The sequence below is a fragment of the Ursus americanus genome, chromosome 26 (genome assembly GCF_024610735.1).
Source record: "Ursus americanus isolate L20-20 chromosome 26, mUrsAme1.1.p, whole genome shotgun sequence".
NCBI lineage: Eukaryota > Metazoa > Chordata > Mammalia > Carnivora > Ursidae > Ursus > Ursus americanus.
This window is the reverse complement of record NC_142152.1, coordinates 36,576,700-36,720,350: the sequence shown is the minus strand read 5'-3', so window position 1 is coordinate 36,720,350 and position 143,651 is coordinate 36,576,700. Positions and strand designations below refer to the sequence as shown.

At 45.5% G+C, this 143,651-nt stretch overlaps 1 protein-coding gene across 1 annotated transcript; it reads left to right on the top strand.

Annotated features, from left to right (window-relative positions):
- Positions 1 to 30,054: 30,054 nt before the first annotated feature.
- DICER1 (dicer 1, ribonuclease III) lies at positions 30,055 to 99,567 on the top strand. The gene is made up of 29 exons (XM_087856207.1): positions 30,055 to 30,134; positions 52,219 to 52,282; positions 53,192 to 53,292; positions 57,152 to 57,340; positions 58,243 to 58,405; positions 59,155 to 59,285; positions 60,457 to 60,591; positions 61,033 to 61,193; positions 63,017 to 63,185; positions 64,358 to 64,830; positions 70,921 to 71,053; positions 72,524 to 72,766; positions 73,342 to 73,496; positions 76,117 to 76,249; positions 76,999 to 77,074; positions 77,901 to 78,040; positions 79,749 to 79,928; positions 80,167 to 80,380; positions 80,584 to 80,737; positions 81,650 to 81,832; positions 82,080 to 82,185; positions 82,576 to 82,751; positions 83,665 to 84,448; positions 88,566 to 88,721; positions 91,811 to 92,702; positions 94,472 to 94,740; positions 97,225 to 97,387; positions 97,478 to 97,553; positions 97,907 to 99,567. The coding sequence occupies exons 4-29, from the start codon at positions 57,197 to 57,199 to the stop codon at positions 98,070 to 98,072; spliced, it is 5,775 nt and encodes a 1,924-aa protein (XP_087712333.1). The 5' UTR covers positions 30,055 to 30,134; positions 52,219 to 52,282; positions 53,192 to 53,292; positions 57,152 to 57,196; the 3' UTR covers positions 98,073 to 99,567.
- The last annotated feature ends 44,084 nt before the right edge of the window (positions 99,568 to 143,651 follow it).

Here is a 143,651-nt window from a genome sequence, read left to right as displayed (position 1 = left end):
TCTTTTTAGACCTATGGAGAAATTTTAATATGGACTGGAAATGAGGTGATATTGACAAATTGTTAATTTTGTTCTGTAAAAAGTGGCAGATGATTATGTTTTAAAAAGTCATGATCAGAGAGGCATTTTGAAGGATTTATAGGTAAAATGTCATGCTAAAAATAATCCAACTTTTATGGTATGTTTATTTTACCACGATTTTCTAAAATCCATAAATATATGTAGTGGTGGGGAAGAGGGGTGTCGGAATGAAATAAGCTTGATAAATGTTGACAGTGGCTGAAGATTAATGATGGTACATAGATATTTATTACACATTTTTATATGCTTAGAATTTTCCATAATAAAAAGTTTTAAACGATCCCATTACAGCAGACAATTAGTTGTACCTTACTACGTGTTCTAGATAGTTAGCCGGGCACCTAGTTGCTTGGTAAAGACTCCATTTCCCAGACTTCCTCGTGGCTAGGTGTGGCCATGTGATGAAGTTCTGACCAATAAGATGCAAGAAAAAGTGACATGTGACACGTGCTAGTCATAGGTCTTGCTCTTTAAAAAAACTCCATGTACACTTGTTCCCCTGATCTTTGCCATTTCCCACACCTATGCTGGGAAAGTCAGAAGGAGCCAAGGAATCCTGACCCTTTTGTTGTCCCCTCCTCTTCATTGCATAAAGATAAGAGTGAAGGATACTTTGTTTCCCTGGATTTCAGGACCAATTTTTAGGACTACATCAAGTGGTACTCCTTCGGAAGTCACTCATTAAACCCACTCTCACCAGTTTAGTTTAGGTGCAGTAAATCACAGGGCATCCATGACCTTCACAGACACAAGCTAGGAACTTCTAGGGTCAGCTTTATTTAGGGATCTTCTTTGCCACTTGCTTAGTGAATACAGATTATGGAAAATTTGTAGGCAGTGTCTACTATGTGCCAAGCACTGTGAAAGTCTGAAGAAAACATTAATAAGGTATTAATTCTCCCTCTTTTAAAGATTGGTGTTGTCTGGTGATTTAATTTATATGAGATTAAAGACAGAAATATGTGCACTATTGATGGAAAATAGATCTTTCCAAGACTAAGCACAATGCTATTATTTCTGATTAGATGTAAAATTCTGAATCTCAGCAAATCTCTTCTTGCTTCAATCTAGCTGTGAAAGAATGGAGTTACTATACAGAAGTTTTTTTAACTGCAAAAACATTGTAACAACAACAAAAATATTTTAAAGGAGACAATCCCACTGATAATCACCTAATACACAGACTATTTAAATTCCATTTACTTAGGTACTTGTTTATATTTATGTACAATTTTTAGAAAGCCTAACCGGAGCATTATATATAAGATTATACTTGGACATATTTGGTTCAACCCTCCTTTCTCTCAAGCATTTTTCATGTTTTTATATGGACTGCATACATATTTTGATGGCTGCAGAATATTCCATTGTTCTGATAGCATAATTTGCTGAGTTGCTATCTTTTAATGTTTGTTATTCAGGTTGTTTTGAATAGTTTACTATGATAAAGAAAAAAAATGCTGTAATAAACAACTTCGTGAATTTAACCTTTTCCTTTAGGAGTATTTCTTAGCAAAAGTTCCCAGGAATGTAATCACGAGTTCAAGGAGTGATTATTTTTATGTTTTCTGCCAAGTTGATTTCCAAAAGAAGTGCACCAATTATTTTTGCTAGGAATACAGTTTTAACAGAATGTCACCACATTTGGCATTTTCATATACATTTTTGATTAACTTAGGAAATACCTTTTAGAAATACATTTATAGGGGCGCCTGGGTGGCACAGTCGTTAAGCGTCTATCTTCAGCTCAGGGCGTGATCCCAGCATTCTGGGATCGAGCCCCACGTCAGGCTCCTCCGCTGGGAGCCTGCTTCTTCCTCTCCCACTCCCCCTGCTTGTGTTCCCTCTCTCGCTGGCTGTCTCTCTCTGTCGAATAAATAAAATCTTAAAAAAAAAGAAAGAAATACATTTATAAAAGTATGTCTTTTTTCTTTTTCTTTCTTTTTTTTTTTTTTTTTTTACTTTTTTAAGGTTACAAATGGGGTTGACCTCTTTATTTGAAAGCTGACCGCCCTTCAATGAAATGTAACTGTTCTCTGCACATGTTATCTATCGGGGTCCTGAAGCTGTCGCTGTATCTCCGGCTTTTTCTTTTTCAGGCTTTATTTGTTTAGGGCAGTTTTAGGATCACAGCAAAATTGAGAGGAAAGTACAGAGATTTCCCACATACCCCCTGCCTCCCCCCCACAGTTAACCTTCCCATTATCAACGTCCCCCACCAGAGTGGGACATTTGTTACAACTGATGAACCTACAGAGACACATCGTAATCTCCCAAAGTTCACAGTTTGCATTAGGCTTTATCTCTGGCTTTTAATAATGTCTATTACTTGTACCAATTGCTTTGAGTCACGGTACAACTTTCAGGGAAACTCTTTAATTAAACATTTTCTGACAATATATAGCTAACAAGGATAACCAGAGCAAGTGAGTCCCATGGCTTTTTAATATAGTTAAACAAAAAGTATGAATTGATTAATAGATGCCAAAATGTTAATAATTTCACATGATACGTGAAATACAGAAAAAATCACCGTGAAATGTATAGCTCCATCTACTGTAAGTATTTTGAATTGGACATCTCTGGGTTTTGTCGATTATGGACCTCACTTTATTTTCATCCTGAATTTATTTTTTTTTTATTTATTTTTTTTTATTTTTAACCAGAACATTTACTTTATTTTTCAAGCATATTAAGAATCAGTTATAATCTACATTGTTTTCTTAGATATCTGCAGGTAAGACTGTCTTCTCTGAATTTCATATTAGCTTAGAACTAGAAATTCTCATCTACTCTCTCTCCCCCAACTCTACCACTTTAGATTTAGCCATACTCAGGGATTTTCATTTTTTTTAATGCTCCATGTGTTTCTACACAAGAGTAACATGTATCAATTTTCTCATGATATTGTGCAAGGTGAAATTAGGACATCTCCATCTTGACTCACTTAAAATGTTCTTAACATGGCCTTTTACATGACTGCTTAGCAAGTCCTTATGGGTATAAATAAAGAAAAATGACCAATTATAGATGGCTCTAAAGCTCTTCTGCTTGCTAAGAACTGACTGTTCAGAGGTCCCTGTCCTGTTAGAACTTAACTGTCTGAATAGGGTAAATTCTTTCAAAATGTTCTTAGGACCCCTCAGTTGCCTGTTACACATGCAAAAAGATAAATTGTCATCACTGCTGGTCTAGAAATCTTAAACCTATCTTAAAGATTATCATCACTATCTAGAAGTGGTTTTCAAGAATTGTTTTCAAGGTTGATTATAAATTGTGAGTAAAATTTTATATGCCTTGCCCAGGCACCAATTTTATAACATCACCTTTTCCTTTATTCCTTTTCTTTTTTTTTTTTTTTTAATGATTTTTTATTATATTATGTTAGTCACCATACAGTACATCCCCGGTTTCCGATGTAAGGCTTGATGATTCATTAGTTGTGTATAACACCCAGTGCACCATGCAATACGTGCCCTCCTTACCACCCATCACCGGTCTATCCCATTCCCCCACCCCCCTCCCCTCTGAAGTCCTCAGTTTGTTTCTCATAGTCCATAGTCTCTCATGTTTCATTCCCCCTTCTGATTAACCCCCCCTTTCTTTATCCCTTTCTTCCCCTACCGATCATCCTAGTTCTTATGTTCCATAGATGAGAGAAATCATATGATAGTTGTCTTTCTCTGCTTGACTTATTTCACTTAGCATTATCTCCTCCAGTGCTGTCCATGTTGTAGCAAATGTTGAGAACTCGTTCTTTCTGATAGCTGAGTAATATTCCATTGTATATATGGACCACAGCTTCTTAATCCAGTCATCTGTTGAAGGGCATCTCGGCTCCTTCCACGATTTAGCTATTGTGGACATTGCTGCTATGAACATTGGGGTGCATATGGCCCTTCTCTTCACTACGTCTGTATCTTTGGGGTAAATACCCAGTAGTGCAATGGCTGGATCATAGGGTAGCTCAATTTGTAACTTTTTAAGGGACCTCCACACTGTTTTCCAGAGTGGCTGTACCAACTTGCATTCCCACCAACAATGTAGGAGGGATCCCCTTTCTCCACATCCTCTCCAACAATTGTTGTTTCTTGCCTTGTCTATTTTTGCCATTCTAACTGGCGTAAGGTGGTATCTCAGTGTGGTTTTGATTTGAATTTCCTTGATGGCTAATGATTTTGAACATTTTTTCATGTGTCTGTTAGCCATTTGTATGTCTTCATTGGAAAAGTGTCTGTTCATATCTTCTGCCCATTTTTTGATTTGTTTATTTGTTTCTCGTGTATTGAGTTTGAGAAGTTCTTTGTAGATCTTGGATACCAGTCCTTTATCTGTAGTGTCATTTGCAAATATATTCTCCCATTCCGTGGGCTGCCTCTTAGTTTTTCTGACTGTTTCCTTGGCTGTGCAGAAACTTTTAATCTTGATGAAGTCCCATAAATTCATTTTATCTTTTGTTTCTCTTGCCTTTGGGGATGTGTCATGAAAAAGGTTGCTTTGGCCGATGTCGTAGAGGTTGTTGCCTATGTTCTCCTCTAGAATTTTGATAGATTCCTGTCTCACATTGAGGTCTTTCATCCATTTGGAGTTTATTTTTGTGTATGGTGTGAGATAGTGGTCAAGTTTCATTCTTTTGCATGTAGCTGTCCAATTTTCCCAGCACCATTTATTGAAGAGACTGTCTTTTTCCCACCGGATGTTTTTTCCTGCTTTATCAAATATTAGTTGCCCAAAGAGCCGAGGGTTCATTTCTGGGCTCTCTATTCTGTTCCATTGGTCTATGTGTCTGTTTTTGTGCCAGTACCATGCTGTCTTTGTGATCACAGCTTTGTAGTACAGCTCGAAATCCGGCATTGTGATGCCCCCAGCTTTGTTTTTCCTTTTCAACAGTTCCTTGGAGATTCGGGGCCTTTTCTGTTTCCATACAAATTTAAGGACTGTTTGTTCCAGTTCTTTGAAAAATGTCCTCGGTATTTTGATCGGGATAGCATTGAAAGTGTAGATTGCTCTGGGTAGCATGGACATTTTAACTATGTTAATTCTTCCGATCCATGAGCATGGAATATCTTTCCATCTTTTTATGTCTTCCTCAATGTCTTTCAAGAGTGATTTATAGTTTCTAGAATATAGGTCCTTTACGTCTCTGGTTAAGTTAATTCCAAGGTAACGTATGGTTTTTGGTGCTATTGTAAATGGGATGGATTCCCTAATTTCTCTTTCTTCGGTCTCGTTATTCGTGTATAGAAATGCAACTGATTTCTGAGCATTTATTTTGTATCCTGCCACGTTACTGAATTGCTCTATAACTTCTAATAATTTGGGAGTGGCTTCTTTTGGGTTTTCCATATAGAGTATCATGTCATCTGCAAAGAGAGACATTTTGACTTCTTCTTTGCCAATTTGAATACCTTTGATCCCTTTTTGTCGTCTGATTGCTGTTGCAAGGACTTCTAGTACTATGTTGAATAATAGTGGCGAGAGTGGGCATCCTTGTCGAGTTCCTGATCTTAAGGGAAAGGCTTCCAGCTTTTCTCCATTGAGAATAATATTTGCAGTAGGCTTTTCATAGATGGCTTTTATGAGATTGAGAAATGTACCTTCTATTCCTACACTCTGAAGGGTTTTAATCAGGAAAGGATGCTGTATTTTGTCAAATGCTTTTTCGGCATCGATTGAGAGGATCATATGGTTCCTGAGACTTTTCTTGTTGATATGATGTATCACGCTGATTGATTTGCGAATATTGAACCACGCTTGCATCCCAGGTATGAATCCCACTTGATCGTGATGGATAATCCTTTTAATGTACTGTTGGATTCTATTAGCAAGTATCTTGTTGAGGATTTTGGCGTCCATATTCATTAGGGAAATCGGTCTGTAATTCTCCTTTTTGAGGGGGTCTTTGCCTGGTTTGGGGATCAAGGTAATATTGGCCTCATAGAATGAGTTTGGTAGCTTTCCTTCTGTTTCTATTTTTTGAAATAGCTTTAGGAGAATAGGTATTATTTCTTCTTTGAATGTTTGGTAGAATTCCCCAGGAAAACCGTCCGGGCCTGGAGTTTTGTTATTTGGAAGGTTGTTTATCACTGACTCAATTTCTTCATAATTAATTGGCCTGTTTAAGGAATCAATTTCTTCCGGTTTCAATCTTGGTAGTTTATAGGTTTCCAGGAAGGATTCCATCTCTTCCAGATTGCTTAGTTTATTGGCATATAGCTGTTGATAAAAATTTCTAATAATCCTTCCAATTTCAATGGTGCTCGTCGTGACCTCTCCTTTTTCATTCATAATTTTAATAATCTGGGTCCTTTCTCTTTTCTTTTGGATAAGTCTTGCCAGTGGTCTGTCAATTTTATTGATTCTCTCAAAGAACCAGCTTCTAGTCCTGTTGATCTGCTCTACTGTACTTCTGGTTTCTGCTTGATTGATTTCAGCTCTAATTTTGGTCAACTGCTTCCTCGTGCGTGGATTAGGCCTGTCCCTCTGTTGCTGTTCCAGCTTCTTGAGGTGAGAATATAAAAACTGCATTTTAGATTTTTCTATTCTTTTGAGTGTGGCTTGGATGGCTATGTATTTCCCCCTTAGGACTGCCTTTGCAGTATCCCATAGGTTTTGGACTATTGTATTTTCATTCTCATTGGTCTCCATAAATTGTTTAATTTGATTTTTGATTTCCTGGTTTATCGAGTCATTCCTGAGCAGGATGGTTCTTAGTCTCCAAGTGTTTGAGTTTCTTCCAAATTTTTCCTTGTGGTTGAGTTCCAATTTCAGAGCGTTGTGGTCTGAGAATATGCAGGGGATAATTTCAATCTTTTGGTATTGGTTGAGACCTGTTTTGTGTCCCAGAACATGGTCTATTCTTGAGAATGTTCCATGGGCATTAGAATAGAATGAGTATTCTTTGGTTCTGGGGTGTAGTGTTCTATATATATCTATGAGGTCCAACTCGTCGAGTATGGCATTCAAAGCCTTTGATTCTTTGCTTAGTTTTTGCCAGGGTGTTCTGTCTATTTCTGAGAGTGGAGTGTTGAGGTCCCCTACTATTAATGTATTTTCATTTATATGTCTCTTTATTCTGGATAAGAGTTGGCTTGTGTATCTTGCTGCTCCCCTGTTGGGGGCATATATATTTATAATTGTCATATCCACTTGTTGAATACTTCCCTTAAGAATAATATAGTGCCCTTCTGCGTCTCTAACTATAGTCTGTAGTTTAAAATCCAATTTATCTGATATGAGAATTGCTACCCCAGCTTTCTTTTGAGGACCATTTGCGTGAAAGATGGTACTCCATCCCCTTACTCTCAGTCTGAATGCATCTTTGGGTTTGAAATGAGTCTCTTGTAGACAGCAAATGGATGGGTCATTTCTTTTTATCCAATCTGCAACCCTGTGGCGTTTTATGGGATGGTTCAAACCATTTACATTAAGACTGATTACTGATAGATATGATTTTAATGTTGCCATGTTGCCAGTAAAGTCTTTTTTTGTATTGGCTGTGACTTTCTGTTCTGTATCACTCTTGGGGCCTTTTTACTTTTATAGAACCCCCCGTAATATCTCCTGTAGGGCTGGTTTCGTAGTTACAAAATTGGTTAGTGACTGGCGATTCTGAAATGTCTTTATTTCTCCATCAATTCTGAATGACAGTCTTGCTGGATAAAGGATCCTTGGCTGCATGTTTTTCTCTGAAAGAGCTTTAAATATGCTCCCCCAACCCTTTCTCTCATTCCAGGTCTGTGTAGACAGGTCTGACGTAATTCTGATGCTTTTGCCTTGGTACGTGAGAAATTTCTTTGCCCTGGCCGCTTTCAATACTGTATCCTTGCATCTAATATTTGCGAAATGCACTATGACGTGACGTGGCGTAGGTTTGTCGTGGTTGAGCTTGGGAGGGGTCCTCTCTGCCTCTTGGACACGAATGTTTGTTTCCCTTGCTAGATTAGGGAAGTTTTCAGCTACAATTTGTTCAAATATCTCTTCTAGACCTCTGTTTTTCTCCACCCCCTCGGGGATGCCGATGATTCTAACATTGGATCGTTTCATTGAGTCAGTAATCTCCCGTAACCTACATTCGTGGGCGTGGATTTTTTTAAGACCATCTTCTATTTTCATTTTTTCCTCTATTAACCCATCCTCCAATTCACTAACCCGTTCCTCTGCTTCTGCGACCCTGGCTGTCAGAGCCTCTAGTTTTGCCTGCATTTGGCTCATAGAATTTTTAATTTCTGTCAGATTCGCTCTCATTTCTGTCCTTAGGGATTCTATATTCTCAGTAACCTTTTCGTTTATACTTTTTTCAATTCTACTCATCATTTTGACCATCGTTACTCTGAATTCCATTTCTGATAATTTGGTTACATCCATATCCATTATTTCTGTGGCAGAGGCCACAGTCTCACTGTCTTTTCTTTGCTGGGGGGGGCTTCTCCTTCTTGTCATTCTGATGAGGAGAGGTTGCGGGGTTTCCAGAGCCCAAATTATTGACTGGGTCCCAGGCCGTGCCCCTTGTTTTATAGGGATCTTAGGGATGTGGGCTTCTTCTTTAAAGATTTTATTTATTTATGTGGCAGCCAACCAGCGAGAGAGGGAACAGAAGCAGGGGAGTGGGAGAGGAAGAAGCAGGCTCCCAGCGGAGGAGCCCGATGAGGGACTCCTTTCCGGAACGCCGGGATCACGCCCTAAGCCGAAGGCAGGCGCTCAATGACTGCGCCACCCAGGCGCCCGGGTTGTGGGCTTCTTGATTTTTCAGCCTGCCTTCTGGGGGAGGGGCCTGCCGCGCCGATACTCAGGCAACCCTGTTTGGGTAGAGTCTCCGTGTCCCCTGTGAGGGGGGATGGGGATGGGCACTCCCTGAGCCGGTATTTCCAGGCTTTTGTTCTCTGGCGGCTTTCCCTGGCGGTTTGCTGTGCCTCTTCTGATCATCCTGAATTTAATTTGGGAGTTCTGTAAGCCTTGTCAGGCTCAGAGCGTTTTGCTAGACTGAAGGGATTTAAATGTAACTGACAAAAGGGTGCTTCTCGTCGGATCTCCAAGCTGAACGGCTGGTTTGTTTGGTTTGGTTTGGTTTGGTTTTTAAGATTTTGTTTATTTATTTGAGAGAGAGAGAAAAGAGAGCACTCCTGCAGACAAGCAGGGGGGAGGGGCAGAGGGAGAGCGAGAAGCAGGTTCCCCACTGAGCAGGGAGCTCCATGCAGGGCTTGATCCCAGGACCCCAGGATCTTGACCTGAGCCAAAGGCAGACGCTTAACGGACTGAGCCCCCAGGTGCCCCATCCTAGCTGAACGGTGGGTTTTAAGGCCGCCCTTAACTCAGGCTGACATCTGGTGACCTGCTGACCCTGTCCTGCCTTGGAAGGACTGAGGTTTTAGGGTTTAAGAGGAATTACTCTGCTTTACCTAAAGCTGTGATCATTGGAGGGGAGTGGAGTTAAGTGACAAGAGGGGAAAGGACTTCTGGAAAGGGTTGGAGAGGTGGGTAGGGAAATGGAGGGCCAGGGGCAAGGACAAAGAGAGGCCAGTGGTATTCTCACTTATCCCCAGCTGACCAGCATTTCAAGCCAGTGAAAGGACACAGTCAGAGGTGACAGTTGCACGACGGAGCAGGTCATTCGTTCAGAGCAGGTGTGACTTGCACAGGCCAGACAGCATGTTCCGGATGGAAGAACCCTCGAGCAACTGCTATGTAGTAGGTGAAAAGGTGCTCGAGTAAGAACCACGCCCGGTGGAGGGTGTCGAGATAAGCATACGTGTTTGCAATGTGCCCTGACAGCAGGGAGCAGGCAGACCCTCGCTTTGCCGCAGGGAGCACCGCAGGAGCAGTGGGGCACCAGGTGTCGCACGGGTGACCTCACAAAGGAGGAAGCAGGTGAGACAAACACAGAACGGTAGGATTTCTAAGGGCACGGAAAGGGAGCAAGGGCATTTGGGGCGAAGGGAACAGTGCGGACACCTGCATAGAGGTGTGAAATTTCGTCATGTCTTTAGGACACAGGGTAGCCTGGTGTGGCTAAAGCTTCGTAAGATGTCAGGGCAAGAAGTTACATACGTGGGGACAAGCTTCTGAGGACCTTAAACTCCAGGGCGAAAAATCTACAGATACTGAGAGCTTTGAGGCAGGGCAGAGACAAGAGAACAATCATTCCGAAGCAAAGCAGAGTGAATCATCATGGGTTACGACTTGGAGACCAGAGAGGCTGGTTAGGAAGCTACTGGAACGAGTTCAGAAGAGAAATGGATCAGAACCAGGGCAGTGGCGGTATAAAGAGGAGGAAACGGAATCACAAGGGGAAGTTCAAATTCACCTTTGGAATGGACAGTACGGGGCCACCAACTGGACTTGTGTGGCATTTCTAACCAAGACAGGACATTGGAGAAGGGCTGATCCAGCACTTGGTTACTGTCCACCCACAGACACACCGAATGGCACATAAAAAGTGTTCCATTCATGTTATTTATTATTATTACTATTGTTACTATTGCAGATCTCAAAAACGGAGTCATCATTTGCTGACTTTCTTCAAACACTCATTTTCATAGATAATTTTTAGAAAAGTTTCATAACTGGATTTCTTCGTATTAAGCAAAATACCAGAGATTACTAGAAAAACTTATTGCATTTAAGATCATTAACCCTTAAATCAGAACCTTTGTAATGTCGTCTACTCAATGTTGCTCGGAAAGCAGCTGCAAAGCGTTAAGATCTCCCCACACCTGCTTCACCTCTGTCTCCTGCCCTCTCACCGGAGACACTGGCTTCTTGGCCATTATGTCCCCACGCTCTAGGGGAATCTCAGAACACGGTCATGGCCAGTGTTCCGAAAACCTCTGTTGAAGAACGAAGGAAGAAATGCAGGAAAGAATGGGTGAGGCAACAAAAGAAGGAAATCCTGGGGAAAGAAATCCCTTCTTTTGGACTAAATATAATGTATATCATACTTGGGAGCTGCCCAAATGACCCAGGCAAGGGATGAGTAGAAGGAACTCCTGGCAGACACACCGAGCCACACTGGAACCCACGGTGAACAAGGGCCGGTTCGCTTCCCACCCAGAGGCAGCTGAAGTCCAGCCACCCACATCCTCCCTCTCCATAACCGTTTTCCTGCTAAATAGACTCGTCGAAGAGGGCAGGTTTTAGGCCAAATCATTTGTATTCGGTTTCTAGTATCGTTCAGACTTTCTGCAGACTTCATAGACTTTTTTTCTGCAGGGATATTGTTTCAGGTACAAACCTCCAAATACTAGTGATTTAAACAAGGTCATGTTTCTCACCTAAGAGTTTTAGGCTCTTACGGTGGCTCCAAGCTTTTAGGATTCTAAGTTCTATCTCGTAGCTCTTGCCTGATCTACAGGCAGCTTCCGGTACCTCGTCTGACATGACGGATCCAGCTCCCCACCACCGTGTCCTTATTCCAGCCCCAGGAATAGAGAATAGAGAATAGAGGGGAGGAGGACATCTTCATTTTCAGGGCATGACCCGGAAGTTGCATGCATTGCATTAGCCAAAATTAGTCTCGTGGCCACGCTGGCTCCAAAGCACGCTGGGAAATGAAGCATCTAGCTCCCCAAGCAGACTCCCCGATGAGCCTGGAGCCCAACTCGGGGCTCGATCCCAAGACCCCAAGATCATGACCTGAGCAGAAATCAAGAGTTGGCTGCTTAACCGACTGAGCCACCCAGGCACCCCACCCAACCATGTGAATTTTTTGGGTGAAGAGTCTAGAAACTCCTCCACCTAAAAGATTCTTATTTCCGTCTTTTATTCCCTGCTCCCTTGTTCCGCAACTTCAGACACATATCTTAGCTCCAGGCTTTCTCAATACTGCAAATAGTACCATTTGTGATTTTTTCCTTTTGGAGTTAAAATCATTGCGATTTCTGAAATCTTTTTCAGCTACTAATACATACCCCTGAGAGAGATAATAAACCATTATTACCTATTAACACTTTACGATGTCTTCTTTACTCCTTGCTTTTAATAAGCTGTCCGCAAATGGGGCCCTGAGGAGATAAGTCCCAAACACCTAAGTGTGGGTCAAAAACACATTCAGCTTGCCTGGGACAATTCTAATTTATGTGTCCCAATATTATTATTTTTAAAGATTTTATTTATTTATTTATTTGAGAGAGAGAGAGGGGAGAGAGAGTGAGAGGACCAGTGGGGGGGGGAGGGGGAGGCAGAGGGAAAGGGAGAAGCAGACTCTCCACTGAGCAGGGAGCTCGACCCAGGGCTTGATCCCAGGACCCTGGGATCATGACCTGAGCTGAAGGCAGATGCTTAACTGACTGGGCCACCCAGGCACCCCCCAATATTATTTTAATAGTGTCCTATTTCCCTATTGCCTAGGTTTAGACAATAATCAGTCACTTAACTACGTGGGATGGGTCTGGAGCATGTGCTTTCATTGGGGGGAGGGAAATCTGGAGGATGGATTGAATTTACTGGGAAGCAGTAGGACGTATTGCGAAACAGCTGTCAGAGAAGAGAAAATGCCGTAGAGAGTGTTGCAGACAAGATTTGCTGACTCTAGAATCGGCCTTAACAAATCTCCCAGTGTGTATTAGGCTCTCACCTGTCAGTGCACCTGGAAATAGTACAGGCTGGCTTTTTGGGAGCATAGCCTAGCAATACAAACCTAGTGACACAGGCCTGAAGTCAGTCAGTCAGTCTTGGATTTAAATCCCAGATTCACTACTAACTGGTATGAGACTGTGTCCCTTATCTACTGAGGCTTCCATTGATAATCTCTGTCCCTTCTCTTTGAGTCTTAATTTCTTTATTTGTAAAATGGAGATAACTGTACCACTCACTCTTCGAGCAGCACTAAAGACTAAATACATATTAATATATGTAGGGTATAATGCTCGGGGCACAGCAGTCACTCGAGTTCATCGGGTGATATCAGTAGTGGGTATCTCACGGATAGTTTGTCCAGCTGTCCTTCTCTGAAAACTTCCTGCCCCACTGTAGTAGGCCGAATAAAGGTGGCCCTCAAAGATATCCGTATCAGATCCCTGGAATCTGCGAAGGTTATCTTACGTGGCAAAAGGGACTTTGCAGATGAGATTAAGTTAAGGATCCTGAGATGTGAAGATTATCTGGATCATCCAGGTAAATGCTAGGGGTAATTACCAGTGTCCTTATAAGAGAAAGGCAGAGAGAGATTTGATTCCAGAAGAGTAGAAGACTTAGTGTTGGAAGCAGAATGTTGTGCTTTGAAGATGGAGGAAGGGACCTCAAGCCAAAGAACACAGACAGCCACTAGAAGCGGAAAAAGGCAAGGAAATGGATTCTCCCCTCAGAGCCTCCGGAAGAAAGCCGCCGTTCCAGTACCTTGGCTTGAAGCCCAATGAAACTGATTTCAGACTTCTGACCTCCAGAACTGTAACAGAATACATTTCTGTTGTTCAAAACCACTGTCTGCGGTAATTTGTTACAGAAAGAACAGGAAAGGAAGACACTCGCCCATAGTGGCAGTCTCTGGACTGCCATATTTCTTTCTTTTTTTTAATTGACATGTAATTGACATGTAGCATTACAGTAGTTTCAGGGGCACAACCTAATGACTTGGTATTTGTATACATTGCAAAAGGATCACTACAGTAAGTCGTTCACTTCCACACCATCCATACCTAAAAATGTTTTTTTCTGCGATGAGAACTTGTAAGATCTACTCTCTTAGCCACTTTCCAATGTGCAATAGTGTATTATTAACTATAGTCACCATGCTGTACATTACATCTCCATGATTTATTTCAACAGCCTTATTTCTTTCACTTGGTCTAAGACTTGATACGTGACCTAAGCTGGGCCAATCGGATTCTTCTCCTCCCAGGCATTTGGAATTTTCATCTAGACTGATCGGTGTTGAGACACATCATGGAGAAGGCCAGCGAGATGGTCCATGAGCTTCACACCTGTCCTGCTTCATGCCCTCCCCTTAGATTATTCAACTCCCCCTCAGATTCTAACAGGGAGATCTACTGTAGGATTTAACAGTATCCTTCCAACAAAATCCCTTTATCAATTAAGGTAACTAGCTTTGGTTTTGGTTAATTGTCACCCCAAGAAATTCATCAATACAGACAAGCTGTAATCAACAATCAATTAAGAAAACTGCATGGTCTGCAACGAGCCCCTGGACTGCAGCCTTTGTGGCAGCAGCATTCGGGCTTTTGTGGCTTTAAAGCAGACCGCCCGGTCCCTGAGAAGATACTGCGCAGGACAATTGAACGGTGCACCGATGAAGCACCAGGGCTGCCGAGAAGACAGCTCACCCTGGCCTGGCACGGTCAAAGGTGAGGCAGCTCATTTTGGGGGGAAGCCTCAAAGAAATGTCATTCCGAGTTGAGCTGCACGTTCTTGACATGTTCCTGGATTTTTACTAAGAGGTTGTGGTCAGGGGGGAAACTGAAGAAGCATTCCCACCACCCAGTTGCCAAACGGTGGGGGGGAAATCCAAAACATGGATAGTTCAGTCTGAAAAACTCACGCTTACTGCAGCGTGTGATCGAACTCTGGGAAGTGTGGACACTTTAAGAGAGAACGTTGTAGCTGAAACCTGGGGCGGGAGTGAGTTTGTTTCTGTAACTAGCCTATTCTATATTCTTTGGCGTCTGTTCAAAAGCCAGTTCAGTGACAGTGACTTCCAAAGAACAGGTGTCTTTTACTTTAGGGCTCATTCATCCAGCAGACTTTTATTGAACTACTGCTTTGCGCCTGGAATGGGGCAAAGTGCCTGCGGTACAAAGAGGATCTGGCATGTTTCCGGCTCTCATGGGCCAATCGCTGAGGTGGGAGACACACAGAAACAGGCTGCTTCTCTAGGAAGCATCTCGAATTTTGAAAATCCCCTCACCTAGGGGATTGTCAGCTCTAGAGGGCACAGACCATGAGCAATCCTCTCATTTCCTGGGGTGCCCAGCACAGGATTATGAGGGTAGAGAATCCTCATTCTTAAGATGTACTCAAGTATGTGTTGCTGCTTCTATTTAATTGATTTCAATGATTCTTCCCACGTGTCTCTAATATTCATGATAACTACAACCTGTGGAATGTCGATTATGTGCTAATCACTTTACATACAATATTTCATTGAATTCTCTCAACCCCAAGTCATGGGTAGTATTACTATTTACGCTTTATGAAAGACAGAACTGTAGCTTAGTAAGGTGATCGAGTAAGAGACGGAGCTGGATTCCAATCTAGATTATCTGGAGACAGAGCCTGACCTCTCTCTCACTATAGATGCTGTCCTCTGACCACATTTTATGGAAAATTTGCCAAGGATCAATGAAAATTCAAGCTTACTATTTTTCATAGTCATTTTGCTTGCAAGGACAGAGATGCAATTCGAATCGCTTTAAAAGTATTGGGGGCAAGATGGGATGAAGCTGGCTTTAAGGATATCTTACAATGTCTCTGTCTCTGTTTCTCCTCCCTCCTCCACTCCGTCTCCATCTCTCATCTCAGTTTTTCTGTTTTGTTTGTTTGTTTGTTTTGTTTTCTGGTGACATTTGCTTCCCCTGAAATGGGCTCTCTCCACACTTGGGGAACACTTGGGTGCCAGCAGCTTCCAGGATCACACACTTAGAACACATTGACTAGTGAGGCAAAGATTCATCGTCACCAACTCCAGGCAGCAAAATTCTAGAGAAGGTTTCTGATTGGTCAGGGTGTGTCATGTGGCCTGGAGAAACGTGAACAGTGATTGGTCCAGCCCTCACACGTCCCGCCCTGGGATTAGGGGGTAGAGTCCGTGGCTGGCCGTCTGGGAGAGCTACACTGTTGGAGGTGGGATCTCGGGACGGCGGGGGGAAGGAATTCCTATTTAAGAGAGCGTGTGCCGCACCAGGACAGACAAAACAGTGTGTTTGCTACATAACGAGGGCCACGGCCTCCTGCCGAAGCTACTGTGGGTGTAAGTTGCCTTGAAACTGCATGGAGAAGGTATGTTTTGCTAAACTTTAAACGGACGACGGGATCTTCACACTGGTGGTGTGATAAGCGATTATATGTTGCAATCATGGGGAATCACGCAGTCTTCGATTTTGTTCTCTCTCTCCCTCTCTTACTTCTTCCTCCCCCACTCTCTTTCTTCCTTTTTACGTTTGCCCTATGCGCACGGTGGAGACATAAGAGATGGGTATGACACAGACACCACTATTCGTGCCTAGCGGGGATGTGGCCCGGGCGTGAAGGCAGGGAGGCAGAGCGAAGACAAAACGTAATGTCATCAGTGCTGTATACTCAGGGGTGAAGTTGCCGTGAGAAAACCAAGGGTGGACATTAACTCTATTTGCGGGAGAGTCAGGGGCGGTGGCGTGATGAAGTGGTATTTGAATTAAGCGGGAAGGACAAGGAGCACCGCTGACAAGGCCAAGAGGAGGCTTTCCAGCCCATAGCTGTAAAATAACCATGTCACAAGCTCAAGTCAAAACAGAGGGGCTGGGACATCCTGCCTCTGGAAAGGAGAGGGTTTTCATGGCAGCCCAGGAGGTCGTTGTGCCCAGAGCACGCAGAGACAGCAGAGCCCCAAGCAGGATCTGAGGTCGGAAACCTTGGGAGAGGCTGGGTTCCAGGGGAACTTGAGCGCCACACTCAAGTTTGGGTGAGGAGTGGTGGAAGATTTTGAGCAGTGGAATGATCCAGTCTGAGAGATTCACACCTAATAGCCTGTCAGTTTCCTCTGAATTATTAGGTAAGGGAGAAGGTCATAAATGGACAGTGAAACAAGCAAGGATGGTGGGTGGCACCAGTGTGCAGCTTGGGATGACACTGCTGGCGTCTGAGAGCCCGGGGACAGCAGAAGCCCTCTGGAGTGCTATGGGCTGTGTTGTGTCCCCACAGAATTCATATGTCGAAGCCCCATTGCCAACCTCAGAATGTGACTGTATGTGGAGAAAAGGCCTTTAAAAAGGTGATTAAGGTAAAAAGAGGTCGTATAGGTGCGTCCTAGTCCAGTGTGTCCTTGTAAGAAGAGGAAATGTGGATGCACGAAAAGACACCTGGGATGAGTGTGAAGAGGGAAGACCACGTGACGACAGAGGGGAAGATGGCGTCTACAAGCCAAGGAACTGGGCCAGAAGAAACTAACCCTGCTGCCACCTTGATCGACCTCCAGCCTCCAGAACTGGGAGAAAATTAATTTCTGTTGTCCCCCCCTCCCCCCGCACCCGCCAATCTGTGGTATTTTGTTACCGCAGCTTAGTGAGCTAACACGTCGTGTCCAAGTGCTCCAGGTGCTGGGTGTGCGTAGGGAGTGTCTCAGTCTGTTCAGGCTGTTATAACAGAATACCACAAACCCGTATTAGTAGCTGAAATTTATTTCTCCCAGTTCTGGAGGTTGGAAGCCCAAAAGCAGGGTGTCAGCATGGCCAGCTTCTGGTGAAGGCCCTCTTCCAGGTTGTAGACCGCTGACTCCATTGCTGTGTCCTCACATGGTGGAAGGGGCGAGCAGTTCTCTGGGGTTCCTTTTACAAGGGCACCAATCCCATGGGTGGGGGTGCCTCCCTCATGACCTAATCCACCTCCCGGAGGCCCCACCTCCTATACCATCATCTTGGGAGTTAGAGTTTCAGCATCTGAATTTGGGGGACCCAAATCGTCAGGCCATAGCAGGGAGGGACCCCGTGCAGTTGCCTTTTTCTGATCTGCTTGGCTCATATCGCATGAGAAAGCTGAACCCATGATAAGTTTGCTTTGTCTAGGAAAACAGGTAAGCGAATGGTAGTGGAGAGAAGGAATGAACAATAAGTCTACCTAAAATCAATGTTCAAGTCTATAGTTCTGTTTAAGTAAGCTCAGCATTAAGAAAAAAATCTGGGTATACCTGATTTTATCATTCTAAGCTCTTTTAAAAATTGCTTTAGGGGCGCCTGGGTGGCACAGCAGTTAAGCATCTGCCTTCAGCTCAGGGCGTGATCCCGGCGTTCTGGGATCGAGCCCCACATCAGGCTCTTCTGCTATGAGCCTGCTTCTTCCTCTCCCACTCCCCCTGCTTGTGTTCTCTCTCTCGCTGGCTGTCTCTATCTCTGTCAAATAAATAAATAAAAAATCTTTTAAAAAAATTGCTTTATACAAGTTCTTTTTTTAAAATAATTTTTATTTTATTGTATTAGTCACCATACAGTACATCCCCAGTTTTTGATGCAATGTTCCATGATTCATTAGTTGCGTATAACACCCAGTGCACCATGCGATATGTGCCCTCCTTAATACCCATCACCAGCCTATCCCAATCCCCAACCCCCATCTCCCCTCTGAAGGCCTCAGTTTGTTTCCCAGAGTCCACAGTCTCTCATGGTTCATTCGCCCTTCTGTTTACCCCCCCCTTCATTCTTCCCTTCCTTCTCCTACCGATCTTCCTATTTCTTATGTTCTTATGCTCTATGTTTCTTATGTTAACTGAGTGAAACCATATGATAATTGTCTTTCTCTGCTTGACTTATTTCACTTAGCATAATCTCCTCCAGTGCCGTCCACGTTGCTGCAAATGTTGTGTAATCGTTCTTTCTGATAGCTGAGTAATATTCCATTGTATATATGGACCACATCTTCTTAATCCAGTCATCTGCTGAAGGGCATCTCGGCTCCTTCCACAATTTAGCTATTGTGGACAATGCTACTATGAACATTGGGGTGCATATGGCCCTTCTCTTCACTATGTCTGTATCTTTGGGGTAAATAACCAGTAGTGCAATTGCTGGATCATAGGGTAGCTCAATTTTCTAATGCTGCATGAATGTTGTTTACTGAGTAATGATTCAATACAAATTAAGAGTATACTTCACATTTTTTTCCAGAGGATAAAGTGCTAATGCCAAGATATGGGAAAATTATTGTCATCCAATGGGGGGAGGGGAAGTCAATCGAATACTGTGAAACGGATAGGGTAACCACATGGCTGTAATCTTTCTGTTGTTTTATTTTCCCCTGTCAGAGTGAAAAGATACTGAAACTCAATTGGGGAGCTATTCGGGGTGCTGGGAAAAGTGGCAGGTAGTTTTGGGTAACTTTTCCTGATAAAATACTGAATAGTATGAAGGTTGGAGTTCTTACCTTCTAAATGAAACAAGCTACAGGGATTCAGTACTGATGTGAGGGCAAAAGATGTGATTGAGCAAAAGTCATCCCAAAAAAGGAGAAGCCAAGAGAAATTGACTTCATTTTACTCGAGTCATTTTACTTGAGTCTGAAGAGAGGCCTGATACAACGATGATCTGGGAGGGTGGAAAAAGGTACGGAGTGTGCGTGACCGGCGTATTTTTCTCTACATTGTGTTTTAACTGAAAATTCTACTTGACTAGACGAAGGTTCCCATTTAGCTGTTTTCATTATTTTGATAAAAACAAAGCAAAAGAATGATGGAAGTTTAACGTTGTGGTAAAGACTGTTAATCTTAATCCCATTTAACAAGCCCCTTTGTTCAGATCCCAAAGGTCTGAAGCCCAGCAGTGCTCTGTCCGAATCACCCCTTCTAATTCCCAGAAAATAGACTCTTGGCGAGCTTGAAACCACCACTATAAAAGAGGAGAGGAAAACACACATGTTTTTACCTTGCAAATAGCTCTAATTCAGCTACATTTCTCCCCCCACCCCCCAGAACTATCCTGGTCAAAGCCATCACGTCTTGGGGCGCCTGGGTGGCACAGCCGTTAAGCATCTGCCTTCGGCTCAGGTCATGATTCCAGGGTCCTGGAATCGAGCCCTGCATCAGGCTCCCTGCTCAGCGGGAAGCCTGCTTCTCCCTCTCCCACTCCCCCTGCTTGTGTTCCCTCTCTCTCGCTGTGTCTCTCTCTGTCAAATAAATAAAATCTTAAAAAAAAAAAAAAAAAGCCATCACGTCTTTTACACGATTGCAAATGAACTCTCCAATTTTATTCTTCTTCATTTTCTACACTGGCTGGAGTTAACACTAAACAATATATATCTGATCTGATCACCTTTGGCTTGAAAACCTCTCTATGGCTTCTCCATCTTTGAGATGAAGCACAAATCCTTAACATAATACACAAGTTCCTTTGTGTTCTGGTGCTGTTTTCTTGCCTTTCCTCATCTCTTGCTCTATGTGTGGATCAATACTGGACTTCTTTCAGTTTCTGGAATGAGCCATACCTCCTTGCCTTTGGGTTTGGGCATCCTGTTCCTTCTACCTAGAAATCCCCCTACTCTTTACCTGGCTGCTAGTACTCCAGGTCACAGCTCGTAAGAAGATTTCTTACTTAGGAAGAACGTCCTTGACTTCATGGACTAAGTTAGGCTCCCCTATTGTATGGCCTCATACCCATATGCTTTTGCCATTAGAAGCAATCATCAAAGTTTATTGATAGTATTTGCTATTCTCTCCTGGAGTGTAAGATTCCATGAGAATTGGAACCGTCTCTACCTTTTTCAACTCCGTAGCTCTAGCACCAAAATAGTGTCTTCTACAAAGGAAGTGCTCAATGACTATTTAGTGAATAAATGAGTGTTTTTAATAAAGTGAGAAAAAATATTGTATCAGCAGCTGATACTCAGAATTCCTCTTTGGAAAGGAACTCGCTTCCAGTGCGGGGGGCAATACTCTGATGAAGCTGATGCGGTTGGGTGAGCCCTTGCTACTTATGAATGTCAGCAAGCACTAAGACCTGTTTGAGGAAGGGGCCACCTCTCACTATTTGAATCACAGAGCTGAATTTCTTGTTTGCATGAGAGGCGGAGAGCTGTATTTGGCACAGTCTTTCCGATCAGAGCAAGCTGCTGATCTTAAACAGGCTTTGGGAAGTGTGGAGTTCAGAGATTGGGGGACTTTCAGAAACCAGAGTGTCCAGGGATTGATGGATCATTAGCTCTGGAGACGTGGTTATGGGACTGAGGCTCATTGACTTTCAGAAAGTAGGGGCTGTCACTGGCTGGTTTTCAGGAGCACGTGTATTCATGTGGAGTAGATCAATTTAGACTGTTTCTGGGAGTCACATGTGATACCAGAGAAAGAGCAATCAGTTGTACTGAGAGGGCGGAGGGTGAGATATAGTTTTATTCTCAGACTCCAAGAGATGAACAGAAACGCCACCAAAGAGGAGACAGGGAAAGAGTTGAACAGGGCGAAGACGTAAAGGAACTCTACAGTGATGGGGTGTTCAGAAGTTATTTTGAGGATGACAATGCCTTCTGTTCAACTGAAGTTGTTTTCACTGGTAAGAGGCAAAGCCTCCTCCTTTGCCCCATCCCGCCTCCCTCCCTGCCGCCTAACACCATTGTGCATTTTGGGTCATAACGCTTGATAGCGAATGAGCTTGTTGGAGAAATGGAGGCAAGGCTGGGTTTCATGTCTGAGGCAAGGTGGTATGAGGCAAAGATGGTGTGTGCGTTAGTTGCCTAGAGCCTATGGTGACTATGAAGATGTAAGTGAGATCGACTGTGGAGTCCTAGATTTTGGTTTAAAGTTAGGTTTATTGAGGTCTAATTTGAATTCAGTAAAATTAAGTGTATAATTCAATGAGTTTTGTCAAGTGTATACAGTGTATTATCACCACCGTGGTTAGGAGATCAGCCATTTCCATTTTCCCTAAAAATTCTCTGGTACCTTTATGTAATCAATCCCTTCCCTTCATCCTTTGCCCTAGCAACGACTGATTTGATTTCTTCCTGTATGTTGTAATTTTGTCTTTTCCAGAATGTTATGTAAATGGAATCCCCTATGGCATGAAACCTTTCATGTCTGGCTTCTTTCACTTGGTGTAATACTTTTGAGGTTCACAGTGTTGGTGCTTAGATCAGTAGTTCACTCCTTTTTATTGTTGTGTAGTATTCCACTGTGTGGATGAACTGCAATTGGTTTCTCCATTCACCAACTGATGACACTTGGGTTGTTTCGGGTTTTGGGCGATTGCGAAGAGAGTTGCTGTAAACATTCATGTAAAGGTCTTTGTGTGGACATTTGTTTATATTTCTTAAAGGTAAATATCTAGGATTGAGATTGTTAGTTTATAAAGAAAGTATATATTTAACTTTATAAGAAACGGCCAAAGTATTTTCCAGCGTGGTTATTTGCATTCCTATTAGCAATGCATGAGAGTTCTAATTGCTATATGCCCAAGTCAGCGCTCTATAAGCTCAATCTTTGTGGCCATTCTAGAAGGTATGCACTGTAGCTTTAATTTGCATTTTTTAAACAACTAATGATATTGAGGGAACTTTTACATGTTTAATTGCTATCTATGTATGTTCACTGGTAAGACATCTGTTCAAATCTGTTACTCATATTTAAAAATTGGGTTGTTTTGGGGCACCTGGAAGGCACAGTCAGTTGAGTGTCCAACTCTTGGTTTTGGCTCAGGTCGTGATCTCAGGGTCATGAGATCGAGCCCATGTTGGGTTCTGCACGCAGAGCAGAGTCTGCTTGAGTCTCTTGCTCCCTCTCCCTCTGCCCCTCCCCCCACTCTCAAATAAATAAAATCCTTTTAAAAATTGGGTTGTGTTTTTATGTTGAGTTGTGAGTTCTTTATAAATTCTGGATACAGAAATTAATCAGATATAGATTTTGAAAGTATCATCTACCAGTCTGTGCTTTTCATTTTCTTAGCAGTGTTTTTTTCAAAGAGCAGAAATTTTAAATTTTGAGAAGTCTAAATTAAATTTATCAATTAAAAAAAATTTCTAGTTCATATTTTTTGTTCCTATCAAAGATATCTTTGCCTAACTTGAGTTTACAAAGATTTTCTCCTAGAGTTTTTCTAGAAGTCTTACATTTTTAGGTTTTACATTTAGGGTTATGATCCATTTTGAGTTAATTGTATGAATACAGGGTATGATTTGAGGTTGTTCTCCTCCTTCTCCTTCTTCTGCACATCAGTATCTAATTGTTCTAGCATCACTGTTGAAAAGACTATCCTTTCTCCATCCTTGCCATCTTTGGCAGAAAACCAATTGACCATATATGCATGAATATTTGATATTATATTATTTTCCACTGATCTGTGTTTGTCCTTACATTGGTACCATTCCATCTGGATTATTGCAGCTTTATAGTAAATCTCAAAGTCAGGTAGTTACATCTTCCAACTCGTCAACTTGGAAGTTTCTACCAAGAAAGTCTGCTGGGATTTTGATTGGAATTGCATAGAATCTATAGGTCAATTTGTGGAGAACTGACATCTTTAAAATACTGAGTCATTATTCCATGAGCATAGTATACCTCTTGATTTATTTAGGTCTTCTTTACTTTCTCTCATCAATGTTTTCTAGTTTTCAATGTAAAATTATTGTGTATATTTTGTTAAATTTATCCCAAATATTTCATGTCTTTTGATGCCATTATATTTTAGAATTCCAATTGCTGTTTATTATTTATTTATAGAAATAGAAATGATTTTTCCATATTTACCCATATCCAGTGATCTTGGTAAAATCATATATTAGTTCCAGTAGGCCTTTTGCAGATTCTTTAGAATTTTCTACAGTGTTACTTCTTTTTCTTGTTTTTAATTTCACTTTTTATTTGAAAATAATTCCAAAATAAAGGTTGCAAGAAAGTTGTGATGGTTACTTTTATGTCTCAGCATATTGGCCTAAGGGATGCCCAGATAACTGGTAAAAGATTATTTCTGGCTATTCCTGTGAGGATGTTTCTGGAAGAGACTAGCACTTGATTCAGTAGACCGAGTAAAAAATTCACCAATCTCACCAATGTGGATGGACATTATCCAATCCACTGGGGGCATGAATGGAACAAAAAGGCAAAGGAACTGTAAATTCTCTCTCTTTTCTTGAGTTGGGATGTCCATTTTCTGCCCTGGGACACCAGAGCTTCTGCTTGTCAGGCCTGTGGTCTCTGAGGGTTACACCAATGGTCCCTGGTCAGGCTTTTGGACTCAGACGGAATTACAACCCCAGCGTTCCTGGTTCTGCAGATGGAAGACTGTGAGACTTTGGCCTCTATAAGAGGATGAACTAATTCCCATAAAAAATCTCCTCTTGGGGTGCCTGGGTGGCTCAGTTGGTTGAGTGACTCTTAGTTTTGGCTCAGGTCATGATCTCAGGGTTGTGGAATCGAGCCCCGCATCGGGCTCCTCACTCAGTGGGGAGTCTGCTTGGGGATTTTCCCCCTCTACCCCTTCCCGTGAGTATATACACACTCTTTCCCTAATACATCTAAAAAAAATATCTCCTCTTATAGTTTATATCCTACTGATTTTATTTCCCTGGAGAACCCTGACTAATACAAAAGTACAAAGAACTTCCATGTGTCCTTTACCCTGAAACTCCATTCACTTCTCACCAGCTAGACCAAGGATATCTGTTAGGGCAACAAGATCCAAACCAAACCAGGATTACGCATTGCATTTCCTTGTCATATACCTTCAGTTTCCTTCATTCTGAAACTGTTCTTTAACCTTCATAATCTTAAAAATTTTCCAGATTATAGGCCAGTCATTTTGTAGACGTCCCTCAACTCGAGTTTGTCTGATGTTTCCTCATAAGATTCAAGACACCCATTTCCGGCAGAAAGATTACAGAAGTGATGCTGTAGCACCTGACGTGAATTTATCGCATTACTGGCGATGAGACTGATGAGAGACAAACCTCTATGGCCCTAGAAGCTCATTTCCTTCCCTCTTTTGGTAACAGAGCTAAGAGCTTGTTAAGCTGGACTGAGCAGGTCTATGAAGAGACAAGACCTTGGGCCAGGGTCAGTGTTCCTGGTGAGCAAGGCCGTTTCCAGGGCCCTCTGAGCAGACCTTGGTCCTTGGTATGCTTGCTCCCTAGCACCATATCTGGGGTTTTCCATGATATATTTCTTACTAACCGGAGAAACTAGGAATTTTCCAGCCCCAACTAGGCTAACATATAAACACATAATGCAGGGTGGAATAGGGCCCACTTTCTGTCTTGGACCATGGCTCTGTTTTATTCCTGGCCTCTGGACGAAGCAGGCCTCAACCTGTAGGAACCTTCGACATGGTACACACACAATAGTCATGCTCGGCCTGTTCTGTGTCATGACGACAGTTCAGGGGATAGCGTGTATGTGTGTGCATGTAAGTGTCCCCCAATAAAGCCCATATTATAGTTGCACCATGTAGCACTAGTGGGATGTGTCTATGACCTTTTGCGTGACGGTTAACATTGAACATTTGAATAAGGTGATATCTGCTAGATTCTCTTTTGTGATGTTCTTGTTTTTTAAATGAGAATTTTATTTATTTATTTATTTATTTATTTATTTATTATTATTTTTTAAAGATTTATTTATTCATTTGACAGAGACAGACAGCCAGCGAGAGAGAACACAAGCAGGGGGAGTGGGAGAGGAAGAAGCAGGCTTCCAGCGGAGGAGCCTGATGTGGGGCTCGATCCCAGAATGCCGGGATCACGCCCTGAGCCGAAGGCAGACGCTTAACGAGTGCACCACCCAGGTGCCCCTAAAATGAGAATTTTGAGGGGAGATGCTTTGAACCTATGTAACTATCTCATTCCTTGTCCAACTTTTACCCACTAGATTTAGTAAACCCTGATAGTTCTTGTCTGATGATTGGCAAATGGTGATTTTTTTCTCAAATTTTTATTTAAATTCTAGTCAGTTAACATATAGTGCAATATTGATTTCAGAAGTACAATTCAGTGATTCATCACTTCCCGACAACACCCAGTGCTCTTGACAACCAGCACCCTCCTTAATGCCCATCCCCCACCCACCTCCCTCTGTCAACCCTCAGTTTGTATTCTGTCTTTAAGAGTGTATTATGGTTTTTCCCTTTCCCTCCTCCCATATGTTCATCCGTTTTGTTTCTTAAGTTCCCCTTAAGAGTGAAATCCTATGGTATTTGTCTTTCTCTGACTTACTTATTTCACTTAGCATAATACACTCTAGCTCTACCCACATCATTTTGAATGCTAAGATTTCGTTTTTTGATGGCTGAGTAATATTCCATTATATATATACCACATCTTCTTTATCTGTTCATCAGTTGATGGACATCTGGGCTCTTTCCATAGTTTGGTTATTGTTGATAGTGCTGCTATAAACATTGGGGTGCAGGTACCCCTTCGAATCTGCGTTTTTGTATCCTTTGGGTAAATACCTAGTAGTGCAATTGTTAGACTGTAGGGTATTTTTTTTTTTAATGATTTTTTTATTATATTATGTTAGTCACCATACAGTACATTCCTGGTTTCCGATGTAAGGCTCGATGATTCATTAGTTGTGTATAACACCCAGTGCACCATGCAATACGTGCCCTCCTTACTACCCATCACCGGTCTATCCCATTCCCCCACTCCCCTCCCCTCTGAAGTCCTCAGTTTGTTTCTCATAGTCCATAGTCTCTCATGTTTCATTCCCCCTTCTGATTACCCCCCCTTTCTTTATCCCTCTCTTCCCCTACCGATCATCCTAGTTCTTATGTTCCATAGATGAGAGAAATCATATGATAGTTGTCTTTCTCTGTTTGACTTATTTCACTTAGCATTATCTCCTCCAGTGCTGTCCATGTTGTAGCAAATGTTGAGAACTCGTTCTTTCTGATAGCTGAGTAATATTCCATCATATATATGGACCACAACTTCTTAATCCATAGACTGTAGGGTATTTCTATTTTTAACTTTCTGAGGAACCTCCATTCTGTTTTCCAGAGTGGCTGCACCAGCTTCCATTCCCCAAATGGTGATTTTCTAATTCCATTATTCCTTCTAAATTTATTAGTTGCATTCTAGTATAAGGACGAGCCGTCTCTTCCCCTCATTAATTTACTCATTAAAACAACAACAGCAGCAACATCAGCGAGGACTCATGGATTCTGCTTTCCTCCGTGGGACATAATTCCCTACTATCAGTACTTATTTTCATGTTCCACTTTCCCAGATTTGGCCCGTGGGAGCCCCTTCAAGCTGACTCCTATGTCCTTTTGAAATGTCTCCCTCACTCTTTGGGGATTTTCATATTTTCTGGCCCAATAAGAAGTTCCGGGCTCATCTATACCTTCTCTGTCCTGACCCGGAAATCAGATCTTTCTTCAAGAAGCCCTGGCTCCTTTTGGTGGAAAATGAGGTTTAGATCCGGGTGTGAGGTGTTCTGGTTGTGACGGTGCTGCTGCTCCAAAGCTATATATGCATATATATACTTTAAAAAAATATATTTTATTTATTTGTGAGAGAGACAACGAACGAGTGCACAAGCAGGGGGAGCGGCAGGCGGAGGGAGAAGCAGGCTCCCTGCCGAGCCCGGAGCCCGATGCAGCACTCCATCCCAGGATCGTGGGATCATGACCTGAGCCGAAGGCAGATGCTTCACTGACTGAGCCCAGGAGTCCCATATATATACTTTTATATGTATACTGAAAGCCTTAGGTTCACATCAATACCTCCAATTCCAATCTGACCACTCAAGAAGGCTTGAGCGGCTTGTCCGCTTTCTGTATTTGTAACCCCCTTCTCCAACAGTGAGAAATCTGGCTTCCATTATCCTCAATATACTTTTTAATTTGTGTAGTCCCCTTGTGTATATAATCAGCCACCTAACTTTGCAGGTCTGCACCCCACCTTCCTTTCTTTGGGCTCTGACCTCCACAGTGGGCTGACTTCCCAGCTGAATAGGGGAATGGCTATATTCTTCTGTGTCGATGGAAAAGCAGAGAGAACCAGTTAGTAGAGAAAGATACACAGATAAGCAAAGACAGAGAAAAAAATCACAGTAGAAGGACACAGAAAGTACCTTTAAGTTTCTGAAAGCTTTCCAACTCCTGGGTCTAGTTCTTTGCTATAGCTGTATTCCTGCTCCTGGCTTTTGTGGGAAGCTCCCATAACCTTATGATAAAATTCTTCCCTTTTGGTTAAGCTACTTCAGGTTGGTTTCTGTTACTTGCAAACAGAGAGTCTTAAACAAAGGTATATTTATATCCTGGCTTGTCCTACAAAAAAAGTAAATAAATAAATAAAGCAAATTATGGAAATAATCAGGGCAAAGGGAAAATAAAAATTAGCCCACAGAAAATGCATACCACATGGTACTGTACCGTTGCTTAACATGGCCTGAAATATTAGCTCTAAGATTTCTAGTGATCCAAACAAAGTGTGAAACTCTATCCCATACATGAGTTGAGGTCTCCTGATTTAAAAACAAACCAGCAACTGGCGCATGAATAGATAGATCATTGGAACAAAATGCAGAGTGTAGAAGTGAACTCTTCAACAAATGGCCAAGAAGTGGCAAACTGTGTAGCCATCTGGAAAAAAAAATAATTTGGATCCATCCGTCATCCCATATACTGAATCAGTTCCAAATGGATCAGTGTTTAATTGCAAAAGACTGGAAGTTTAAATGTCCACCAATAGAGAATTGGTTAAATAAATTATGGCACATCCCAGCAATAAATGTTATGGGGATTGAAAAAAAAAAAAAAAAGCAAAGAGCTCTGTATAAATTGCTATATTTCCTGGATATATTATGTAAAAAAAGCAAGGTATGTGTAGCACGTTACCATTTTTTGTAAATGAGGAAGTCTTGGCTTATATATGCATAAAAAAATTCTGCAGAAGAACAGGAAACACTGGTTACCTGTCTGGAGATAGATTTGGGAGAGAGATTCTTTCTACCGTATACATTTTTATGCTGTTTGATGGGTGAACCGTATGTATGTACCACTTATTTTTAAAATTTAAAAAATTGGTGAAAATCAGACAAACCTGCTGATGGAGAAGCTCAGCTAGTCTTGACAGATTGAAAAGACAGCAGGAGGGGCTAAAAGTTTTACATGCCCACAAATTCCCACTGCTAGTGGATCCCAGCCTATCTTCACCCTGAGAAGCCATCCTTCTTGCAAAGGATTATCTCCGTAAAGCCTTAACGTGTGTTACTGAGGAGGTCTTTTGCCCACAGTGTTTAACACATAAGAGATGCTTTTATGGAGGTTGGCTCAAAGCATTCTATTGCCTAATTTTGCCCATGAACATTCTATGCTTCAGTGAAACTTCAACCCAATTTATGGTAGATGTCTGATCAGAAAAAAATTTTTTTAAATTATTTATTTGACAGAGAGAGAGAGTGCACAAGCGGGTGCACAAGCAGGGGGAGCTGGGAGGGAGAGGGAGAAGCAGCTCCCCCCACCCCCAGCAGACAGCCAGATATGGGGCTCCATCTCAGGACCCTGGGATCATGACCTGAGCGAAAGGCAGATGCTTAACTGATTGAGCCACCCAGGTGCCCCTATGATCAAAATTTGAGCACAGTAGTGAATGACAGCACACCAGTCCCAAAGCCAGACTACCTGGGGTTCTCATCTCGGTTGTTCACTTACTAGCTGCTTACTTGCTGGAGGTTAGTCAGTTCCTTCAGCTGCTAAAATGGGGGCAGTTACAACGCCCATCCCACAGGGTCCACATTCATATCACAGGCCTGTGAATCATAAAGCAGCCTGTCCAATAGCAGTAAAATGTGGGCCACACAAGACATTAAAATTCTTCCAAGACTACTCACATTCAAAAAAGAAAAAGAAGCAAGTGAAACTTTATCCCAACATATAAGAATATTACAACTAATCAATACATGATTAGTGTGAGGTCTTACATTCTGTTTTTGTAAAGAACACATTGCTCTGAGTTCCAACCAGCACATCGCAATTGGGAGTAGCCACTTTTTAAGTGCCCAGGAGCCACATGGGGCTGGTGGCTGTCCTATGGAACCGTGTCTCTAGCACGTAGTAGGTGCTAAGTGCTAACGCTTAAGATTTGAAGCTTGGTCTCTGTCACCATACGTCCTCCGGTGTATCAGGGGGAGTCCTCTGCAAGAGATGCCTACATTTTGGGAAAAATTAATAGGATTGTCTTTAAGCCAATCACGTACTTCACCTCCACCCATACTTTAATTCACAGCCACGAGGGTTGGCAGAGGGTTGCGACCTATGCAAATGATCAATTTACATAAATGGGGCTGCCATCTCCATCCCATTATCCGGTTATCCCAGTTCCGGGGCGGGGGCGGGGGTGGGGTCTGTTGTCTCCCCAAATGTGGAGTGCCCTGCACCACCACGGCGGGGAAGCAGGCGCGTGGGAAGGCCCTTTAAAAAGGGGAGGCAGTGGTAAGAGGAGCGCTGAGCCTCGGGAGAACAATTCCGGCCATGGGGCAGGGCCACGTTTAGGGGGCGGTGGGTGCCAGAGGGGCAACAATGGAGGCTGACGAATTCCGAGAGCCGGGAGGTTCTGCCGAGCTGAGCGAGCGCCCGCAGTCTCGGCGCCCGGGCCCGGGAGGGCGGCGAAGGCGCGGGGCTACAGGCGGTGGATCGCCCCGGTCCACTCCCGGCGCTGGGCCGCAAACGCCGCCTGGCTTCCGCCTCCCGCGTCCGCTGTCTCCCGGCTCCTGAGTGGCTGCGGGGCCAGGATTAACCTTTCACCGCCGCACCCTGTCCAATCACAGGCTCGCTCTCATGCTGGCACGGGGCGAGCAAGGCGAGCGGAGCGTGGGGGCGCGGAGGGGGCGGCGCGGGCGCCGGTGGGATTCTCCAAGCGGCTGTGCGCCGTTGCCGCGGGCCGTGCGCGGGCTGCGGGCGAGCCGGGCTCTGCGCAGTCTCCGCAGGCGCCGGCGGGAGGGGTCGAGGCGGCGGCGCGGCGCAGGCTGCTCCAGGCCCAGGTGAATGGAGTAACCTGACAGCGGGGACGAGGCGACGGCGAGCGGGAGGAAATGGCGGCGGCGGCGGCGCTAGGCGGCACCCGGAGGCCTGGGCTGTGACGCGCGTGCCGGAGCGGGGTCCGATGGTTCTCGAAGGCCCGCGGCGCCCCGTGCTGCAGGTGAGGCGGGCTCCCGCGGAGCCGCTTTGTGTGCGGGGCGGGGAACGGCTCCGCCCGGCCCCCGCGCCCGCCTCCGCGGCGAGGCCCGCATGGGCTCCCGGGCCCGGACCCTCCGGGGAAGGGAGCCGGCGCGGCCAGATGGCGCGGCCTCGCCTGGTGCCGGGCGGCGCGGCCTGCGGGCCGGGCGTCCCCCGCGCCGGGCTCCGCGCTGCCCCGACCTCTGCGCCTTGGAGGGACTCGGTGTGGTCGGGCTGGCGGCGGCCGGGGCCGTGGGCGCCTCCGCAGCGGGCGTGGAGCCCGTCTTGCCGCCCGCCGGGCCCGTGGAGAGCAGCCTTTGACAGGTCCGGTTACGCACGCGGGAGCGGTGCGGGACCCGCGCCGGCGTCGGGGGAGCATCCTCGGGACCTGCGGCGGCCGGGCATCCCCCCTCCCCGCCCCCCGCGTCGGGCCTCCTCGGAGGGCAGGAAGGCTGGCTGTCGGGGCTGGCGGGGAAGCGCGAGCCTTCGGGTCCCGCCCGGGGAGGATTGTTAGCGTTTACTGGCAGGTGACCAGTTCTGGGTCCCCCGGGGCGGGTGGCCGAGGCCATCTTTTCGCCCCTCCCCTCCGCTGTTTTTGTTGCCAGAACGCCGGAACCCTGCAAAGGAGCCTTTCGTGAGGGTTTTTAATCTTCGGGAAGTCAGTGTATGTTTTAGGTTAGCACATCAGATTTAAGTGAATTGTCTCGAAAAGCTGAGATGCCCCGAAGGCTCTGCCCGCGGCAGAGCTGAACAAACCACGTAATGTATCTCTAATAGCATAGAGATTTGTAAAAACAGGGATGAGTGAGGAGTCCTTTGCTCTGTAGTGTTCAGTCAGTGCTTTTGTGAAGGAAGTCATTCTTTGGCGACCCGTTCCTGATCCATATGAAAAGTCTAAACACTCTGAGGACTATCACACTTAAAAAGCATTCATCTTATTAAAGAGTAATTACGTTCAAGTCTGTGCTGCCTGGAGGTGCTTCTGGTTTTGAGTTTTCCGAATCTTTGCAATCCCGATTTTCAGTTGCTTGTTTGTCAAGTTGCAACACACTCAGTGAACGGAAAGGGCAGGAGTGAGGAGTTAAGTAACTTCGAAAATATGTATTTTAAAATGTGCTGTAATAAAAGGTTCACTAAATTGAAATTGTGTTGCTGCAAACGTTAAGCTTCCTAAATATGAGTATGCATCTTAACCTAGAGTTCCAGTAATTTATTAGAGGGTAGATGATGGTACAGGATTCTGAATGAGACTGCTAGGGATAGTGATTTTAGCACTATTAATATTTGGGGGAATATTATTACTATCTAGGCTCTGAAATAATCCGTTTATTTTGCATAGTGTTGTCTTTAGAGCCAGCTACTACCTGTGACACATGTGTATCCTATGGAGCATATGCTACACACACACACACACACACACACACACACACACACACGTGCATGTAACTGTTCTAGAACTTCATTTTAGGCCATATCAAACTTACTCTGTTTATAGGTTAGCAGTACTATAAAGATTGTCTTTAATACGGTCACTGTGGACATTTAAATGGTAACATGGGTTAATGGATTTATTCATGGCATCAACATGCTGTTTTAAGAAAAGATGTATTAGTTTAATTTGGGGAGAAAAGGTCTTCTTTTGCTGCCATTATTTTAGGTTTATGCTATCATCTCATCATTAAAGGTTAAGACCATCTACTGTATTTTGCCTGTGGCTCTTGTATGAGTTGTATAGTGAGGTTTGGCCGTTGCTAAGTTTTCTTGTCTTTGTTTTAGAAGACATTTTATTTTGATGTGGCTCTTGATTCATATTTGATAGTGATTTTGCGGTGTTTCATAGTTGGAGTTCTTTTGGTGTTGCGCTGCCTTCTAGGAAGGATGACTTTTATGGCATTGAGATGATTTATTCCCTGCTACTGTCTGACAAGTGAGCTGCTGGTTTCATTTGAGAAAGTAGATATTTCATAGAGGATCTCTCACTCATGACCTTAACATCCTGTGGTCATTACTTGTGGCAAGGGAAAGAAGGGACACATTTATTAATAAAAAGTGCCTCCTTATTCTGTGCCAAGATGTTTCAGTTGCCTTTATATACATTCTCATTTAATCCTCACTGCAACCCTGAGGCAAACTCAATATTGTCTTTATTTTACATGCAAGGAAACGAAGACTCAGATTATTGACCTGGGTTATGAATCTAGAAGTGGCAGTCGGTACAATCATGGTTTGATTGGCCTGTGTGTAGGCCCTTTTGCACTGCATTGCATTGCATCGTTGTATCAAGTGGATTTTAGGAGAAAAACCTGCATAACAGGTCCTTAGTTAATATCTGTTGAATGAATGAAACTCTTTCTAGCCTTAAAGTCCTTAGTTAATATCTGTTGAATGAATGAAACTCTTTCTAGCCTTAAACACTCTGGTGGCTTCTGATTATCTGAATAATTCAGATTTTTTCCGGGGTGGTGATGGTTACAAAACAACATGCACATACTTAATGTCACCAAACTGCACACTTACTAATGGTTAAAATGGTAAATTTTGTGATGCATATTTTACTTTTCATCATCTTCAGCTGAAATTCTGCCTGCACTAAACACTAACTCCCCATTCCATCCTCCTCTCAGACCTGGCACCCACCATTCTTCTGTCTCTGTGGATCGGACTGCTCTAGGAACCTCCTGTCGTTGGAGTCCTGCAGTATTTGTCCTTTTGTGACTGGCTTATTTCACCTAGCATGGTCTTCGGCGTTCATTCACGCTGTGGCACGTGTCAGCATTTCCTTCTTTTTTAAGGCCGAATAGTATTCAGTACATACGCACACACATTTTGTGTATCTGTTTTTCTGTGGATGGACACGTGGGGTGCTTCTGCCTTTTGGCTTTGTGAGTAATGCTGCTCTGAGCGTAGATGTACAGGTATCCGTTGAGTCCCTGCCTCTACTTCTTTTGGGTATATACTCAGAAGTGGGCAGGCTGTTTCTCAGTCGTCAAAACACTAGATTCAGAATTTATTGCAATATGAGTTTTCTGAGGGTTGTTCCAGGCAGTTACACTATCCTATAAAAAATTCCTCTGTGTTAATAAAAGACTTTAATCTCCTTGAGGCCCAGGATTTACTCATTTTTATGATCTTGCTTCCTACCACTGGCAGGTGGGTGTTCAAGGAACTGAGGTCATTCAGGTGCTTCGTCCTGGGGCTTTGTCGTGCTCTGGTGGGTGCTAGAGGAAGAGATTGGCAAGGCCCGTGTTTAACTCGTGTAAATATGAAGTTGAAGCCAGGTGATTTATCTTGTTTACCTTGTGCTTTGCTTTTTGGACGTTCAAGAGTTTACTTCAGAAACCCCAGTGGATGGATATGTATTATACTAGCTCTTATTCACAGGTTTCTTTGCAGTATTTTTTCTGTCATGCACTTATGACTTGCCAAAGTAGACAAGAATCTCAGGAGGCAGCATTCTCTCTTTGGGAGTCTACCTCCTTAGCCTGGGAGGTGGGTCTTTCAGTCCTTGTTTTCTGATTCTTTGATGCTTACCAAATCTTCTGCATGATCCAGGCTGATTTTTAGTTATAACTAATTTCTACTAAAGCAATTCTAGTATTAGTACAGCGATGTAGAGACAACTGTTTATTACTTATCTACTTGAGAAAGGATTTGAGATTGTCTTACAATTATAAGTTTGAGAAGACTGAAAATAATGGCAGAGCTTCAGGGGTAGAGTATGGAAGTTGCTAGAGGGAATTTAGAGAAGATGGCTTAGGGCAAGGATGGCTCAGCATCTGTGTGTAACTAAAGAGGTTTTGTTTTGTTTTAATTTGTATTAGTCAAAGCAAAAGAGGAAGCAAAACTAATTATAGTTGGCATTGATTAATGAGAAGACATATACCAGACTTTTCTCTTGTATGAAGAATAATCATTTGGATTCTTGGATAAAATGACATTAAGTATATATGGAGAAAATGTTTTACATTTTACAAATGATAGGGAAACATTTTTCACATGCCATTTTAGAGAAAGTGGATAAAAGCCTCAGACATAATAGAAAAGCTTTAGTAATATAGGTGTGCATCGTTCTGGTAATGTGATTCATTAGAGTTTAGTTAATTTATCTTTAAGCTGATGTCCCTGAAATATCAATTGTCTCATTCAGGCTTTTGACAGATGCTGAATAACAATCCATTCGCAAATAAGCTCTTTTCTGGACAGTATAGGCAGTCAGGATTTTTTCTGCCCCTCTTTAGGAATGTGTGTTGGTCGCCTTTCTTATGTGGTGGTGTATACTCCGTGAATGACTACAGAGAGAAAAGCAGTATTTTTGAGGCCAAGCTGATGAAATTTAAATTTTCAGTCATGTAAAAAGGCCTTTGTTAAAGTAAATCCTGAGTACAAAGTGGCTTTCCTGTTTATCTGAAATTGTCAATGAATTGTTGGTACTCTTTTAAAATACCAAGTTGCTTTACATTTAAAATAAGTGACTAAGAGGTGCCACAAGAAAACATTGTCTGAGGATGTCAGTAAGACTGTTACTAGAAAGTAATTACATTTTGGCCATAGTGTTTTCATTTTTGAGGCTCCTGGTGATATTAAGTGTCTTGGCTGTGTAAAGGTTTATGAGAGTAAGGATGGAAGAGTGCTGGGCATAGTAGAAGATGCTCAGATTTGTTGAATGAATAGATTAGTTTATATTTAATTTCTTAAAGTACTTAGAAGCTAACGTAGATTTATGGAGAATAATATTACTTGTATAGTAAGGCTTTTAAAAAGATCATTACTCTTCTGATTTTGGACCAGGTATGCTGTCTGATTCTTGGTTCTCCTCTATTTGTGATGTCCATATGACTAGGTGCGTAGAAACATTGTAGACCGAGAGAAGTGTTAAATATCATAGAAAAAATGTGCTGGGGCCCCTGGGTGGCTCAGTCAGTTAAGCATCTGCCTTCGGCTCAGGTCCTGGGATCGAGTGCTACCATCGGGCTCCTTGCTCAGTGGGGAGTGTGCTCCCTCTCCATCTCCTTCTGTCCCTCCCCCTACCTGTGCTAGTTTGCTCTCTCTCTAAAATAAATAAAATCAAGAAAGGAAGGGAGGGAGGGAGGGAGGAAAGACGAGAAAGAAAGAAAGAAAGGAAGGAAGGAAGGAAGGAAGGAAGGAAGGAAGGAAGGAAGAAAGAAAGAAAGAAAGAAAGAAAGAAAGAAAGAAAGAAAAGAAAAGAAAGAAAGAAAAGTGCTCTAAGAATTGGGGGTTTTGCTGGTATTGGAAGCTTTCTCAGTGGTGAAGCAGCCTCACTCTGGTAGTTGTGGCCGTGCTCCTTTAGCTAACAACTCAATGTATACAATAAAGTAGCGATTTAAAAAACACATTTGAAAAGTCTTCTGGGAATGAGAAAATGTCAGCAAACCAGTTCAGAATTTTAAAAATAACGTACTTAAAGAACTCAAATAATGAGAGAAGGATCTCAATTTAAAAATTGATCTTGGAAATGTTAGAAAGGTTCTTTGACTAAGGAGTTAGATCAGTACCTGTTTTTTAAGGGGCAAAGAAAGTCTACTGACTTGTCTAATACTTTGAGATTTCAGGATTTTTGTCTTTTTGTTGGTAACAGCCCAGGAAGGCAAAGTTAACATGACGAACCCAGAGGTTTGAATGGCCTGGCCTCCTGTTACACACCGTGCTGCACAGCTGTCGCTCATGAGGAGCTCTGATCGGTGGTATTTTAAGCTTTTTCCACCTTGCAAAATTAAATATTAGTATTATATCAGAGCATTGTAGGGCTGGTGAAGAGCAAGTGTTTGATGTCAGAGAGACCAGGGTTCAAATGCTGATTCCTCCGGTTTGTAGCTGAGGAGCCCAGGGCATATGGCAACCTTTCTGAGTGTCAGCTTCCTCATTGGTAAACTGGTCATAATATTACCTACTTGACGTTGTGAGGAAAAAATGAGTTTCTTAAACTCTCAGCCCACTTCTGGCACATGACTCTATTTGATAACATTTAGCTGATACTATTTTTCCTTTATCTGCATTAGAGAAAATCTTGCTTATGTTCCTAATGTGATTATATTGTGATTTTCCCCCAAAATTATTACTATAGAGATGTATGTCCAATACATTCATAATAGAAGATGAAAGAGAGGAGGGCTTGGGAGCAATATTTCAAAGGCGAAGTTCTACACTAAAAATTGTCTACATTGTATCAAATGGTTCAGCTGTCTTGGTTCTCTGTAATAGTGATATCAAGTGTAATAGTGCCTTAATATTGCTAGCTCTCCCTAAATAGCCATTATTCTTCTATTAGGCATGAATACATACACTGTCCTTGTATCTGTATTTCAAACCGACATGAACTTTTTATATATCTATCACATGCCCTTGGTGTAGGCCAGTGGTTTCTGGTCTTTGGAGACTACTGATTTGATGAAAGATGTGAATCTTATTCCCAGAAAGATGTACGTGCTCATAATTTTACATAAAATTATAGCAGGTGCAGGGACCCTTCCTGAATCCTATCTGTAGATGCTCGATTAGGCTATGTCTACGCCCGTAAAGACAAGTAATAGGTTAACTAAGGAAGTGACAATTCTGGATGATCGAGGCACAGGTTCCACATGATTGATGGAATGGAATGAATAGCGCAAGGTAACGTGTGGTTAAGAAACCTCTGTTCTAGTTTGTCTTTACTTCTAAATAATTAGCTGCATGTTAAGGACAGGTCACGTTGGCCTTGCTAGACTTAGCTTTAATTTTCTCACTAGTAAAATTGAGAACATTTACAAGTCTCTAAATATCTTAGAGTCAGTCATCTTTGAAGCAGCCATATAATTCTGGGACCTCTCCGTTTCAAGCTGAGAATCTTAACTAAATATGAGGCATGGAAAAGAGAGGCTGCATTTTTTTGCGTAATAAGATTTGTGCACAGTGACCATGAGAAAGGAGACGATGGCCTTGTGAGCTGTTCTGAGAGAGGAACGTAAGATGAAAACCCCTGCGAAATCGTCTTGAAAAGTAGAGAGAGCCAGATTTTACGTTGAACGGATGGCACAGCAGAGACAGTGGAGTCTTTTCATGTTCTGTCTCTGCTCCTAGTACAGCTTATTAAATGCTTGTTAATGAGGGAAAATCTAACAAACTGTTGAAAGCCTTCTCTCTGATCAGTATGGTGAAAAGCAGATAACCCATGGAGAGGCCTCTGGTACTGTGAATGAGGGGACAAGTGTCTAGGAGACACTCTGCTTTTTTAACCTAAAAGCTTTTATTTTGTGCATAACACTGCTGAGATTACCTAACTTTTCTGTCTTGTATAGCTAAGTATTAAAGAGGAGAGATCTCTGACTTATAAATCTTTGTATGTACCTGCTACATCCAATAAACTGTTGATTAGTCTTGTTTTTTTTTTTAAGATTTTGTTTATTTATTTGACAGAGACACAGCGAGAGAGGGAACACAAGCAGGGGGAGTGGGGGAGGAAGAAGCAGGCTCCCAGCGGAGAAGCCTGATGTGGGGCTCGATCCCAGGACCCCGGGATCACGCCCTGAGCCAAAGGCAGACACTTAATGACTGAGCCACCCAGGTGCCCCTATTAGTCTTAGACCAAACATAATTTTGGGTGTTTTAAGGGAAAGACAGGCTTTTGTTGATAAAAAATATGTGAACAAATGATGAAACAACCTAAATTAAGCATTTGAATGCAGTTTGTAAATTGAACGGGAGTTAAGACAAGGTATAATTTCTTGTCTAAATGCAATTAGTATCTTCAAAGGGATCATTCTTTTTTGCTTATCAAATATATGGCCTTTAGTTTTCAGCCCTTCTTCAATAAAATGTGTGAAAACAGGTATTGCCAAACAGTGCTTTTCTTTTGGGATATGTTTGTAAAAGATCTCCACTGACATGATGCAGTTCTGAAGGTGAATATCGTTTTTACACTCAGTCTTTGCAAACACCTAGCTTTTGTGTCGTTAAACATTGGGAGAATTCTGGGAAGTTTTTGTTTTTTTTTTTTAGTTGTGAGTTGGCTCTGTACTTTGGCCAAGAATAGGGAAATAAGTAATTTTCTTGAAGCCTTTTTAACCCGTGTGCACATACATGCACACACATACATGCATACATATGCACACTTGTGCGTATATGCACATACATACACGTCTATACATGTGTGAAGTCTGTAGTATTTGTGTATCTGCGGCAGATACTCGGCTAAACTGCTTACTTGTGTTGTCTGTATTGAGCGAAGACAAAATTACACAGCACGTTGTAGTTTCTAAAATATTAATTTATCTAGTTTATTTCACCATGTCCGAACCCCCTTTATGATAGTAATCTCTTTTAAGGTAGTACTTTTCGTTTCACTGAAGGAGTCATTATGTAGTATTTGTAGCAGGTAGTACATCACGTTTAGTCATCAGCTGAACGGAATAGAGAGACTAGGAAATATGGTGAGATATAGTCAGTTATTGTGTGTTTATTGAGCACCTACGTTCCTAGGCTAGAAGGGGCAAGGGAAATGTCAGCGGACAGGGCTGATTTTGGTTGCCACAGGTTTTAAAATTAAGGCAGTAATTATTTATATGTGTGTGCAGATTCTGCTAAAATTAAAATATTAGTTTGCTTCTGTTAATTTTAAGTTGCATTTACTCTTTTTCACCCCCCTGGGGAGATCAAAAGGAACATCCAGAAGCAGCTTATTTTTACTGGCAAATCAGTGTGAATAGACACCTCCTCCGAGACCGTAGTGTTATTGTGGATTATGGAAATAAGCTTGGAGTCGGAATTTAAGTAGAATTTCACCTCTCCCATTTATTGGGCAAATGGCCTTGGGAAAGTTATTTCACATCCCTGTAAAATGGCGATGATCCTTGTTTCAGGGTTGTTTTGAGGATGAAATTAAATAATAGAATTCGAGTGCTCAGTAAATCTTCTCCCTCCCATCTCACGTATGCACATGGCCAATGAAGAAGTTTTACATATTGTATTAAGGATTGTGTACTTCTCTTTCAAAATAAACTTTCAGTGGCATCAGTTTCAGCTGATAAACAGGAAAGTGCATAAATCACAAGGATATACAGAGTGTATCCAGGCAATTACACCCTCCACCCCCCGGCCAAAAACACCATACTGACTTGTCCTGATTTTGAAGTCTGTGTAGTGGAAGCTGTATGGTATGATTTCTGTGTTGGGTTTCTTCACTGCACATCTTAAGTGGGTGAGGTTCATTCCATTGCACCCTCTGGTGATGCGGATTATTCTGTTACATGACTATGTCAGTATTTACTTGTCTGTTACATTGCTGATGGACATTGGGCTTGGTTTTGGGTTGAGCTGTTAGGGATAGTGCATTCTTGTGCATGTTTTTTGGTGAATATATGTGTATATTTCAGTCAGGTATACACATAGAAGGGAATTATTTGGGTTTTAGAGTCTGTGTATATTCAGAGCAGATACTCCCAGTTGGCAGTTCTGCCGGCCGTGTATGAAAGTTCTCGCAGCTCCACATCCTTTCTCACACTTGGTTTTGTGTGTCCTCTTCATGTTGGCCATTTTGATGGATGTGGTAGTGGTTCATTGTGGTTTAATGTGCATCCTTCTAATTGCTTATGAAGATTATTGACCATTTGATATCCTTTGTGGTGAAGTCCTTTGCCCACTGTTCATTTACTTGTCTGCCTGTTTCTTATCGATTTGTAGAGATTGTTTATGTATCTCCTACCCTGGCTCGCCTTTTCACTCTCGTAATCAGATCATGCGATAAACAGATATTTTAAATTTTAATCTAGTCCAGTTTGTCAATTTTTTCCCTTAATGATTAGTGCTTTTAACGTCTTGTCTAAGAAGTTTTTGCTCATTCCAGGGACATGGAGGTATTCTCTTATGTTGTTTCCTTTTTTTTTTTTTAACTTTTTTTCAAGATTTTATTTATTTGAGAGAGAGAGAGAGAAAGAGAGAGCATGAGCAGGGGGAGGGGCAGTGGGAGAAGCAGACTCCCGGCTAAGCAGGGAGCCCGATGTGGGGATGTGGGACTCAATGCCGGGATTCTGGGATCATGAGCTGAGCCGAAGGCAGATGCTTAACTGACTGAGCCACCCAGGCGCCCCTCTTACGTTGTTTTCTAAAGACTTTGAAGTTTTACTTTGCTCATTTAGACCTACAATCCAACTGGCATTGATTTTTGTGTACGACTTGAGGAAGGAGTCAAAACTCACTTTTTCCATCTGGATACACAGTTAACCCAGTTGTTACTTGAAGAAACCATCCTTTTCTGTACTACAGTGCAGTATTGTTTTTGTCACTAATTAAATAGCCTTACATGGGTGGGTCGTTTCCATAGTCTGTTCTGTTGCATTGTCTTTTCTTGTGTCATTACCCACCCTGTCTTAAGTAGTGATGCTTTATACTAAATAGTAATACGTCAATTGACTTCTGCATGTTAAGCCATCCTTGCATTGCTGTGATAAACCACAACTGGTCGTGATGCAGTATCCTTTTTATATATTCCTGGATTCAGTTTGCTTATATTTTGGTTAGTATTTTTACATTCTGAGTTTGAGAGGTAGGTCTCTAATTTTCCTTTACTGTGGTGTCCTTGTTGGGTTTTGGTGTCACGTTTATGCTGGCCTCACGGAAAGAGGTAGAAAGTATTCCCCTCATTTCAGTCCTCCTGAAGGGTTTGTTTTTAAGATTGTAGTTCTTTCTTTAGATGCGTAGAAGAATTCCCTCTAGTGAGGCCGTCTGGGCTTGGGAGTGTGTAAGAATCTGTTTTCTTTAAAAGCCTCTTCAAATGTTCTGTTTCTTTGGAGGTTAATTTTGGTAGGTTATGTTTTTCAAGGAATTTGCCCACTTCTAAAATACTTTCTTGAGTGGCTACTAAGAAGTCATTGATACTAAAAATAGAAATAACCAGATAAAACTTTGCTCCATTTGGAAAACTACAATTTTTTTAGAGATTGTTAAGTGATTTAATATAAAGAATACTCTTTGTTGTGGTTTGTGGGAGAATAAACAGTGGTTGATGCTACTCGAATTAGGTTTTTTATACTAGTGTGATTTATATGGACAAAGTTAGTTCCCTGAAAACAAATTATATTCAAAGGCTATTGGTATGTGAAATCTGTAATTAGATTTGGAACTAATTTTTTTTAAATTAGGGGATGGAGGGGCAGAGAGAGAGGGAGAGAGAGAATCTTAAGCAGGCTTTATACCCAGCACAGAGTCCCACACGGGGCTCAATCTCGCAACCCTGAGGTCATGACCTGAGCTGAAACCAAGAGTTGGATGCTTAACCAACTGAGCCACCCAGGTGCCCCTTGGAGCTAAGTTTTTAACTTTGCTCCGTTTTGGATTAATTTTGGATTAATTTTAGATTCATTGTTTTCTAAAGATTTGGATTCATTTTGGATTAATTTGACTAGTGAATTGTAATTTAACATGTTCTTGGTTCTTTGCAGGATTGTTTCTAAGGGATAGTGAAAATAAAAAGTGGTTAAAGTATGAGATAATAGTATCTTAACTCTTTGGGAGTGGGGCAGTCAGTATTCAGTTAATCTCTATCTAAGTATTGCTTATTAGGAGTGAGAATTGTCAGCATTTATTCATTTATTCAGAAGCATCCTGCTTGTGCCTGGCACCCAAGTTGGTTCTGGACGTACAGATTTACTGTCTTTTCACTGAAACTGTTGACTTTCTGAAAAAGTGGCACTGATGATGAGACCTACAGGTTGGGGGGCAGCTAGCGGGGGGTGGTATGTGCAAAGGCTCTGGGGTAAGAAAGAGTTGGTGGAGGTGCTGAGAGTTCCTCATGGCTGCGGGGAGGTGACAGAGTCACACAAGCCCCAGTTAGAGAGAGATGCAGGGCCATACATAGTAAGGATTTTGCATTTTAGCCTGAGTGCCAGGGGAATCCATTGAAGGTTTTGAGCCGTCTTGCTATACCGGTTTGATTCATGTTCCCCATACCTAATTACACACTGCCTTGAGATCCATTAGTACTCTTCTTTTGTTTTTAATCACTTTTTTTTTTTCTGGGACTGGTGCTTGTTGGTAGTCCTGGGCAAGAGCTTGGGTCTGGCAAATGACAAATATTTACTTACGCTTTTAGCGTTCATATTGTGTGTATCACATTGTCCATGGTCATTCAGATGGTTTACTTACCGTGTAGGTCCCTTGCAGGTGCCAGACTTGATCCATGCGATGAGGTGTAAGCAGATGTGGAAAATTCTGGAACATACTGGGTGTCCGAGTGGCTTTGCTCGTGTTCAGGCAGTGTAGGATGTTAACAGCACGCCGGCTTTGCAGGATATGGTAGCTGCCAGTTTGGGCCTTTGGTCTAGTGTGGATTCTTTCCTGTGTTTTTTCTTTTTCTTTTAATTTCTTTTTTTTTTTTTTTTAAGAGGGTTATGAATACTCTGGAAGATATGAGCCTCTGGTTGTAGTTTTGGTTCCTGCTCCTTTCCCATTCTTTGTAGTCCCAGAATATGGTAGTAATGTCCCGTGCTCTTAATTGTCCTTGACGCCGAGTGTTCTTTAGCGGGGCTCTGGCAGCGTCTCACCCCTTCCCGCCAGGACACGAAGTTCCCTTTTTCACACCCAGTGTCAGACCTGTCTTTTTAGTGATTTGCATATTTGACTTAGCTAATGAATTCAGTGTGTATGTTACGGGATTGTGTAGGGGAGGAAGGAGAGCCGGAGTCCACCATCTTCGCAGGTCCTATGGTAGAGATGAGGCTGGCGGAAAGGCAGACAAGGTCATTTGCCCAAGATTCTTGTAGCTCACAGAAGGATTCCATCAGCACTCCCGACTTTGGAGCCCCCTTCTTTTCCTCTCTCGCCTGGATTCTTTATGTAATGTGTGTGTACTGGGTTTGATTGTGACATAATTGAGCGAAACAAGGGTGGTTACCTTAGGCCGCATTTATTCTGATTCTGCTTCTCTTTTTTGAAACATCTAATTCCTGTCATGGATATATTTTTTGAAATTATATTTAGCAGTAATGAATCTTCATCTTTCTTATTAGATTAGTTCAGTTTTTGGAATAGCCCGAAGTTCCCTTGATAGCTAAGTGTGGATCTATCTCCAAGTGGAAATGTGCGATCGTGGCCAAGGATAGAGAATCATAGCTGGAGGTAGGATAACCAGCCATCCTGGTTCCTCTAGGGTTGGGGTAAGTGAGTGGATAGTGCCTGGGACAGGGGACTTTCCATGTGCAAACAGGGGAAGTTCCGGTATAATCCAATCATTATAACCAGGAAGAGGAATGTCTTCTTTAGTGGAGAGAGGAAACTTCAGAAGTCTCTTGTATCGTCTTGCACTGTTCCTGTCTCTGGGCCTTGTGTAGATATTTGTTCTTGGCTGAGATGAACTAAGGGAGAGCCCTTGGTGTATGCTGAGAATAGAAAAGCAGAGGCCCAGATCTTCGGATCCCTGTGGAGCTGTATGTTAAGGTCCTTTAGGATGGAGCTCTAGCTTATCTTAACCTGTTGCACTATTTCACCACTCTCGTGTGGGACGAGTGCATTGGCACACTGCTTGTAATTTCTGCAACTTGACTCGCATGGTTTCCCTATAATGCTTCTCCACATGCTAACTCCTCACCCCTATGATGCCCTGTCACTGTCCCCTCCCTGATGGGGGGCTGTTACTGCTCATTTGCCGAACTGATCTCCACCCAGTTCTTGTCTTCTCCAGAATACAGGTTTGTAGTACGTATGTTTTGCTCAATAAATACTTGTTGAATGAATAAATCATTTAAGGAGCAGGACTTAAAGGTCTTTTAAGGGGAAAAAAATCACCTTAAATATTACTTTTTAGACTACCACAAAATACAATTGGACAATTTCCATTTTTCTGGGTACTGGTAGTCAAACGTATGTATCAGTTTTTAGTAGAGTTTTACTTTTGACTTTGTTTTAAAATATTTTTAAACTTCTGAGTTGTAGGAATAGTATAAAGAACTCCCATCTCGATACCTATATTTACCAATAGTTAACATTTTGCCACATTTGTGTGTTCTTTCTCTTTCCTCTCTCTCTCCCTGCATGTCGTTATTTTTCTGAATCTTTTTAAAGTAGCAGGCATTATGCTCTTCACTACTGAATAATTCCCAAGAATGAGAGCATTCTCTTACATGATCACAATATAGTTATTGAGTTCAGAGAATTTAGCATTCATCGATGATGATAGTTAAATTTCACTAGTGTTCCTGTCGGGGGAGGAAAAAAGGTTTTCCTCTGTGCTCTTAGTGAGTAGAGCCTATGAATTAAATCAACAACAGATGCACAAGAGAAAAGATTTATTTTGCGTGCACGCTGGAGATTCATCCAGACCCAAGGAAGTAGTTACACTCAAGAGTTTATATACCCTTTTTAATAAAGGGCCATATATTGTGGACAAGTGACAAGACAAAGGAACAGGGGAGTTTGGGCTTCTAGGGGTGGTAAATTGTGGGAATAGATGACGGAAAACCATAGGGATTATTTTAGCAAGGTTTGCTTGTGCGGATGCAAGTCAGTGCCATCTTTAGTGATAATTATCATCTCCTCTTCCTGGTACTGGAGTGGGGCGGAGGGACACTCACAAAGCGACATTTATGTCCTGCTTTTAGGCAGGAAGGGAAAGGGCAAAGAATTCCTCCTGTATCTGCTATTTCTCTGTTGCCTTCAGCTCAGAATAATCCTTATGCCAAGGCAGCATATTTTCAGGTGGCCTATTCTGATAGCTTCATGCCGGTCTTGTCCTTCGTAGTGGTGTGCCTTCTCTGAGACAGGATTCAGTCCAGGAGGGTCATTGTGTGTAGTTGTCGTGTTTGTTTACTCTTGTAATCTGGAATCGCTTCTCAGCTTTTAGCTTCTGTGATACCTGACATTTTTGAGGAGCATGAGCCAGTTGTTTTGTGAAATGCATCTCAGATTTGGTTTTTATGCTAACTCATGATTGGATTCAGGGTTCTCACTGTTGGCAGGACAGCTGCGTAACTGGTACTTCCTTCTCAGTGTATCACGTTTAGGAGATGCATGTCAGTTTGTCCCGGTATTGGTGAGGTCACTTTGGTGGAGGGTGGTATCTGTCAGGTTTTCCCAGTGTGAATGTATCAGTTTTTGTGAGGATTTGTAGGGAATCTGCAGAGATACTTTGAGCTGATGTAAATATTCTTTTGTAAACCAATAGTTTTAGCATCCATTAATGACTCTTGCCTTCATTACTAATGTGATGGTTAAAAATGGTGATTTTTCTGTCATTCCTCCTACATTTATTGGTTGACTGTTTCTAAAATAAGTCCTTGGGTTTTCCCAGTTATATTGTAACTTTAGAACTGTACATGTTGCTGAAACATTCTCAAGGTTTGTATGGGATCAGATTGCATTAATGTGGAAGACGATTTTGCAGAGGTTGGGAGTTCTGGGAGGATGAGGCTGGAGGGATGGATATAGCTGGGATGCTGTCAGAATTATCATCGTGCAATGGATGCCTCTCTAGCTTTGCTGTTTTCAGATCAACCCTGAACTTTTGTTTGTTGGAGAAGGGGGCAACGATGGGGGTCTTAAACTTGTTAAAATAATCTGGGTTGTTTCAGATCTTTGAAAAGTAAGAAGTATCTAAATTGAATTTTTTGTTTGACCTACAAAAAAGATACATATTAATTTAAGGGTAAATCAATAAGGTTTATACTGAACATAGAATAAATATCTATATTTGTGGGTATTTCCAGCTTTCCTTCAGTTCCGTGTTAAGTCAAATATGAGCTTATCTTTCCTTTGAAAAATCTTACAGTTTGGGGGGGAAATAGCAGTAGCAGTAATATCTAATATGGGACAGAAGATACAGATAAGCCCTGATTTGGGTGGTACAGACGGCCCCTGTGTATTGCATGAAAGGGGAGTGAAATAATAGAGGTTTTTAGGTTCCTTGGGGGAAGGGGGAAGTGGCAGGTGGGAGCCCAGAAGCAGAGGCTTATGTGAAGGTTGGGATATACTTGTCACAGTGCTCTAGGGAAAGCAGATAACTTGAGTGGTTCGGTATCTTGCACATAGCTACAATGTGGCACTTTACCCTTTGCCTGGAACTTTTAATATGTTTGCTTTCCAGGCTCATCATATTCAGCAGTCTCTCAGACTCATTTTGTCTCGACTAACCTCTCTTTAGTATTAAAAGATACATGCATTATATATATATATATATTTTAAAGATTTTATTTATTTATTTGACAGAGATAGAGACAGCCAGCGAGAGAGGGAACACAAGCAGGGGGAGCGGGAGAGGAAGAAGCAGGCTCATAGCAGAGGAGCCTGTTGTGGGGCTTGATCCCATAACGCCGGGATCACGCCCTGAGCCGAAGGCAGACGCTTAACCGCTATGCCACCCAGGCGCCCCGATACATGCATTATATTGTATTAAAACAGCTTAATACAGAAAATTGTGGCCTTTTTTCCCTTCATGGATGTTCTTACAGGGTCTATAAAAGATAGGCAAGAAGGTGGTCGTGAATTGAGTACATTCTGGCATTTGTTGTATAATGTTTTTATTGAGTAAAGTATAGAAACTTGGAATCAAACATTAACCTTAAAACTCATCTTGAAAGTTAGTGGTGTATTCAGTGTTTGCCTCTCTTGAAACAAAACGGAAGGTAAATGCCACTGTAGGTAACTTGAAGGGGAGGGATGGTTCTGGGTGCCATTTTGATGTGTTGGAATGTTGTCTTTTTAAGAAGTATTCCAAGTACGTGGGCCATTGGCTGGCAGCCTAAAGATACTTTTTATATGGAGATTTTGATGGATGATACTTCTTAAAATGCTGTTTGACCTGTATTCAATTTCAATTTTGGATAAATCTAATTTTAGGCATAATGACATTGAAATATAAACATAATATGTTTGTTATAGATATATAGAAACCCAGAAATTTATTTGGTTCATAGAGTAGTACAAGAAAAGAAGGCTAGTGAATTTGTGGTTTAAGTCCTAGAAACTGGGATAAGTTTTAACCACATTTAATGGCTTAAGGGAGAAGTTTTTAAAAAAATTTTTTTTGTTTGCTTTGTTTTTGTTGGTTTGTTTTTAACCTAAAACAGAATCATTTCTCTCTAGATTTATTTATTTATTTCTACACCCAACATGGGGCTCAAAGTCATGACCCTGAAATCAAGAGTCGTATGTTCCACCGACTGAGCTGGCCAGGTGCCCCCAGAATCATTTCTCGCTAAACGATTGTCTTTCTACAAGTTATCCTCAGTCTGAAAGTTTGTTTTCCAATTCTAAATGTAGTAAATTGTTCAAATTGTAGGAAATTTTAGAATGTAGAAAAGTTTTAAGGAAAAAAAATTGCTCATGGCAATAATCCAAACCCATCCTCAATTTTAGGGTGAATTTTCTCTCTCTCCATTCCTCTTTTTCTTTTGTTTAGTTTTTAACTTGACTTAGTTATGGTCTTCCTGTAAATAATAATGCTCTGCTTTTTTTTCATTGTATGCCATACCATAAGCGTTTTTGTTCATTATAAGCTGTCATCATTTTTAATGGCTCAGTTGAATTGTGTCATGTAAAATGAACCACAGTTGACGACACTATTCCCTCATTCAGTGTTAGACATGGAGCATTTTTGCTATTTATAAATGGTAATGATGAAAGGAGCGTTTCTGTATGAGTTTTGTGTGTGTGTGTGTGTGTATTAATATTTTAGGATAGATTAATATGCAAGGATTTTAAATTAATAATGACAGATGTAACTGTCAGGGAGTAAGAATTCCTGTCCTCTCTAAGGTCCTTCTAGCTGGGCTGAGATTCAAACTGACTGAAAGAGATTAACGGGAGAAGATCAAATGTAATAGTGTGTACATACGGGGGATCCACGCAGACGTGGACATTCCAAAGACAGGAAGGCATAGTGAGAGGTTATAGGTCATCCAGAACTAAGGGGAGAGGCGAGGGGTCCCAGACTGCAGAGGAAAGGAAAGCACTTCACAGGGCCCTAAGGAGAAGAGCAGATGTTTAGTAATTAGATGTTTGTCCTGCCATATAGATGGGTCACTTAAATAAAATTGATCCCTGCTAATAACCCTTATTCCGGGAAAGACCCTTGGTTTAGATTTTTTTAGGTGCTTAATGGAAGGGCAGAAGTTTCTTTTGAGCCCACACAGGGCCTCGATTGTCTTTAGCTCAAAAGAATCTCCATGCCAAAGTGGCCCATCTTGGGGTGGCCTGTCCTTGGCCCCTACCTAACAATTAAAAGTAAAAATGGAAATATTTCTCTTGTGCTGTGTATTTCATTTTCTGAAGATACCAGTGTTTAAATTCTTGAAATTATTATCCCTTTTCTTTTCTCTTTGGTCTTTCAATCTTTTGTTCCACCTTAGTCTTTTCATAATCTATGTTCACCAAATGGTAGTTGAGAAGTCCTTGAAATACTTATTTTATATACTATAGATATTTTGGTTATTTCATATCTTTTTGGGTATTTTTGTATTCTCAGACTTTATCCATTTGATGATGATAACTTCTTGCGCATCGTGTACCATTTTGTTGCCTAAGAAATAGTTAAGTGAAGTAATGTTTTCAGTGATGTTTGTGGAGCCAAACAGAAGTAGCGTATAGTATTTTTTGGTTTTTGCTTTTAAAGAGAACTAGTAGACACAAAGCTATTTAATTTTATTTCACATTGTATACCCTATTTTGTGATTTAAATGTTTGATTTTCATTCTACTGTAAATTCATGATGGCTAGGTAGTTCATGGTTTGTGGTTTTCAGGTTCCCCTGGATATAAATACTATATAAAATCTTGTATACTTTAAATGTATATGATAATTAGTTATCTATGCCAAATCCTAGGATTAATAGAGTGTTTTAGATTTTCTTAAAGAAGTTTCTTGAAGTCTTACGAATTGTTTGAAAACAAAGGTTCTATATAGAGATAGGAGTGTGGTTTTGTAAATACTACCATATATTGAGCATTTTCTGTGTTGTGAGAACTTTTTTTCTACCAAGCTTAACATACGTGGTCTTACTGAATTCTCATAGTAGCCCGGGGTTATTTTACAGTCAAGGAAGCCACCTTAGAGGTAGCCTGTTAAGCCGTGGTCTTGACACTGGACCCCTTGCTGGTTTTCAGATGATTTTTAAATGAAAGATACTTAACAACAAAAAAAAAGAGTTTGCTTTCGATCCTGGGTGGCCTTCCTCTCTGCCCCTCCTACGTGGCAGGCCTCTGTGAGGGGTGACTGTGTGTGAGAAAGTATTAAGGGATGAGGGCATCACCTTGGCTTCTGAAGGTGAAACAGCTGAGCCTCCTCCCGCTCCAACTTTAATTTAGAAAAGGAAGGCTGGTGGGAGTAGTTTGGAAACAACTTGGATCCTTTCTGTGTGCAGATTCCTTTTTAACGTAGTTAAGTGTTTGCACACTTAGCTCCGTCTTCGTTTTAAAAGCTCGTCTCCCTAATGTAGTTGGGCAGCGTATTTTAAGATTTCTCCAGTGTTTAAATTCCAAGAAATGGAGATTTGTTATTTGGCGTGAATATTATTTGAGGATGTATTTTATGTCTTTTTTTTTTTTAAGCCAGTCTTGAGGAAATATAATTAAAAACAAAATCTCCTCCCCACCCAAAAACTGATCCACAAAGGTAGAGGAAAGAAAACAGTTTTGTTACTGGGTAAGCATTAAACCAGAGTGTGATGTACATCACGGGCTGTCCACAGAAGAGACTCCGAAGACAGAAAAAACCCCTACTCTTTTTATAGCTAATTGGTTAGACCCTCAACATCCATATTTTTCAAGGTAGAATCGCTCATTTCCTCGCATCTTTATGATCGGAGGTAGGTTTTGCGGTTTGGAGCCAAGTGACAAATGAGGCCCAGCTCTTCCTAGGAAACTGGGAGATTGGGCATTGTCTTTCTTGATGCTTATGTTTCAGGGATGGCTTTCAGGTCCTTAGGGAGACATTCCTGAGATGTGAGACTGGCTAGAGGCTATTTAGCTTTTAAAAAGATTCACTTACATTTGGAGAGGATTGAGAAATTTTGAACAAAAGGGAGGGGGAAGGAGGCTTTTCCCTTTATTATCGACTGGGAGAATTAAGCCTCTTAATTTGCCTTAATGCCAATAATCATATAAACCTGTTTGCATCTATAGCCAAAAACTCCCTTAGTGATTTTAGGCTTGGTTGGTTAAAATAATGCCCTAGACCTCCATAGCGTATTCGTTACCAGGAACTGAAGGCTTTTCAAGCCTTTCTTAGTTTGTTAGCTTACAGAAGTAGTTTTGACACTGTTTTAATATCACAGTGTTACTTTTGTGTGTGTCCGTGTGTGTGTTTTGTCTTTCGTTCACTATGGGGACTTCGTGGTAGTCCTCTTGGGCTTCATGAGAGTAGGAAGGAAATCTGGACAGTGATACATGTAAAGTTAAAGTATCAGCATCTGTGACACGTTATAATACAATGACCAAGTTGGGAGTTTTTTTTGCCAGTTTTGGAAATGTGTACGAAGATGCTCTCGATGCTTTTAGACTTCAGATGAGCAGGGTTAAGGGGCCTGTTGTTTTAAGCCTTTGTCTGAAGGTCTACAGCCGAATACTGGATTTAGTGCTAATGTGAGTGACGTTTGTTGGTTTGTACTAAAACTGGGCTGAGTGTCTGGGATGTGGCACATCTTTTTCAGTTATCGTAAAGGGGCTTATCAAACGGGAGTGTGCATGTTTGTAATCTAAGTCATGATCATCAGTTAAAATGAGAAAACTTGACCTATTGGTTCTGTGTTCATGAACATAAAACAAGTTGTCATTGTACTTGGCATGTTAACTCTCTGACGTATCTCTATACAGAATAGGGAAATAATTTGGATAACCCAGCACTTTTGTAATAGTGGAATTCCATTGAAGTTTAAAGGATTATCAGTGTTCTTATTTTAGTTATGGTGTTTCGAGAAAAGACGTGAACATGAATTCCAACAGTCTAGGGCATGACGCATCAGGCCACGTTGGTGTCTTGAGTTTGCATCTGACTAGGTGGCGGTACAGAATGGAATTAAGCGTCATAGTGTGAGGTAGGTTTAGAAACACGGACTGACACTGGGAGAGGGAAGATCGGCTCTCGTGGAGCGTGGTGTACTGACTTCCTGCGGGAAGATGTAACTTACTTTCAACAGTTCTCCCTTATATCTCATTGGATTGTACTAACAACTTTCAAATATTTTCACTTGTATTAGAACATAATAAATACTAATTTTAAAGGCAGCTCTTTGAGGCATGTACTGTTTTCTTGACTTTCAGTAGAAAAATATGTTATCGGGAATCTTATTCTGATAAGTGTGAACATTTTGTCAAATAGGAATTTTATTGAAGTTGATTTTTTTAAAATGAGTTTTATGTTCTAAAATACTCTCTCTGATTGCTTTTAGGTTACCTTGGGTATGAATTAATACAGACTTGGAAACTGAAAGAACTTAGAATCAGCATTTTGAGGTAAATATGTACATACTGAAATAGTGCTAAGGTTTCCCCATTCTGCTTTGTTAACCTTTTAGCAAACCAGACTTGTCTCTGAAATGAGAAAGTGTGACCTGTGCTTGCATGCCCTTGCGCCAACTAGACGAGACAGACGTGCGTGACGATTGCTGTCCCCGAGCTGCTGGTAGTGAAGGCACTGCTACCACGCGTCCTGAGCACAAGCAGAGAGTCGGGGTCAAATCGAACCAGGTCAACATGTGGTGATTAAATTAAGCTTTCCGTCTCAATACTTGACACGCCTCCCTCATTTTTGATTTATGATCTTTGAAGAGAACCACACTAAATTTATATTTCTTTATAACAGTGTTGTTGAACTGTGTTCTGAATTCTTTCATTCGTGAATGAATTCTGTAAAAGACTTTATAGTGTGGATTTAACTGGTGTTTTTAATTCCATTTGAGAAATTGGAATTGCTGACCTATTGCATACATGCATCAAGGTGATTTGGATTTCTCAGCGAAGTGCCTCTTAACCACCGGTGATCTTTGTTTCTTTTGTGTACGTGAATTTAGGAAGTAACACATACTTGTTGTCTTCTTTTTTCCCCCCATTATCCTAGTCACCGTCTTTAGATTTTCTTGTATTCATTTTGAAATCTTTCCTTGGACTTGCCTCGAACTTTTTCTTTCCCCCAGATCTCTGGCAATTAGGCATGCTATTGTTACAGCTCATTCTCTTGTCCTTTGTTCTAGAGAGTGCAGACTTCGTATCCTAAAATAACCCAGATGTCTTTTGTTTAAAATTTAATACAAAATAATGGTCTTTTATTTACTCTTCATATCAATAGGGCTTTCTTGTAGATGTGTTTATATTCTGTTTAAGTGCAGGAATCTTACATTTGGCTGTTTTTGCATTTATTTTTAGAGCAGAAGCTTGGGCATGCTGTGATTTTCCAATACACTGCTATCACAATGTCAAAATGCAGTTCAGACAACAGCAACACAGAGATCTCAAACATTAAAACGGTAAATCTGTGATTTATCATATGTGGAAAGAGAAAGAGAGTTTATTCGTGTGTTTTACTCCAGTATTTCTGAATGAATATATGGAAGTTGTGAAACAGTCTCACCAATTTCATGAATGTAAATTGTCTGGCCAGAAATTTAAAATCTGTGATTGAAAAACAGTCACGGGGAGTTGTCTGTTGGCTCTGCGAAAGCAGCTAACCAATTAGTCAGTTCATCTGTGAGATGACGGGACTTCTCCTGACCAGCAGGGATTCGGAACTTTTCATTAAGACCAAGTTAAGGGAAAAAAAATCTATTTAAACATGTCAAAGAAAATAAAAATTGGCAAAATTATAGATTTTTCTGTTTTCACATTATCGATTACCTCTTGAATTTTTCATCTTGGCTTTGTGTTCCCTAAATAGAAAGTGTATCTCTGGGGCCAGCCACTGTATATGAAATGAAGGAGGATTAATTGAGCAGTTATGACGTTACGGAGAAGTTCTTTGAGAGGGTTCAGTCGCCGTCCTCCATTTCCTTGCAGGTCCTCTGCTGCCCATCGCCCCCCACCCCCCACCCTCATCGCGAGTAGAAACGGAGAGGGCGTGGATTTCCAAAACGTAGAGAAATGGCTTTTGAACTGTGACGATTCTGTTCTGTACGTTGTTGTGTGACAGTCATGAATCTCTTGTTGGGTTTATCAGATATTTACGTAAACGTTGTAGCAGGAAGTTGAAGAGCTGCAGAAAGTGAGACGTGCGTTTGCTCTTAGGGAGCATGTGTGCTGGTGAAGAATAAGGTGTGTACGAGTGTGTCTCTGCACGTATGCGTAAGATGATGTAAAATTTGAAAGGCAGGCAGAAGTTGTTGAGAGCCTTTTTTTTTTTTTTAAGATTTTGTTTGAAAGAGCGAGAGAGAACGAGCAGGGGGGGCAGAGGGAGAGGGAGAAGCAGGCTCCCCGCTGTGCAGGAGCCCAGTGTGGGGCTCATTCCAGGACCCTGAGATCATGACCTGAGCCAAAGGCAGACACTTAGCCGACTGAGCCACCTGGGCGCCCCCCTGTTGGAAGGTTTTTATGACCGTTTTCGTTCTCCAGAGCTGCACTGCTTGTTTGTCATGTTCTGGGTGTGGTTTGGTAAGCAGGTGACCCAGGTGTGTGAGACCTACAGCTCCTGTATGCAGGGAAATCCCAGTCCAACCAGTCATTTTTATTTATTTCCTTTTTAAAAGTCTTTATTTGGAAACGATTTCAAACATATGGCAAAGTGACAAGAGCAAGTGTAGGACAAATAATACTTGCTTTGCCCCATCTGCTTTACTGGTTGCACACTTCTCTACATGTATGTGGTTTCTTTTTCTGACTCATTCGAGAATAAGCTGCATACGTGTCGTGGCACTTTACCCCTAGATGCTTTGGGGTATATTTCTTAGGAATAAGGATCTTTCCTTAAATAGCCATAGTGCAGTTGTCAGCTTCAGTGACTTGCACAGTTTTCTCAGGGGCTCCGTGACGCCCTTTATGGCATTGTCCTGCAGCACAGGACTCAGTCTGAGACGACTCACTGCATTTAGCTGTTGTGTCTCTTTGTAGTCTTCTTTATTTTTTTTTATTTATTTTTTAAAGATTTTATTTATTTATTGGACAGAGATAGAGACAGCCAGCGGGAGACGGAACACAAGCAGGGGGAGTGGGAGAGGGAGAAGCAGGCTCATAGCGGAAGAGCCTGATGTGGGGCTCGATCCTATAACGCCGGGATCACGCCCTGAGCCGAAGGCAGACGCTTAACCGCTGTGCCACCCAGGCGCCCCTGTAGTCTTCTTTAATCTGGAACATTCCTGTAGTTTTTCCTTGAATTTTATGTGTTTTTGAAGACTGTAGATTCCATTTTAAGAAACAGGTGTTCTTCTCATTCTTTTAGATTGTCTTTCTGGAGTTATTGTTATTATTATTATTATTATCCTTATGAGAAGAAGTGGTGACAGCAGTGACAGTGTCAGGAGGAGGCATGCTGCAGGTTCCTAGCTGTACGTGGTGTTTGGAGGTAGAGGAAGAGGTATTTGGGGATTTACATTGCTGCCTTCTTCCTGTTCTGCTCTCTTCAGCTACCAGGATTTAGGCTTACTTCCTGACACCGTTTGCCATGTTTTGGATTGCTCTTGGATTAGCATTTGGCTTGGATGAAAAGTGAGCGGGTCAGGCTTGGGCATAAATAATTCCAGACAGTAGGCAGCCTGTAGTAACGAAGATGTCAAGAGGTATCACAAAGACGGTAGTCAGGTGGCAAGTGCCACGGTGTCAGCCGTGGATCTCCAGAGGGTAGGTCAAGTGGGTTTGACTTTGGGTTCTGGGCTGCCGAATGGAGTTAAAAAGCTTGAGTGGTGAACCTGAGGGTGTGCGACCAGTGGGCCTGAGGAGTTGAGCAAAGTGAATGCCAAGTGTGGGGTGAAAAGATGGCTGTCGGGGCTTTGGTTGAGTAGAGAAAGAACACATTGTGTTGCATGAACGGAGTTGGTAGTTGTCAGAGTGGACTGTGGAATCCTTGGCTTGCCGTCTTCCTCTGAGAAGGATGAGAATGGTTATGCGGTCTGGTCCGGCGGCAGCCGCCCTGCTGAGGTCCTGGGCTGCTACAGCCCTGTGCCCCTGCCGCTGACTTGAGAGCGCACTGCTGTTAGCTGGATGCTGAGTGGTTGTCAGCCGAGCTAATCTCTGAAGTCAGGACTGCTGCTGTGCCTGTGCCTGAAAGAGGCTACACTTCAGACTCCTTGTTGGATTAGGTGGGACAGCTTAAGTCACTGTGCTGTATCCTGGTGGTACATTTCACGTGTCGGGAGATTCGAAGGTTCTTGTCAAGGAACAAAGAGTGGGCTTCTTTCTTCCCAGTTTCACAGAGTGACAACAGTGAACACTCTGAAGCAGCACGAGGGTGAAAACTTCCTTGGGGGCCAAGTCAGTTCTGCTGGCAGTCAGAAAGCCGGTGGACTTTGATGGTGAGGTTTGAGATCCTAACTCTCTGTCTGCAGGTTAGGTGGTTTTTTAAAAAGACTCAGGTTCAGTCTGTCATTTTATAGAATCAAATTTATTTTCGGGAAAGCAAACATGAAACACAGAGAAGTACTTATGTACCATGAAAATCTCACAGAATCGTGCACTATCTTATTTATCTAGGATGTGTGTAATTTTAAAAATACATATTTAGATATTTGGTCAGCTGTGCCATTGTGATAGGTAGTCAATTGAGAAAAAGACCTTGTGTGTTTATGGTCTGTTGATAAAATGACAAAATGTTGGCAGGCATTTGAATCTTGCTTCTGTGCAGGCGCAGTGCTAAGCGCCTTCCTTCCATTATCTCATAAGTTTATCAATAATGGCATCAAAGAATTGACAAAGAATGTTTGAAATATATGCACATGTCGACGTGTTTCGTGTATACATATATATTTAAAAAGGCATCATGTTTGTATTTTAAAGGTGCATGAGAAAAGGCATAGTTCTGTATCACTAAATATGGATATGGATTTTCTTCATGGGTTCAGAGTATTCCATTGTATAACTATACCATAATTTATGTAGCTCATGTTTTTATTAATACATTCGAAAGGTGTTTCTTGCTTTCAAGTAATAATGCAGCAGTACGTATATCTTCGTGTAGTCGCCTAGTTCTTTTAGGTAAGTTTCTAGGTATAGAATTGCTGGGTTGGAGAGTGTAGAGCACTTGACTTTTTAAAATGATCCTCTTAGATCAAGAAAAAGCTAACAATTATAGGAAGAGTTTGAAAGGTTCCATAGGAATGGTATTGTGATGTTTCTCTTGTCTCTGTGCTCTCTTGTTCTTAGCCCCGCACGCTGGTGTAACGGTATTCCTTTTCCCTTTTGTAGTAAAGCTGTGCTAGAGCAGAATGCAATGAAAGAAGCACTGGATGAATGACAAGCCCTGCTTCGCAGCCCCTCAGCATGGCAGGCCTGCAGCTCATGACCCCTGCCTCCTCACCAATGGGTCCTTTCTTTGGACTGCCATGGCAACAAGAAGCAATTCATGATAACATTTATACGCCAAGAAAATATCAGGTACTAATGAGAACACTAATACTGGAGCATTTTCACTAAAATGGAATTAGCATATAGTTGACACGACTTATATAAAACCCATTTACCTTTTCAAGCTCTCCTTTTCTGATTAATTTTCTCATTCTAAATACTTTTGTTCTTAATAGTCCTTTTCTTTTCTAACATCTGCCGGGTAATTGATTTGATAGTTTTATTTGTGAAGCTCCTTATTTTTTTTTCCCCCTCTGAAAACCTCCACTGCTCCTTAATACCCACTTGGGTGTGTCTGTCCTCATGAGCAGAGTAGGAGTTGACATTGGTTTGAACAACCATGAACCGGCAGGCCCGGTTGTTGTCAACTCGGTCATCCAGATTCTTCTTGAGAAGCTTTGCGTCCCCTACAAAAATAATTCTTTTTTTTTTTTTTTAAAGATTTTATTTATTTATTTGACAGAGATAGAGACAGCCCGCAAGAGAGGGAACACAAGCAGGGGGAGTGGGAGAGGAAGAAGCAGGCTCCCAGCAGAGGAACCTGATGCAGGGCTCGATCCCAGACCGCTGGGATCACGCCCTGAGCCGAAGGCAGATGCTTAACGTCTGAGCCACCCAGGCGCCCCTCTACAGAAATAATTCTTAAAGAAATTGTAAATGCATATTTACAATTTAACTAATTTAATTTAATTTAATTAATAAATATGCATCCAGGCATATTTACACAACACAGCCATACAATAACAGGCATTTTAATGCCTGTGATGATGATGATTCTTATGGAAAGATCTAGAAAGTCTGTTTTTTGGCAGATTTATCAGAGGGAGATGGTAGAAAACAGTGAAATTTCCTGGATTAAAACAAAACCCAATTTTCCCAGCTTTGTCCCTAGATGAGAAGTGTATAATCTTTTCTCTCCACTGTATTTCCAGGTGGAACTGCTTGAAGCAGCTCTGGATCATAATACCATAGTCTGTTTAAACACTGGCTCAGGGAAGACGTTTATTGCAGTACTACTCACTAAAGAGCTGTCCTATCAGATCAGGGGAGACTTCAGCAGAAATGGAAAAAGGACGGTGTTCTTGGTCAACTCTGGTAATAAAAAAAATATTTTATGAAATTGCGTGGAGGAAATTGGATGAGATTTTATGATGAAGCACATTTTCTCTGTGGGCATTAAGTTAGATTATTGAAAGGATAGAGAGTTTGAGAAATAATGTGTTTTTTGAAATTCTGGTAGCAGAAAAATCATTTTGACTTATTTCTTAACTTTATAGTATGCCTCTTTTAAGTGTCAGCCATTTTATTCCACAGAGGTTAAACTTCAGCTTTTTCCTTAATTGTAATTGTAATTGCATTTAATTCTGATTCTGTGAACCTCAGCTGCTAGGGCACTCGTATAACCCTGCCACTGCTCGCTCTCTCTTTTTTTTAAGATTGTTTCAGCTTGTGATGTTCTCATGTACTTTAAATACATATGAAACGGTCTTATTTCTTGGTGAAACAATCTGATTTTATTGAAGAAACCAGGAGGGGTGGATCTGGAGTAGTTCCCATTCTAGCCTAGAAGTTATATTCTTAGGTTGGGGAAAATCAGCTATAAAGAAGGAAGGTGGCATAAGGTTCTCTGAAGGGAATGACAGAGGGTAGGACCTTGAGTCTAGTAAATGCATTCAGGGGGATACCCTTGGAAATAGGATTTTAAATTGGCTACCTGAAAAATTGGGGGTTAGGTATGATCCATAATAATCAAGATTTCTGTAGCTGTCTTAATCACTGGTCGCCCGGAGAGCCAACTAGGAAAGCTTTGGTATATTTACGTGGAGTATTCCATTTGTAATTAGCAAACCAGGTTGCTCAGCAAGTGTCCGCTGTCAGAACTCATTCAGATCTCAAGGTCGGGGAATACTCAAACCTCGAAGTAAACGCATCTTGGACAAAAGAGAAATGGAACCAGGAGTTTATGAAGCACCAGGTAAGACTTTCACTTTTTAGAGAAATTTTACTTTTTAAATCCCTACACGTCCTTGGCTTCGTTCGTGAGATCACCTGTAGCCTTGAAAACTCTACTTCCCTATACTTGGTCCTCCTAGAAACTAGCCCTTACGTCCTCTTTCTCACTGGAGGGCTCACACCAAAACCAAATAAAGAGTCACGTATATGGCTGTCTTACTGCATAGAAGAGAATCGGCTCTATACTCTGATTTCCTTGCTTGAAAAACACAAAATCTGATGACCTGTTTCCAACTTGTAGGTAACCTGCTTCTTAGAAAAATTTTTTTTTTTTTTTAAAGATTTTATTTATTTATTTAACAGAGATAGAGACAGCCAGCAAGAGAGGGAACACAAGCAGGGGGAGTGGGAGAGGAAGAAGCAGGCTCATAGCAGAGGAGCCTGATGTGGGGCTCGAACCCAGAACGCTGGGATCACGCCCTGAGCCAAAGGCAGATGCTTAACCGCTGTGCCACCCAGGCGCCCCTGCTTCTTAGAAAATTTATGTTGAAGGTCTTGAAACTGGAGACATTTCTTGGTTGAGATCTTTGGGTCTTTGAGAGACGTCCTCTAACTGAGCCGTTTCTGCGGAGGCGGCTCGTGCTGAGGGTGGCGGTGGGAAGTGGTTAAGAGGTGCTTCCTCCTAAAGCTGGAGCGGTCCGCAGTGACGAGTGGGTCTCTCTTGTGGGGTTGAGTCCTCATCAGCGAAGCACTTCAGTGTCCACACAGTGACGAGTGATGGCACTATAAAAGAATATTGAGTCTTCCAAAAAACCTTGTCAGTTTAATGGGGAAAGAGAGGAAAACAGTGTGAATTGTTTTGTGAGTTGATTACACTGATAGATCTCATCAGTCAAAATATGGCTATAGGAGCCTGAAAACCTCAAGTACATTTAGTAGATTTATCATAAAAACATGGTCTCTGTTATCAAGGATTTTTTTTTCTCATAATCTCTTTCCATATTTTCCTAATTCTGCTTCTTGGTTCCAAAGTCTAAGCTTCCATACATTTGAAATTTTTGTTTTAATTTGACTAATGAATTTCTTAATTCTCACCCATAATATAATGTTTCCATAATCTGATTTAGTGCGTAAGTGTATCCAGGCAGGTGAAAGGCAGGCACATTTATATACTGATGCCAGTTTTCTTTTAGGTTCTCGTTATGACTTGTTATGTCGCCTTGAATGTTTTGAAAAATGGTTACTTATCACTGTCCGACATTAACCTTTTGGTGTTTGATGAGTGTCATCTTGCGATCCTAGACCACCCCTACCGAGAAATTATGAAGGTAAATTTCTAGATTTTATCAGTCTTAATTCAAGTCAAAGTACTGAGAGTGAGCGGTGTTTTTATATATCAAAAGCAGTGATATTAGTTACTGATTTTGGGAACTTGGTTCCATGTATGAATGAATGAATATGAAATTAATTTTCACTTAAATCTGTGGTAACTATCATAAGTAACCTACAGTAAATCTAAACCTAGAATAAAATTTTAAAAGCGATACAAATAGACAGTACATAGTCTGTGATAAGTTGATGATGAGACCTTATAGCATATTTCAATGTGCCTTTTTGATAAACAGGTCTTTTAAACAAGCTACAGTAATTCCATAAGTCATATTTTTAGTATCCGTCCGTCTTCTCGACCGGTGTTAACTTGGCAGTGTCTCTTTTGTTCCGGCCTGGCAGAACGCAGTCCTTACTGTCAGTATCTTTTATTGTGTTAGCTCTGTGAGAATTGTCCATCGTGTCCTCGTATTTTGGGACTAACTGCTTCCATTTTAAATGGGAAATGCGATCCTGAGGAATTGGAAGAAAAGATTCAGAAACTGGAGAAGATTCTGAAGAGTAACGCTGAGACCGCAACTGACCTGGTGGTGTTGGACAGGTAGGCGCTGGGGCCCGGCGGCTCTTGCGCGGCCAGCTCCCCCGAGGTTCGGCCTTCGGTACCTTCCGAGGGCTCTCCCGGCGGGCGCCCGTTCAAGTGGACGCACGGCTGCCGCAAGGAATGAGCGAGGGGGGGAGTTCTGTCAGGACAGTTGCCCACGAGGGCAAGGATCTAACCTTGTCTCCACAGAGAGCAGCAGATGGAGGGGTTTCTTCAGTCCGAGAGCAGATTGCAGAAGCGCGGGCCCGCCTGGTCGCGGATATTGACGAGGACTAGGAACTCGGACAGGAAATTTGTGTTCTTTTCCGTCCGTGTGTGCTTGGTTGTTCCGACCTAAGTGTCCCATGGGACACTTTGAAAGAGCACTCATTTATTGACAGAATTCAGTATTTTACAGTATGTTTTAAAATGATTGGAAACACCTTGTAGTTTTGGAAACGGGTGTGAGTGTCTGAGAAAGTCGTGTATGCTTTCCAGGTTTGTGTCTTTTTGAGAAGGTGGCTGTTTTGTGTTTCAGTAAACCGTGCACACATACACACTTTTGATTTGAGTTGGTGGAAGGGAGCTTAAATAAATTAGGCTTTTAAATGAATACAATTCAGTTCATATTAAAGTATCTTTATATCCTTCTTAGATATAGTCTTTAGCAGGGCTAGAGATTATCAAGTGGTGGTTCTTGGAACAGTTATAATAACTAGAGAAGCTGATTTCTCAGGGTGTGGAGCTAAACCAGGCGGGTTTTGACATGTCGGCTCCACTAGCTAGCAGCTCTGTAACTTCAGGTGAGTCGCGTGCTCTCCCGGATCCTGAAAAATGGCCTTGATGGTGGTTTTAGGGGATTCCTCGGCGATCATCATCACGTCGATACGTGGAAAACATCTTGCAGCGCACCTGCCATTTAATAGGACCTTGGGGAAAGTTGTCTTTGTAGAATGAGAGGAAAACGTGATGCTTCAGATTCATGGAACTTAAGGATTCAAATGCCATATGAAGTACAAACCTCAGGACCTCATGGACATGTTGTTCTGACTGTTGAGCCTAAACGGTCTGAGGTGGAAGAAAAAGGCTTTGCTTCCGCTTTTCCCTGCCCCGAATTAGCTTGGTAGGCTCGCACGCTTGAAGTGTTCGGAAGTAGAGGTGTTAGAGCATTAGAGTAAAACTGATAAGTGATCTGTTGAATCGGATAATTTCTAGTTCTCTAAGCGTGGCTTTCTGGTTAAGTATAAGTTCTGATTCAGAATAATGAGAACTGTCTTTAGTATATTTCTTTTCCTTAATCATTGTTAGTACTTTTAGAATACTAGTGCTGTTCTGGTTGTCATATTTTATGAAAGGCTTAAGAGAGCCAAGGATGATACCATAATTGGTTGAAAGTTAGGTGAGCTTTCCTTACAAGGATACGTTAAAAATTTTTGCAAATGCTAAAAATGTCAAATAGTACGGAAGTGGATAGATTAAATAATACTTTCCCTCTAGGATCTGCCCCCCCATCCGTTTCTGCTCCTGAGAAGTAATCGTTATTGAGTTGTTTGAGTATCTTAATGCCCAAGGAGGCAAAAGTTGAAAGTCTAAACTTAAAAACCAAAACAAAAATCCTGACATCATAAGGTAATGGCAAGAGTCACAACATTCTCTGCATGTCGGCCTTAGGCAGTCGTTCCTTGAGCCCTTCCAAGCAAGCACAGGCACAGATAAAAGTGTTCCCTGTTAGGAAGACCCCTGCGAGCCTGCCTGTGACCCCAAGGTGTAGATACGTCATAATGGATCATCGTGCTGTAGTGAGTTTCTGGTGGCAGTCACTACTTCTGTTTCCCCTGTTAAAGATACACTTCTCAACCGTGTGAGATCGTGGTAGACTGTGGGCCATTCACGGACAGGAGTGGCCTCTATGGCAGACTGCTGTTGGAGCTAGAGGAAGCACTTAACTTTATCAACGACTGTAACATACCTGTGCATTCGAAAGAGAGAGATTCTACTTTAATTTCTAAACAGGTAAGCGTGTACACGTAAGTAGAGAAAGCGTAATAAAAGGCTTCTGTTTATTTTTAATATCGAAACAAAAACTTGTTTCTGATGAGACTATTGTATGTTTTAGTTTAAGGCCTTATCTTCTTATCTCCTTGGACATTTTTCATTAAATACATCGTGTTGGCTTGAGGTTATGGTTACCCAACAGATAATTAAATGTAGAGATCCCTGATTTAAGGAGGTGGGTTGGGCTTCATGGCGTAAGTCCCTGCTCGAACCCTCGGACTGAGCGAATCCTTCTGCTGTTACCATGTGTGTAACTGGATATGAGCCTATCGTTCTGAGTGCTACAGCTTTGGGAGGAGATCCTTAGATCAGTGGTCCTCAAAGTGTGGACTCCAGTTCAGCAGTGTCCGAGTTGCAACTTGTTGGAAAAGCCGATCGGGCGTCCCGTCCTTCACCTGCTAAAGCCCTGGTGGAGGGGTCCAACTGTCCGAGATTTGACAAGTTCTCCAGTTATCCCGACTCCTTAAAATTTGAGACCTGTCGTCCTAGGATTTTGCAGCCATTTGTGAATAATGCTGTCGAATCTGAGTCTCAGTTTCTCTCCTGCTGATTTGCTTTGGAGCAGCAATGCCTAGACTCTTCTCAATCCTTCATTTCTCATTAAGTCTGTGTTCCACCCAATTTGTCTTTTATTTGCCTGCGGAGCGCACAGTTCCTCGGTTACAGCCTCCATGTGGATATACATCCTGCTCGGAGCTGGGGTTGTAAGATGTGGCACTCCGTGTTTAAGGTGCAAGGAAAATCGTCTTGCTCTTCTTACGTGCCTCAAATAAAATTACTGTGTAATTCCTTGCATGTTTACCTGGAAGTAAATGACTCCGTTCTACTTGTAACTAATGACAGACCCGAAATTAAATTTTATTAACCTTATACAGTTGCATCTTTTATTTTCTGTTACTTTTTCTGGGGGGAAAAGAAAGGATGCTTCTGGGCATATTTATATAGGAAAAAGATTGAAAAGACCCCTGGCCATTCCCCCTCCCCCGCCAAACTTGAGGAATTGACCTCGGTGTTCATATTAGTGGGGAAAATTTGTTTTGAAGTTGCAGATTGAAGACAACTTAAATCCCAGTTAAACCTCATATGAAAATGCTACTGTTCAGCATTTGGTTCTTTCCATTTTTGTGTAGATCCTCTCAGACTGTCGTGCGGTATTGGTGGTTCTGGGCCCCTGGTGTGCGGATAAAGTAGCCGGAATGATGGTGAGAGAACTGCAGAAATACATCAAACACGAGCAAGAGGAGCTGCACAGGAAATTTCTATTGTTTACAGACACCTTCCTAAGGAAAATACATGCACTGTGTGAAGAGCACTTCTCTCCTGCCTCACTTGACCTGAAATTTGTGACTCCTAAAGTAATAAAACTGCTTGAAATCTTACGCAAATACAAACCGTACGAGCGACAGCAGTTTGAAAGTGTTGAGTGGTATAATAATAGGAATCAGGATAATTATGTGTCTTGGAGTGATTCTGAGGATGACGATGAGGATGAAGAAATTGAAGAAAAAGAAAAGCCGGAGACAAATTTTCCTTCTCCGTTTACCAATATTTTATGTGGAATCATTTTCGTGGAAAGAAGATACACGGCCGTTGTCTTAAACAGGTAAATCTCTAAAATTAAGGAACACCCTTTCCCATAGTGCACCGGGCAGCTTTTGGTTTCGTCAAGTATGGTGCTGTAATTACAGCTCTGAGGCTGGCAGAAGGCTTCGGTGAGCGTCCTCCGTGTGGTACCATCGTAATTCACGCGTGATGCTGCGCTGGGAGCGACAAGGAGGACGTTGGCGCGACTGTAGCTTTCCTGAAAGGCTGGATTTGACAGGACCTGGGATATTTTTTTTCTTGGGAGGATGCGATCTGTTCTAATCCATTTAAAATAGAGAGTGTAGAAAGATGAAGTTACGTTAAGGTAAAGCATGTTTTGTTTTGTTTTGCATTTCGTTGTTAGATTCAACTCAGATACGGTTCATCTGCGACTGTGTATTAGGCCCTGTCTTGAGCATTTCACACCAAGCTTTCTCCTTCAGGTAATCTGAGGCTCAACTGTACCCAGGAGTTACTGGGGCTATCTTGATTCAAGTTTGCAAGTTCAAAGTGGAAAAAGTTCAGAACAGTTGGATTTGCAATTTGGACTGGTTCATAGAATATATATTTAAATTTTCGGAATCAGAAGACTATAAGAACGTTAGGGAAAAATTCAGAGGTTATTGGCAAAAGATGACAGTGCATCCTTGTTAGGATGTGGCTTCCCGTGTCCACCCACTTCTTTAGTAGAGGTTGATTTTTCTTGAATGTAGACTTGGCCAAGGAGCTGTACTCCAAACCCAAATGGTCACGGAATGTATGCTTCCTTTGGTGTGTGTACCGATGCTGCAGTATACAGGGGCCGGAAAGGGTCCTTAGTTTGTACTGCAGACCGTGATCTCTTTCTCTGTGAGATCCATTAATTGGCCAGAGTTGATCTCTAAGAGCCAGTTGTGCAAGTAGTCATCTCTGAGGAGAAATTGAGCTTTGGTTCCTGTGGTAATTTGGGATTTTTTTTTTTCTTCTCCTAAACTGCTTCTGACTGTTTTGGGGCTTTGAAAACTTACTGGAGTAATGAGAAATTGGACTCTGGGGTAGTCATCTGGCAGTTTTTAGTCTGGTAATTTTCATAGTCATTGGGCCTGATCTCTATGATGAATACAAAGTAAAATAACTTTAGGTAGTGAATTACATTGGAATCAGAAGTTTAAGGTTGGAAAGGGACTCATCGACTATCTAATCCAGCCCACTTATTTTTATAAAAAAAAAAAAGAGAAAGGGCCTCAGGAGGAAAAGTGATTTGCTCTGAGTTAAATTGCTAGGCAGTGGCAGAGACAATTCTAGAATCCTGATATCCTACCTCCTAGTTTCCAGTTCCTTCTGCAGTCATAATGCCCCTGGGCGTCAGAGAACACTGAAAATCCATGCAGAAGACGGCCAGGAGACAGACCAGGGAGAGCCTGACCATCAGGATTATTTCTTAGAATGGGGGAAAAAGGCATTTCAGGGGTCAGAAAAGCTTAATATCAGCACAGTTCCAAGCCTTGTTTTAGACATGCTCCCTGCCCCTGTACAGGATGGTTTAAGAGTTAAATACATTTTATGGCACTTGGAAAGAAGAAATGGTATATTTTCTTCTTTTCCCTCTTCTCTGCATGAATTCTTAAATGTAGAGATGTGCCAGTTTTCATGGCAGGAATATTAGCCTGAAAAGGTTTATCAAAAATCAGTTATTTCATATTGACTTTGAGGATCAGATTAATTGTGATCAACTTTCATAAAATGGGGCTGGAATTTACTGTCAGATGATGAATCAAGAGCGGTTTGAGGGTTGACTTTATGGGCAGCTAATTAAATATACAATAGAGGTCTTGTTCCAGTAAGCTTTTTAATAAGCTTAGAAAAACTTCCTGAAATCCAGATTCTTTCCTTCCATCAGTTTAATAGGAGGAAAACCCTCAGTGAACAGTTTCATGGGAGTCTCAGCTATTGGGATACATGGGCAGTTTTGTCCTCTCCTAATTAAAAAAATAAATCATAGCTACTTCTGTAGATAATCTCTGCGTACAGTCTTATGTTTATAGATTTCCTTTTTGCCTTATGTATGTAGGGCTTTATGGTTTATAACTTGCCTTTAGGTATCTTTTTAAGTTTTACAACTCCACGAGGGAGGTATAGATGTTTTCACTTATTCCTTATAGATGAGGAAGCCAAGACTCAGTTTGTGACCCTCCCAACATCACACAGATATCAAGAGGCAGAAAAGGGCTTCCGGTCTCCCAAGTCTGGTGCTCTTTTAACTGTGTGATTTACTAGTCTTGTGTGACACTGGCGTCCGTTTGACAAGCCTGGGTTCACGGCCTCTACCACTCCCCCTCCATTTCCCTCCTAACTTTTTTTTTTTTTTTTTAAAGATTTTGTTTATTTATTTGCCCTCCTAACTTTGTTTTCAGAAAAGTTACAAAGAGCATACAGAGCTCCCCTTTCCCCCACCTGTTAACATTGTATGTTGCTATGTACCTTCTCACAACCAGGAGACTAACTTGAGTGCGTTACTATTAACCAGACTTCAGACTGTATTTTCATTTACCACTTTTCCCAGTAATCCAAAGTACCATATTGGGTCTAGTTGTTGCGTGTCCCTGATCTCCTCTGGTCTCCTGTATTTTCTGTTTTTCCTTGGTTTTGATGACCTTGACAGTCTTGAGGAGTACTGGTCAGGTATTTTGTAGAATGGCTCTCAATTTGAATCTGTCTGATGTTTTTCTCAGGATTAAAAGAGGGTTTTAGGATTTGGAAGAACACCGCAGAGTTGAAGTGCCCTTCCCGTCACATTGTATGGGGTGGGGGGTGGGGGACTCGTGGTATGGACATGAGACATCACTGGTGATGGGAAACTTCATCACATGGTTATGACAGTGTTTGCCAGGCTTCTCCACTGTGACACTATTAGTGTTTTATTCCTCACTTCTCTGGAAGCAAGTCACCCAGTCTAGCTCATCCTGGGAGGGAGGGCTTGAACCCCATTCCTGGAGAGGGGTGTATTTATGTTTATTATTGGAATTCTTCTGTAAGGACAACCACCTCTTTGAACCTGTTTATTAATATTATTGACTTATGTTCTTTTATCACTGTGGATTCATGTTTGTTTATTGTACACTTGGGGTTATAATCTGATAGTAGGTGATTTATGTTATTGTTTAGATTGTTCCACTGTGGGCCACGGGGAGGGTGGGGGTGCTCTTTGAGATTAGCCCTATGTTCCTTGGACAGGCCCTCAGCCTGGGGTTTTTAGGTTTTTTGTTTTTGTTTTTGTTTTTTTTTTTGTTTTTTGTTTTTTAAGCACTTCCTGACTTTCTGGCCCTACAAAATAATCCAGGCTCTTGTATTTTTGCTGCCCCAGCCGTAGAATCAACCATTTCCCAAAGGAGCCCTGGTTCATTTCTACCCACTTATTTAGATGTATATTTTGTGAAAGTTTTTTTAACTTTTTAAAGCTTTAAATAAATAGAAATTTTTCTCTGTCAGCCTCTTCATTTGAAAAATAGTAGTAGTCTGTCTCTTTAACGTATATAAAAATTTATCACCTGATACAGTAGGTGCTATTTTCTTTTGGGCTTTATGTACACATTTGGGCATATAGGATCTGTGTACTGTAACTGTTATAGTTTTTGTTGTTGTTGTTAAGATCACAGAGGAATTACATTTGATTTTCTCACATTGATAAGGAAATAAAAGAAGTAAGGATACTATTAAAAGCTCTTGTTGATAACATGCTTTAGTACTTGGCAGACATTGCAAATGACGTGTTTGTGTCTTTGAATGTTTTTCCCCTTATGGTTGTCTGTGTAAATTAGCGCATTTAGTCAAATCCCAGCTCCCTCTGATACATCTACTGGTTCAGCGTCCATATCTGCTGTTTCTGGCCGTGCTGCTCCCAGTGTAACTGGGGAGGCGGTGTGTGCACGCAGAGCACGCGATCTGTGCGCGCCCATCGGCTGAGTGAGCGAGGGACCAGAGGGAGGGTGAACATCTCGAAGCTCGTAGTTTTGACAGCAAGTTATGTCCTCTGAATATAATACAATTGGCTCTTGAATTTGCATGTTTTTAAGTTTATTTTCTTTGTAAATTTTCATGGAATTTTATAAAAATGCTGGTCTCTGGTGGATTTGAAATTAGGAAAAAAAACTGCTTCTTAGCTGCTGATAGTTTCAGAAGCTCTGTGCACAAGAGATCAGCTGGGTTTGTCGGATCGCTTGCTTGCAGAGCAGCTCACATAAACTCAGTGTAAAAATCAGAAGAAACAAGTAAGACTTTGTCTTATTGGTTCATGGTACCGTGAAATCTATAGGCAGTTTGTGTTACTCACTTGTAATCCCCTTACCACTGTAGACCTTGTTGTTTCTCTGGAAGCCTATAGTTTTGTCTGAGGAATGTGGTTAGACAACCCTTAATTTATCGGAAAAAGACATTTTTCTCTCTAAACATCATCAGCATGGATATATAGCATTTAGTTACTGCTTATAAGAGATTTGGTTTGTTAATGTGGGTATTTTCTCTTCTGTTCTCTGCAGTATTGATGTGTGTTTCGTTAAGGAGAAATGCATTTACTCTTAGTGCTTCTGCTTCTTAGTTAACTGAAATGGGCTGGACTGATCATTTTGGCAAAGTAAAATACATTCTTTGCCTAATTAATTAATTTGCCTAATGCCTGCCATGAAATGCATTTTTTTTTAAGCCTCTATTACATTCACATCGATGCTTATTTACGTGAACTAACATTTGGAAGTACATATTTCAAAGATAATTAATTTCATAATTTAGACTTTGGGGTGTGCGATTTGTTTGCGTGTAACATTGCTTTCTGCTACTGACATCATAAGTTTATTCTAATAACTAAACAAAGCTTGGAACATATTAAGGAAGTTCCTGATTCTGAACATTTTAAGTATTTGAATGTAAAGCAGACTCTTAAACTAACCTAGACATGCAAGTGTTTGGCTGATTTGGAGGCAGGAAGATATTCTAGATGGCCACTCAAGGTTTCTTCCAGCTCTTTGATATTAGTCTTTTTCATGTATTTAAAAAAAAATGGTTTGACTTAAAAACGCAATTTTCTATTAGGAATTTATACTATGTGTATGACTTCAGAAGAACCATCTGGAATCACTTATGTCAGGTGTGGAACCATTTATCCTGTGTGCTGAGTTTTTGAATGTGGATATTTCCAAAATAGCTGTAATGGCAACACTAACTGTTAACCTTCTGTCCCCGTGTAATGTGATCCCATCCTTGTAGCTCTTTCCCACTGCTTTGCTAGAAGGGCCAGCTTGAGGTTACTAGCGTTCTGGATTAATACAGAGGAACAGGCAGGAAGAGGGACGAGCTGGGAAGCCTCTCTCTTTCTTGACAGGGTGGGATGGGGACTCCGGCGCTGCCGGGCAGTGCTGAACTCTGGTCGGCGGCCTGGGGACAGGGAAGTGTTGGGAATGGAGGTGCTCCTCAGCAGACGGGCATTTCTTGCCCCAGAGCTCTGCTTCCATGATAAAAAGGGTATTGGGGTAAGACTAAAAGAAATAACCGTGCTATTTTCCACACACAGCAGGAGCTCTCTTCGTCTGAGTAGCAGGAGAAGGAGGTTCCCTTGCTGTAAACTCGCCCCTTGGCATCGGGTGTTGGTACTCACTGTGTCTAAGCCCGGCCGTGGAGACAAGGGCGGGACGGCCACCGCAAGTTGTGTGCGCGTGCGGGAAAGTGCACTGAGCTTTCAGAGAAGTGTGCGTGGCTTTTTCATCATAGGTCCTGGCCTGAAGCCAAGGCTTATGAGGATTCCGTGTTTCTCTCTGCCTAGCTCTGTCCCCTACCGGGCCATGTTTCTAGTAAATCATCACAGCCAAATTAGAAAGTTTGAAGTACCAGGACCATTTTGTTCGTCAGTATAAATCAGCCTTGTATCTGGTGTTGTAAAGTGTTTGGTCCACAGATCTACACGGGGAAGAGTGGCAGTGATTTCTGTTTAAGCCAGTTGAAAAAAAGCACCAAGACCATTTTGTTAGGTATATTGGCAAAACATACGTGTATTTCCATTTTCAGGGAGACCTTACAAACAAAAGTGTAAATTTTTTTCACTCAGCAATGCTTAACTTCCAAATGTATATAATTTTCTTAGATTGATAAAGGAAGCTGGCAAACAAGATCCAGAGCTGGCTTACATCAGCAGCAATTTTATAACTGGACATGGCATTGGAAAGAATCAGCCTCGGAACAAACAGATGGAAGCAGAATTCAGAAAACAGGAAGAGGTAAGTTAAGTTGAAATAATTGTACAATAACAGTTTTCAGAATATATATAAACTCTGCTCATAGAACTCCCTTTCTGCATAGTTGCTCGGCATTTTTTTTGTAATATAGAATATTTGCTCGTAGATAGACCAGCTGTCTCCTATGAAGTAGCTATATAGTGATTCATATGTTCAGAATTAGAGGAGCTGTCTGGTAAATCAATTTTCTCTTAATTGCCATCGACCTTTTCATTTTCCTTTATTGGACTGATGGCATTTCATAGAAAAACAAAGCATGTATAACCATAACTCCTGTTGACTCCGTATGACTGAGCAACAAAATGAATTTTTTTTCCTAGAAAGTGTTTTGTTTTCCATTTAAAGTCCTGCCTTGGTTGAATATGTTAAAGATTCTGGCTTAATTTTTTTCATGCATTTTAAGATTTTAATACAGGAGACAGCATTGTAAAGATGTGAAACCTAATATAGTGTTCTGGCTGGCAAACAAAAACTTTTTATTTGAAGTTTGTTATTTAACTTAAAGGTAGAATAAGTCACGTTGAAGTTCATTTTCTATGTTATAGCTTTTTGATACTATTCCAAGTTTGGGGAGTCCAATAGCCAGCCAGTGTGATAGATCTGCTTAAAAGCCAGCTTACTTTACTTATCCTGGATTGAGAAATGATGTTATTTTAAATTTAGTATGAAAAAATTTTCACTTAATATTTTAATCAGTAGTTCTGATTCCTTAAGTTGTGAATGTCCCAAGATGCCAGAAAATAAGTAATGCCTTACTCGTAATTTTTAAGTTACAAGTATTTTAGGGTTTTTAGTAAAAGAGTTTTGATGTCTTTGGAGGGATGTTGGCACAGTCTCACAGGCTCACAAACATAAGACACTACCACGGAGGGTCAGAGTATCAGCAGGATTCCAGAAGTGGATTCATTTGGTCATTTTGTTGGTTAGATTCTTTTGTGGCCATTGAAGAAGCCAGCCTCTTCAACCCGAAGGCTTTCTGTGGTTTGTACATACTTATGTATGGTAAAAAGTCACTTTGATTTTTTAAGTCCTATTCAGTTGAAAACTGTCATTAAATCAGAGTCTCTTTGCCCATGTGTTCACGCATCTTGAATTTTGTATATAGTGTTGTCATTTTCTTTAGCCTGCGCTGAAAGACTTAGTGTATCCAGAGTATGTGTCAGAAATGACAGTTGTGGGACTCCTGGGTGGCTCAGTCGGTAAAGCATCTGCCTTCCGCTCAGGTCATGATCCCAGGGTTCTGTGATCGAGTCCCGCATCAGGCTCCTTGCTCAGCGGGGAGCCTGCCTCTGCCTGCAGCTCTCCCTGATTGTGCTTTCTCTCTCTCTGACAAATAAATAAATTAAATCTTAAAAAAAAAAAAAAGAAAGAAATGACAGTTGTCACTTATTTGTACTATGCTGTTCCTTTGGAAATTTCTTAGAATTGCTTTTCGTGGTGGACTTTTTTCAGGTCCTTAGGAAATTTCGAGCACATGAGACCAACCTCCTCATTGCAACAAGTATTGTGGAAGAGGGTGTTGATATACCAAAGTGCAACTTGGTGGTTCGATTTGATTTGCCCACAGAGTATCGATCCTATGTTCAGTCTAAGGGAAGAGCAAGGGCACCGATCTCTAATTATATAATGTTAGCAGATACAGACAAAATAAAAAGTTTTGAAGAAGACCTTAAAACATACAAAGCTATTGAAAAGGTAAGGTCCAAAAGTCAATATGGTATTTCTAAGTTATATTTTATGTGCAGAAAAATAAACAGCTTTTTATTTGCGGAGAACAGTCTCAGCAGGGGTGCCCAGTGTGTACATTATAAGAAAGTCAAGTAATTACAGAGCCAGCAGTATTTTACAAAGTGTTTGAAAGCTCACAGTGAAAATGGTCATGTGGGTTATGGGGGGAGAAGCATGGAAAATGTCCTGTTAGTGTGGACAGTGTAGTCACAGTTGAGTGAACGAGTTGTGGAATGATTGGAGGGTGATGACTTAGTCCCTGTCTGTGTGCATGTATGCTCACGTACGTGTGTGTGGGTGCGTGTAGGTACGGTACTGTGCAAATCTTGTGCGCATATAGCGAGTGTCTCTACATGATTGGAGCTGGGGGACTGCTTTGAGAGGGAGTTTCTGCATCAGGGGACTTGGAGTATTAAAGTGTGTTTAGGAGAGAGAGCAGTTTTGTGTAGGGAGAGCTTTTTCTGTAGGTACAGAGGCAGATACCTGACATGTGGCAAAGAAAATACTGTTCTCATCATAAAATCTGTTTCTACAACGTTCAGATCTTGAGAAACAAGTGTTCCAAGTCAGTTGACACTGGAGAGCCTGACGTTGAACCTGTCGTGGATGATGACGATGTGTTCCCACCATATGTGTTGAGGCCCGATGATGGTGGTCCACGAGTCACAATCAACACGGCCATTGGACACATCAATAGGTATGATATGAAATCACTTGCATGGAAAAACCTAGGAGTATTGCAAGATTTAAGTCTAAACCTGTGAGTATTGTAGTGTTTACCTTTTGCAAATATTCACCAGTCTTTCTGTTTATGGCTTGTACTATTTTGATGGGAGAAAGAAAAGAAGTTGCTTTTTTCCATTCGTTCTTCTTTTTGATCAGAAGGCAAAAACAGTATTGTGCAGCAATAAATGTTTAGTTTTTGTTGGCAAGGCTGACTTAAGGCATGCTTATTTTAATTAGATTTTACGTAATTTTGTAGTGCTCACTAATTTTTATTCTGAAATCTGTTGTTTTTTGCCATGGATGTTAAAGGATGTTGAATTTTCCATTAGCTATGATAAAAGATTATGATAAATTAACTCACTTTTTAAATTATGTTCTAATTTACTTTGTCCTGAATTGGTAATAACATTTCCAAGACCGAAGAAAAGCAGATACATACCTAGATTGTGTGTCAGGATAAATTTCGTGCAGAGGCAAAATAAAGGAGCAACTGATGTAAGATTTTCTTTTTTTTTAACTTTTTATTTTGAAATAATTTCAAACTTTAAAATGTGGCAGGAATACTGCAGAGAACTCCCATTTACCCGTAACTCACCTGCAGAGACCCATTCAGGTTTCACGAGAATGTTTTTTTGTAGTGAAAGGATTCCAAGCCAGGATCAAGGGTTGTATGAGTTTTTCTCTCTCTTTAGTCTCCTTCAACCTGGAACCATTCTTGTCGTTCCCTGACCTGAATGACCTTGCAACTTTTGAAGATTTATAGGCCGATCATTTTGTAGTCTGTCTCTCAGTTTGGCTTTATCTGATATTTGCTGATAATTAGCTGCAGGTTATGCACTGGGGGCTACGTATCACAGAAGTGATGCCGACTTCTGCTCATCCCATCCTCCTGGGTGCACTTGATGTTGGTTTGTGCTCTTACTCGTGGTGGCGGCTCTGATCACTTACGAAAGGTCTGCCAGCTTTCTCTGCTGTCAGGTTGCTTTTTCTCCATTTATAATGAGTGTGTTATTTCATGGGGCGGTAGTTTGAGACAGTATAACATTTATTCCTCTTCCCAGTGTCACCCATTACTTCGAGTATCCATTGGTATATCTTGTGTTAATTGATTATTGCTGTAGTGTCTGCAAAAAGGTGATCTTCTAATTCTATTATTCTTTCTGTTTGTTGGCATTCTGCTGGAACGAAGAGCTTTTCTCTTTTCTCCACTTAACTTATTCTCTTTATTTTTGTATATAGTATGAACTGACGGAGTTCTGTTTTATTCAATGGGTTATAGTCTGGCTACTGTCATTTATTATTTTGATGTTAAAATTATGTCAGATTTGGCCAGTGGGAGCCCCATCAAGCTTGTCTTTTTACGTCACCATTATTCTCGATCACTTCCCTATTTTATGGCATACTAAGATTACTAGCCTCAACTTCTATTTTCCCTGCCCCAGCCTTGGCTATTTCTCCAAAAGGTTCTGCTTTCTTGGAGTGGCAAATGACTGGTGTTTAGAAACCAAAATCTGGGCGCTGAGCGCTGGGTGTGCTCATTGCCCCTGGTGTATTGCTGCTGCCAGCCTCCTTAGACAGAGCTAGAAGCTACATTTGTGCGTGTGCGTGTGTGTGTGTGCGCACGCGTGTGTGTGCGTGTGTGTGCGTATTCACATACAGCTTTATTCTGTGTCTGACTACCTATGTCGTCTTCCCTTCACTTTTACTGTCACACCACAGGGTTCATTCTAGCTTTCCTCTCTTTCGTCTTTATTTCTGGCTTCTTCAGTAGTGAGATAGGACTCCCGTTGTCCTCAGAATCGTTACTTTTATGTCCAATGTCCCTGAATGTAGCCAGTCTCCTTCTCTGCAGGGCTCCCACTGTGTTTGGGTGCCCTTACTGCACAGGTCCTGACCTTACAGGGCGGCTGCTCATTCCAGTGCCCTCCTTGTGCGCATCCTGCCCCCACCGATGACCTTCCTGTTCCAGCACACTCCTTGCTCAGTCTCAGTACCCTTGAAGCTAGCCTCCTGCACTGCCCTGCTATTGCTAGCACCTTCTCCTGCTGCTGCTGTGGGGGTGTGGTGGGGGAGCGGGGGTGGTCTTCTTCTGATGCCTTCAGTTGTGTCAGCACTGGGCTGTCCTTCCAGCCTCTTCTGATGCCTTCCTTGAACGGGCCCTGAGAGTTTGTGGCTGCATAGACACTAGTAAGGAACAAACAGTGGCGACGTGTTCTCTTAGTGGATTCTGAACAGTATTTTCTGTACTCTGTGGTCGTATAGGACATATGTATCTACTTAAATTCAAGTTTTAATTTTAATTAAAAGTAAATAAAATTTAAAAATTAGTTTCCTAGCTCCCTCACCTCATTCCAAGGGCTCAGTGGAAGTGTAGACACGGAACATCATTGCAGAGGATTCTGTGGAACAACACTGTTCCATCTTATTGAAAGTTCAAAGTGGTGAAGCTCAAACTTCACGTATAAAAACCAGTCCAGTAGAGGGGAAGAGGGACATGCGAAATTAAACTTGAGGCTGTGAATATCAATACAGATTTTTTTCCTCCCTTTCTCAGGTGTAGATTTAGCATCAGAATTTCTTTTTCTTCACAGATACTGTGCTAGATTACCAAGTGATCCGTTTACTCATCTAGCTCCTAAATGTAGGACCCGAGAGTTGCCTGATGGTACATTTTATTCAACTCTTTATCTGCCAATTAACTCACCTCTCCGAGCGTCCATTGTTGTAAGTTTAGAAAAAGAACCGATTGTGCTTTTAAAGTATGTCATTAATGGATTGTTTTTCAGCTTCTCTACGCCAGCCCAAGTTATAGGGAAATTTAGCTTTAAATCTGTTCTCAAGCATTGGTTTATAAATCTCTTTTGTGGTCCACTACATGTTCAGACCTTCCGTAGACTGTATGAGTAGATAATCTGAAGTTCCCTCTAGGATCTTACTGATATCAACATTCAGCTGTGGCTTAGACACTTACAGGGACAGAATTTATTTATTAAATATATTTGGGCTTCTCTAGCTGTTTTGTTGTTCAGTCAAAAATCTGCCTTTGCGTAACTGCCGTCCTTGGTCCCAGTACTGATTCCGAGATATTCCAAGATGACTAATTTCTGTTGCACATGAAAATTTGTGAGTGCTATTAACGTGTATGTTACAGCCACGTTTTGACACATCTTTGTTTTTTTCTTATTTGTAGATTAGTGAAAATAAGCTACATTAAAATCTTACTGACATTTGTATACATTAAAATTGTCAGATCTTCATTATAAGTTACCTAGGTTTTGCTGGGCAGGACTTTTAAAAATGGCTATTTCAACTGTGGAGAATAGGGTTTTGGCAAACTTGCTGGCATTTTTCAAAATAAACCACTTTGCTCTCATAAAATTCAGGTTTAAAGATACTGGTTTCATAGAAATGTTGTGTGTTAATGATAGATAGCTATGCGCACGTACAGTGGACATGTTTTTTGTTACTTTCAGGGTCCACCAATGAGCTGTGTCCGATTGGCCGAAAGAGTTGTAGCTCTCATTTGCTGTGAAAAACTGCACAAAATTGGTAAGAATGTTTGAAAAGCACATGCAGATAAGAATAAAGTTGAAAACATTGTCTAACAAAAGGGTATCAAGGACTTGATAGGTCCCTGAGGATTTTGTGGCGTTGTGAACTTTGTTCTCGCTGTGCGGTGGTGAAGACGGCTGGAGATCTGATGTAACCCGAAGGTCCTGTGACACGGACCAGCTCTCCAATCGCCGCAGGTCACTGCAAACAGCTGCGGTGTATTTGCTCCCTTTACTGACCCCTCGTCAATACAGAGAGGTCTTCCTGTCACTGCTGAATCACAGACACTTGTGTTTCACTGGGTCAGGCTCTCAAATTGGTTTACAGATTCATCCATTTTTTTAAATAGAAGTCTTCCTTTCCGTAGACTTTGTAAAACAATGGTTATGTGCTGCTTTTCTGTTTCAGTATTATTTAAGAAACTTTCCTTATTGGAGTAGAGTTGACACACAGTGTACCGTGGTTTCCGGTGTCCCGCAGAGTCTGCGTGATACTCTGCTCACCAGACGTGCAGCCCCCACCCCCCCGACGTCAGCGTACGGCACTGTCCCGGTACCCTGCGCTGCAGTCCCCGTGCTGTGCTTTGTGTAGACGCAACGTTTGCATCGTAGAACAGAATTCGTGGCCCTGCTCACACTGAATATGTGGACGCCAAAGTAGACTGCCTGACGCACGACGTCCGATCAGTTTGTGATGTGAAAAGTATAGAGGCTTTAGCTTTGGTTGCCCTTCCCGTGCTTTCTAACGTACTGCTGCTCTGGACTCTTCAGGAATGAGAGAGGCAACATCTGGATTGTTTATGTTCACTGTCTGCATCCCTTAGGTGAACTGGATGACCATTTGATGCCAGTTGGGAAAGAGACTGTTAAGTACGAAGAAGAGCTCGATTTACATGATGAAGAGGAGACCAGCGTTCCAGGAAGGCCGGGTTCCACCAAGCGAAGACAGTGCTACCCAAAAGCGGTTAGTATCGGTTAGCACCGAATACAAAGCTAGCCTTTCTGACTTTTTATTTCCTGCCACATCAAATCCACATTCCTCTGCTTGCCTTCCCAGACCTTGTAATCTGGCCCACTTGGGCTCTCCGCTCACTTCCTCCCATGACCGCTTCCCTCCGATCAGCCAGCCCCCCTTCCCACGTGCTCTGTGTGCACTTTCCCACTTAGGACGCTGCTTTCGTTTTTCTTCTCAAAAGGAGTGCGGACCCTTGTCAGATTCTATCTAGAATGAGTCTATTTTTTTTGCTTCATTCACTTTAGTGGTAAGATTTTTGCTTTCCCTATGTTCGGGGCTAAGACAAAAGAGGATTTGTATGATAAAATAGGCGAGCGAAAGGGTGCCCACTGCACATGTGGGCAGCCCGGCTGACGGTGACGGCAAGGATTTGTCCGGAGCTAGGCCGTGGCCCGCCAGCAGTCAGACCCGTCCTGTCAGCATGCTGTCTGGCTCCGTGTGTCGCATCCTGGCAGGATTCGTGCACTACGACGTCCCCGAGTCGGATTTCTAGTTAGAGCCCTACCAGGTTGAAGGACTCATTTTAAAAATATTTGCTCGTATTTGTCCCCCATAAGAATCTCAAACAAAAGCAAAAATTTTGCTGTGTATTTTCATCTTAGCCTAAAAGTGCGGTTCTTTTGTTTCATTTTCGCAGTTGCATTGAGTTTCTACTTTTAAAGTTTTCACTCAGTTTCACTTGAGCATTTTCAAGATTCAAAATCATGTCGTTCATTTAAAAATTATGACTGTGGCCCGTTCCCTGAAATGCTTGTTTCCCACCCTTCCTCCTCTCACATTTACCCCAGAGACCACCAGACTTGTTTCGTAGGGCAGAAGTCATCATTAATAATAAGTGTTTTAATTAACAAATACATTTTGGATTATCTGATATTCTGTTACTGTAACCATCTCCTAGCCGGCTTTTCTATGCCTTTTAACTACAGATGCAATCATTAATGTCCCTGTGGCTCAGAAACTGCACGACTCTCCTGCATGGGGTTGTATGAATATTGAAAGTTTAGAAACAGTCTCAGATTCATTAAATTATGGTTTACCCATATGCTTAGATAACCATTAAAAATGATACAGACAAGAAAGATATTCTCATTGTAGTAACTGGAGAGAAAAATCAGGTGACAGCAGTCTTCGTTGTACCATTCCATACGTAATGGAAAAAACACGCACGTGTATATGTTTATCTACATTTATACGCAGGAGAAGGTCTGCAGGACGCCGCAGTGTATCAGAAGTTAATCCAGGTTATCTTTATACAATCACGTAGGACTTCTGAAATTTTGCATTTGTTTTCTGATACTCTGCAGTGTTAAAAGACTAAAAATCGAGAAGGAAAAGAGTTCTCTAATCAAAAGAAATAAATGAATAGTGTTTCAAGACGAGACCCTACAGGGTTTGATTGTTTCATATAATTTTGGTGTTAGTTTTCTCGTCAGCAGTGCAGCATGAGGTAGGTGACCGCGGGCCACCTTGCAGCCCAGACCTGAGAAGTGTTGGCTCTGCAGCGGGGTTAAGTAATTCAGTCTCCCTTCCTGGGTATTTCTTACCTTTTTCTCATCAGCTTTTAGTAAAGCTAGGAAGAAATTTGTTTTCTTGCTGGTATCTGGGAAAGAGGCTGTTACACGTGATCTCGATGCTTAGGTTTTCTTTCCAATTCTAGATTCCGGAATGTTTGAGGGATAGCTACCCCAAACCCGATCAGCCCTGTTACCTGTACGTGATAGGAATGGTTCTGACGACACCCTTACCCGATGAGCTCAACTTTAGAAGGCGGAAGCTCTATCCCCCTGAGGACACCACAAGATGCTTTGGAATACTGACAGCCAAACCCATACCTCAGGTAGCCGGCTCCTTATGACTCTGATAAAAATGCCTTGTTGTTGCAGTTGTTGTGTTTAAGGGAACAGCTATTTATGAGTAACTATTTTTTGTTACCTCAGAATGTTTAGTATTTAAAAATCAAGGTGTCCCTTCTGTTTCCTGGATTGAAAGCGTCATTCCTCCTCTGAAGTTAAATATTTCTAACGGAATAAAATACCTGTTGACTTTGGGGATGCTTTGTCTGTCTTTTTGCTAAGATCCCGCACTTCCCTGTGTACACGCGCTCTGGAGAGGTGACCATATCCATTGAGTTGAAGAAGTCTGGTTTCACGTTGTCTCTGCAAATGCTTGAGTTGATTACAAGACTTCACCAGTATATATTCTCACATATTCTTCGGCTTGAGAAACCTGCACTAGAATTTAAACCCACAGACGCTGATTCAGCATACTGTGTTCTACCTCTTAATGTTGGTAAGAAGGGCCCAGACTCTAAAGTGTCCACTGATAGTAGCTCAGAAAAGGGACGTTTGCTCACCGTTAGTTTGTCGTGGATGCTAGAGAACTCCCTTACTGGGGACAGCTCTATCTTAGACACATACATGAATATATGGCTTAGGTGAGAATCTTCTCTGTTGTACATTTTAACCAGCTAAAGAGTCTTTTCCTTCCCTAAGTGAATGACTCCAGCACTTTGGACATTGACTTCAAATTCATGGAAGATATTGAGAAGTCTGAAGCTCGCATAGGCATTCCCAGTACAAAGTATTCAAAAGAAACACCCTTTGTTTTTAAATTAGAAGATTACCAGGATGCAGTTATCATTCCAAGGTGGGTATTGAAGTGGAAAGCAAAGGGTTGGTGGTATTTTGTTTCATGAGATTCACTGGTTCGTGTGGAAACGTCAGTGGGCTCTAGCGTTGAGGTCCCTAGTAGGAAGTTGGGGTGTCTCTTCCTGACTTCCTCTTGTAAGAAACAACACTTGGAAGGAACACTTGCTGGTGGAGGGGTTTTACCTTGGGAAGCTCGGATCACCTAAGTGATGTTGAAAGGCTTTCTTAAAATCTTCATCCTGTTAATCCCCTCTTAAAGGGTCGGACTATAAATAATAGCTTCCTAAACTTTTAATAAGGAGTAATGAATGGTATTAAGTGCAATGAAGTAGTAAATCAGAATGCTTTTTTTCCTTATTTCATAAAAATTTAGGGGATAAATTTTTTGAGCAATAAATTTATAGGAACTTTTCATAAAAGTAGAGTACTGGCTATAATTCAGTCTTTCTCTTTTTTCGTCTTTGTTGAGGCCATATTTTAAATGTTAGCTCTCATCAAACTAGTAATCCCGGAAGTGGTGGGTGCCTCAGTGTATTTATGTGGCTGGTGCCTTTCACATATACCTATTAGTAATGCAGGGTTCTTGCTCAGTTGGTGGGACACTGAAAGCTTTCTACCCTGTTCATACTGGTGAAATGAAGAGATATATAAAGTGCTGTTAGCGTTGAGGTGTTAGCAAAGCACGGTTATTTAGAATGCGGCTAATAGTTGAGAATCCGTTTTCACTTAATATAAATGTACTTTTTGTCTTACACCCACTTGAAATATATTATTTGGAATTGAAATTTTCAATTATTTGTGCTACTTATTTTTAACCTTTGAACTTGCTTTAAAATCGTCATTTGCATTTTCATATGGAAAACATTTGTTGAGAATAGTTGTCTTTAAGTGTATTGTTTTACTTTTTTAGATACCGTAATTTCGATCAGCCTCATCGATTTTATGTAGCTGATGTGTACACTGATCTCACCCCGCTGAGTAAATTTCCTTCCCCTGAGTATGAAACTTTCGCAGAATATTATAAAACAAAGTACAACCTTGACCTGACCAATCTCAACCAGCCACTGCTGGATGTGGACCACACATCTTCAAGGTGAGGGGCTTCAGAAATGACATCTGAAATTCCGCTCGAGGCATTCTTTACAGGGTCAGCAGACACTAACGGGTTCACTGTCCCCATTGCCCACCTGTAGACTCTCTGAAATCAGGAGACTCTTTGCACGCGAAACTGCCCAGGGTGGGGCCCAGGAAGGAGTCTGCACACTGAAGGTGTGGAACCACTGTGAAGAATGTACCTATTTGAATTTCCGTTTGATAAAATTATTTTGAAATTCTTACAGACTTAATCTTTTGACACCTCGCCATTTGAATCAGAAGGGGAAAGCTCTTCCTCTAAGCAGTGCTGAAAAGAGAAAAGCCAAGTGGGAAAGTCTGCAGAATAAACAGGTAATGTGTTAATTGTTACTAGATAATATTTTGAAAGATAAGTTTGGCTTTCATATTATCAAGTGAACTGAGTGACGTACGAATTTTTTGGAAGTTTCCCAACCCTTAGGTTTTGTTATGTTTTAGGTAATACTGTGTGTTAACTTGTTTTCGGATGCCTTTTTGGAAGTATGAGAGGTTTGCTTTTATACTTCGTCCATTGGTAAAATTCATCCTTATAAATCCTAGGATAAATCCCATTTGGCCTTAAAGGATTATTTTTAAAAGTTAAATTTTTACTGGTATTTATGATTATTGTCTTTATCCATTAGTGAAATTGGCCTGAAATTTGATTTTTTTTTTCTTTTTTGTGTTTGCTTTATATTTATCCACATTTTTCCTCCTTCAAAGATACTGGTTCCAGAGCTCTGTGCTATACATCCGATTCCAGCGTCACTGTGGAGAAAAGCAGTCTGTCTCCCTAGTATACTCTATCGCCTTCACTGCCTTTTGACTGCAGAGGAGCTAAGAGCCCAGACGGCCAGCGATGCTGGCGTGGGAGTCCGATCCCTTCCCGTGGATTTTAGGTACGCCTATGCTGTCAGCCGGAAAGAACATGGGTCGTGAAATCCTGTTTGCAAAAGAACTGAATTCAGTTCAAGTTTTAATTTTATATAAAATAATTCTTAAGAGGTTAAAAAGGAAGCACGGATGTCTAATACATGCAATAAACGCATCCTTTGACCCCTGTGTCCTTGTAAAGTCACAGAGGGCAGTCAGAGTGAAACGGAAACAGTTCTTTGTAACCACGCTGACCTTTTAAGGCTGCTTCCTCTTTTATAAATATATATTAAATGGCAGTTGCCTCAATGTGTTCTTTGGCTTTTTCATTTTCTTCCCACTAGGAGAGTGGCCGCATCCTCAGGAAATGATTGGCTTAACCTCTCTGATTAATTTTGGTTGTCCAGTTGTCAAGACCACAATGGCTCTAGGGATTAAGGAATGTGATAATGTAATAGTAATAGTCACAACTGCATTTGTTGAGTACTTACTGTAGTGTCCAACACTGGTTTAAATGCTGGAGCCTTTTTTATTAGGTCGCTTAATCATTTAGGGCACCCCTATGAAGTAGGAGTCGTCAGCCCCTCTTCCAAGTGTGAGAAGCCAGGGCGCAGAGGGGTTCCATAAATGACCATCTGGTTAGCTGGAGGGCCTGGGATTCTAGCCCACACAGGCCCCGGGGGCCAACCCCAAACCTCACCACCACACCGTGCTTGCCGTGGGGCAGCCGATGAAAGCAGCCTTGTGAACCATGTCCCACTCCCTGATCGACGCTGCGGAAGTCCAGTACTGTTGATTTCTGCCTTGGGAACTTGTTTCTCTTCTGAAGTGGGAGCTGATTTATAGGGATCTTTATTTTATTTATTTTATTCACATTGTTCTTGCTCTAAGCCTCGCCCTTCTGAAGGATCTGATGAAGTCATGAAAATGTCTTTGCAGATACCCCAACCTAGACTTCGGGTGGAAAAAATCTATTGACAGCAAATCTTTCATCTCAATTGCTAACTCCTCTTCAGCTGACAATGATAATTACTGTAAGCACAGCACAATTGTAGTCCCTGAAAATGCTGCACGTCAAGGTGCTAATAGGACCTCCTCTCTAGAAAATCATGACCAAATGTCTGTGAACTGCAGAGCGTTGTTCAGTGAGTCACCTGGTAAGCTCCAAATTGAAGTTTCAACCGATCCTACAGCAATTAATGGTCTTTCTTACAATAAAAATCTTGCCAATGGCAGTTACGATTTAGCTAACAGAGACTTTTGCCAAGGAAATCAGCTGAATTACTACAAGCAGGAAATACCTGTACAACCAACTACCTCATATCCCATTCAGAATTTCTACAATTATGAGAACCAGCCCAAGCCCAGCGATGAATGTACTCTACTGAGTAATAAATACCTTGATGGAAATGCTAACAAATCTACCTCAGATGCAAGTCCCATGACAGCCACGACGCCTGGTACTACCGAAGCTGTTCGAGCGCTCAAGGACAGGACGGGTTCTGAGCAGAGCCCGTGTCCCGGGTACTCCTCGAGGACCCTCGGCCCCAATCCTGGACTTATTCTGCAGGCTTTGACCCTTTCCAATGCTAGTGATGGATTTAACCTGGAGCGGCTTGAAATGCTTGGTGACTCCTTTTTAAAGCACGCCATCACCACGTATCTATTTTGCACTTACCCTGATGCTCACGAGGGCCGCCTTTCATATATGAGAAGCAAAAAGGTAAGAGAGACGGTTTTTATCTGGAACAGTTCGAGTAACTATTCAGTGGGCCTAAGAGTGGCCTCAGGTGTTGGACGGTTTTAGAGGATGAGGGGTTGTTTAAGGGCCTGTGGTGCAGCCCGCCCCGGGGTTGACCGAAATCTGTTTTTCACTGATGCACCACCACTCAGGTTTGGGGTGGGTGTTAGCTGATCCGTATGTGCCTTAGTTATTGGTAGGAATTCAGTTCTCCCAGGACCGTTTGTGAGAATTGCGTGCTTACTGAAGCCTGAGGGGAATATAAAGAAATAACGTGGCGTAGTTACTCGGGCGGCTCGTGCTTTAATTTCATCCAGTTTAACATTTACTTGGGAGAGTGCTGTCTTAGCACACGACGCATAGAGACGCGGCTAAAACACAGGTCTTGCTTGGAGGAGCTCATCTTCAAGCTTTTGGAGCGTGAGCAAGGGAAAGGGTGCACTCCCCCAGCTCAGGGACTCTGCAGTGTCAAGGTGCAGGGTGCACTCCCCCAGCTCAGGGACTCTGCAGTGTCAAGGTGCAGGGTGCACTCCCCCAGCTCAGGGACTCTGCAGTGTCAAGGTGCAGGGTGCACTCCCCCAGCTCAGGGACTCTGCAGTGTCAAAGGTGCAGGGTGCACTCCCCCAGCTCAGGGACTCTGCAGTGTCAAGGTGCAGGGTGCACTCCCCCAGCTCAGGGACTCTGCAGTGTCAAGGTGCAGGGTGCACTCCCCCAGCTCAGGGACTCTGCAGTGTCAAGGTGCAGGGTGCACTCCCCCAGCTCAGGGACTCTGCAGTGTCAAGGTGCAGGGTGCACTCCCCCAGCTCAGGGACTCTGCAGTGTCAAAGGGGTGATGCCGGAGCTCCGAGCAGGTGGCGCTTGAGAGCCCAAAGGGAGGGCGTGTTCTGAAACCAGTGCGGAATTAGGATTTAAGGAGGAAAAGCAACAAAGTTAGAATGTTTAAATGATGCTAAAAGAGGTATCACAAGCCACATGTACCTGCTTGAAAATAACTCCTAAAGCTGCTAATTGCCCTAAACACTCAGAAGGAAGGAATATGGCTTGTGATCAGAAGGCGTTAATGGAAGCGGTGCGCTCATAGCGGATAAACACAGTGAACGAATGGCAGAGCGTGTCCGCACCCGGTGAATAGATTGTGGCAGGCGTCAGAAGTGTGGAAATACCTGAGAAAAGGTTAAAAAGGCAGGCGGGCGAAGCTCTCTTGTGGAAGATCTTCAATGCTAGGCGGAGGGGTTTGCACTTACTTTGAATGTCGAAGATACAATTTGCACCAGGGACTCTTTTTTTTTTTTTGGAGGGGGGGGGGTGAGCACGGCGGGGGAGGGGCAGAGGGAGAGAATCCCCACAGGCTCCACGCCTAGCGCCGAGCCCAACTCGGGGCTCGATCTCAATGACCCTGAGATCATGACCTGAGCTGAAAGCAAGAGTTGGACGCTCAACCCACTGAGGCCCCCGGGCGCCCCCCCCCCCATAAGGGTCTCTTCATGCTCACGATCCGGTAGTTGCAGGCGATGGCTCTGGTGGCAGAGCGCAGCCTGAGTTGAAAAGCAAAACCAAACCAAGCTGAGCGATCAGTTGGGCCTTCGAGGAAGTTCAAGCAAGCGGAAAATGGTACAGTTGGAGAGTTGTGGCAGTGAAAAAAGGGCTGAGGTGATAGTATTGCAGAGGGAATAGGAGCTGTGGCTCACAGCCGGACGCTACTCCCGCCACCTCATTTAGTTGTGTATACTTTCATTTATTTTGTCATTTTATTTATAATTGCGTATACCTAGCGTATCCCTAGTTTACAGATGAAGTTACTGGGGCAGGAGACGCTCAGCTTGCCCCAGGTCACATGGCACTCCGTGGCAGAGCCCAGATAGTCTGGCTTTAGAGACCTTGCTCTTCACCATCACAACTCCCCTACCTCCGATGTCACTCTCCCCTACCTCCGAAGTCACTCTGTAACACCAGACACTACCCCGAGCACTTCACAGCCTTCATTTATGCCTCTCAGCGAGCCCCTGGGGGGTAGATAACGTGGCCCCATTTTGCAGATGGGGAAAGTTTATTAGTTTAGAGAGTTTATTGGTTTAGAGAATTGGTTCGTGTAAGGTCACCTAACTGACCAGAGAGTCAGGGAGGTGTTGGAGGTGTGAGCCTGTACTCACCACCCCTCTTGCTGCCTGTCAGTGTGATTAGGGGCAGAGAAACCTGGGATGCTGGGGTGACCGTGTGTAAGCTGCGGAAGTTGGGGCGATGGTGGTGCTCGTGGTGACATAGGCACAAAGGTAGGAATCAGGGTCAGGTGTAGCGTTTTCAGACCTCCTGGAAAATGAAGTGGAATATTCAGTGAAATGTTCAGGTAACTGAGAATTTAGGACTGAGATCTGGTTTGGGGAATAGTCTTCGTAAGAGTGATAATCAAAGCTGTCAGAACAAATGAGATTGCCACAAGGTGGTTGTAGGAAGAAAATGTCAGAGACTGAGGATGAGTAGGAAGCAATAGTACTCTGTTACGTAAGAAAGAAATTCGTGTACATTTAAAAAATGTCATCTGTTTGTCTGCCGGGAAAGCTTTGACTCCGTATGTCCTGTAGGAATCGTTGTTCCCTCAGCCCGGTGTTGAAAGACAGCCTTCTCTGTGCCCACGCCCTGGACACGTCCTGTGTGCTGACCAGGCCTGGCCCCTCGCTGGTCTTCCTACGAGCTCCATGCACACGCACACCCACTTTGTTCCTCTCTCAGTGCTCTCCCTGCTTCCGAGTGTCCAGTTCTGCTGGGCCCACGTTGCACCTCAGGAGCCCTGAGCTCGCTCTTTCCATCCCGTCCTGCCCACCGTGCCGTCCGACTGTGAATGCGATTGCCATCTTCCTCCTCTCGATGCCATCTGCGGTGATGCTGTGATCTCCTCATAGGCACAGGGATACTAGCATTGATCTAAGCTGTGCCATTTCCGACAGCGTATGCTGCACGCAGTGCCGCGACTAGACACCTGTCCCTCCCAGCTGTGTTGTCCGCAGGGACTGCTCCTCAGTCTTGCTGACAGTGTTCTCTCAGGGATGGCCGGCCAGGTGCCTCTCCCCGGGTGGGTACCTGTTCAGTGGTATCGAGTTCCCCGGAAAAGGGGCTCATGAAGTACTTCCATAAAAAGGAACCCAGTTTACAGAAAATGAAAATGAGGGGCGCCTGGGTGGCACAGCGGTTAAGCGTCTGCCTTCGGCTCAGGGTGTGATCCTGGCGTTATGGGATCGAGCCCCACATCAGGCTCCTCTGCTGGGAACCTGCTCTCCCTCTCCCACTCCCCCTGCTTGTGTTCCCTCTCTCGCTGGCTGTCTCTATCTCTGTCAAATAAATAAAATCTTTAAAAAAAAAATGAAAATGAGATTGACACTGCTAGATCCTGGTTTCCAAGTTTTTACTAGACATTTCTGGTTAGAAACGTTATGATTTGAGTGAGTTCCGGAGGACATGGAGTCCTTAGGAAAAACAGACGAGAAGGTAAACAGTGAAGCTATTTTATTGATGTGAATAAACATGGAGTTATTACCTTTTGCTCTGTTTTAAAATGGTTGAACAAAAATATCTTGAAATGCCATCCAAAACAAAGGAATGATATTTGAGAAAACATACAATTAAAATTGTATTTGTGGCTTAGATTCTAGGAGTATGAAATTCTTTTAGCTCTGTTCAGTGCCAATTTCCACTTTATAGCTAGAGTTTGTGGCATTTCCCCCCATTTATTTCATTGAGAATATTGTGGCGTCTTAGATTTTTTGTGTGGGTTCTTTTCTATTCTGATCGTCCCAGTTGGCAGTTTGCATTTGATATCATCAGGTTGTGTTTTCAAAAGTTTGAAATTGTATGAACTGTTTGTTCTGACTTTATAAGGAATTTGCATATCAGTTTTTTCTGATCTCCTTTTAAAATCAGAAATTCTCATTGAACTACACTGAAGGATATAGACCATATGGGAATATAATATTTGCTGTCATGAATAATTGATGACCAGTTGTAGTAATATGGAGAACATTTAGCTAAAAATATGTTTATTTGCCTGGTATGAATTCCAGCAGTGGTCATTTGCAGATGAGTATCTTATAAATTTTTTCTGCTAAAGGTCAGCAACTGTAATCTGTATCGGCTTGGAAAAAAGAAGGGACTGCCCAGCCGCATGGTGGTATCAATATTTGATCCCCCTGTGAATTGGCTTCCTCCTGGTTATGTAGTAAACCAAGACAAAAGTAACACAGATAAGTGGGAAAAAGATGAAATGGTAAGTTTTTAGTAACTGGAAGCATTTGTTTTTTGGTGAATGGGAGAATTTTGTGTTATTAATTTTTGTGTTTCCTTTCCATGGTTTATTTATAATAGAGTAGGTATTTGGTATATTGAAATAATTCCTTTACCTAGACTGTCTCTCTTCATTGAATTTAGAAATGGTGCTTAATTTTGATGGGGGTCAATTCTGTCATCTTTTTTTCAGAGGCAGATGTATATATGATGTCGTGACCCAAAAAAGGGGGGGGGGGGAAGCAAAACTCCATAACTTTTCATTTTACTATTATGTGTAACAGTTCACGCTCCCTCGATCCTTAGCTCTGTTCAATGACTTTTCAATGAACTATGATCTCCAGTCTATGAAAGAATTAATTTCACTAAGGCCTTGCTTTGCAGGTCAGGGGTTTTTCGGTTAGGACTTGGCCTTCTCTGGTGACCTTAAAAAAAAAAGTCATAAAGGTTATAGTTTTCTGGAAATAGTTTAAATCTGGCCGATGGCTTCAGGCCAGATACTAGCTGCAGCGGCTTCATGTTGTCTGTCTTGAAGGCCACCAGAGGGCACCTCGGAGGGCCTCGGAGCTGGAAAAGCCATCTGTCTGGAGGTGGGCGCCTCTCTCTCACAGCTGAAGGCGATCTCTCGGCCACTTTCATTTCACAGCCGTTTATTTTGCATTAATGAGACACTGGATCAGTGTTACTTAATTTCTACCTCAGGCCAACAGTGAGAATATGGTTTCTTTTCGCAGGTCATGCTTTCAAAGTAGGCAGGCTTCCGTGTCCTCTTCCTGACACGTCTATGCTGGTTCTCCGTCTCAAGTTTTCCCAGGTCCATCACTCTGTGCCCCGATTTTGATTTTTACCACTTTCTGGAGTAAATTTTTAACTCATGCAGTATTCGATGTTTTACAGAAATTGAACTTCTCCAGAAAATCATTAAGAGAATATTTTAATGCAGGCTGGGTTACAAGCATTACATTTGCTATTAACTTAGACATAGGTAACCTTAGAGGACAATGTATAGATTTTGAGAACGTTAGAAAAAATACTGCATATCTATGAAAAACATTCCAGTAATAATTATTCTGCCTTTTCGTTCCATAATATAATTGGCTTTTTAAAAAATTAGCGTAAAAGTGACATGACAAGTCCTTTTGATTAAAAAAGAATTTTTAAAAATACAACAGAAATTTCTTGTTTTCCTTAACATTTCAGATGACGTGGCACTTTGGTTTTGGGGACTACATTAAACATACCATTCATATTTTCACATAGTGGTTTATACTTACTGAAATAGGCCCTGATACCGGAAAGAGGGTGTGCCTACGTTCCTGTTCTGCCCGCCTCGCTCCTCAGCAGATAGGTTTCAGAGAAACTTGCATACGAATGCCGAAGTGGTAGTAACTCAGGTAGAAAGTTGATTTGAACGTTAGGAGAAAAGAGTTTTATGGCAGTGTTTTTTTGGTTTTTTTTTAGGAGCGTGAAGTGTTCTCAGGAACCATTTAGTGAGGTAGAGTCCTGCTATTTTGCAGATAGAAAAACTGAAACCCAGAGGCATTAAAGAACTTTGTCCAAGATCACATAGCTTATCTGTGATAAAACCTACTCGTGAGAGTGTGTGTGTGTGTGTGTGTATCCTGCCAATTTTAGACTACGGTAGCATCTTACTAAAGATGTGTAAGGATTTTTTTTAATTAAAAAATTATTCACTCTGATTTTTTCTTTTTTTTAAGTTGCAGTTTCCCTTTTTTAGTGTTAAGGACCAAACAGTAGTCCAAAACATCTCATGTTACCTTGGGAAGGTGTAGGGTTTTTAACAGGAAATAGTTCCTAGAGATCTGCCACTATAGTCTCATTTCACGTTCTTCCACATTCTTGGAAAAGTTTTACAAACCTTTTTTCATAAACCCACACAAATCTATAAAGGTCCGTAGTTGTAGATACATGGCCTGGTTCACTGCTCTTCTTTACTTTCAAACAAATACACTATGACTTTCGAGTCTGGCTTAACATGAAGTATTGCAGTATTTAAAAAATACTTGACCAAGTTTGAAAACTTTTTTGTCAGGAAATCTCTGGAAAGTTGTCACTATCAGAATTGAAGCACACCCTCCTGTCTTTTCCCCCCCAAAGTCAAGTCTTTTTTATTTTTTTATTTTTTAGTTTTTTATTTCTTGCGCAACAGAAATTTGGCATCTTTTCGCATTGCAAAAAAGTTACATCATTACTGAATCCTAGCCCATTATTAAGGTTGTCATTCACAAATAAGCTTTTGCCAAAGAAATTGGAATTAGCAAAGATCTTCTGACAGAAATTGGATTGTTGTGTTTCATGTTAGTCTAAATTTTCTTCTATTTTTGTCAGTTATGCTATAATCTGTTCCTCTGATTACTGTAGCATAGTGGAGGGGAAAGCATAATTTCCCAGATTCGTAGCTTAGTTCAGTGATCACTTTTAGTTTTCAAGCAGAGCAATCTAGTTTTACATTGTAGCAAATGTACTTTGATTTGAAGTGGAAATGGGGACAAAACCTTTATAGCATGAAACCCTATTGCCTATTTTTAATATTCTACAGATTTTTAAGGTAATTTATCTTTTTCCCTATTTATACTCTTTGTTGCACAGATGATGCTTTTCTGCATCTGGAATTTACTTTTATTAATTTGAAAATCTTTTTGAAGTGTTTTAAAACTTTGTCAGCCAAATTGAAGATCTCTGTGACTGGCATGTGAGTGCTTTCATTGTGTGTCTGCTGGAGTAAGACTTCTTAGCTAAAGTTTTGCCTCGTGGACATTAATTTTAACTTTATATCCATGTTCAAAATCCTTAACTTAAAGCTTCATACTGGATAAAGGTCATTTTATAACTTAGAAAATGAACATTCAAAGAACATGTTTTACTTTGTTTATATGATTAAATAACTTATTTTATGTTAATTGAAAACAAATGGCCATGATTTTAAAGTTGCCTTTTAGTATTTGTGGTTGTCATTTGAAATTATCCATAACCCTTGCTTTTATTGAGTTTCAAACCCTTTTAAGAGCAGCAGCTATGTCTCCCCTCCTTCCCCATTCCTCCTCGTTTCAGACAAAAGACTGCATGTTGGCTAATGGCAAGCTGGACGAGGACTTTGAGGAGGACGACGAGGAGGAGGAGGAGGAGCTGACGTGGAGGGCTCCGAAGGAGGACGCCGACGAGGAAGACGATTTCCTGGAGTATGATCAGGAACATATCAAATTTATAGATAACATGTTAATGGGATCAGGAGCGTTTGTAAAGAAAATTTCTCTTTCTCCTTTTTCAACCACTGATTCTGCATACGAATGGAAAATGCCCAAAAAATCCCCGTTAGGTAGTATGCCATTCTCATCAGATTTTGAGGATTTTGACTATAGCTCTTGGGATGCAATGTGCTATCTGGATCCTAGCAAAGCTGTTGAAGAGGATGACTTTGTGGTGGGGTTCTGGAATCCATCCGAGGAAAACTGTGGTGTTGACACAGGGAAGCAGTCCATTTCCTACGACTTGCACACGGAGCAGTGCATCGCGGACAAGAGCATAGCCGACTGCGTGGAGGCCCTGCTGGGCTGCTATCTAACCAGCTGCGGCGAGAGGGCTGCGCAGCTTTTCCTCTGCTCGCTGGGGCTCAAGGTGCTCCCGGTGATCAAAAGGACTGACCGGGAAAAGGCCGTGTGCCCTGCTAGGGAGAATTTCAGCAGCCAACAAAAGAACCTTTCAGGGAGCCGTGCTCCTGCCTCTGCGGCCGGCTCGCGCTCCTCCGTGTTGAAGGACTTGGAGTACGGTTGTTTGAAGATTCCACCAAGATGTATGTTTGATCATCCAGACGCAGATAAAACACTGAATCACCTTATATCGGGTTTTGAGAATTTCGAAAAGAAAATCAACTACAGATTCAAGAATAAGGCGTACCTGCTACAGGCTTTTACCCACGCGTCCTACCACTACAACACCATTACTGGTAAGGAGCCCCACACCGAACTCCGCTGCTCTGACACTGCGAGCTCGTGTTTGTTAACTGCGCTATTCTTGCCTTGTTAAAAAAAAAAAAAGCGACTTGTGCATGTACAGAGTTGGTGGTTAATATGCACGGTGGAGGGAGGGAGCAAAAGGAAAAAGAAGGCAGCTTTATTTTCTTCCTCCTTCTGGGAGCACGCACGGCTCCTCACCGCTGAGAGCTGGCAGCGGCCACCTTACCTACTCGCAGAGAGGTCATCTCATGGGCTGCACAGCTGGGGAAATTGGGGCCTTCCTATTTTGTTGTGTTTTTCCCATTTTTGTCCTCCCCCAGTGTCTTTCTGATGTCCGTTTAGCACTATTTATGGTTCTTGATTTCGTATATTCTGGATGTATTTCCACGTCCTTTTATCGTTCTTCCCGAACAGAAAGGCCCGTCTCTTAAGGTCGTTTTAAATCTGAGTGGGCTTAAAGAAACTTCTTCGGGGGAGGTTTCGGTGCCCTTGCTCTGACGCTGCTGCCATCTTCCACTTGGTTTTGTGCTCCAAGGTCTTCTCCTCCCTTATGGAGTGGCGGCCAGTCCGTGAGATGAGAAGGGAGGTGAGGCGCCTGGAACTGGAGTCAGCTTCAGCTTGTGAAAAGCCTGTGTACTTTTTTCTCTATCAGAGGAATAAGTGCTGGAGTCTAGACTACCAAAGCAGAGTATAAAGTTTGTATAAGAAAAACGAGAAAGGTTAAGATGATCAGAAGAGTGTAAAACCGAAAAGTGAAAACCGATCTGGCTCTGGACTAGAAGGGCTGGCAGCACGGAGCGCTGTTTGTCTTTGCGGAGAAGCCGCGAGGCATGGTTCCTGCTCTCTGCCGAGTGAGGCCCCTGCCTCGGAGCTCTGGGTGTCCGGGACGCACCACTTGGGCCGTCCCTGCGCCAGCCTCCTGGCCTGAATGGGCTCTGCTCGGCACGGTGAGGAGATGGGGCGCTGGCCCGCACGGGCGCCTTCTCCCCCGTGCGCAGCCGACCCGTGCGGGCTCAGGTCTTTGTGCACAGCCACAACCTCCTTTCTCAGGCCCTTGTTCGTGTCCAGTTCAACAGTTCTCACTCAGGGGAAGAAGAGAGTTTTCTCGTACTTACTGGGCGGGTGGCAGCTGTGACCCAGGAGTGGTGACCCAGGGTGGCCCCAGCGCATACTCCCTAGCGGGGGCGAGGTGACACGCAGAGGCAGCGGCAGAGCGTGGGGGCCGTGCGTGAGGGCAGAGCGCGGGGTGCAATGGGCTGCGGGGGGGCAGAGTGTAGGGCCAGAGCCTGGAGTGCATGGGGTGCATGGGGCCAGAGCATGGGGTGCATGGGCTGTGGGGGGGCAGAGGGCGGGGTGCGTGTGCAGCGTCTGGCCCCTGACCGCCGGCATGTGAGCGAGGCTGTGGCTTCGGCGGTGCCCAGCACCTGCTTGGCCAGCACTGTGCTGGAGGGAAGGGTCTGACCTGATGAGACCCCCCGGCCAGTGTCTCGTCTGCAGGAGCAGTAGCCTTTGGGCCACCAAAGGCTTTTATGACCCCAGTTTATACATAAGAAATAGGCTTAATTTGCCATTCAAATTGAATTTGCAGAGGCCTTAGTAAGTGTGACATGTCACATGGTTTGTCATTGAAGAATATACACGAGAACGAAGCCCAGCACCATTCTCGGCAGTGGGTCTGGGGCCGGACCCCACGGTGGGTTGCTGTGTGGGGGGAGCGGGTTTTGCGCGAGCTGACGCCTGCGCCCTGGGCCGTCCGCAGATTGTTACCAGCGCCTGGAGTTCCTGGGAGATGCGATTTTGGACTACCTCATAACCAAGCACCTTTACGAAGACCCGCGGCAGCACTCCCCGGGCGTCCTGACCGACCTGCGGTCCGCGCTGGTCAACAACACCATCTTCGCGTCGCTGGCGGTCAAGTACGACTACCACAAGTACTTCAAAGCCGTCTCCCCTGAGCTCTTCCACGTCATCGACGACTTCGTGCAGTTCCAGCTGGAGAAGAACGAGATGCAGGGCATGGACTCCGAGGTGAGTGCTGCAGGAGACCACGGCCGGTGCACGGGGGTCCTGCCGCTTTTCCTCCGGGCTGGGGCGGAGGGACGGTGGTGCTCTCCAGGTCGGGCCCTTTAAAAACTTGACTGCCCCCGGAGGGTGCCTGCGGCCTTTCCCGGGGCGAGTGGGGGCCAGGGGTTGTGGGCTCTTTTCTGTTCCCCCACGACTCCTGATCGGCGGCCAGAGAAGTCCTGCCTGCCCCTGCCCCCGGGGGCGCTTGAACCTTAGTGAGGGCTCCCTGCGGTTTGTTCTGCCTTTCTTTCTGTTGAAATGGGTCAGAAAACATTCGCTGATATGATCTCAGGTAAGCCTCACAAATGTATTTTCTGCTTCTACTTGAAAATAAAATCTCATTTAAAAACCAACTTTCTAAAATTTTAACCATTGAAATTTGAGAGGCTTCTGTCATAAGTTCAGCCAGAGGTTCTTTGGTGATGGAGCTAATTTTAATGTGTTTGTGAGCTATTTTGGAGTTTTGTAGCGGAGAATTTCACTTAGATCTTTCCACTCACCTCTCGTCCTTCGCTGCCATCCATCTGCATACCTGTGTCCCGGAGAGCACCCTCGGTCCCGTTCTCCCCGTTCGGATTCCCTTGTTTCCCTTACTTGTGGAGATGTCTTCTAAGGAGTCAGGGAATTTGTTCTCAAATCTGGTGGCCGTTTTAATCGCTCTTTGTTTAATTTGTACCTTCCCTTTTTTAAAAATTGCACTGAACCGTGGCTGGGGACTAGTGCATTTCCTTGACTTGCTGTGAGAGGCGTTTGAGGCATAGCTGCGAGGCGAAGCATCCCACCCTGTAAACGGTACTGCACAGGTGCCGAAGGAGGATCCGCTTCCCCCGGTGCACACTCCTCCGAGGCGTCGGACGGAGGTCGGCGTCGGAGCATAGCTAGCAGTGGGACTAGGAACTAGAACTATCTCCTGCGTACTCGTATGAGTTCTGGTCTTGTTCTTTAGAAGTGTTTAAGCTTAGAATTTGAGGAATTAGTTAAAATTAGATTTAAGTTCTCTTTTGATAACGGTGGGACATGCTGGTTCTGTTAATTTTTGTTCATTCTTTTGCTTCCTTTGTTTATATAAACAGAAGTTACAAAAACTGATTGGAAATGTCAGTGGTCTGGCTTTTCTAACTTACTGGTGAATCTTAAGCAAGTCTCTCTACCTCTCTGGGCCTCAGTTTCTTCATCTGTGAAAGGAGAGAATTAAATTTGATAAGTTTTAAAATTGCTCTCTACTTTAAAACTGTGATGTACAAACAAGAAGTATCTTTTTCCCGGTAGCCAGCACTACACGTGTTTGATACAGAGCTCTGTGCGGCTGAACGATCCATTTAGAAATGCTTAAAAAAAAACCCAAATGCCCCCTTCTCTTTTTTTTTTTTCTCTTTCACAGGTAATTTGTGTTTGTTTTAGAAAATACAAATAAGCAAAAAGAAAATTAAAGTTCTGCAAATATGCTACCTTAGAAATAACCAAAATGAACATTTGTGGTGTTTTATTGCTAATGTAGAGAAACATGAGCGTACATAACACATAAAATGGAATTTCATTATGCAGAATATACCGTCATGTGTGTTTTTCACCTGCTGTGTTGAGGACAACTTTCTGTGTATCAGTTGGCCTTTTGACTTTCAGTGGCCACACGCTGTCAATATATACCTGTAATGGAATGTGTTTAAACAGTCCTTTGCGGCTAGATATTTACATTGTTTTTACTTAGGGCTTTTAATAAGCATGGGTACGGTAAATCTATCCAGTATCTCCTTAAGATAAATTCCTAGAGACGGGATTGTTGCATCAAAGAATTAGGAACTTTTAAAAGGCATTTGCTACATATCTAAGTTTTTCGTTACATTAGTTTGAGTACCTCTTGTGTGTCAGGTTCTCTCTTATAGTCAGTGTGTATCGAGTTGTTTAATAAAAAGGGAACTCGGAGGCATCTGTCGTCGAGTAGAATTTCCGTGGCAGAACGTGGCAGTTACACTTGCCAAAGCAGCGTGTACGCGCCTGTCACAGCCGCACTAACTGGTATTCAGCCTAATCCTTGCCAAACCGCCAGGGGGTAGAACTGTTTTAAGATGCAGTTCTTTGATTACAAGTGGATTTGGAATTTTTTTTTCGGACATTTATTAACTATTTCTAATTTTGTGTGTGTTTTTTTTTTTTTTTTTTTTTTTCATTTAGAAGTACTCTTTATTTTTCCCCTTTGCTGAGTATAGAATAATACTGACTGGGGAAGGGATTTTTTTTTTTAATCCCTTGAGAAGTTGGAAAAAATTTTTTTTAGATGTTTGTGAAGAAGCTATTACAATGTAGTAGGTGATTGCCATAAATGGCTGGTATTATTACCCTCGCTTAAGGGTATAATAAAAGTCCCATCCAAGAAAGGAAACTCACCGCTGTGGAATGCCTTTAAATATGGCCTTGTTGTTTACAAATCCCTTTTCCCTGTGTAAATAGCTTAGGAGGTCTGAGGAAGATGAAGAGAAGGAGGAGGACATCGAAGTTCCAAAGGCAATGGGGGACATTTTTGAGTCGCTTGCTGGTGCCATTTACATGGACAGCGGGATGTCCCTGGAGACGGTGTGGCAGGTGTACTATCCTATGATGCGGCCGCTAATAGGTACTGTCCGTTCCCTTTGAAAGAAACACAGTCATAATTAAAAACAACTATAAGGATGTTATTCACATCACCCTTTCATTTTGATTGCAGAAAAGTTTTCTGCAAACGTGCCCCGTTCCCCTGTGCGAGAATTGCTCGAAATGGAACCAGAAACTGCCAAATTTAGGTAAGCAAAGCCATGCATGGAAAAAATTAAGTTCCTTAAAAACAAGAGGGGCAAGAATTGTCAAAGATGCCATAAACTAATGATTCTGAGAAATATTTACACTGGGGCATGCACTCTGCACTCTCCGTTTGTAGTCGGATTGACTTTCCCTTTCGCTTTGATAAAGTAACGCTGAGTTAAAGAAGAGCCTCAGCCCCGTCCGCCGGCGGCCCCGCCGCCGTGTCATGCACGTTTCCTTTGTGTGCCTTCAGCCCGGCCCCGGCCCCTCCGCCTCAGAGCGCGTGCTCCGTGCTGATTGACAATAATAATAAATAGTTCTGACTTCTGATTCAAGCTGCTTGGCTTTTTTATAGCCCGGCTGAGAGGACGTATGACGGCAAGGTCAGAGTCACGGTGGAAGTGGTGGGGAAGGGGAAGTTTAAAGGCGTCGGCCGGAGCTACAGGATCGCCAAGTCTGCAGCAGCAAGAAGAGCCCTACGCAGCCTCAAAGCCAATCAACCTCAGGTTCCCAACAGCTGAAACCCCTTTTTACAGCAACAACAAAAAAGCAGAATTAAGGGGAAAACTATTTAAAATGAGAAGGATGATTTAAAGTCCATAGGGAGTGGAATGAATCGAAGGCAGAATTTAAAGTTTGTTTGATAACAAGATAGATTACAGAATAAAACATTTAACATATGTATAAAAATTTTGGAACTAATTGTAGTTTTAGTTTTTTGCGCAAACACAATCTTGTCTTCTTTCCTCACTTCTGCTTTGTTTAAATCACGAGAGTGCTTTAATGATGACATTTAGCAAGTGTTCAAGAGAATTATTGAGAGTTGTTTTGTTTTGTTTTGGGGTTTTGTTTTTGTTTTTTAGTTTCATTTCCATCAGCTTTGCTTAGCGTTAGGAGGCCAAGGAGCTTACAGCTGAGACAGCCGCTAGATTCTGGGGAGCGCCCTCCCGCCCTCAGCGTGGGCGCTGGCACCGGTCCCGCCGTGGCCGGGGCACCCAGGACAATGGTGTGGTTTGCAAGAGAAGCGTGCCCGTGCCGTCTTTTCTTTCCACGTCCTGTTGCGTAAGAGGATGTCTCCTGGTCGCCATTGCACTTAATATAGTAGTAAGGGACAGGTTTTTAATGAACATTGGCTGGCATGTTGGTGAATCAAATTTTCGTTTTCTCATGCCACGTAGTCTTGCGTACAAAAGGTTCTTGCCTTAAAATTAAAACCCTCATAGATGTTCTTTAATTTCTGATCTTTTTGGAACAAACTGTTCTACATTCCCTTCCTTTTATTATGCATTTAGATGTTGAGACAGTGTGATATTTGCAACTCACTAGTGTAGTTGTGACTTAACTTATTACAGGATTATATTAGAGTTTCTGTCATATGTGTCCTGGAGGCATTTTAAAAACCAGAATATTATATATGTAGTCTATGGATTTTTTTTAAGCACCGTAATAAAAATGATCTTTGGCTAAATACCCAATTTTACTAAAAACCTCCTGCCAGGTAGTTCCACTGATAGAAATTGTTTGTGGCAAACAGTTTCGCCCTGTAGGCTGTTGCTCTAACAAGATAAACTCTAGACATATCACACCTAAAATATGCTGCAGATTTTATAATTGATTGGTTACTTATTTAAAGAAGCAAAACAGAGCACCTTTACCCTTAGTCTTCTCACTTTAATGTCTTACTGTACTTGTCACAGTGTCGCGTGCATTCTTCACCTACCAAAGCTGCGCTCTTAGTGCCGCGGAAGCGTAACCTTCGCGACAAACTGCCGTCATTTTGATACATCTGTGATTTAGGTCTTTAATTTAGGAAAACAAGCTCATGATTTCCGTCTTCGAAAAAGAAAAAAAAAGACATTTTCAGGCATTTGCCGACGTTTCTTTAATTAGACTTGTAGGCACTCTTCACTTAAATACCTCAGTTCTTCTTTTCTTTTGCATGCATTTCCCCCCGTTTGGTGCTATGTTTATGTATTATGCTTGAAATTTTAATTTTTTTTTTTTTTTGCACTGTAACTATAATACCTCTTAATTTACCTTTTTAAAAGCTGTGGGTCGGTCTTGCACTCCCACCAACATACCAGTAGAGGTTTGCTGCAATTTGCCCCATTAATTATGCTTGAAGTTTAAGAAAGCCGAGCAGAGGTGTCTAATGTTTTCCAGCACATCATTCTGAACTCGATGCTTCATGTAATGCTGCATTTTTTGTTTTCAGTTACAGTTGAATACTGTACTTCTTGCTTTATCTGCACCACCCACCCCCAGAGAAACACCTCTGCACGTGTGCACAGAGAAAACTGTCAGCTCCGCTTTCTAAGGAGACCTGAGTGAAGGGGGTGTTAAGGTTCTCCAACGTTATTTGTTGTCTCCAATCTTACATTTAAATTGCGATCTAAATTATTAAATGAGTTTTTGAGCAAATTAATTTGGGTAGGCTCATTTTTAAAATATTTATTTCTGATTGGAAACCTTAGATTTCTGTTGGGGTTTTTTGTTTTTTTGTTTTTTGTTTTAAAAACCTCAACGTAAGATCTCCTAGCAAGTTAAAACCAAGCAATTCTTGAATTATATTAACTGTAAACGTGTACAATTAACAAGTAAGGCTGGATGTGAATTTTACTTGTGAGGGTGATTTGTGATCAAGATAGGTTGCAAATCTCTTCTTAATTTATAAACTACCTGATGCCAGGAGCTTAGGGCTTTGCATTGTGTCTAATGCACTAATCCCAGTGTTAAGGGATTCTCTCGCCTCCTGGCACCAAAACCAGATTGTTTCACAGTTACAATTCCCGTTGGGAGAAAAATGCCTCAATATATTTTGTAACCTTAAGAAGAGTATTTTTTGTTAATACGAAAAAGTTCAGACTTGGATATGATTAGGTCATACATTCTCAGGGGTTCAAATTTCCTGCTACCATTCAAAATGTTTTATCAAAGGCAAACTTTAGCTATTTCATTTTTTTGTTGTTGGAGAAAGATAGCTCATTTTAATTTGTGACTCACACTTGGACACATTCTGTGATCCCCTGGTTCCTAAGTTAAAAAATAAAAACTCTGAGCGAGACATACGAGATGATTATGAACGCTTTCGTGCTGCTGATTTTTAAATGCTGTAGAGTTCCCCCAGTTTAGCTTGTTGAAATGTTTTGCATCCATTTACTAAGGAAGAAAATCAGTCTGTGTGGCCCCCCTTTCTGCCCGTGTGTGTGTCATCCTTGTGTTCCTGTGATTACAACGTGAGACCGAATGTAATACGGAGGCCCTGCTGGTGGGAGGTGTGGTGGTGCCTGCGGGCACGTGTGTGAAGGACTGGGGAAGTGTGTCTGGAAGAAGCAACTACAGAGTTCCTTAGGATGATTGTGTGGAGGTTAGTCGGCATGAACCTTCATTATAAAGAGTTTCGATTTCTTTGATAATATACTTTCAACAGTCCTAACTATGCTGCGTTGTGTGATAGCTTTGTCCCCCTCTGTTCTGTTCGTGTAGCACAGATAAGCATTGCACTTGTACCATGCTTTACCTCATTTCAAGGAAAATATGCTTAACGGAGAGAAAAAAAAATGTGGTTTGGCCTCGCTGCTGTTTTGATTTACCGGATTTGAAAAAGATAATTATAATGCCTGCAATGTGTCATATACTTGCACAACTTAAATAGGTCATTTTTGTCTGTGGCATTTTTACTGTTTGTGAAAGTATGACAAAGATTTGTTAACCGAACTCTTAATTATGTTTTTTTTTTAAATATGTTTTGTTACTTTTTTTCTTTTACGTCATGTGAAGTGATTAAATTAGAACGACCTCTAACACTCCTGTAATGATCTCTTAAAATACTAATATTTTAACGTTCTTCATAATGGCTCGCCCTCAGAACGATTCAGACTGCCCTCCTTAACTGCCGAGAGGCCCGACGCTGCTCTGCGGCTCGTAAGCACGGCCCCTCACCCAGCACCGCGCCCTTCCAGGTCGTTCCCAGTCCGCCGGGGACCGGGGTGCGGGGAGTGCCCGACACCCAGCCCTGGCACAGTGCGGCTGAGGGCCCGGCCAGTGGCAGACGCGCCATCTTCCTCTCTTAGGCTGTTTAATCCTTGTGTCACACGAGATCTAAGCCACCAAACGGAGGCCCAGATATCTTTACTGAAGCCGCAGCCGGGATTCCGTCCCAGCCCTCGCCCTGCTCGCATTCCTGGCGGTCGGTGCCTATAGGCTCAGTTGAATTGCATTTCTCTAGGTATATTTTTTCAACCACTGATTACTTTTTCAGGAGTTTAATTATTTCCAAATAAATTTCTTTATTTTCTATTGTACATGAAAGCTTTTAAGATACGTTTAAGACCAAGCATATTAAAGCGATTTTACCAGTTGTCGGAGCCGCCAGGAGCGATCTCGCAGGAACTTGCATTGAGACTTGCATTGCTGTTTTCCACTAGCAGTGAAAATGGTCTTTCAAAACTAGCTTGTAAATATATTTCAATCATTAAGTGGTTTTTTTTTCTCCTGGTCCATTTTTATTTGGACATCAACCACAGACAATTTAAATTTTATAGATGCACTCAGAATTCACTGCATCAGCAGGTTACCTAGCAAAAACGCAAAGGTGAGCAGCAAGTAAACTTCTGGCTTTTCTGCTGTAAATAGAGTGAAGGAAAATGACTAAAATCAAGAAAAACTAACACAATTTGATTGACAGTAACCTACTTACCATCACATGCTGCAGCTGTTCTAAGGGACGTACTGTAACCATTCATACAGTAATTGTGCTGCGGGAACGTGCCGCCCGCACCTTACGGGCCCCAATTACCTTTAGTTGTTTGTTTTGTAATAATTGTAGCAGAGTCAAGCTCCAATAAAGTTATGGTCTGTTCATTTTGTGTCCTTCTATCTTTTTCTTTTCTCATTTTGGTTCCGTTCAAGCGGGTGATAACACATTTGAAATGGTTGTAGCAGACATGATCTTTCAAGTGTTCGAATTCCACGGTCCTACGAAAATGCCTATTTTAGTACGATAAAAGTTGTGCTGGCCGAGTTCTGCTTCACGTTTACTGGTAGAGTTGTGTAGTAGCAGTCCCTTTTTCTTTTCGAGATTTAAATAATACCAGTGTGTTTTTCTGAAATCCTGCCACATTGACTGATGTGTTCCAGGTCCTGGATTATACACGATATATTTGACACATTCCTTAAGTGAATTTGGTTATTCTAAAATCAAATGGACAGAATGTTGAGCTTCCAGGTTTTTAGGATATACTCCTAATGTTGGTTAAGTAAGAATTTTGTCTTTCAAGATTTGACCTAATCTTTTTGTGGCTTAGTAAACTAAGGACTAGTAGAAATGACTTGGCTGTAGGAACAAGATGGTAAGTATAAGTCTTTTAGAAGGAGAAAAAAATTTTTAGTTTTCTTCTGTTATGAGTCCAAATTAATCCCTTCCTTTTCCTTCCTTCCAACATTTTCTCTAAACTGAAGGAGAAAAAGTCTATGTATTTTAATCCTGAGGAATTTGGCCCAGCACCACAGGCTTGTGCACGCTGGTGTTACGGCCCAGAAGTCCCCTGACAGTGTAGGCCGAGCGTCAGTGCCCCAGCGCCTTCCTGCCCCCGTGCCCCTGCCCTCCCCTGGCCAGCGACAGAGCAGCCGGCCAAGCAGATCAGTGTGTACATCACGATGTGCGTGGAAAGAATCCAGATGGAAGTGAAGTGTTTTCTTTGTGCAGCTCCATAGCATAACGTAAGGCGTGCTTTAGATGGGATGGTAGATGCGGGTTCACAACCGGCCGGGCTGCGAGCGGACTCGTGGTCCATGCGAAGACGCTGGGAGCAAGGGCGTGCACTCACGGTGGACGGGCAGGCCAGGAGCTTGCTGTTCAAGCTGCTTGCAAGGCGATGTGTGGAGAACCCTTCGATCTTTTTCTTTCTCTTTCTTGGTTTTGTGGTCAGTTATACATAAAACTTAACGTTTTGGCCATTTTTCAGCATACAGTTTAGTACTGTTAAACACGTCCACATTGTGCAGCCAACACCACCGTCCATCCCCAGAACTTTTTCTTCATCCCAAACTGAAACCTTGCGTCTGCGAAACACTGACTTCCCTTGCCTCCCACCCCGAGCTCCTGGCAGCCACCCTCCTGCTTTCGGTCTCTGTGAATTCCACTACTCTAGCTCCCCGATGCAAGTAGAATCAGACAGCATCTGTCCTTTGACATCGGACTTATTTCACTCGGCATGAGGGCCTCAGGGTCCATCTATACTGAAGCAGCTGTCAGAATTTCCTTCCTTTTCTAGGCTGAGCAGTACTCCGACGTGTATATACACCGCATTTTGTTTGCCCGTCCGTCTGCCTGTGGATGCCGGGTGCTTCCACCGTCTGGCGGTTGCGAAGAGCATTGCTTTGAACATCGGTGTGCACACACCTGCTTGAATCCCGCTTTCAGTCCTTCAGCGTCCAAATCCAGAAGTAGAGTTTCTGGGTCATACGGGAATTGTATCCGTGATTTTTTTGGTGAGCCGCCATCCTGCTTTCCAGCATCCCGCGCCATTTGATGTGCTGGTCAGCGGTGGAGAAGGGTTCCAGGTTCTCCACATCCTCACCGACTCTTGTTTTCAGTTTGCTGGTTTTCTGTCATGTCTATGCTCAGGGGTAAGAGGTGGCATCCCGTAGTTTCGATTTGCCTTTCCCTAATTATCAGTAATGAGGTGCATCTTTTCATGGGCTTATCGGCCATCCGCATATTTTCTTTGGAGAAATGTCTCTTCAGGTCCTTTGTCAATTTTTGAGTTTTTTTTTTTTTTTTTTTTTTTTGGTGGTGGTGAGTTGTGAGAGTTCCCTATGTATTCTGGATATTAAGCCCTTACCAGATTTGTGATTTGCAAGTGTATTCTCCCATCCTGTGGGTTGCCTTTTACTCTGTTGAAACATTCTGAATTGCAAAACACGTTGACCTCAAGGCTTGTGGAGCTTGTGGGCCCGTGGTAGCCCCGGCTTATTGAACATGTACCCGGTGCCTGATCGTTGCTGAATGTTATACACGTTTGTCATTTACTCCCACCGCAAGTATGGAAATGACTCCTTTTGGAGGTTCACACTGAGAACTGGAGTCAGCCCATCTGGTTTTCCCGCACTGTGTGACCTTTGGTAAGTCGTCAACCTCTCTTGGCCTCGTGTCCTTGCCTCTACAGTGAGGAACCGTATCATTCGGATTCAGTGACAGTTCGTGTCCAGTGCTCGGCGCAGTGCCCCGCATGTCATGAGCCCGTAATAGATGCTAATTGTTACTGCTGCAATCTCCCCTTTTACAGATGGGGAAAGCGAGGCACAGAGGAGTGAAGTTAGCCTCCCTCGGAGGGGTGCACCTTGCCCATCTCAGGTTGATGGACATTATCTTCCCTATAAGCCCAAGTCTGCAGCTTTTAGAGAGGCCTTTCTCGGTGTTGACTCTGCCTAAAACTATCCTGGTGCTCCCCACCTCCTTATACCCAACACTACCCAATCCTTGCAGACAGAGCTGGGCACCTAGCCCCCCCGGGATGCTTCCTTCCCACCACCTTGCAGCCTGTGCCCATCCTTTGGTCCCCACCACTTCTCCCCATGTCTGTGAGCTACTGGAATGCAGCCACCACCCCATGGCCCAAGTCCCCAAAGCTTCTGGACTACAGTAGATGCTGATCTCAGTTCAGTGCCACGCTGTTCTTGATCTGCCGTCCGTAGACGTCAGTGATTCTTCAGGGCACGGATGTAGTGTGGGCTCAGGAGGGACGTGGGAGCGGGGGAGTGGTACCAGCACCACAGGGGGGAAATCCCTGCTTTTTACCATGTTTTCCCCAAGGAGAATAGGACCTGGGTCTCCTTTTTTTTTTTTTTTAAGATTTTATTTATTTTAGAGTGAGTGTGCAAGTGAGCACAAGTGGGGGAGAGACAGGAGAGGGAGAGAGAATCTCAAGGAGATTTGGGGAGCCTGACACGGGGCTCCATCTCATGACCCTGAGATCATGACCTGAGCCGAAAGCAAGAGTTGGTCGCTTAACCGACTGAGCCACCCGGGTGCCCCAGACCAGGGTCTCTCCTAAATATTGTGTCATAGTCTTGGGTGAGGGCTGGGCCTCTTGGTCACTCGGACACATTTGGTTTCACGTAGAGTTGAAGACCCAGTAGAGAAATACCTGGCAGAGCCTGCACTTTTCCTGAAGATTCAGTTTATATGGACACGGGACGTTGTAGCTGAACTTTCCCCTATTTGCTTGGACTGCTGGGCCACTCCGAGCCAGGTTTCTGGTGGATGTCCAGTGCATGTGTTCACTCATTTATCCAGCACCTTCTGTGTGCAGGCACTCTCCTGGGTGCTGGGAGCAGAGCAATGAAGAGTATGAAGCTTTTGCCTCGTTACGGGCAGTTACATTCTGGTGGATCCTCGTGGGAAGCCAGGCCATGGCCAGGTCCCCCACAGTTGTCTGGGGACAAATCCCAGTGTGCGCAGCTTCTCCCCAGCGCCTCCACCCTGTCGTGTAACAGCATCTGTACCATCACTCTTGTTCTGTTGCTGCAGATCCTTTGGGGAACGAGATGGGCCCTAACGAACACCTCGGCACTCCTTGGTCCCGAATATACTTAGGAAGCAGCTACTAAGTACTGGGTGTGGGGCCGACCTAGATGAGTTAAGGTGGTTCTCGAGGATGCAGAGAGCATTCAAGTCACAGCTTTGAACTCGGCGCTGGCTTTTGCTGCCGAGGCCAGCCAGCCAGCGTGATAAATGGGTAGGGCCACACTTCATAGCGACTCGGGCGGGGGGCAGGGGGGTGGCGTGGCGCTCTTTGTTTTCTCCCTTTGAGAGCCCAGGCTCCGATGTGGGCAGACACAGTGGGACAGAAGTTGCTTTTATGGGAAAGCGTGTTTGAGCTTTAAGTTCTCTTAAGAGCCGTAAGGCCACTTTGGGTTTTGTTTGGTGGTTAGTTATTTTTACTTGTATTTACCTATTTGGGAATAAAGGGCTGAATCAGTCCTCTTAACAAGCCAGAATTCCAACTTGAGGTTATGTTTATAAATAGAAAATCTAGGCTTTCCAGAAGCTAGGCTCACTAAAACCAATTTTGTTGACAAAGGGGAGGTACTGTCGACTAGTGGTCTGAGCATTTCGAGGCATCTGGCATTCCTGAGTCCCAGACACGCCCCCCAGGGCGAGCCAGCTTTAACCCTCCTGTACCAGGGATGCCCGGAGGAGCCAGGCGGCCAGTGTCCAGGAGCTGGCACCGCAGCATGGCCGCCCTGGGTCTGTCACTCCCTGGCCAAGTTATTAGCCTCCCATGGCTTCTCTCTCCTCCTATGTGGTAAAGGAGTTGGCCCACGGGATCTGCTAACGGTTGATACTCAAAGCCACAAACATTTAATTTGCAAATGCAGAAGCAATAGAGATGTGAATCATGGCTGGTTAAGACCGTGGATTCCTAGAAGCCGAGCTCATGTCCTCGCTCTTTTGCTCGACACATCATTTGTGCATCCATCCGTGAACATTGATTCAGCACCCCCTGCGGTCGGGGCCCACTGGGCACCGTGAAGTGAGTGAGGTCCTGTCAGACAAGTCCCTCACGTTCACGGTCACGGAAGCTTACATTCCAGGGGGGTGGGAGACAGATCGTAATCAAAGAAAGCTGATCGTTTTGGAGAATGGTACTTGCTGGGGAGACAATAAAACACGGTAATGTAATTGAGTGCAAGGCGGAGCGGCGTGGCCGAGTTTAATAATAGTGATGGGTAACATTTGTTGAGTGCTTCCTGTCCCTGCGCACTTCCCCTGGGTCTCACGCGAGAGTACGTGCTACTGCCGTTCTCATTTTACGGATGAGCAGAGAAAAGCGGGGATGCCAGAGACACCCTTGAAAACGAACAAAGCACAGGGCCTGTGTTCAGGGCTCAAGTTATGGTGGTGACAAGTGTGTATAACCAGATCATTTCACTCCAGTGTCCCCTCCGATAAAGGGTTGACCAGGCACGGTAGACGAAGGCCGGAGGATTAAGGGATGGTTTACTGGGAGGGTAAACTGGGTGTTGAGGGACGAGTAGAAGCTCTTGCAGGATATCTACATAGAACCAACCGTTCTTGGTCCACGGTGCCGAGGACACATGAAGTCTTTCAGGAAACCACGTTATTCTTTGCCATCCCTGTTATTTGCCTGCATCATAAAGCCCTGCATGCTTTTGAGGAATTATTTAAGGTAAGCGATCACTATAAATCTTCAAAATGAACTCACATTTTAACCCAAATTTACAGTTTCAGCGCGGATGATGACATCCCCGCACACATTCCGAGAGCAGGCTTTATTTTTCTGGGCTGTAGTTTTCAATCTTGACTTCCTTAAGCACATCTCTTCTGCTCTGAGTCTCAGGTTCCTCAGACACGAGGCGGGGGTTCAGCCAGACTGGCACATCTGAGTTAGAATCGCAGCAAAGTCAGAATCTCCGGGGTGAGGCCCAGGCGGGTCCTGACGTGTAGCCAGCGTGAGGAGCTGCGGGAGTGGAAACGGTCTCCCACTGTGTGCTGCAGATGGCTGGTGGGGCCGGGGTCTCCTTTCTTCCCACCACAGCCAGTGCCGTTCCAGGTTTATCTGTTTTAGTTATTGCAGTCTCTTACAACGTCGTGTTGGAAGAAGGGGTTCTACTGCCAAAAACTAATGTTTGAAACCCGCTGGGACAGCCCGCTAGGACCCTCCGACCACATTTGTGGTTCCCCAGGCACGCCCCCCGCCCCGGTCTGGATCCCGGTACCGTTTCTGCACTCCGTAAAGCGGCCGCTGCTTCCACCCCAGATCTGGCTACCTTTCTTTGATAGGTGAGCTAATCCCCAAATGTGGCAGCGGTGGTCTTACAGTGAGGGTTTCTGTTACCTCGTTATGAATTACAGTGGAGTGCCCTGGTGAAGGGTCGAAGGTATTTGAGATCTTTTGGGATCAAATGCAAGATATTACTAAAACGAGACTCCATTTAATAGGTGATAAATCTTGATATTGTAAGTTTAATATAGTTTGATGGTTGTAAATCCTGTGAATCTACTGGAGGAATTTGCTGTGTGTTGCATTTATGAAATATTTAGTCAGGTGTTTTTAAAGGTACGACTTTTCTCATAAGGTACTAATTTTTATGGGCTTACCAAGAAAATTTCATATTGGTGTCAAGTACGCTGCTGTTTGTGGGACTTTGAAATGAAATAGGCAACGGTATTATAGGCTCTTTTTTTGCATTATAAGACAGCCCTTACACAATTTCATAGTAATCGCCAAATCAAGAAGCAGATTTTAGTATGTTTAAGAATGTATTTTAGGATTAGAAAAGAAAATACAAGCTACTTAAAAGGAAGCTTATATTCGATGTTTAGACTGCAAATATTAGAAAGGAGTATACATATGGGGTTGAAATGTGGCCATGGTGTGGCTGTTGGGGCATGTCTACTAGGTTGGTGGCCAGGAGGCCCCGAGTGTATTACAAGTCATGTGGACTTGTTTTCTATTGCTGGGTGACAGATGAACATATATTTGATGGCTCAAAACGGTATGCGTTTGTTACCCTCAGGTTTCTGTGGGCCCGGAGTCTAGGCACAGCTGAGCTGGGTTCCCTGCTCAGAGCCTCATAAGGTCATGATCAAGGTGTTGGCTGGGCCGTGTTGTCATCCGGGCTTGGGATTCTTCCAAGCTCACATGGTTGTTGGCAGAATTCATCTCCTTCAGGTGCAGAACTTCTAGGAGCTTGTTTCTTCGAGGCTGGCAGGAGAGCTGCTTTCCCACTTCAGTCTCCTTCAGGGAAGGCTTGGATCCATTTGTTGTTGTTGTGTTGTTGTTGTTTAAGAGCTCACCTGATTAGGTCAGGCCCTCCTAGGATAATGTGTGATTTGATTAATTTAAGGTCAACTGATTAGGGACCTTAATTACATCTGTAAAATCATTTCACCTTTGTCATCTAACATAACCTATGACAGTGACATCCCATCAAGTTGCCCATGCTCAAGGGGAGGGTGTTACATACAGCGTGTACATTGAGAGGTGGGAATCGTCAGGGCCGTCTTGGAATTCTGCCTGCCACACCACAGATGTGACCTTAGACACACTGCATGGTTTTGAGCTTTCCCTTCGATGGCTGTCAGATGGGAAGAGTAAGTCCTACCTGTCTTGGAAGGATCTTGATGGCCTCAATGAGATAACGTGTGGGAAATCTGGGGATCGCTGGGAAGCCTCGGATGGGCAGGAGGTACCTGAGTGAAGAGTAGTCCTGCAGACGTGGGGAGTGCTCTGAATCTCCGGTTCTACTTCGGGCTGAAGACACCAGCAAATACCCCGAGTGCTTGTAAAAGTGAAGACACCACAGGCAAATCTTCCATCCCCTTTGATTTGCTCAGTGACCCGAGCGGGCACTGGAATTGCTTACAGTTCACTTTTCAAAACAGTTGCCTTTCCAAATCCCTGCACTCTTAATAATGGCCACTGACATCTTTTTCGGATTAGGAATAGGACGCAGGGTCCCATCATTGACTTTGATTCTGATCTCCTCCCAGCCCTTCGTCGGGATCAGAAAGATACGGTGATCAACAACCCCGTGATTTCCCACATGAGGTCCATTCGGTGCCACGACCCCCTCCTTCCCGCCTACCCTCTGGCTTCCCAGTACCCCTCCCCCACCAAAGTCCCGTTGATCACTTTCCATTTCACAACTAATGGAGAAGCCAACAGGAGGCAGATAGGGAAAGACACGTTTTTACACAGTTGCTGTGGCTCCAATATTTGGAGCACAGATAACTGCTTTTGCCATTGTAACCAAAGGCGCGCCCCGCGCAGCCGTAATTACAAATGCAGGGAAATGGAGGGAAAATCCATCTTATTTAAAAGTGTTTTAGTGTCAGCAAACACATTGCGATGCCATTAAGAAAGTTTTTGTTAAGGACACGTTCGACTTGAGGTTTTTAATTTGTTTGAAGTATTTTGCTAAAACAGAATTATGTTGGAGTTTACATAAAAGTAGAGAATGACATGAAAAGTTTTAACTTAAGCAGCAAAATATAAAGGCTAATCTTATTTAAAAGTAATATGTATGTCTTGATTGAGTGCCCAGATACGCTCAACTGGGACTTTTTAGTGGAATCGGGTCTAAGCTGTTACACTGAGTTATACCGAGAAGGTTTTCCTGAGCTTATATTGCCAGACCTGAAATACTCTTGTGGCTGCATTTAATAAAGAAACGAAAGTCTTGAGTAAGGGGATATGATTTTTTATGACAGAAGGAATGCAAATAACTTTTAGTCTCATTGCCTTGACCGGGTTTGGTTTGATTTGATGGAGTTTAATAGTGACTTATAGCCTGTGCTGACAATACGCAGGCCCGCACAACGTCACCTAACTCATTTATTCTGCTTGCTGTAAAAACAAAGAGATGGCAAATAAATATATGGAACGTTCATTGTTTGTCAGAGGACCCAAGCCAAGAGTTTTCAGTGACCTTTTAAAATATGGTCCCAGGCTAGTACTAAAATGTCTGTCACTCAGCACACACACTTGCATGCTTTGACCTTTTAACCCGTGCATCTTGTGTTTTTCTCTTTCAAATGGGTGTATGAATTTCCAATCAGCTGCAGCGGTTTCGACGTTCGCATCGGAGGATTACTGTAAATTGCAGCCTGACAATTACAATCCGCAGGGCACCGGCGAGTTATTAATGGGCTCGCCTACTGATGGCCTTTCAGCGCAGCCTCGGACCTGCTGAGCCTCAGCCTAATTAGATCCAGGGGTAGCGGCCCCTGCCGAGGAGGCGAGTGGGGAGGGGGCTCCCCGAGACCCCGCCTCCAGCAGAGGAAGATATCAATTGATTATGGATGGCTCCTGTCCGCCATGTCGGATCTCTAATTCACCTCCTCCTTAATGACTTGTATTGGCTTAAGGAGCTCTGCGTGATTTGACAGCGTCAAGCTCAGCTGACAAAGACCAGCAGGTGACTTTAATTGAGGACTTCTATTGCAAGAGATTTTATGCAAGACAGAGCAACAGTTCAACAGACACAAAAGAGGCCTGTAAAAAAAAAAAAAAAAAAAAGTCTGCAGCAGTTCTAGAAGGAGACTGGGAACAGACCTGGAGTTAGCTACTTTACTTTCGTTTCGTTTACACTTTTTTCACCTCTCCGGTGGTGGGATCAGGAAGGGAGACCCCCTTTCCTACCCGCCTGCCCCTGGAAATTCTGCAGCCGTCTCTCCTCTCTTGGGTTTCAATATTTATCTTTAGGGATGAATTATGTCCAGGCATAAATTATGTTTGACACATCTCGATGCTGGGGGAAAAAATTAAATTTTTCACTGCTCTGAAAAACATTCCCCAGAACATATCACGCGTCCTGAAAGAACTGAGCACGCTGTTTAGTTTTACGAAATTAAACGGACAGCCTGTCTGAAGCTTCGGAAGGGCGAAGATAATGATCAGTGAGCGAATGAATGAGGGAAAAAAAAAAAATGCCAACCTGATGGTTGATAGGTTGGCAGCCTTGGAGCCCGGGGAAAGGAGGGGAGGAGGAGGGCTAAGCTGGGTCCGGCCGGAAAGCTCCTCATGGTGGGGTCCGTTAGAAAAGCCTGTAGGAGATGCCTCAGTGTTTCTGCAGGATTTTGTCACCTGAAGGAGTGTGTCATCCGGGTGGGTGAGCAGCCCACATCTGCTGATGGCCTCCCACGTGCGCTGCGTTCTCGGGGCTGGGAGGGACTCTGTTTACCTTCTTGGACACTATATGGGCGGAATTCCATGTCCTCTGCAGCCACCCCCACCCACTGCACCCCCACGCACCTCCTTTTTACCTCACCCAACTTCCCACCATGATCCGAACATGCCTCCAGCCTCTGCTTGTGCTTTCTCTGCCTGAATTCCCCTTGCTCATCCCTCCCTCGTCTCACTACCTCCTCGTTAGCCTTCAGAGAGTGTGGTCACCTCCTCCGGGAAACCATCCAGCTCCTCTGCCCCCTCCCCAGGCATTCTGCCTCCAGAGCCTGTGCGACCAGCCAGTCCGCTGTCCTCTCCTACAGAGGGGGGAGGAAGCATTTGAATATCCCCCTGACTGACCAGAACACGGTTTGCACCCCAAGGAAGGGACCAAGGGAGTCACAAAGTTACTGCGAAGGGAGTGGTGGGTCCTGGGGGAGGTGGGTAGAGGTGGAATCAGGGGGGTACCTTGGAAGGGAAGTAGCCCCTGAGGCTGGGCAGGGCTCTGGGACAGCGGTGGCAGCAAGGTTTCCCCGGCAGAGCTCGGACTCCAGAAGTCTGTTGGGCACCAGTGCCGGATGGGTTAAGGGCTGGGAATGCTGCCCAGAAGGACTCCTGATTTGAAATGATGATATGATTAGGAAACTCCAGGATCCCATCGGCCTAACAGCCTAGCCTGGTCCATGAGCTATGAACAGGTTGGTAGTTGCCCCCCAGCCCCCAAAGAAGCAAATTCATACACTCTAGCCTCCCCACACACGCCCACTGTCATGGCCTCAATCTCCCTGCCCCAGCTCTGCTGAACCACCTTCTCTCTCCACGTGGCCCGCCCTGCCCAGCATTCAAGGCAACCCCTCCTCTGGAAAGCCTTCCTGCATTCCCCACCTTGGTAGAACTGTTTCCTGAGTTTGCCTACCATATACATCTGCCCCGTGTTATCAGTCTTACTCTGCATTCCTGGAGACCTACTGTGAGCCACTTGGGGGCTGAGCTCAGGATCATCTCTGATTCCCCTGGGGTGGCCACAGTCTGTTGAATGAATGAGAAAGCAGAATGGAGGAACAGATCCCAAAGTTTCATCCACAAGTTTCAAAAGTTAGGTTGCTTGATTTTTACTTTTAATTAGAACTTGGTGTGGTTTAATGATTATTTGACAATGAGTATCTTTATTAAATAACTGATCAGTGTAGTAATCAAGCATACCTTATTTGGTTGCTGGACATCTGCTGCACAATGGATCCCACGGGGGTTGGTGGCTCCTGTGATGGAGGCGATGCCAGTCCAGCTGGGGGAGTGATGCACTGAGGCAAACAGAACAATGCAGTGAAAAGAAACTCACACCTGGACCAAAGAGATGGAGGTGATGGTGGTAATGACAATGATTATGTTGACGACAGTGGAGCTAGTCTTGATGGTGATGATGATGACCATGGTGGTGATAGTGATTGTAAGGATGGCAGTGGTGATGGTGGTGATGATGATGGTAATGACGGTGATGGTGGTGGTAGTGATGGTGGTGGTGATGGTAATGACGGTGACAGTGGTGGTGGTGATGATGGTAATGACGGTGATGGTGGTGGTGGTGATGGTGGTGATGATGATGGTGATGATGGTGGTGGTGATGATGGTAATGACGGTGACAGTGGTGGTGGTGATGGTGGTGGTGGTGATGATGGTAATGACGGTGACGGTGGTGGTGATGGTGGTGGTGATGGTAGTGACGGTGGTGGTGATGATGATGGTGATGATGGTGGTGATGATGGTAATGACGGTGACGGTGGTGGTGATGGTGGTGGTGATGATGGTAATGACGGTGATGGTGGTGGTGGTGATGATGGTAATGACAGTGATGGTGGTGGTAGTGATGATGGTGGTGATGATGATGGTGATGATGGTGGTGATGATGGTAATGACGGTGATGGTGGTGGTGGTGATGATGGTAATGATGGTGACGGTGGTGGTGGTGATGATCATGGTGATGATGGTGGTGATGATGATGGGGATGATGGTAATGACAGTGATGGTGACGATGGTGATGGTGGTAGTGGGGAAGGCAGCCTGGCTGCCTGTGTTGTCAGACTCGCTCTGCCAGGCATGGGGGCCCTTGGATGACTTGAAGCCATCTGTGTCCCTTCGCTTGTCACCCTGGCGGGGGCAGTGCACGCAGCCTTCTTCCTTGCTGGGAGGCTCTTGGAGGAGGGTTTGTGAATTTCATTCTCCTTCCAAAGGCACAGCTGTGATGGATAGAATATTTTCTGGCCAAACCCAGCCAAAGTTGCACCCACATTTCAAAGTGTCAGGCTGCAAATGGCAAGGCAGTGGGGGTGGGGGGGGATAGAGGATGGGGAAGAGGACATGGCAAGGGGGCTGTGGACTGGAAGAGGGGAGGCTGGGGAATTATGTACACAGGAGCTTGCCCAGGAGAGCACGCCCTGAAGGGGGCACTGCCAGCGTGACTGTCCCGGCAGAGATCAGGGCACTGGGACCTCGCATGCGTGAGCCTGCCGGACTCCACCTAAGAGGCTCCAGTGAGAGGCATCTGGAAGAAGGGGTGGCCTGTCAGAAGAGTTGGCAGCTAAAACCCTAATCCCCCAGTGGGACTTGGAGATGCAGCCCAGGCTCTGGGATTGGCCAGATTTTAGGGGCTGGGGGTGTGATGAGTGTTTCCTCTGCTCTCTTCAGGGAATGCCCAGCTAGACCTTCCTCCCTCCTCTCTCCCTAATCCTCATGCTCTTGCAACCTTGCAGTGTGGCAGCCATGTAGGGCATTCAGACCTTCCAGCATAATCTTTCCTTCCCTCCCTCAGATGTTTTGTTTTCTTTCCTTCCTTCCTTCCTTCCTTCCTTCCTTCCTTCCTTCCTTCCTTCCTTCCTTCCTTCCTTCCTTCCTTCCCGAGAGGAGCAGGCGCCCGCACGAGTTGGGGGAGGGGCATCCTGGATCTAATCAGAGGAAGGAGAAGGTGAGGAACCTCTTCGCCTTCATCCCTGGTGCTTGGGATGGGGGCAGTCTGAACTCCTGCCATGCAAGGACCATTACAAAAATCATTGCCTCCCTGAGTGTCTAGTCTGGAGCCCGAAACCGGAGGTTTTCAGTACGTATTTATTTAATGAATGAATAACGTTGCCGAGTGGATCCCGAATGGACATTCCAGCTCTGACTTTGAGCCCTGACTGATTTTCCCCACACCGACCCAGCTTTTCCCAAGCCCAGCCCGGGCACAGCAGACGCATTGTTTCCTCTGCTTCTCTTTGCTGGCTTGATGCCCTTGTTTTTCTCCTCTCGAAATGTCAGGACCCTTCCTCCTCCTCCCTTCTGCTCACCTCTCCCTTAGAATTGCCTCTCCTCGCCATCCCTGCATGACCATCATCCGACTTCTGCCTCCCCTCCTGGCCTGCCTGGACCTTTCTCATGGCCCCTAGGTGGCAGCCCCATATCTAGCCTTCGTGTCCTGCCAATCCCGTTCTGTGCAGCTGTCAGGCAAACATAGCTCAGACCATGCCCAGCCCTCAGATGGCTTTGTCCTTCTCCCTTTCTCTCCTCCCCCCCCCCCCCGCACCCTCCTCGCTTGGCTCCTCAGCTGGCCCATCGGAGCTGTCACCTGGCTCCAGCCCTCTTCCTTCACCCCATCTTCCACCTCCCTCCGGTTCAAAGACCTGAGAAACGCAGGGAAGGGAGTTCCTACCACATCCTCTTTTATTTCATCGTTTGACTTTTGCATCAGTTGGTGAAGTCTTGGTGAGTCAGGCAGAGCTGGGTTTGAACCCGGACTGTGCCTAAACTTAGCAGCTGTATGACCTTCTCACAAAAAAGTCCCCATGGCCACAGCACGGTTGGATTCTTCTGTTTCTTAGCACAGGGCCAGACACACCCTGGTGGGGCAGAAGGAGAGGGAGAGAATCTCAAGTAGATTCCATGCCCAGCACAGAAGCCCTTCCAGGGAGCAGTCGTGAGGAGGTGAGGCCATGACAATGATGACATCCAGGGGACTGGCTAAGTCATGGAACGAGTGGCCTCACCATGCCTTGCGATGCCAGGGTCCAGCAATCAATCCCCAGCCTGGCCTGGTGATTCCCGACTACTCTGGCGTTCATGCCTCCAAGATCTGAATTTCCTTTCGAAAAAGGAATAATGGGCGTGCAGCCAAGAGCAGCACCCTTTCCCCTCACTCCGGGTGGGGCCTAGCTGGTAGCAGATGTGTAATTGTCTTCAAGACATGGATGGGACTTAGGCAGTAAAAGGCCTGTTTGTTGGTGGTGGTGGTGGTGGTGATGATGGTGGTGATGGTGATGATGGGGGTGGTAATGATGGTGATGGTGATGATAGTAATGATGATGATGGCAGTGGTGATGGTGGTGGTGGTGGTGATGTTGGTGACGATGGTATTGGTGGTGGTGGTGGTGGCGGTGGTGATGGTGATGGTATGGTAATGGTGACGATGGTGGCTGTGATCATGGTGATGGTGGTAATGATAGTGACGATGTTGATGTCAGTGGTGGTGATAATGATGGTGGTGGTGATATCGTTGGTGATGGTGATGAGGGTGATGGTAATGATGGTGGTAGTGATGATGGTGGTGGTGGTGGTGGTAATGATAGTGATTATGTTGATGGCAGTGGTGAGGTCGGTGATGATGGTGATGAAGATAATGATGGTGGTCTTGATTATGTTGATGGTGGTGATGGTGGTGGTGATGGTGGCGATGGTGATAATGGTGGTGGTGATGGTGGTGGTGATGGTGGTGGTGGTGGTGGAGATGACAATAACAATAGTGAGGATGATAATGATGCCATTAACTCACTGCATGACCTTGGGTAAGACTTTTCTCTTCACTGGGTCTCAGTTTCTCCATTAATAAAACAAAGAGGTGGAACTTCATCCTTCTTCCTTCTGTGAGATTCTGTGATCCGATGAGAGGATCAGAGGATGTAGGAAAATCTTTTAGGAAAGAAAGAAAAGGGATTGGAGGAAGACACACCAATTGGGAGCAAACCAGGGCAGAGGGAAGTGTGTTTTCAGTCACCAGACAGAAGAGAGACCTCTCCTGAAGTCTCTCTCCCCCCTGGCCTGGGAGGGCTGCTCCTTTGCCTCTGGGGGACTGAGAGTCGCTCTCGCTGGAATGAAGTTGGGTGCACGGCCTAGCCCACTGTGTGCTGACTGTACCTTATTTCCCAGCCTGGCGAGCCCTCACCTGCTAATTACATCTACCAGGCCTGCCTCCACCGAATTTGGCCTCACGAATCTCTGCCCCACCCCCAAAGGGTCTGGAGCAAATCATTAAAATATCAGGTTTCCAGCCCCTGGGGGACGAGTAGGTGCTAAAAAGAGGCCAAGCTGGATTTGTCAAAAACCAATCAACTCTCACACACCAAATATCCCTGCTTGGTGCAGGCCACCAGCCTGGTGTGCCGGGGTTCGAGAGGCAGTGGGAGGGGTACAGAGGGGGCTCTGGGAAAGCGCTTAACCCCAGGGCACCAATTAGTTGCCCTCAGGGCCAGACAGAGCCATGGGGAGCCAGGGAGGAGAAATTACCTCGTGAAGAACCTACAAGTTCAGTTCTCCACCAATTGCGGAAGTTTTTGACGGCTCATTCTTTCGACCTATAGCATGGGGTCAGTCTTGCTCGCCTCTTACAAGGGTCACATGGGTCCAGGGCTGTGGTAGAACTTTGCAAGCTGCAAAGCACTAAGGAAATGCAATTCCTTCATGCACTCCTTCAGTCAGGAAAGTCTTCTCAGAGCACCCCTTGTGAGCCAGCTCCAGGGAGGCGACAGGATCCTACCAGCCTGCCCTTGGCCGCCATGTCTGCCTTTCTCAGAGGTTCTTCCCTTGGCCTCTGTGACCACAGCTTAGTCTCCTGCACTGGCTCTTCCTCTGCCTGACCCTGGCTGTGAGGGTTCTTTGAGCTCTGCCCTGGCTGCTGCTCTCCCTCCTCCCCTCTCCTCATTCTCTCTGGGCGACAACTTCTACCCCCATGGCCTTGACTGCTCTCGCAGCAGACGGCTCGCTCCCCAGATCTAAATCTCCAGTCCGGACCAGTCGTGCTCACTTCTGGTCTCGGGTATCTGTCTGGCCCTGACTCCCCCTCGGATGACCCTTAGCATCAACTTGTTGAGAACAGATCATCTTCCTGGGCTCTCCGAAGCCACTCCTTCTCCCGTGAGTCCTGTCTTAGTCAAGGGCACCACCTTCTGCCCAGTTGCCCAGATCAGAAACCTGGGAGTCATGCTCTCCCCTCCCTCCCTATCTCCTCACCTGCCTCCCAATGAACCCTGGTCCTGCCAATTCTTCTGTTAGAGCTGCTGGCTTTGGTTGTCTTCCTCAGCCCCACCAAGGCACAACCCAGCAGCCTCGCCGCTGCTCTCCTGCCCTCACTTCAGCCTTTCCCGACTCCTCTGCATGTTGCCACGATGATCTTGCTGAAATGCAAATCTGCTTCCACCCCCCCCTCATTTCCAGGAGACCTGTGGTCCTATAGGCTATTTCCCTGCATAAGGCCCATAGGGGAGCCCCTCTGAAGCCCGGGCTCCAGGGGGTCTCGCTGCTGAAGGGCCACCTTCCAGTGGTTCTCACCTACTTACCAGTCTAGGCCGAAGCAAGTCACTTAGCACCTTAGGCCTTCATTTCCTGGTCTGTGAAATGGGGACAATATGTGCTTTGTGCACAGGATTGTTGGGAGGTTTGAAGTCAAGAAGGTTCAATTTCACCAACACGGTCATGGTCATCTCAGTGTGTGTGTGTGTGTGTGTGTGTGTGTGTGTGTGTGTGTACGCTAGGGAGTACAAAGAATTGCAGAGTAAACATGAGGCACATTCTTATAATATTACTTTTACTCAATTCTTAAGGCCCAATGTCTATCTATCTATTTTTCCAATATATTTTTTATATTAAAACAAACATGGACATATCATGGAATCAAACGCAGATTTTGCATCCATGTAAAAGAGAAACATGAGCTCTGGCAGACGCCATTGGTGGCCTGCCCACATCTCCTCATCCAGACAACTTCAGGTCTCATGTTTACGTCCCAGACGCTGGCACCAGCATTTCTGTGGTTGGAGAAGCTCACCCCTACCCCATGCGGGCCAGAGGGCCGGGAGGGGAACAGCCTCTGCTGACAGCCCTCAGCCAATGAGTGACTAGAGTTAGTATATCAATGCTGCAGCTCCCATGTTCGTAGGGGTAGGGGTAGGGTGGTTGGATAGCTCTGAGGTGTGTGGGCTGTAAGAATGCATGGGCTCTGTGGTGTGTAAGCTCTGAGATGTGTAGACTCTGAGGTGTGTAAGCTCTGAGAATGCATAGGCTCTGAGGTGTGTAAGCTCTGAGGCATGTGGGCTCTGAGGTGCGTGGGCTCTGAGGTGTGTGGACTCTGAGGTGTATAAGCTCTGAGAATCCATAGGCTCTGAGGTGTGTAAGCTCTGAGGTGTGTAAGCTCTGAGGTGTGTAAGCTCTGAGGCATGTAAGCTCTGAAGCATGTGGGTTCTGAGGTGTGTAAGCACTGAGGTGTGTAAGCTCTGAGGCATGTGTGTTCTGAGGTGTGTAAGCTCTGAGGTGTGTAGGCTCTGAGGTGTGTAAGCTCTGAGGTGTGTAAGCTCTGAGGCCTGTGAGCTCTGAGGTGCGTGGCTCTGAGGTGTACGGGCTCTGAGGTGCATAAGCTCTGAGGTGTGTAAGCTCTGAGGCCTGTGAGCTCTGAGGTGCGTGGCTCTGAGGTGTACAGGCTCTGAGGTGCGTAAGCTCTGAGGTGTGTAAAGCTCTGAGGCACATGGGCTCCAAGGTGTGTAAGTTCTGAGGTGTGTGGGCTGCCTTGGCTCCAGAGCCCCCAGCAGGATTGGGGGGCAGTTGCCCACAGTGGTAACAGGCTTGCTCACATTCACTTTTCCAGCTACCCTTCCCTTCCTTGTCGCATTTTCCCAGCTCCCTGCTGGTGTGTCCTGGGGTCCTTCCTCTCCCACAGACAAACCTCCGCACTGTCTCCTGGCCTCAGAGTCTGTTTCTGGGAGAATGAAACTGAGACATGAGACACCTACCAACAGCAGCAGCAAGAGAAACAACCATAACGATAATAAAACTAGATTCCAATTAGCGCACTAATCGTCTTTCACGCATCATCCTCACTCAACCTTTCCTTCCCCAGCAGGAGCTCCAGTTCCAGATGAGGGTCCTGAGGCTGAGGGAGGTTACCCGCTTGCCCAGGCCTCACAGCTCATGAGCGCAGCGCTGGAATTCCAGTTCTGGAAAAGTCTGGCACCCGTGCTCTAACCTCTAGGCAGGTAGTCATGTTAGCTGGTGCCCTTTGGTGGAACCGTCCAGAAGCTTGTTGCTGGGGAAAGCACTGGTGGACTGTAATCAGGAGGTCTGGGTGGGCCAGGCAGCTGCCGAGGAGTCCGACGAGCCCAACAAATCTCTAGGCCGTCGTCCCTCATGTCTCACTGTTTTTTTTTTTTTCAATGTTATTGAGCTTTATTTTCTTAGAATCAGTTATTTTTATAACACAAACGATAAAATCCCTTCAGGCAAAGCAAATAATTACATTCAACAAACATCTGTAGATTCAACAACTGCGAGTGTTCTGAAAGAAAGCAGAAATATAAATCTTTCCATGCACTAACACATCTGATATTTGCGTGTTTATGTTTATTGATGTGTTTATTATTAGTTTCAGAGTAGAATTTAGTGATTCATCAGTTGCACGTAACACCCTCGCTCATCACATCACGCGCCCTCCTTCACGCCCGTCCCCCGGTTTCCCCAGCCCCTCAATCCCCCGCCCCTCCAGTAACCCTCAGTTTGTTCCCTACAGTTAAGAGTCTCTTCTGGGGGGCACCTGGGTGGCGCAGCGGTTAGGCCTCTGCCTTCGGCTCAGGGCGTGATCCCGGCGTTGTGGGATCGAGCCCCACATCAGGCTCCTCTGCTATGAGCCTGCTTCTTCCTCTCCCACTCCCCCTGCTTGTGTTCCCTCTCTCGCTGGCTGTCTCTATCTCTGTCAAATAAATAAATAAAATCTTTAAAAAAAAAAAAAAGAGTCTCTTCTGGTTTGCCTCCCTCTCAATTTTCATCTTATTTGTCCTTCCCTTCCCCTACGCTCATCTGTCCTGTTTCTTAAATCCCGCATGTCTCACCGCTCTTTTTGAAACACTTTGCCTTTTTAATTGAGCTCTCATCTTCCCACTGGCTAAATATTGAGCACAAGAGCCAGCTCACCGCCTCTCAGCTTTCTAGAAGGAGACAGCAGCCCAAGAATGAATGCTTGTGGCCTCCCTCCCAGAAGACGTCGGCTCCATGCTGCCACGTGGGCTTTTCAAGGACGGCTCAAAATCCATATCTCTCTATGGCATTTCCCCACCTTCAGATATGGGCCGCTACGTACACACACTGGAAATCCACCCTTTGGGGGGGGGGGCGCCCAGTTAACCCCATGCGGAGACTGGAGTTTGCCGGCTGGCCAGGCTGTGAAGCGATACCCGCTGGAAGCGACAAGGGGAAACGGGCCGTCTGTCTTTTCCACAGGGGAACCAAGGTCCCCCGACTTCCATTACGGTAAAGGGCGGGACCCGTCCTGGGCCCAGGCGGCCCGAGGGGTTGAAGTCTTTCCACCGAAGTACCCCGGCCTAAGGAGCTGAGCTGGATCTCCCTCTACAGCCCGGGGAAACGGAGGCTGACAGGGGAGAGAGTGTGCCGAGTTCCCACCCTCCAGACAGCCTCCGAGCCGGGAACCCACCCCTCCCCGGCCTCCTGGGCTTTTTGGCCCCGGCAGGGCGGCGGGCGGTGCCCTGGTTTGGGCCGCAGCCGCGGGGACGTCCTTGCAGGCCTCTGTGGGTGGCTCTGCCCACCGGTTAGTTTTCAGAGGCTGGGGCCGCGCAGTTTGCGGACAACTGCCAAAGCCCAGGGTGAGCCGTAAGCCACCAGACTTCAGAAGGACTGTGGCTGTTTATTTAAAACCTTGCAAACAGTTTACAGCCAATGGAGCACAGTTTACAGGCAGAGAGCTCAGCGCCCAGCGGCCCGGGGAGGGCGCAGAGAGGGCAGGCAGCCCGTCGCTCCCCACACGCTGGGAGCTGTTGGGGGGTGCGCTCGCCAAGGGGCCCACCTCGCTGGGCGGCACTGGGGGAGGCTGCTGGCTCCTGCCTCGCTGTACGTACGCGCTGTTTCCCCCATGGGTGCACGTCCCCTAGGAGACATGCTGAAGTCCTCAACCAGACACCTGGGAATGTGACCTTCCTTGGAAATCGGGTCTTTGCAGATGGAATCAAGATGAGGTCATGAGGATGGGCCCTAATCAATTATGACGGGTGTCCCCATAGGAAGGCCATAGGAAGACCCAGACACACACGCAGAGGAGAAAGGCCCATGTGACCGTGGACACAGAGTTGGGGTCGTGCCGTCCCAAGCCAAGGGCTGCCGTGATCCCCGGGAGCCCCCAGGAGCCGGAAGAGGTAAGGAAGTACTCCTTCCTAAAGCCATCAGAGCGTGGCCCAGTGACACCCGACTCTGGATTTCTAGCCTCCGGTACTGTGAGGGGCTACATTTCTGTCCTACCAAGCTGCCCCGCTTGTGGTTTGATTGTGGCCTCCCCAGGAAACGAACGCACCCGTCCTTCCCCAGGGCCTCTGCTAGGATCCATTCATCGCACACTCCCACCCGAGGCTCTTTGGGCTTCAGACCCACGTATACCTGAGTGCCACTTGGATGTGTCCCCCTGGCCGTCCCCTGGGCCCCTCCAGCTCAGCTTCCCTGAGCAGGGCCTGGCCGTGCCCTTGCAGTGGCCTGGCAGAAACCACTGGATCCTGGAGCCGGTGAGCCCAAAAATGGCAGATACCACCTGGGGGCCGAGAGAACACAGTCCTGAGGAGGTAAGTGACAACAGGACCCTTGAGAGAGTCGAGGATGGCACAGAGGAAGAGAAGCCGAGATCCCACCTTTGAGGGTGGGACGGGCGAGAGGTCCTCCCCCAGGCATGCAGCCATCAAGTCTCTGACCCGAGCCCGGGCAGAGTCTCCGTAAGCCCCTGCTACTTGGTTGGCCGTGGACCAGCGGCCTGTGAGACTGCAGATTTGGGGACCTTCCCCAGACCTGCAGGGTGAGAACCTGCCTTTGACCAAGGTGCCTGGTGACTCACATGTGCGTTGGCGGGGAGCGTGACGGGGGGCTGGGCTTGCTTTCTGTGCCGCTGGGCTCCGCTGGCCTTTCCACAGGAGCTGGGCAAGCGCTCCGAGCCTGGGGCCTGCGGGTGCCGGTGTCAAGGAAAGAAGAGGACAGTCTGGACTTTAGGGGCTCCCGGATGTGTCTTCTTTCACTGCTGTCAGCCAGGGCTCCAGGCAGAAACCCAGTGTCACCCGGAATCCTTCCCTCTCGTGACCCTCCTCCCTGGCCTGGTCACCCAGCCCAGGAAGGCAGGAGGCCTGTCGTCACTCCACCCCCATGGCCAGTCTCTTCTGCCTCGAGCCTGGACAGCTCTGAGGGGCCCTAAAGCTTTCCTGTCCGCTCCCAGACCGGCCTCCTCTAAGCCTCTCTCCACCTGGCTGCCGGACTGACGGTAAATGCCCGTAACTCCCAGCAAGTCAGGCTCTGGCTTAACCCTCAGAGCCCCCAGCCCTCTGGCCCCAACTTCACAGGAGGCCCCAAATCCTTTCCGAGGCCTGGAGGCCTGGCCCGGGTCGGCCGGCCCCACCGGTTCCCACTCGCTCCTCGGCGGGCCCTAGCTTCCCCTGGTTCGTGCCCCTTCCCTCCCGGCACCCTTGTCCATGCGGTCTCCTCCGCCAGGCGCACCCTCCCCACACACCCCTTTCTCCTGCTCGGCTGCTACCTCACCCCTGAGATGCTGCCTCCCCCGGGAGGCCGCCACCCACCCCAGATAAGGCCAGGCTTCCCTGACATCTACGCCCCGGGCCCCGCGCTTTTTCTCCTCGGCACCTGTCGCTGTGGTGATCGTGGGCACAGGGCCGCGTGCGCGTGCCGGATGGCGGGGGCCAGGTGTCCCGCATCGCTCAGTCAACTATCAGGGCTGGCATTTTGTACAGAAGGAGCTCTCCATCGGTTCTCTACTCCGGGGCCCGGCCTTTACTCCCGGATGCCTTGTGGCTGATCAAAGGCCACAGGCACAGGAGAGAGGCCTTTGCCTGGGAACACGTGAGGACAGCGGCTTCGTCTGGTGCCTCTGCTGGGAGCCGACCTCGCCGAACATCTTGGGTGGCTAAGTTTTGGCCAGGGCAGCCGCCCGAGACTTCTGGGTGAGCTGGCTGCAGCCGCGTCCAACTCTCGCCCGAGGAGTTCCCTGATTGCAGGCTGCCTGGGAGCGGCCCGCGGGCAGAGGGCGGGGGGTCTCCTCCCGCTGACCCGTGTCCCTCCCGCCCCTCCAGCCACCCCTCCCCTGGCGCCAGAATGGTTCTGCGGGCATGCCAGCCTGAGGGGGCCTGCGCCTGCGCGGACTCCCTCCGTGGGCCCCTGGACGGCCGAGGGGGTGAAGGGACGGCTGAGTTACCAACGCATCTACGCGGTTCTTCCGCCTGGAAGCGAGGGGAGCGAACTGTGCACTGTCACACCCACCAAGACGAGAAGCAAGGGCTCCCTCTGCCTTACCCACGGCATGTGAACCAGACAGCGTCCTTCCATGAGACGGGCACGCCTGGCATCCTCATTTTGGTTAACTTCGGTTGCGTCGAGGCCTCGTGCATGTATATTAACGTGCACGGCACTTTGGGGTGCAGCCGTGGGCACCAGGGAACCAGCACCCGGACCCAGCGGTGAGCTGTCTTGCAGCCGCCGGTGGGCTCCCTCGTGCCCCCATCGCAGCCCCTCCCCCACCGCAGAGACAAACACTGTTCTGGCCTCTTGCCCCGGGCCTTCCGTCGGCTCCTGGACCCACCCAGAGATCGCTTCTCTGCCTGGTACCTTCCGTTCCTCTCCGTCCCTGGCAGTATTCCCTGGCCCGACCGGTCATCTTACAGCGGACGAAGGTGGAACGTAGGGACATTTCCTGGGATGTCCAACGTTGCACAGTTAATAGATGGCTGTGCTGAGATCCCGAGTTCTGCCAACCCAGTGCTCGTTCCTCAACTTCCCTCCACCTTTCCGGAACAAAGTACGTTGCCTGGAGAGCACTCACCTAGGGCAGGCCAAAGCCTTCCCAGGAGCCTTTTCTCTCCAGTTAAGGAATCTGGAGCCCTGACGCCTGATGACCTTGGTCATGCCAGCCAACCTCTCCAAACCTCATATTTGCCTCCTGCCGAAACGGGGATGGAATGGCTTCCTGAAAGAATTGGGGTGCATTCAACAAGTAATAGCAAATATCTAAACACACTAACAGGCGAGCAAACACACTTGTGCAGTCAGAGCTTGGGCCGGTCCCCTTGCCACTGCGGGCGGTCACCTCCTCTGAGCAGTGAGGTGTGGGTGGCGCCCTGGGGTCCCGGCCGCCCCCCAGGCTGCCGGGCTCTGGGCTCAGGGGCCTCCCGGACAAGTGACAAGCTGGTCGGGTGACCCGGGCTGAGATTCTGCCGCTCTGCCCGGGCGGGGCAGGGGGCACGCTGGGGGCGGGTGAGGGCTGTGACTGATTTGAGTCCAACCCCCGGCGTCCGCAAATTCACTTTTGTTTATTTTCCTGAAAAGCTAAGTAAGCCAGTGAGAGCAGCCCCACACCAGACGTGCGTTTTCATTGTAAAAATATTTTTGCGGGTCAGAAAATTGCACCAAAATGTTTTCACAGGCAAAACGCTGCTGTGTGCTGCACAGCCCCGTGACCGGCGGCCACCAGGGATGGGGCTGCGGAGCTGCACCCCGGGCACCCATTTCAATAATAATAGTAACAGACATGTAGCAAGCACTTACTTTGTGGCATTTTGCCAGTAAGTTCTATGTGATGTTTTCACCCTCACCCCTCCCTGTGTGGTCAGTGTGATGGTCATCAGTTCCGTTTTGCTGATGAAGGACATGAAGCCCAGAGAGGTTGAGTGACTTCCCCAAGATCACACAGCTTGCCAGGGGCAGAGCCAGGAGCAGAACCCAGGTCTGTCTGGCTTCCGAGTCTGGGTTCTTGCCTAGAATGGTGCACCTCTGAGGCCCTAATTCAGGTGTGGAGCACGCCCTGGGGTCTCCCCTCAACCTTCTTTGTGTCACTATGGTTTCCAGCAGTTTTCTAAGATGAAGTCATCTGTGCAAAGTTTCACAACTACAGCTTGTTGCCAATCTAGAGGGAGCCCAGAACATTCCATGTGTAGAGGACTGTTCGAGGCAGAGAGGCTTTGAAGATGACCCCTGGCCGCTGCTCCTGTGTCAGTGTAGACGAGGCAAGGGACGTGGCCGCCCCCGAGCTGCACGCCGTCCTTGTTGCCCGGCCCTGTGAGGCCAGATGTTTTACATGAACGGAGCCCATGGGGCTTTGCTGTGCAGCTGAAGTCCCTGACCCACACATTTATGCACAAAAACACGGCAGGACGTGTCACAGAGCCGCGCAGGACCGCATCCCCGGTCACGGAACTTGTCCCTCTGAGCCACGATCTGGGGACTCATCTTCTGTTCATACTCAACTGTATGCAGCCAGTGGGAACACCTGAGCACGCAAGTTAAATGATTCAGGGGATTCCTCCCTCCCTCCCCCAGGCCCACGGACGATGCCTGTGGCCGAGCTAGGGCCGCCACCAACCTTGCCTCCGCTCTGGCTCCCAGGACCCGCAGACGCATCGCATCTTTTTCCTCCGATGTGGCTCCAGACGCCTGCCAACTCGGTGGCCTGGTGCTCAGGTGGGGAAGTGTGAGCCGCTGGGGCGCCAGTAGGGAACGGGCCGGGCCGGGCTTGCTGGGGGGCAGTGGTGAGCCCCAGGCCGGTAGGGGCACCCCGAGGGCCCGGGAAGGAGGGGGGGTGTATATGTGGGCTCTCGTGACTCTTGTCATCTGTGCTGTTGTAGCCTCTAGCCGTGGGAGGGCGAGATCCATGGTGTGGGTTTACCAGTCTCCTCCTGGAGGACAGGGCCATGGTGGTTCCGCTCGGTGTCCCCGGGCCTGGCACAGATTCGCCGCTCGTGGGTGCTCGGTGGCAGATGGCATGGAGCTAGGGTCCTGCTGCCCGCAGAGCGATGGAGCCCTGCCTCTGGCTCTGTGCAGAAGTATTCTGGGGGTCACAGACCTCGCCTGGAGCTCCCAGCGACAGTGGGGACAGGGGAGGACAGCCCGTGGGGCCTGTCCCGGGGGCAGCTCACAGCTGGGACAACGACATCTTCAGCTGGAAGCTGTCGGAGGGGTCGGTCAAGCCCCCAGCACACCCGGGGGCGGGGGGCTCAGTAACCGTGGAATGAAGGAACGTGCTCGGCTGTCAGCCCCTTGTCTGTGCCAGGCACCCAGCTGCCCCTCAGCCACCTCGTGCCTGCAGTTGACATCACGACGCCCAGAAGAACATGTCACATTTCTCACTATGTCTCTGTTTCCCCAGAGCACGGCACAGTGCTGGACACCGAGGGGGTAAACAATGTTTGAACGGAAGTGTTCAGGACTTAGGACCATGTCGTCCGGGATGATGTCCCTCTGAGAGGTCAGCGCGGACACAAAGGGCATTTGATGCACCAGACATTTTCTTTTACAAATCAGAGGAGCTGCCCAATCCTGGAATGTATATGTATATATGTCAGGAGGGTGCGTGTGTGTGTGTGTGTGTGTGTGTGTGTGTGTGTGTGTTGGGGTACATGTGTGTACGTTGGGGTGCATGATGCATGTGTGTGTTGGGGTACGTGTGTGTGTGTTGAGTGCATCGGTGAGCGTGTGCGTGTGTCTGTGCATTCACGTGCAGGGGTGGGGGACGGAGATCAGCGCTTGGGGGGCTGCGCTGGCAGCCACAGGGACAGATGCTCAGGAGGGGTCCAAGGGCCCGGCTGAGTCAGAAGCTGGTGGTCGGAGCAGAGGGCAGTGAGTGGAGAGGGCAGGCAGCGGCCCGACTGCTTCCAAAGAGGAGGGCAGGCGAGTGTCTGCAGCAGAGGGACGGGGTGCAGGGGGAGGGCACACCCTCAGCGAGGCAGCCAGTGGGGCCAGACCGCCGCTGCTGGCACAGAAGAGCATGTCCCCACCAGTCCTGCATGCCGGCCTCCCCGCTGAGCCCTCACAGTCACCGGCCTGTTCAGCCCGGGCCCCAGCCTCAAGGGGCAGGACTTTGACTCCCGCGGTCAGCAGAGGGCATGACCCCAGACACCCGAGGGGACTTGTCCGAGGTCCTGCAGCTGGTGAAGGGCGGAGCTGCCCGCAGCCCCTCTGCTCCAGCTGCTGTGCTGAGGACCCAAGGGGCTGCGTGGGGCATGGACGTCTTCAGCTCCGAGATGGTTAATTTACATCTCAACTTGGCTGGACAACAATGTCGGATATGTGGTCCAACATGATTCTGGGATGTTTCTGTGATGGTGTGTTCGCATGAGATTAACATTCAAATCGATAGATTTTGAGGAAAGCAAATGGCCCTCCATCAGTTGATGGGCCTCTTGCAATCAGTTGATGGGCCTCTTGCAATCAGTTGATGGACCTCTTGCAATCAGTTGATGGGCCTCTTGCAATCAGTTGATGGGCCCAAAGAGAACAGGAGACTGACCTCCGTGGAGCGAGAGGGAATTCTGCCGGCAGACGGACTTGAACCAGCCCGCCCTGCACACTTGGCACTTGCCAGTTTCTCCATAACCATGGGAGCCAATTCTTTAAAACAAATCTCTTTATGGTCCAGTTTCAATGGAGGACCTTGACTAATACACTTTCTCAGGAGTGGACGTCAGTAGAAGAGTCTAGGACTGGACAACCAGAAATTAATGCGAGTGGAAACTTCTAGGCATGCCAGGTGGCCCAGGCGGGGGGTCAAGCCAGCGAGCTCTGCAGGGCGAGGTGGGTTCTAGAGCAGGAAGGAGCGGAGCAGGGAAACAGGGGTGGTGGTGAGGGGCCAGGACACCCGATCCCAGCCCCCCACCCCTGGCTCCATGACCAGGGCCAAGCCTTCTCCTGCCCAAGTGCTTGCCGCCCGCCCAGGCTGCCTGGGGAGCAGAGCCCCTCATCTCCTGCTGCCGGGTTCCAGCCCCGCGGCCGCACCTCCTCGGCCGCGGCCCCGCACCCCGGACTCCCACTACATCACGTGTCGTCCCCTTGGCGGTGGCCTCCGTGTAATCAAACAGCCCTGAGTCAGATGCAGAATTAACAATCCTCCATGTGGTATAAACAGAGTCTAAATCGAATGCCAGCGAAAGGATATTGCCTTTTAAATAGACCCTGACAGCTGTGGAAAATATTATGCCCAAATAGAATCCTTACATACGACAGACATTAATTCTCAGAGAACCCCTAAACGGGTCCTCTGGATCGTTTGTAAGATTTTATTTTATTATGGATTGGATGTATTGAAGTAAGACTATAATCTTATTGTGCTCTGACCTCTGTTTTTATAGCTCTGTATAAACAGCAGTCCCCGTGTTAGAAGGAGAGATGTTTACAGATGGAGAAATAAAAACACCGCCGCTTTACTGTGTTCTAGAAACCTGAAACCGGCCCGGGGCAGGGCCTGGGTTTTGTACGTCAGAGGCCCCGTCCTGATGGGAGCAGACAGCTTTGATGGGCAGGCACGCAGAGCAGGGCACGGTCCCTCAGGGTGGGGACGACACAAGCCCACGGCTCCACTGTGGCAAGTCCCCGCCACCACCCTCCTTCTAAAGGCTCCGAGCTTCAGGCCGGCGGGGTCCCCGGGCTGGACGTGGCCGAGAAGCAGGCGCTCAGCCCCAGAGGGTGGGCTGTGCGTCTTGCATGTCTGCTGCCCCCTGGACACCGAGGCTGTGCAGGGAGAGGTGACAGGCTCTGCAGCAGGGCAGACTTGGGGCTGGTCCTGGCTCAGGGCTTACTGATGCTGTGACCTTGACTGAGACCCTCTGACCCTCAGCTTTCGCCTCTGGAACACGGGAGTGGAAACACCTGTCCCCTAGGTTCTGGTGAGGAGCCCCTGAGATAGTAGAAGGCGCCGGGCGCTTGAGAAAGTTCCTTTCCTTCACCCGCCCTTTTCCTTGAAAAAGCCCGTTACAGTTGTGTGATGGTGGACCTCAGGGCTCTCAGGGAGTGGTCTTCTCAGGCTGACCACGGGCCACTTTATGGAGCCCGCTTAGCCTCCCCAGGGGAGAGAGCCGTGCCCTCGGCTCCTTGCTTCCTCGCTCAAGATGCGAAGAATGCCAGCTAGGACAGGTGCCGGGAGAAAACCACACAAAAGAGGGAAATGGGCTGCTGGGAGAGGGGACGTTAAAGTTTTAGGAAAGGGCAGCCAAGGAAAGTTTCAGTGAGAAATTAACCTTTGAGTAAAAACCCAGAGTTGTTTTCAACGTAAACTCCATGTAAGCGTTCGGGAGAAAAGGGCCCCAGACAAGGGGATCAGCCCAGTCAGAGCTGCTTGAGGCTGGCGGGAGGGGACGGTGATAGGGATGAGGTCAGAGACATGGCGAGGTCAGACAGGGGCAGCTGGGGGTGTGGCTGGTCACATCCACCCGCTGGGGGCAGTGCAGGGCTGGCCACCAGCGTCCCAGGGGCTCTCAATGCGCAGGCGGCTAGAAGCATTTAGAGGGTGTTATGGACTGAATGTTTGTGTCCCCCCCGCCCCCCAAATCCGTAAGTTGAAGCCCTAACCCCAAGGTGATGTGTTAGGAGGTGGGGCTTGTGAGAGGTAACAGGTTTAGAGGAGGTGATTGGGTTGGAGCCCCCATGATGGGATTAGTGCCGTTCTAAGAAGACGAAGAGACAGCAGAGCTCCCTCTGTGCTCACACACGAAGAGGTCATGTGAGGACACGGTGAGAAATTTCCCACCTACAAGATAGGAAGAGGCCTCACCAGGACCCACATGTGCGGGCACTTTGATCTTGGACTTCCAGCCCCCAGAACTGTGAGGAATTCAAAATAACTGTGTTGTTTGAGCCCCCGTCTGTGGTATTCCATTACAGTAGCCCGGATGGACTAAGACCAGGGGCTCCCCACATCAAATCACGGCTCAGACGGCGATGTCCTTGAGTTAGTGATGGCCCAGTCGTTGCTGAAAGCCAACTGCCTGTCGGGGAATTGTTAGAACGGATGGTTGAGTACCTTCTGCTGTAATTCATATCATCTGGTTTGTATACACATGTGCATGTTGGAATAAATGAAATAGTTCACAAAGTTGTCTTTACGTATTGATTAGCGTATCCATTTATAGGAGCGTAGTAGTTGGTAAATCTATTACCACGTCCACGTAGGGTGGCTGATGTAACCTCTAAGTCCGCTGCCAACTCGAGTGTTTACTCATTTCTCCTGCCCTGGTGTCTCCAGCCCTGAGCACCCCGGTTCTACGTGGCTGGTCTACTTGCCCCGGTCCTCACCACTCGGGCTCCCTGGGGTCTTCAAGCCTCAGGCGGGGTCGTCCGTTTTCAGCCGGCAACCTTCCAGCAGCTGTTCCCTCCGGTGAAGGCTGGCGGCCCCGCGTTCCTGCAGCCAAGTGTGTTGTGCCTCTGCTTGGTGCGGCCCTGCTGAGCTGCTGGGCAGACAGCCGTGAACAGGGCGAAGACCCCACCTCACGCAGCTGACATCAAAGGGACGCCTGACCGCGAGTGAGGTGCAGAAACGTGATGTCCGCTCCGTGTCAGGTGACAGTGAGTGCTAAGGAGACAGGTGGGGCCAGCATGGTTCAGGAAGGGCCCCCCCCTTTCTCAGAGCCTAATGTGGGTCATCTGCTCCCCTTCCCTTTCTGTCCCCCCATTGGTGGACACTTGTCCTCCACGGGTGTGCTGCCGGAGAAGAGAAGGGAAATCCTGGTTCTCTTCAAATAGCCAATGACCTGGAACACAGGGAAGGCCCAGTCCAGTTCTAGATCGTTCCAAACAGCAGCAGACCCTGTAGCTCAAACCAAAGAGAACTTTTGAATGAGGAGTGCCGTCCTAGAGGGAAGGACCATGCTCCAGAGCTCCCAAAGCAGGAGGCCCTGGAACAGAGATAGGGGACAGTCTGATGGAGGAGGGGTACGGGGGCTTCTTCCATCAGGTCAGAGTCCGGACCACTCGTTCCTCCCTCATCTGAGTGTTGTGAGTCTAGGGGCTGATCTTACCCCCAGGGGACATTTGGCGACGTCTGGAGACATTTTTGGTGGTTACGTTGCGTGTGGGGGCTGGGGCACTGCTCCTGGCATCTAGCGGGGCGAGGCCAGGCCTGCTGCCAAACACCTAGAAAGCTCACTCCAGCCCCCACAATGCAGAATTATCGGGCTCGAAGTGCTCACGGAACAGTGGTTGAGAAAGCCTGGTGCAAATATATGAAGACCTCCGAAGTCGGGAAACCGAAGTAGATGGGCTTGTGGTCATCTCCCTAAACGTCTCTTCCGAGCTGTAGGGGCAAGGTGCTGGGCCTGGGGTGTGAGCCACACCGATCAGAGCAGCGGCCTTCTCCCCCCTTTCCTTGAGGCCCAGGGAAGGGAAGGGTCTCACATGGTGGTGAATCAGGGCAGAGCCAGGATGAGGATCCCATGGACTCCTCAGCCAGTGCTCATTTCCCTAGCCCAGGCCCATTCAGTCACCTGGTTCACCTCGGAGACCCCGGGTCGCTTCCAGCCCTTTGCCTGTGTAGACAGTCAGTGCTCAGGGTTAGCCAAGGGTTAAGACGACACTGTGCCCACAGCCTTGTTTTAATGAAGACACAGTTCCTGCTCGCTGTGTGGCCGCAAGACGGGAACTTTCTTTCCTTCTTTTTCTTTCTTTTTTTTCCTTTTTGCTTTCTCCACCAGAATCTGGACGGCACCCTGAGTAGACTTGCCATCCCATCCCTGAGCTGCAAACCCGCGCGGGCCTCCTGGTGCGTCTATCTTATGGTCTAACACTGGCAAGGTTTCCACCCTTAACGAAAACCAGAGGCTCTTCTGCTTGCGGCCTGTGGCCTGACTGACAGATGAAATTGTCCTCTTTGGGACAGAATGGTGCAAGGAAAGATTCCTCCTCGCAGATGGCTGGGGATGGCTCCACAAGGAAGGGCTCCGGCGTCAAGTCTCCAAGAGCCATCTCCCCACACGCTACTCTCTTGTGAGGCCGTGCGTGTGAGCGACAACGGTTCCAGGTAGCATTTTCTCTTATTATAGCACGGATCACACTGGAAACACACAGGATCATGGCTCAGAATCTGGTGCAGCATTGAGACACTGGGTAGGGTGCTTGGTGTATGCGTGGGGGTTCCAGTCCCTTCCAGGCCCGGGAGTGCAGGCCACTGGTCCACGGTGCTGGGCTGCCTGCAGGTTTCTCAGTGGAGAGGCAGCCACCCAGTGTAGATGTCACCTGGTGTCCCAAGGATGGAGGAAGGAGGGTGGGGAGGGAGGGCCTGAGCCTGGGGTGGTACAGAAATTTTATCTTCCTTTACTCTTTCTTTTGAAATAATTACAGACTCATAAGACATTGCCAAAACAGGACTAAGAGGTCCTGTGCAAGCTTTCCCCCAAGGTGACACCATGTGTGACCGTCGCCCATGATCAAAATCAGGACATCGCCTGGCACAACACAGCGAACCGGACAATAGGCTTTGCTGATTCTGCCTGTGTTGACACACACTCCTGGTTCATTGTTTGTATGCCTTTGCGTTTAGTGCTGCGACATTTTATCCCTTGCGTAGATTCGTGTGATTGCCACCGTGATGGCGATCTGGATTGTTCCCCTCCAGGAACTCCCGCCTACTTCCCCTCGATGGTCACACCCCCCCTCCCCGTGCCCAATGCCTGGTACCTCCCATCTCTCCCGCGTCTCTGTTGTTGGCTCACTGTCATTCCCTCGAGATCCAGCCAGTGTGTTTCTCCTGATTAATGAACAGTTGTCCAGGGTGTGGACATACCAGCAGGTTTCACCCAAATTCCATCCAAATTGTCAAGTCTGTTCAGTGGGCGCTGGCAGCCTGAGACACGGGGACAGGGCAATGACTGTCTCATCCCGGTCAATGGATGCCACTCCGCTGTGATCAGCGATCCTTGCCCCTGTTCAGCAATTCTTTCTTTTTTTTTTTTTTTTAAGATTTTATTTATTTATTTGACAGAGAAAGAGACAGCCAGTGAGAGAGGGAACACAGGCAGGGGGAGTGGGAGAGGAAGAAGCAGGCTCCCAGCGGAGGAGCCTGATGTGGGGCTTGATCCCAGGACCCTGGATCACGCCCTGAGCTGAAGGCAGATGCTTAACGACTGAGCCACCCAGGGGCCCCGTGTTCAGCAATGCACGCAGTCACTCAGCACAGGTATTTGGCACCAACTCCGTGCCACATGCACAGCAAAAATGGTGAACAAATGAGCCCCAGTTCCAGATGTCCGTGAGCTTACGGCTCGGGAGAGGAGACCAACAGTTAATACATCAACAGGTAAATTCTTAGCTATAATTTGCGATGGGGGCTTTGAGGAGAAGAGCCGTCTCGGCTGGGCAAGATGAAGAGGCATGGGTTTGTGGAGGGGAATGGCATTCCAGGCCCGGGAACAGCATGTGCGTGGGCTCTGAGCCTGGGAAGGGGCACACACGGAAGAAGGGAAGGAAGGCAGAAAGTGCTGTACACGATCCAAGGTCTCGCCTAAGGTGGGGCTGGGTCATGCAGGTCCTCGCAGGTGCAGCATTTGACCTCCAGGCAAGGGGAAGCCATTAGAGCATTTTAAACAGGGGAGAGGCGTCGTATGGCTGGTGTTTTTACAAAGATCGCACTGGCTGCGGTGTGGATATTGGACCATAGTGGGTGAGGACAGAAGCTGGGAGACTCGTTGGGAGGTCATGGTGGCCTCCTAGGACCATGACCGTGGTGGTCTGGTCTAAGCCTTTGGCAGGGGGACTAAGGGAAGTGGACAGGTGAGAGGCTGACAGTCAGGAGGTGGACCCGATGTGATCCGGGGGGCAAGCACAAGGCCCATCCGTGTCTTGGGCCTGCAGACGCTGGTCTGGGCTTCAGGTCATGGGGAGAGGGCTGCGTGAGCTGGCCGAACAAGCACAGATGTGCTCAGGGCTGAGAGGCTGAGTCCAGATTCTGCCTCAACCATGTATGAGTGGCCTGTGCTCGAGGGGACTTAGCTTCAGCCAGCCTCTCCTTCCTCCTCCCCCAGTGGAGCGCCTGCAAGGGCCGAATGGGGTGACATGTGCCTGGCACCCACCGTGGCCGAAGCAGCAGGCACTCAGTAAGTTTATAACCATCGTCCCACCTCTTCTCACTGAGGACACGAGCTGGGTTTTGCGTAGCCTGACTGCACCAGCCCCTAGCAGGTGCCCGACACGGGGTGGGTGCTCCATAAAGCCTTGTGAATTTCTCCCCTTCCCTTGCATTTCCTCTAGGGTCTGCATGTCCAGGGACACGTGGACAGTGCGGGGTGGCTGTGGGGCCTGGAGATGACGGTGCAGGTGGCACAGGGGACAGAGGGCACTGCCTGGGGCCCTTTGATGTGTAGGGCCTGGAGAGTTCTTTCATTTCCAGAGTGCCTGATTCATACTACATGTTGACCATCGGAGCTTTAAAAACACCAGCCCCCAGGGAAAGGGCTTGGAAGCAAAGACTCTGCAGGTCCAACGGGGCCACAATCTACCATATTTCCTTCATCTGAAATGGATGTTCTTTCTCCCTACTTTCTGGGTTTTTGAAGTCAGGATAGATCTCGCATCTGCGCGTACGCTTAGCGTTGGGGGGGTTTGGGCCCCTCCCCGACTGTTGTTAAATCTTTCAGTCGCTGGTGTTTTATATCGAGGAACTCTGGCCGTGCTTGGCTTCCTGGTCCCGCCACCCCCTCCCGCTGATGTATGAAGTCACTGTGAGTTAGGCTGGACGAGCCAGACAGATCCTGTCTGAAGGTTTTCGGAGTCCCTGGTGGTCTGCCTTTGCTGCCCGAAGCTTCTGAAAGTACAGGGGGATGTTTTATTATTTGGTAGCATACAACTTCCTCAGCGTGGGCTCCTGGGGGTTATTACCGGTGAACTCAGAGACATTTGCTGTGCACCAGATTTTACCCTTGGACAGCGGAAACCCCTGCATGAGAAGAACTGCTGTCTCGGACGTGCCCACCACAGGAAGCACGTACAAGCGAGATGCCCATGGCAAGGCCAGCGTCAGATGAAAACAATGCCCTCCCACCCTGGGCCCTGGTCCTGAGCACTCTTATTCCAATGAGCCGTTTGGGGGTCTGGACATCAGAGAGGCTGGCGGCTGACCAAACTCGACTCAGTATCCAGTACCCAGTTTGGCCAGAGCACAAGTTCCTGCACGGGGGTCAGGATGTGCGGAGTGGAGGAGGCAGAGGAAGGCAGCAGGGAGAAACTCTTTGAACTCTGAGTGCAGAGGGGTCAGGGTGGTTGGGAGCCCCTGACCCCACGGCCTGGGTTCCTCAGGGCTGCTCCCGGGCGATATCCCGGGTGATAAGGGCGCCCACTTGTCTCTGGGAGGCTCTGATCGTGGACACGGTTGTCTGCAAGCCTGGCCCTCCTGGTGTCAGGTCTGTGGTTTGGGGACACACTGGACCAGCCCCTCCCTTCCCCTAAGGACAGCCCTTCAGAGAGGTGGTGGTGCCAGGCGTGGGTCTGAGCCCCTGCTGCCACTCTCCATATGCTCTGCTCTGATATGTGGAGCACATCTCACGGCGTGGACAGGGGCTTGGTGCTGTGCGGGACTCACAGGACAGAGGAGCTCTAGAAGCTACTTCTGTGTTGCCAGGATGTTATGAGGACACCGTGGGGGCCTGGCAGCATGTCTCGTGGGGATCCAATCAGCCCATTTTCCTCTTGCCCCAGTCCCAGCAGAGCTTGGTCCTGAGCCGGGCTTGCCGTGAATGCATAGGAGACCCAGCGGGCCAGCGCGGGGGTGTCCCGACGGTGGAAGCTGGGGCCCGGGGACTCAGGGCAGCCGTGGGGGTGTGGGGGACGGAGTGGGGGAGCGTCCCTCCCCTGCCCAGAGAAGCCCCTTTCCATCTGTTTTCTCTGTGGTGGTTCCTGGTGAAAGGACTTCTAAGAAAGGTTGGCTCCTTGGAAGGAGCAAGCTAACCTGCCATCCTCCAGGGCCAGGGTGGGGGCCTCAGCAGGTCACTGCCGATCTGACTCTGGGCCTCCCCTTGCTCCTCCTGCCCTGTTCCCCTCTGGATGGTTTCTTCACATTGTTTCTGTTTACATGGTATGTATCTTTTCCTGCTGCCCCAAGTCCTTGTTGGTCTTTGGGCCAGGCAGGATAAATGTCGGGCTGACCAACGCAGTGCGTGCCCTGTCTCCTCTATGTCGCTGTCCTGTGAGGGGACCAGGGCTGTGAGACGCTGGTCAGGGTGCGAGCAGCTGGGGGATGGTCCCGAGCACCCCCTCACCCCCTCCACTTCCCGCTGCACGTCCTGACACACACACGCCTCACGTTTGGCAGCCGGGCTCCCCCAGCCCGTGCCTACTCCCTAGGCCTAAACTCTCTGGGAGGCCAAAGGCTCCTGGACCCCGGCCCCAGCCTGGGCCAAATTCCTTTCCTAGAATGTTTGTTTGATTTTTCTTCTGCCCTGTAAACACTGGAGGAGCCCGAGGGCCTGGTAAGAGCTGTTTAAAGAGAAGCGAAGGCTGAGTCTTCGGCTCAGGAGTGGGTTGACTGGAGCTGGCCCTCCCCGCAGAGGCTGAAACCTTCCCCGGAAAAAGCGAGGGTTGTGGGCGAAGCGAAGTGGCCGCGCTGACTGACCTCGGGGCCCCAGGAGAGGGCCCGGCCCAGAGCTTGAGACCCAGCGCTGCGCGCGGTCCCTTTTTGGGAAGGGTGCGTGATGGCCTGTTTCCACGCCCAGGGCCATTGTCCTGCGGCTGCATCTTGAGCGGGGCCACATCTCCGTCCTTGGGCCCCTAGGCCGGCGTGGCTCAGGTCCTTCCCTATGTGGCCTGTCTCATGGGGACCATTTGGATGGCCTGTCGGTCTCCACACTGATTCCACTTGCTGTTCCCCATCCCTTGGGCCTTCGAGAACCCTCAGGGAAAGGCAGCAGCAGGACCCCCTTGCGGTGTCTTCCTGGGTGGGCAGCCCCCCATTCTCGCCCCGCAGCCCCACTCAGAGCCCGCCCCCTCTGAAGTCCCCACCCACCCCACTCCCACACTCCCCCCATGCTCCGCCCACTGCCAGGTGCTCACTCACAGGCCCCCACGCTCCCCAACACGCGCAGTCTTGTGCACGGTCCCGCACACTCCCCTTGTTCATATGTGCATGCGCGAACACGCACACACGTGCACACGCACACACGCGCACACACAGCCCTCCACAAGCTTGCCCCTCACTGCTTTCCTCCCCAGGGAGGGGTAGGGTGCACGCTCCCACCTGAGAGCACCATTTCACCTGCGGAACTGCCTGTCCCCTTTCCGGCCCAGCACACACAACGGTGCTTCTCCGACGTCAGCAGCCTGAATTTCTTCTGGGGACCTGCCCCTCTCTGGCCTCCGCGAATAGGGTTCAGCTGGGGCCGACCCCACTCTGGACCCCAGGGAGTGAGTCAGGCACGGGAATGCGGAGGCCAGCCTCCTTCTGGTCTCAACCACAGTGCAGGATGAGTACCAGACCCAATCTGGCCAGTGGGAGCACTAGGCTAGAACTTTCCAGAGGGAAGCTGTCCCCTTGGGGGCACTGGTTAGACTGAGAGTCCAGAGCTGCATGCAGTGAACCGCCACGGGGGAAGCAGAGTCCAGAATGAAGGGTAAGTTCTTCTAACCCCCCGGGTGCTCCTGGGTCAGCCTGTGCTTGGGGGGGAAGCCATCCCTGAACTCCCTTACAGGCCCCGGTCAACCCTCTTTTTGTACAAATTGGTTTGGGTTCCTTGCACCCAAAGGCATGTGGAGCAGTGAGGGGGGGGCGGGCTCATATTGAGGTAGTGCCCGCCCCGAGGACTTTGGGGTGGAGGCAGAGCTGCGTGGTGAGGCTTAGTGGGAAGGGGGTCACCTGGCTGCTTGAAATCGTGGAGCCCAGAACTGGAAGCCCAGACTCACTGCTCCAAGTCCTTTCTCTTCCTCCGTCGGTTCCCTTTGGGGACCTCTTGCCAGCCTGTCAAGCTGCGTGGGCTCTCTTGGAGAGTTCAGAATGGTACAGGACCATGGAGGGCCCTCAGTGATCTGAGCCACCTCGGCTGCCCTTCTTGGATGGCCCAAGGCTGACTCTGGCCTGAGGCAGGGAGGGTGCGGGCACTTCAGTAGGCTCTGCGCACAAGTCAGGGCACACATGACGCGGTACCCGCTTCGTTCTGCTAAGACTAGAAAGACTAGAAAAATCCACCCCCCAAACAGGAGTCAGCTCTTCAGGGAGCTTTTCCTGCCCCCATAGGCAGGGTTAGGAGCCCCCCTCCCCCATGGTCCTTCTGGGCTTACTTTCATCACTCAGGACGGGGGGTTTGCTTGCTTACATCCTGCAGGAGGTCCTTAGGGACAACCCTGGGAACTGTGTCTTAATCGTATCTGTGGCCTGGCATTCAGACCACAGCAGACACGTCATAGATGGTGAGTAAATATCTTGCTGAGGTTTGGGGACATTTCCTAGCCGGACACACTTGCACAAGATGTGGCCACGTCTCTGTGCGTCAGTTTTATCTATGGCAAGTGGGGTTAGTGAAAACCCCTTACCCCAGGAGCGTTGCGCAGAGTCTGTGCATGCCGGGCCCCCTACCTCCTGGGCCCATCTCGGAGTTCGCTTGCAGCTGCGGTGGACCATTTCCAGCGCAGGACGGTTCCGCTTCTCAAGGGCCTGGGTCTTTTGGCCGCTCTGCCTGAGGACATTCTCTGTCTGCAGGTCACAGTGAGGGTTTGTTCCCAGCTGGACATTGCAACTCAGAATGGCAGGGGAATTACTGCCCTGGGGGAAACCCTCCACCAACGGAGACAGGGGTCAGTGGATGAATGCACCAGCCTCCACGTCCTCCGATGGGACAGTTCCAAGGGGCATTCAATCATTTGTGAAGCCCAATGCCCCGCAGGAGTGACTAACTCATTAGCACACCCTCTGCTCCTTAGCCCCTTACTTGTTCTTCACGGCACAATCTCCAAATGAACAGTTGCACCCAAGTCCTACCTCAGGGTCTGCTTTTGGAGCAAGCAAATGGAGGCAGATATTTTGCTGGGACAATGAAGCAGTGTGTCTGAAGACAGACACCCGGCATTCGTAAGTGCTGAATAATGTGGACCATTGTGGTTCTATCATTACTCTTGTTAATATCATCCACATTGTCACCATCACCATCACCATGATCATCAAGGTCATGCCCTTTCTTGAGGCCAGGGCTGCCTAACTGAACGAGGATGGATTTCACGCGTATTACCACCCCCCATGTCCCATCCCCCAGCACAGAGCCTGGCAGCAGAGCTCAGTACGTTCACGTTCCAGATCGGCTGCCAATCAGATGTCCTGGGAACCTGTCCCTGGTCCTGGCACCTGCCAGGGATCCTGCTGCAGCTGCTTTTTCTGCTCTTCCGCCTTTGAACTATAAGGTAGAGAGGCTCAAGTGTCCCTGTTGGAGCAAGGCCAGGGGAGCCCTCCCCGTGGGCCTGGCAATCCCCTCCAGCCAGTTCCAGCAGGAAGATTCCGTGATTTGCAGAAGGCAGTCATTTCCCGGGGCCCAGATGGCTGCACCCCAGCCCCTCCCCAAACAAGATGAACGTCCCTCCTGCTCCATGGTCCAGTGATTAAAGCAAACATATTCAAAGCAACGAGTTGCGCCAAATCAAAGCAAAGACGAAGAATGCATAAAACCCCAAAAGTTTAAGTTTCATATTGGAATATCAAAGGAATATTGAAATATAGGAATATCAAGTACCAATTCGTTATTTTTTTTAATGTTTTGCATTTACAGACTCAATTTCAACGGGATAAAGCCTGCTCTCTTTAAGAGGCTCCCATATAATAGAAACTTCATTGGTTTTAAAGGAAACAGATTGGAAACCTGGGGCACAGATAGGTTTTCTTTTTCTCTTTCTTGCACAGCTGTGAAGGGTCTGAAAGCAAGGAGAACCAGAGCTATTCATTGATTTATTAGTGAAATCCCCAAGGCCTCACGGAGGAGCTCTTGTATGCAGTGTCGCACTGGATGCTGGGGAGACGTGGAGAAATAGAGCGGCATGTTATCGTTCCTGCCTTCAAGGAATCTGATTAGTGCTTCTCCTAAAGTAAGACTGACCCTTCATGGATTAGTCAGGGTTCTCTAGAGAAACAGACCGATAGAATATACATGGTTACATATGTATAGGTGTGTGTGTGCACACATGCATGTATCTATCTCTATATCTCTCATTTGTCTATCAATCATCTATCATATCTACTGAGACAGTTAAGAAATTGGCTCATGTTGGGGCACCCGGGTGGCTTAGTCGGTTGAGCATCTGACTCTTGATTTTGGCTCAGGTCATGATCTCAGGGTTGTGAGATCAGGCATGGAGCCTGATTAGAATTCTCTCTCTCCCTCTGTCCCTCCCCACCTCTCCCCAGGCTCGTGTGTGTGTGTTTCTCTCTCTCAAAAAGGAAGGAAGGAAGGAAGGAAGGAAGGAAGGAAGGAAGGAAGGAAGGAAGGAAGGAAAGAAGAAAGAAAGAAAGAAAGAAAGAAAGAAAGAAAGAAAGAAAGAAAGAAAGAAGAAGAACTGGCTCGTGTAATTGTGGGAGCTGGTAAGTCTGAAATCTGCACATCAAGCCAGCAAGCTGGAAATCCCAGCAGGAGTTGAGTCCAAAGGTAGTGCAGGGGCAGAATTCCTCATCAGGAAACCCCAGTCTTTGCTCTTAGGGTCTTCAACTGATTGAATGAGGCTCACTCATGTTATGGAGGATAATCTGCTTTACTCAAAGCTTACTTATTTAAGTATTAACCACACCTTCACAGCAACATCAAGACTGGGCACCATAGCCTAGCCACACTGGCACGTAAAATTAACCATCACATTTATGAAACAAACTGAAAGGAGTATAAAACGGGGGCTGAATGTGCCAAGTTGGCAAGACCCTCCAATATGCCTAGCATTGTTCTGAGTACTGGAGAATAAGTGGGAAACAGGATGGCAAGGTTTCCAACATTCTCCTGGTAGAAGCCTGTTGATAAGCGAGTGAATAGACACATGAACAAGGCAAGTTTGGGGAGTGAGAGGAGCCCTGGGGAAAGTGAAACAGGATGATCTGGTGGAGAGAAGTGATATGAGGCTCTGGGCAGAGGGAGAGCAACTTTGGTAGAATAGATGGTCACCTCTTTGAGGGGGGAGATGCCTCAGCTGAGATCTGAATGCCAAGAAAGAGCCACGGATGCCACAAATGGAGGAAAATGTGTTCGTGGCAGAGGGAATAGCAGTGCAAGCCGTGAGGTGGGAAACAGCCTGGCATATTCCAAGATCTAAAAGAAAGCTGGCATTGAGGAGAGAAGTGATGTGTCATGCATGAAGTCAGAGGGGTAGGTAGTGCCTGGAACATTCTGGAGTTGCTAGGCCATTTATATTTCTTCTGAAATTGATGAGAAGCCTTTGAAAATGATAAGCAGGGGAGTAACATGATGTGATTTATGTTTTTTCAGTCACTCTGGCTATGAGGTGCCTCGAGGATGGATGTAGGGAAATAAGGGTGCAAATGGGGAGCCCCGTTATGAGGCTGTTGAGAACCCAGGAGAGAAGAAATGGTTTCTGGAATAGCAGTGTGAGGAGGTCTGCAAATTCTCTCCCCAGTGAAATAACCATCAGTGGTGAAAATTAAAAAAAAAAAAAGCAACTATTGATGTCTCTTGAAATTGTTTTATGGGCATACAGTAAATGCAGAAATACTTATTCAAGAAAATCTGCTAAATCTGTGGCAATTCAACAAGAAAACAAAGTAAAACTCATTTATATTAGAAAGGAAGAAACAAAACTATCCGTATTTTTGCAAATGACATTGTCTTTTGTAGAAAAATCCTAACTCATCCTCTGAAAATGTGTTAGGACTGAAAAGCAAGTTCAGCCACATCGCAGGACAAAAGATCAATATACAAAAATCAATTGTATTTCTATACATTAGCAAAGAACCATGTGAAAATGAAATTAAGAAAACAATTCCAGGGGCACCCAGGTAGTTCAGTTTGTTCAGCATTCGACTCTTAATATCAGCTCAGGTCTTGATCTCAGGGTCATGAGTTCAAGCTCCACACTGGGCTCCATGCTGGGTTTGAAGCCTACTTAAAAAAAAAAAAAAAAGAAAAAAAGAAGAAAACAATTATAGTAGCATTACAGCAGTATCAAAAAAGAATAAAATACTTAGGGATAAGTTTAACAAAAGACGTGTGAAATTTATACTCTGAAAACTATAAAACATTGTTGAAAAAGATTAAAGAAAACCTACATAAATGGAAAGGCATCTCATGTTCATGGATTGGAAGACTTAATATTGTTAAGATGGCAACACTGCACAAAGGGATCTTCAGATGCCATGCAATCCCTACCAAAATCCCAGCTGGTGTTCTTGCCGAAATTGGCAAGCCA

Excerpts from the sequence above, each read along its gene's own strand:
- DICER1 (XM_087856207.1), top strand. The coding sequence starts at position 57,197 with ATGACAAGCCCTGCTTCGCAGCCCCTCAGCATGGCAGGCCTGCAGCTC. Across the intron at positions 77,075-77,900 it reads TGAAAAACTGCACAAAATTG|GTGAACTGGATGACCATTTG; the intron begins GTAAGAATGTTT and ends TGCATCCCTTAG. Across the intron at positions 97,388-97,477 it reads TATGATGCGGCCGCTAATAG|AAAAGTTTTCTGCAAACGTG; the intron begins GTACTGTCCGTT and ends TTTTGATTGCAG.